The sequence below is a fragment of the Gymnoscopelus braueri genome (assembly GCF_963280865.1).
Source record: "Gymnoscopelus braueri genome assembly, chromosome: 5".
Classification (NCBI taxonomy): domain Eukaryota; kingdom Metazoa; phylum Chordata; class Actinopteri; order Myctophiformes; family Myctophidae; genus Gymnoscopelus; species Gymnoscopelus braueri.
Genome location: NC_137606.1, coordinates 26,276,945 through 26,417,759, shown reverse-complemented (window position 1 = coordinate 26,417,759; position 140,815 = coordinate 26,276,945). Strand labels below are relative to the sequence as shown.

At 42.9% G+C, this 140,815-nt stretch overlaps 6 protein-coding genes across 7 annotated transcripts in view; 4 read left to right on the top strand and 2 right to left on the bottom strand.

The window, feature by feature from the left end:
• The window catches only part of col26a1 (collagen, type XXVI, alpha 1), a 23,620-nt gene extending 15,108 nt beyond the window's left edge, over window positions 1-8,512 (top strand). The window contains exons 7-14 of the mRNA XM_080428020.1: window positions 1-5; window positions 3,452-3,535; window positions 3,754-3,806; window positions 4,185-4,247; window positions 6,040-6,075; window positions 6,263-6,307; window positions 6,394-6,478; window positions 6,645-8,512. The exon at window positions 1-5 is cut by the window's left edge and continues 121 nt beyond it. Coding sequence (XP_080284146.1) covers window positions 1-5; window positions 3,452-3,535; window positions 3,754-3,806; window positions 4,185-4,247; window positions 6,040-6,075; window positions 6,263-6,307; window positions 6,394-6,478; window positions 6,645-6,784 — 511 coding nt within the window. The 3' untranslated portion in view covers window positions 6,785-8,512. The remainder of the gene's footprint in view (window positions 6-3,451; window positions 3,536-3,753; window positions 3,807-4,184; window positions 4,248-6,039; window positions 6,076-6,262; window positions 6,308-6,393; window positions 6,479-6,644) is intronic.
• A 5,876-nt stretch (window positions 8,513-14,388) lies between these two features.
• On the bottom strand, window positions 14,389-18,187 carry LOC308085555 (alpha-(1,3)-fucosyltransferase 4-like). The gene has a single exon (XM_080428754.1). It carries the CDS (start codon window positions 17,433-17,435, stop codon window positions 16,254-16,256), a length of 1,182 nt encoding a protein of 393 aa, XP_080284880.1. The 5' UTR covers window positions 17,436-18,187; the 3' UTR covers window positions 14,389-16,253.
• A 7,770-nt stretch (window positions 18,188-25,957) lies between these two features.
• On the top strand, window positions 25,958-94,209 carry cux1b (cut-like homeobox 1b). Of its 2 annotated transcripts, none has more exons than XM_080428167.1 (22): window positions 25,958-26,069; window positions 47,688-47,798; window positions 53,018-53,065; window positions 57,770-57,848; window positions 61,785-61,922; window positions 63,340-63,463; window positions 64,920-64,996; window positions 65,742-65,808; window positions 70,817-70,865; window positions 72,844-72,948; window positions 73,521-73,709; window positions 73,931-73,989; window positions 74,747-74,789; window positions 75,097-75,193; window positions 91,181-91,384; window positions 91,712-91,824; window positions 91,920-92,036; window positions 92,136-92,219; window positions 92,474-92,530; window positions 92,650-92,730; window positions 92,855-92,919; window positions 93,102-94,209. In XM_080428167.1, exons 1-22 carry the CDS (start codon window positions 26,007-26,009, stop codon window positions 93,148-93,150), a joined length of 2,019 nt encoding a protein of 672 aa, XP_080284293.1. In that variant the 5' UTR covers window positions 25,958-26,006; the 3' UTR covers window positions 93,151-94,209. The 2 variants fall into 2 exon arrangements, with proteins under 2 accessions (XP_080284293.1, XP_080284292.1); XM_080428166.1 differs by lacking the exons at window positions 91,181-91,384; window positions 91,712-91,824; window positions 91,920-92,036; ... (3 more) ...; window positions 92,855-92,919; window positions 93,102-94,209 and adding exons at window positions 76,896-77,690; window positions 78,861-78,962; window positions 79,082-79,665; ... (3 more) ...; window positions 83,468-83,732; window positions 84,189-85,607.
• A 10,390-nt stretch (window positions 94,210-104,599) lies between these two features.
• sh2b2 (SH2B adaptor protein 2) lies at window positions 104,600-126,181 on the top strand. The gene is made up of 9 exons (XM_080427935.1): window positions 104,600-104,792; window positions 114,406-115,357; window positions 117,631-117,732; window positions 118,728-118,819; window positions 119,230-119,330; window positions 120,059-120,220; window positions 120,350-120,549; window positions 122,263-122,437; window positions 123,854-126,181. Exons 2-9 carry the CDS (start codon window positions 114,437-114,439, stop codon window positions 124,183-124,185), a joined length of 2,085 nt encoding a protein of 694 aa, XP_080284061.1. The 5' UTR covers window positions 104,600-104,792; window positions 114,406-114,436; the 3' UTR covers window positions 124,186-126,181.
• Window positions 126,182-126,996: 815 nt separating this feature from the next.
• On the bottom strand, window positions 126,997-130,262 carry dnajc30b (DnaJ (Hsp40) homolog, subfamily C, member 30b). Its single transcript, XM_080428585.1, has one exon. The coding sequence runs from the start codon at window positions 130,256-130,258 to the stop codon at window positions 129,056-129,058; it is 1,203 nt and encodes a 400-aa protein (XP_080284711.1). The 5' UTR covers window positions 130,259-130,262; the 3' UTR covers window positions 126,997-129,055.
• Window positions 130,263-131,515: 1,253 nt separating this feature from the next.
• On the top strand, window positions 131,516-139,094 carry bud23 (BUD23 rRNA methyltransferase and ribosome maturation factor). Its single transcript, XM_080428708.1, has 12 exons — window positions 131,516-131,663; window positions 132,301-132,338; window positions 132,661-132,756; window positions 133,530-133,612; window positions 135,423-135,519; window positions 135,668-135,764; window positions 135,885-135,935; window positions 136,075-136,160; window positions 136,999-137,044; window positions 137,138-137,199; window positions 138,204-138,293; window positions 138,679-139,094. Exons 1-12 carry the CDS (start codon window positions 131,616-131,618, stop codon window positions 138,731-138,733), a joined length of 849 nt encoding a protein of 282 aa, XP_080284834.1. The 5' UTR covers window positions 131,516-131,615; the 3' UTR covers window positions 138,734-139,094.
• The last annotated feature ends 1,721 nt before the right edge of the window (window positions 139,095-140,815 follow it).

The following is a 140,815-nucleotide window of genomic DNA, read 5'->3' as shown; positions in this document are numbered from 1 at the left end:
GTCAGGTGAGTCGTCCACCCCACCAGCGGCTCCTATAGAGGCCTTGCTGCTCCTGAAAACCCAACTGAAAATTTGCCTTTTGGTGGTGCTTTAGAGGAGAGGGCATGATGTCACTAAAATCAATAGGATTCATCCTGCAAATCTGCCAATTAGATTGTGAGATATCTTGCATGAAAAGTTGACATTTTGGCCTAAGGGTCATGTCACCGAAATCAGTAGGAGTCATCCTTCTGGGAAGGAGAATGACTTACTGTGGAGATAACTGTGGAGAAAATGAAGCAATAATATTTTTTAAAAATGGGATGGTTTAAAACTAAAAAGATTCCAAAACCACAGGTAATTTGTTTTTACTCTGTGGAAAATGACTTACTTTCCTATTTTCAGACATTTAACATATCAATTTCATGAATACATGGAATACTATTGTTCCTTAGTTCTGCAATCATCAATCATATGAGAGTAATGGGTTTAGATAGGGCAGGTGGAATCTATTAGAAAGTGTTAAAGTGAGCACTGTTTGTCTTTAACTTTTATCAAAGGTGAATGTAATCACAAATGTGATTATGAATTAGTTTAAGGTTTGGATAGACACCACCAAGGTCAGCAATGTTAAAATATAGCAATTAGCTGATCTTATTTGTCTTCATTTTCATTGTAAAAAATAATAAAAGACACATATTTAAATGTATTGAAATATAGACCAATACAATAGAATACTAAGCTCACATATTCAATACTCAATGGTCACCACAGGAGGGCAGTAGATGCCCATGCCATAAACATCAGCTCACGAGCAGCACTGCTGGCTCCGATTAAGCTTTTGGCTGGGTCTGTCTTTATAAGCCAGAGACTGTGTCTGTGGGTCTGGAACTATGTAGATTTGGGTCTGTGGGACCATGTTGGCTGTGGGGGCCAACTGGCTGTAAATCAGGCCTAATTTGTTAGCTGTCAGCACAACAGTCTGTGCTGGGGGAATGGGCTGGGGCCCAGGGCCAAACTGGGCTGGTTATAAACAGGGGAGGAGATATTCTGCCACTCATATAAACTCTCCTGGGGGAGGGAGCCGGGCAAGGGGAAACTAACATCATAAAATTGGTTCCAGGGGGAATTTTGCTTCTGCTACAACCCTTTAGTCTAGTGGACTGCAGTCATCATAACTGTGCATAGCTATCTCATGGGGCTTAAACTGATACAGAACTAAAGTACTGAGGTGGATGGTGAAGTACTTGGGTTTAAAAATTACTTATACTGAAAAAGATATTGGAAACAGTCATGTAACCCATATCATTGATGCGCCAAAGCAAAGAATATACCAAAGATTCAGCGATGCTGGTACAGTAACAGAGCTTGGGGCCTGTAATAAGGCCGCTTTCGCACTGACCACTTGTTTCCAATCTCACCCTCACACGCCAGATTCAAGCCCTGTTGTTTATCTATAGCCTGACTGTTGGTCCTAGATGTATGAAATGTGACCGAAAACTATGTTTAGAAAATCTTTTTGCCTCAGATCTTAACCATTAGGTAAGGATGAACTACTCATTATTTCAATGCTCTGGACACCCACCGTTTAGTCAAGGTCGCTCAATCATTTTTGTTAAATGTTTAAAAGATTTGCTATGGGCCCATTCAGATCTTGTAAGACAAGCTCTGGGAAATGTAATCGCTCCTATGTGTTGAAATAAGATAGGAAGAAGCAGGTGTGTGGGGGAAATAGAGGGAAACATTTCTTTAAACAATCTGTAAATCCATTTCTTGCTCTAATGTGTTTTTCAGCAGACCTCAGTCAGGTTTTAATAAGCTCTGGGAAATAGGCCCCGACTCCTGTCACACCTGCTTTCTGCTCTACAGTTTTGGAGACAGAGGAGGAGGGGTTTGTGTGTGTGTGTGTGTGTGTGTGTGTGTGTGTGTGTGTGTGTGTGTGTGTGTGTGTGTGTGTGTGTGTGTGTGTGTGTGTGTGTGTGTGTGTGTGTGTGTGTGTGTGTGTGTGTGTGTGTGTGTGTGTGTGTGTGTGTGTGTGTGTGTGTGTGTGTGTGTGTGTGCGTGCGTGCGTGCGTGCGTGCGTGCGTGCGTGCGTGCGTGCGTGCGTGCGTGCGTGCGTGCGTGCGTGCGTGCGTGCGTGCGTGCGTGCGTGCGTTTGCGCGCGTGTGTGTCTGTGTGTAAAGCAAAGGAAGGCAGGGGAGGGGAGTGTGTCTGTGTCAAACCAATGTTTCTGGCTGCGAGTATAGATTTCCATGTTCACACTGTTTATGATGCCAACACAGGGTTAAGGGTTGCAGTGGCCTTAATGAAACAGAATCAGAATCAGAATCAGAATCAGTTTTATTGTCACATCACAGGTTTACAAGGTAAAAAAGTGGGTGAAATTCGTTTTTGTACATCGTTCCCATCGCAACGTTAATTTCCATAGAAAGAAGAGGGGGGGGGGGGAGAAGAAGAGGGGTGGGGGGCAAGTGGGAAGGAGATCAAAACAAGAGAGCAACAGAAGGCCAGACAAGTTATCTACATATTTACAAAGTACCTGAGATAATAAAAAACTAAGGTGCCTGAGCATAGCAGCAATGTATGTATACTGTGCATGTTATACTTATACTGTGCATGATATACATATGGACGTTAAGGTGCTTAGAGAAAAAAGAGCACAATCAAAAAGACAAAAAAAAACACAATGTACCACAGATTAGAAGGCAGAATGCTATAGATTTGAAAACAGTAAGTATGGGTTCATGTTTTATACAGTAGCTAGTAACATTGCCGTCATACAGTATATTTGAGTTTAAAGGGGGTGTAAGTCGTTTTTGTTCAAATAAGTGTTAAAAAGCTCAAGTAGCCTAATCGTTGCTACATACAGTGTTTGTTTGGTAACAGGGGTCTCCCCGTCTCTGCAGCTCTTTAGAAAAGAGAAAATACATTTTGGGATACCAATTTTGTCTAGTCAGGAGAGATTACACAGTACACATGAAATTGGCAGTGATTAAACCAAACAATTTTCAGACAATTTTGAATAGGAACAGTATACAATTGAAACTGATAAATGGATTTTCTTGGTTCTCCTGGTTGGATGAAATTGGAAACCCACAGGGAGACCTCTGTTACTGAACAAACACTCTATAGCGATAATTACTATAGAGCTTTAACTTTTCAACAAAAAACTTTTGTTTTAACAAACAATGCACTCAGCACTTTTTTGTTTGTTTAATCTTTCTGTGAAAGAAGAGTTCAGGCACACATCTTTGTTTCTTTGTTTCTTCTGCTGATAAACAGGACATTTAGAAATATTGTGTTAGAACACAATTCACTGTTAGTCCAAAAGACCCTGTAGTTTGGATGTTGTATTTTCAACCAAACTCCCTGGACGACTAATAACTAGCAACATTTTTTTAATCTTTACTTTTCTATTGAGTAGCACAAAACCTGATCTGGCTCTTAACAATCTTGTTCGTGTGTTGTCCAGAGGAGAAGCCATCGCATCCAACTCTTCGGGTTCCTGAGATAATCCCAGGCCCTCCAGGTCCATCGGGCCCTCGAGGGCCCACAGGTACATCCTAACTGCTGTTTCCAATAGTCACAAACAGAAAACATCACAGAACCACCATCCTCCTCAATCCAGAACAGTTCATGCAAAAAACTCTTCTGAAACATTACATCTCTTAGAAACTATCATATCGTTTAATCATGGTACAAAGACTGTAGCCATTTTATCTCAGTATATAATTTATCCTCCTCCTGCTGTGGATGTTGTTTGTGACATGACAGGCCCTCTAGGACCACAGGGACCTCCCGGGATGCCAGGTCTTCCGGCGCAAGATGTGAGTATCAATTATTCTGTTTGGACTCTGACCCGCCCAGGGGACGGTGAGAGTCCCCTGACTGAGATGATTTCACTGATTAATGATTATTGAAGATAATTTTTTTTGTCCATGCAGTGAATGTCTTAATTGACGCACACTACATAAGGACCACAATGGAAACAAGTCCCCAGGACTTTTTTGTGTTATCCTTTTAGCTCAAATGTCTGAATGTACCTCGTGCTGTTTACATTTCTGTCTAATAGAGTATTCAATCAATCAATCAATCAATCAATCAATCAATCAATCAATCAATCAATCAATCAATCAATCAATCAATCAATCAATCAATCAATCAATCAGTCAATAATGTGTATTTCTCTGTTTCATGTGCTTCAGGGTGAGAGAGGTCTACAAGGCAAGGCTGGAGATCCTGCGCCAAAGGGAGATCCAGGACAAAGAGTGAGGCTAAGTTAACCACATGAACCCTAGCGTTCCTTTTCTGGGCATGTCATAGGCGAACAATGTGCAAAAACTGCAGATCTACAAGCTCACAACAAGTCATAACGCGTTGTAAAGAGATTTAGGCTTCGTGTAGATCTATTTGATGAAGAGACTTTAAAAACATATATATATATATTCAGTGGTATTGAACACCCTTTACGTCTGTGTGTGGGTTTTACAAATATTGAGCCAATGAAAAGTATTAAAAAGCGCTTTTGACTAAACCTCCTAACTCCATTGGATCCTCAAAACCGTTGGTCAAACCACTTCACTCCAACTTTAGGAGATAGCTGTTTTTTCCATCATTGATTAGAATGACGAAGTCAGGTAACCGCCTGGGCACCTTCCTTACGACCTTTGCTGCGTGTCACCCCCCCCATCTCTCTCCCCATTTCCTGTCAGTCTACTATTCCTATCAATAAAGGCAGAAAAAGCCTTGAAAAAGAATGACGAAGTCAATCTCCCCATTAATGATCAAAAACCTCCTCTTGAGCTGTATTTGGGTAAAGTGGTGATAATATAAGGACACACTCAAGTATCTGACAATGTATAAAGTCACCATATCGACTTTGATGAGGCAGTATCGTGTTGTTTTCCTGAAAAGTTATATTAATATTTTGGACATAGCTGGTTTCTGCCCGACAGCAGAGATATATTGGATTAGTGCAGGGGTCTTCAACAGGGGGTCCGGGACCCCTAGGGGGTCCTCAGAGTTACTACAGGGGGTCCGCCAAATTTTTGTGTGATATGATATCTTTTTTCGCATTAACCACTTGAACCCTAGCATCCCTATTCTGAGGAGAACTTTAGCCAAAATTAGCAGATCTACAAGCTCACAAAGCCTCGCGCAGCGCGAGGCGTTGTGAGCTTGTAGATCTGCTATTTTTGGCAAAGAGGTATAGGTGTAGAGGGGAAAAAAAGAGCTGAAGAAGTAAAATAAAAAGGTGAATCTGAAACACAATTTTATACAATATAGAGGGGGTCCCTGCTTCATCTCTCTCTCAGCTAAGGGGTCCTTGGCCTGAAAAGGTTGAAGACCCCTGGATTAGTGGGTTCAACGTATTCGATTCTATCATAATAACACCTTTTTGATTCCATGTTTGATAATGATAAATGGCCCTGGCCGTCAATATTTTTCATGTCAAGGACCCCCAGAATTATATGTGTTTGGCCGCGGACCCCCATCTCAAAATATGTTGTTCCAGGGACCCCCCAGAAGCAAAGATTTGAGTTAAAATTTTTCGCTTTAAAAATATATATATTCAAAGATTTGCACCCATTTTCACGATTTTTCAAAAATAGCAGATCTACAAGCTCGTAGCGCGGCACTCGGTGCCGCGCTATGAGCTTGTATATCTGCTATTTTTGAATAGCCCAAAGTGTAAAATAATGCTTTTTAGCTCAAATCTAAAAATGACACAGTTCCAGGTCTTTAACACATGCAAAAGGTGAACAGGGTTCTCTTCAAAGACTCGTGCTCTGAGCCATGACTAATCCGTCTCTTTCATTCCAAGACCTGACCTCACTAATCAGAGGAGCCATGTCACATCACCTCGGTATTTGGCTTCACCTGGGCCTCTGACTTTTAACCTGATCTCCTTCATCTATACTGGTGTGATTAGATATTGGAGATTTGGGGAAATGGGTTTTTTAAGACAGACGCTAAAGCATGTAGGTGTGTGTGCATAATGTGTAAGTCCATGCATCTTAACATTATGATCCTTTTTTTTTTCTTCTTTTTTTTTACCAGGGGCCTACAGGTTTAACAGGCGAGCAAGGCCTACCTGTGAGTATAAATCTGTTCCGTACACACACACACGCACACGCACACGCACACGCACACGCACACACACACACACACACACACACACACACACACACACACACACACACACACACACACACACACACACACTACATGACATGGCTGGCGTTATTATTTTGCTGGCATTATTATTTTTCTGCATTCACAGGGATCCCCAGGGCTGAAGGGTGAACCGGGGGAGGGCTTGTCTGAGGTAAGAGAATGCAGTATTAATGTTGTTCCACGGTGAGCTAAAGCTGAACAATGTTCCCAAGTAGACTGATATCCTGTGCTGTTCAGGGTGAAGGCATTCAGCAGCTCAGGGAGGCTCTGAAGATCCTCGCTGAGAGGGTTCTGATCCTAGAACACATGATTGGCATTCACGGTAAGGAGGAAGATTAAAAATGGAAGACTAATTGTCTGAATTAAAACGTATATGAAAGCCGTTATTTGGTGATGATTATTAAGAATGAATTCATCATTAATTCAGTTACAACACTGAAGGGCCTTTTGTTTATTTGTTGTCTTGTGTCTCTTTGTCTTTGGTACAGAGAGCCCAGAAGGATCTGGATTTGGCAGTCTGTCGGATCCCCTGTCTTTCTCGGCTTTTAAGACCAAACGCCTTCAGCCCAGTCAAACCCCTTCTCGACCTCAGACACTGGGAGAGAAACACAGACGAGGTCTTTCCTGAAGTCACTGCAAACATTTAAGCTTGATTTATATTTTTGTTGTACGGCAGTGTCGCTGGCCCAAAATATCCAATAGACAAGCTCACACAACGCTTTGCATTGTGGTGCATTGTGAACTGTGAGCTTGTTATGTGTATAAATCAAGTGTTAGTGTAAATGTGTGAGTGTGTAGTGTCTGTGTATAAATATATCTGAGTGTGTGCACCCCAGACCATTTTGCATTTGGCCAAACCGTTACAGTGTGTGCATGCATGCTTGAGTTCGTGCGCGCACGCGCGTGCGTGTGTGCGTGCGTGTGTGCGTGTGTGTGTGCGTGTGTGTGTGTGTGGGTGTGGGTGTACAGGGCTATCATAAAGCAGTGAAACGTGATAATGATTCATGGGACCTGGGGAAAGTTTGGGGCCCACATTATTCATGTTATCATCATTATTATGTGTTTTAAGGGGCATATCATATCTTTTCATGGGGCCCAGATTTCCTGGCAACAGTCCTGTATTATGTGGGGAATGTTTATTATTATTATTATTTGTTTGACTAGATGTGCAATTTTATATGTACTGTAATATCTTTTGTCTCAACCTCTATTAGGATTAGTGTGTATTGACTTCTTTTTTGCTGTAAAAATTAATTAGTAGTAATACAGTTACTTGAAATTTACAATCTTGTAGACATGAGATGCTGAGCATTTCATCCATTGAAGTACAGTTAGTCCACATGTTCACTATGTTGCTGTATTCCCTTTGTCTAGATAACTTTAATAGTAGCACTTAGAAAACCTTGTTCAATGAAATATGATCACATAAACTGTTATGAGGAGACCTGACATCTGTCTTTCCTCAGCACTCCGCTGTACAATCTCTCCAGATGTCAGTTACGCTGCTGGGCCGGCTGATCTATTGTATGATGCTAGCGTGTGAGAGCCAATTCAGCCCACACTAGCTTTAACTTTAAATACTTTTTGTTGAACAACCTCGGGGGTTATCTTTTGCTGGCCTGTCAAATGCATTCTCCCTCTCCTCTCCTCTCCTCTCCTTACTCTCCTCAACCTCTCTCTGCTCTGCCTTGTTAAAACTGAGGTAAGACATGACAAGCTGCCAAGAACTGCTGCTTAAAATAAGTTAGCTGAAGTGATTAGCATCAGGAGAGCATGCATCTGGAGAGGGAGGTATTTAGACCTGTGTCTGCTGACCTCACTTGGCTCCAATGCATCTTCAGGCGTTTGGCTGCTAGAGGACAAAATCTACACATTGACTGACTGCACATTGACTTCAATATTGCTGTACCTATACAGTAACAGCAGCATTATTATTGTTGTGTATGGGTCTCAGAGAGACCAAGCTGGTCTTCTCGGAAAGTGTGACCTGTTCTAAGTTGATCTTAGCCTACTGCATTAAATGTCAGTTAGATAGATGGTGAGGAACCTGTCTTTGTCTTTGTTGTGTTTAATGATGTCATGTAAATTTTCAGGATAAAAACGGATGTTATTGCTTAAAGTATAGCTCTTTTGTCTGCCCTACCTATCTGCTACATGTAAATGAAACGCACACTCATATAGTATAGACATGACTGATGTGACACTTAGATTTGTCCTTGTCTCACAGTAAACGATGTGCCAAGTGTGTAATAGGCTTTGTTGCTTTGTTGTCATGTAATTGTGAGGCATTGTAATCTGTGTATATAGCCTCTATGTCCATTGCTAAAATGAGATTAAAACAGTCAACAATAAACAACTTTGCTTTTATATTACTAGATTATTGAATCCCATTTATCCATGTACCACAACTTCACAGCACCGGCATGCTATTTACAGACAGAGGAGTCACACTTTTCACATTCAATCCTCTTCCCTCTTTCCTTTCCTACTGTCCTCATATTTATTTTCCCCTCTTCTTTCCTTCTCTCGTCTTTGCTCCTTTCTTTAGTCTGCAGTATCACTTTTCTCCCCTGCACCTTGTCCTCTCCATGGGTGATAACATAGACATAGATTGTTGTAGTCAAGGTTACCAGCAACATCCTGGGGGAAGTTTGTAAACATCTGGTTGACCCATGAGCAGAAAGAAAAGAACAGAATCCAGATGGCCTTTTTTTTATGTTTCTCCCACATTGCTCTGCCCACAGGGGGGAGCTATCAGGACGGCAAAGAGCTCATCCAGCATCAGTGTAAATGGTGCAGAGCTGATTCCTTCCATTCAGTGGCGTTACCTGAACCAAGAAACATGGCCATATATCATTGCACTATCATTTGGTCTGCCCTCTACTCGTATCCCTTCATCTGTGCTATGTCTGCAAGAAGCCCCTATGTCTCCCTTCCTCTTATGCCCCCGCCCCCGCCCCCTTGTCTGTTTCTCCTTTTATTTTTTCCTGTCTACTGAACAGAGACGTGTTGATGTGAGGCCCTGCTCGCGTGGCCACAAGGGAACACGTCTCTGGTGCTTTTGATCACAAGCAAGATCAGGCATGTGTCCACAGCTCCCCCTGTGTATGCCCCACTGACTGATCGTGCAGCATAATGGGCAGGCACTGACATCCAAAAGACGCACACCCACACACTTGCTCCAGCGGTACAATCGCAAAGGCACACACACGCACACTTGCACTCCTATCTACCCCCCAACGGGGAGGGCCTGTGGTCCATGTGTTGGCTCTGTTCACAGCAGGGTGGCTTGTTTACTGGACACATGGGAGCAAGACAGCGATGGTGTGTGTGTGCTTCCCCCCTTTCGTGCCCTTTTTCCCCATTTGACAGTAAGATGGATGATTGCAATCACAGGAGCCATCAGCGAGACAGAGTGGAGGTCTATGGGGCAGTGAGACACAGCCATGGGAAACCAGCCATCAGATTACTATAGCCTGCTGCCATGGGAACACTGCTCTGTTTATTTGCCTGGTGGTGGGTTGTTGTTTCATGTGCATTTCTTAGTTTTAGCCTTCTGTTGGCACTTTGATGTACAGAACATGAAAGCTTCCTCATAAAATATGTGTCATGTAGTGTGTGTGTGTGTGTGTGTGTGTGTGTGTGTGTGTGTGTGTGTGTGTGTGTGTGTGTGTGTGTGTGTGTGTGTGTGTGTGTGTGTGTGTGTGTGTGTGTGTGCGCACGCGTGCGTGCGTGCATGCATGCATGCGTGCGTGCGTGTGTGTGTGTGTGTGTGTGAGAAAAGGAGCTATTTTATGGTTCACCATATACTACAGTACAAGCCAACTGTAATTCAATATGTCTCCTCAAACCAGTACAAATGTGACAGATTTCACAGTGATTACACTGGTCACTTTGATCCCCTGAGAGAATGAAAGACAGACTCTTCACTCTGCAGTCAACGGATGTTTTTTAAGAGAAACATCTGTTGCTCCACAAATGAGATTATTGTATCTGTAGCCAGAGGCCGTGCCATGTAGGTTATGAATGGCACAGTTAGCAAGGGGAGGGGAGGGGTTTGCTCTGACTGAACCCTGAGAAGGGTCTTTGTTAATCACCAGTAGCTGGTAGTTGGGAGGTGCAAATCAAACGGAATAGCCATGAAAGGCTGGCCATTCATCGACATCCACCTTGAACCTGATTCGGCAACGTCTCTCCCTGCCAACACCCATGAATCACTATCTCATATGGATACATTGAATATTTCACCTTGTTGCCAAGCAACAACTCACCTCAGCCTCAGTAAACCTGGCCCGTGGCGCAAGGTGATATTTCATTCTAGAACAGGGAAGAATTGTTTGCATGTCCCCTCACAAAAAGTCACTGCTTGCCATGCCTTTCTGTCTGTGAAAATAATAGTACTGTTAAACTATTGAATGGAATTGCTTATTATTCTTATGTATGTTAATAATCCCTGTATTGAGAACACTATATAGTGACACAATATCTTGCCTATCTATCCCCGCTCCTTGGCAGACACAAACTACATAGCAAATCACACTCCTCCCCCTTATCGAACCCTGTTCCTTGGGTCAAAGATCTTGAAGGCAGTGAGAACGGTCTCCCTATTGCTTCCTAACAAGTGAAAAAAACTGCTAAAATGACAATAGTTTCAAATCTGAAGTGTTAATTAAACTCTGAGTTAAATTAGAAATTAACTGGATTTTATCAGAGAGCTCTGGGGTTATTATTTGGTAACAAGCATTAGTTCATATGTTGAGTTGCAGAAAACAGGAATATGTTGACCGACAGACACTGTCAGAGACTGACTGACTAAGCGACTAGCCTTCCTCCAAACACGGTGAGGAACACAGTGAAGTTATAGGGCCCCTATAGGGCCTCAAGACAACATCTCAGGCAACCCGACAGAGAACACTTCTTCATTGTGTTTTAACAACCGCACCATACAGTATGTGTCATTTTGATGTGGATAGCACTCCATCGTAAAAACAGATTCTGGTAATCCGCAAATCCTATTGTGCACGTAATTTCCACCTTGACAGCTATTCCGTCCATGATGGTGAATGCCTTGCAGTCATAGGCAGGTACTTAGAATAATGGAGTGAGCCAGAGAGACAGGGCAGAAAGAAAGAGAGAGCATGTGAGTACATGAACATGTGTTTTACACACAGTAAAATACCCAACACATGTATTTGAACTCCTGATTTGGTTTTATTCTAACATACTGAAGACATTAGAGCTTTCTCTCTCATCCTTCTTTTAGTATGTTTGTGCGGTAACATGTCAGAACAGAGGGTGATCGTAGTGGTTCCTTCGTGCTACATCTACTGACTTTACATACAGCAGGGGGTAGACGACAGCCCTTGTCCAAAGAACACCAAAGAGCTCTCCACAACAAAAGAAACTGCAGATTTCCCCTGGACTTTCCACAGAGTAGTTTTCAAGGTTTTTTGCAAAAGGTGTCAATATTATGATTACACACAATAAGCAGTAACAAAATAACACAAATATGGCATACATTAGAACATTAGTATAGATAATATACTGTATCCCTGTCAAAAGATTATTATTTTTATTCTATTAGATAACTATTTACAGACGTTTCCTCCTCCTGGCTCCCAAACTGTGGAATAAACTCCCCCTTGCAGTCTGAGCTGTGCAGATAGACTATAGAGTATAGACTAAGACTATGCAGATATATGTTGGTTAGTTGTTCACATTATTTAAATTTGTTTTTTCTTGACCACAAATATTAAGAATGTTTGTTATTTATATAACATGTCATTTATGATGACAGATGCTATTTTGATGTTTCCCTGGTATCCTAGTTTCTCTGAGGCACTACTTTGTTCTCTTTGCACTCTACTTATGTGACTATTTACCTTGTTGTTTGTTCATTAGGGTTCATGCTTACTCTGCTTACCCGGATCTTGCACCTGTACTGTAAAAGTCGCTCTGGAGCGTCTTCTAAATGCCTAAATTGTAAATGTAACGTTGAGTATGAAATGCATACTACCACTGTGTTGATCTTGTAGGCTTATCTGTGGTCATATCATGAAACCTCACGAAACAATAGAAGGCGTGCCCATCCTTTAAGTCAATGGTTCAATACCTGTTGTACCAGACTGGACTGGCTTGCATACCAGACAACAATGCAAGCCATGCTACACAAGATATCCACAGCGGTATGCATGACATGAGGAATATATTCCCATCGTAAAGAAGAAAATAATGTAAATGCTTGGAGATGGGGACACTTCATTTAGACCACTGACCATATTCACATGGTGGAGTGAGGTAGCCCCACTGTGTGGATATGGTTGATTACAATTATATTGTGTAACGACTAATTATATATGCACACACCTGTTTGTGTGTGCATGAGTCTAACTAGTAACTCGATTTTATGCCATTATGCATTTTCTTCAAAACACACTCCATACACGACATATTTTGTCCAAAACTCATACGAATTGCTACACATCTTTGGAGTCATGATGTGATAAACGTGTATCATACAAATTGGTTTTATTCCAGAATGACTGGCTTCAAAGTTCCTATATCCTGTCCTATCCTATATTAAGAATGGCTTAAGGGTGGGTAGGTGGTGTGCAGGCGGATCACGTCGTCACGCTCATGCCACTCATGGCCATGGCTCTCATGGCTCATGGCATCAGGCGCAAACAAATCAGTCAACTCCATATTATGGGCACAAAAGGGGGTATGCCCATATATGGGCATATCATGATGACATCAGCGATCTCCATATACGGGAATAAAAGGGACAAGGACTGACAGATACAGAGATCCGGTTGTCCAAAGCCACTTTCAGGTTCTGACGGCTGCAACCCACGACTTACACAGCCTTGTGTAAGGCCAGGGCTATTATAGACCCTCTTTGAAAAATGGTGGGCATAGCTCAGACACTATGTTTTTCTGAAAAGTTGTTAAAATGAGCAACTCTAGAAATTTCATCTATTACTGGCAGTGGCAACATATTCATGGAAGATGTTGAGGCCAGTCTACACCATTGAAGACCAGTGCCTTTGGGGATAATGGTTGCAAGGAGTTGACCGACAGTACGTGGGACAAATCGACTATCATGCAGGTTCCACCCCTCCTTCATGTAGTCCGTAAGCTAGGACCCTAAATTTATCATCTATGGGGAATAATTCTCATAGTGATTTTTGGGAAGGTATACACCCCTAGCGCTAGAAAATATGTGATAATATTGCAGCGGCGGCAGCTTTCTGTGTGCTACTGTACGTATCAATCCATTCATAACCCCATGCCAAAGCACACATTTCAAATTTAGCCTATACCTGTACATATACCGAAGCATTCTACTTCAAACTGATGATTCTCTCTTATTATTGACCCTCTCTTTTTGAAAAACGGTGGGCATAGCTCAGACTATATGTTCTCTATTACTGTGCGGCAGTGACAACATAGTGACTATACAGTACACAAGATGTACTTCTGTTTTAAAGATGTTACACAAAGGTTTCCTCTGTAAATAACCTAATACCGTGATTACATACACAGATTCTAGGGAAATGAATTATGAAATTCAATAAACTAAACTAATGTAAGTGTGTAAGTAATGCATTCTACAAATGCCTTCTAAATCCTAACAGTTCTCTGAAAAACGTATGTTGCTATATAGCTAGTCTGCCCCAACGCTCCTGATTTCGTGTATAGAGGGGCGGGTGTATAGAGCCGGCGAGAGATTGCGGCTGATCCCATTGGTTCACCAATCTGTCCGTCAACCCCCGCCCCGTTAACACAACATTACGAGCGACGCCCACTGCACTCTGGTTGGTTGGGAAATGAAACACTTCCTCATACCCAGTACAGGCTATGGTTGGGCCAGGCTTTTATTTTTTAGCAAAACTAAGCAATAAAAGCCTAGAGATCGAGGCTACTATATAGCTAAAGTCTAAAATGACACCGATGCTTTCCCGTATTGAATGGGTTAAGGGTTAAGGGTTAATTACATACATGAATATCACCTTTGCAGTATAGGTGCTTTTTTCACCAGCAGTTTTTTATGCAAAGCACCTCTATGGCTGGCAAAATCGCTAACTCATTCATTCATTCTTGACAGAGTAAATAGTAAGAATCAATTATCCTGCAGGTTCCAGTCCCCGTATGTAAGCCAGGACCCCGACATTTAGGCCCCCACCACCGGCACCATCTGGGGGGAATCATTCTCATGGTGATTTTTTGGAAAGGTATACACGCACCCCTAGTGCTCGAAAATATGTGATAGCATTGCATAAGGAAATGTATTATGAAATTAAATAAATCAAATATAATGTAGGTGAGTAAGTTATAGCATGTATTTTACCATTACATATTTGCAGCAGCTTTTCACCAGCAATTGTTTACATGCAAAGCACCTCTATGGCTGGAAAAATCGCTAACCCATTCACGTTCTCACTTTTACCTTGTGCCAAACGCATTCACTATCCCCACTATCCCTAACCAGTAAGTAATATTATTTTCATATAGGCGATTGACCCGTCTCATTTTCTGGTAGTGTTATATTAATGCTAGACAGCATGCATTATAGCTACCACTGGTGCAATGCTATCACTATTTTCTAACTCTAGAGACGTATACCTGGCCAAAAATCACTATGAGCATTATTCCCCTCAGATGGTACCCAACCAACCCTACTGGCTCACGGATTATATATAGTGCATGGATTAAATAATAAGCCTACATTGGGGAACTATTCTGGTCCTCTGAGAACAATATTGTGGGTGACTTCAACTATTGTGTGTGACTTCAACATTTTTAACAGCCGTTGGGGAATTGGCTCAAGTGTGAGGAACCGTAATTTCATCCCCCTGTTCCGGGGGTAAGGTCTCCTTTGACAGTGTGAGGTGTTAACTCGGTGTCATGCAACTAACAGAGGTAAACATTTGAATGAGATGGATTATTGCTTGCTTATGAGTCATATCAAGTAACATAATAGTTAGCCTACTTCTAAAACCTTTATCAAAACACACCTCTCTCCCTCTTTCTCTCTCCCTCTCTTTTGCAAGATCTATAAAATAGGAAGTAGTTGTTTGATTGTTTGGTGGTCAATATGTTTCATAAGTGCATGTAAACTATAATGAGGCGTGGGTCTTATAATCATTCAGTTCGACCCCTCTGAGCAAGAATATCCTAGGTTTATAGCATAAACACACAGAGGCAGGGTGGCCAATGCACTGATTAACATAGTTCAGTCAAGACAACTCACTTACTGATATAATGTATTGGTTTATTGATGTTTATTGATGTTTATAACATGGAAATAGCTTTGGTTTTGGCGGACTAGATATGCTTTTATGGCTCTCTGCAGCAGTTATGTGCATAGACTATGCTCATGAGTAATATAGTCCTCCGATGATACATACTGTACTAGCTATAAAAGCAGATCTAAGCAGGTGTGGTCAATAAAGCAGAAACACTCTGATGATACACAGAGCAACAGCATGACAGCAGCTTGACAGTGAGATAACAATAGTTGACTACACCATGTAAAGGTTTGATATTAGGGTGTGTGAATGATTGATTTGCTTGTATTAAAGGCACACTAGACTGGTCCAAGCAGCTTAAGCCAGGTCGTTTCGTGACTGAACTTGCATTCCGAATAACTCTGCTTGCCTTTTGAGAGGTCTCTTTTTACCCACCCAAAATGAAAATATGATCCCTCAGATTATTCAACCAAGAAAGACCACGCACGCGCGCACACACACACACACACACACACACACACACACACACACACACACACACACACACACACACACACACACACACACACACACACACACACACACACACACACACACACACACACACACACACACACACACACACACACACACCTAGAGAGTATTCTCAGTTACTGTAATGCGGACAAATAAAGTTTAAATAATATATAACAATCACATTGTCTCCAGGGAGTGATTAAAGGAGCATGTCCCTTCACTTTTCCTCTGAGCCGTAGTAGGCCTAGTGCAGTCAACAAATCACCTCGTGGCTTTCATCACTCAGTGAGTGTTACCATTTTCCTTTGGTGTCGTAGGGGTCAGGACACTTCAAGAGCGAAACCAACCTGTAAGGTCTGTGACCACATCAGTCCTGCCTTTGGCGTTCCTTACAGCTCGACAGGCTGTGCAGTAGTGTTCAGACCAGAAAGTGGGCTGGTGGACAGCGTAACTCCTCCGCCAATCCAAGTGGTATTGCAACCGGCCTGGGTTGCGTCTCAGCAGCAACAGGTACTGGGCCAGTCTTCGGACCGTGGGAAAGTCATCCACATGGATGAAAGCCTCTGGAGGCAGAAAGCGTTCGTAGTTCTCCCTGGATGGACCCAGCACCACCGGGACCGCTCCGGCCAGCACGGCGTTCCACACCTTCTCTGTGATGTAGTCCGTGTGAGCAGAGTTCTCCAGTGCCAGGTAGAACTGGTACCGTTGGACCAGCTGCACCACACTATTTGTCCCACTGTCTTCAGGTAATGGGCGTCCGGCGCCCCCAAATACATCCACCTGGATATAGCGGCTGAGCTGGTAGTAGAACGCCACACGGGCTTGAGACTCTGACCAGTTGCTGATGACCCAGGCCACAAGACGGGGTCTGGGGTGATGTGGACGCGAAGGCCCATGATGGAGGACATGAACATGCGTAAGACCCAGTGGCCTAACTGGAAGAGGGATCAGGTACCCATAGGGTACGAAGATGTCCGAGTCAGCCCGGTAGCTCATGGTGAGATTAAAAACTCCCTCAAACCGCCATAGTCTGGGTGTGTGGACGGGGGACTCGAAGTTCATCCAGATCCACTTTTGCGCACGGGGGCGTGGATCCGGTGGGACCTCACACACGTTGGTCGCAATTTCCCGGTGATGGATGATCACGGCGTCCGCCTGCGGGTACGCGCGCCAGTCGTCGGTCAACGTGCATCCGCGGATCTGGTAGCGCGCCTCGCAGTCTGGGAGTTTGTGGTGCCTGCTGAAAGGATGCGTCCAGATCAGGAGCGTCACCGGGCTGGGCTCCCCACTGGTAGTAGTGGAGATATATGTCTGAGACAACGGATCTGGCAGATAGAGGAGACAAACCGTCAAGAAGAACAGAAAACCCACAGTTCCCACAGTCATCCAGGAGGAGCACGGTGTTTTCAAACACACAGCGTGGGATTTCAGCCGGGTCACGCTGGGGCTCTTGACAGCTCGACGTGTTGCAAGTGGTGAGTGTCCTAGTTTCCAATGAGTGCCACATTCCATCGGAGCCTGTGGTTCTTCCAATTCCTTCACCAGCTCTCACACACACTAAACCTTAGACTCTCAGAAATCATCCATATGAGCACGCAGTTCTTCCAGTTACTTCACCAGCTCTTCACTAAACCTTTAACTCTCAGAAATCATCCATATGAGCACGCAGTTCTTCCAGTTACTTCACCAGCTCTTCACTAAACCTTTAACTCTCAGAAATCATCCATAGGCGCATGCAGTTCTTCCAGTTACTTCACCAGCTCTTCACTAAACCTTTAACTCTCAGAAATCATCCATAGGAGCATGCAGTTCTTCCAGTTACTTCACCAGCTCTTCACTAAACCTTTAACTCTCAGAAATCATCCACAGGACTGGAGCCTAGGTAGTTCTTCCAGTTACTTCGCCAGGTCTTCACAGCTAGTCTAACCTGAACTCCCATAAATGAGCCGTTCCGTTTCCCTCAGCTTTGAAAACACACAGTTCAATCCTTTCACATGGTCGATTCAAATGAGGATGATAGCAGCCCAAAATCCCCCAACTGTTACTCCCAGTCCCTTCTAAAAACCTGCCCGTCCACTTTACTTTGCTTCCTCCTGCTATTGTTCTGGTAGGCCTGTGTAAGATAAGAACAAGTGCTGATAATACGCAGGTGACCTTAGTAACCAACAATAGGAGGACTGTGTCCTGGTTTTTACCTGCATTGTTCTGAGTTAAGTCATTTAAAGTCAGTGTGGTGTCCGCTGTCGTCCGAGGCACAAACACAAAAACACACTTCTCAAACATTTGACGTGGCAGCGCTGCTCTGGCCCGGGTTCCCGTTACCGTTGAATGGGGCCTTTGTGAGGCTGGCTGACTGTCGGTCGCCCTCTGAGGCTCTTTTAGGTTGAGTAAACACCTTGGTCCAGAGCAAGTAGCCTAGCGGCCTAGCCTATATCCGATTGCATAATACGCGAACTTCAGACAAGCACAGACAGTGGTGAGAAAAGTTTTTTTTTTACTCAAGTAAAAGTATCAATACTGCAATGTAGAAACTAACACTCTGTTACAAGTAAAAGTCCGAAATTTACTTGAGTAAAAGTAAAAAAGTATTGGTATCAAAATGTACCAAAAGTAGAAAGTAGGCCTACATTATGCTTTATGCAGAATGTCCCATCTCACAAGTTTTCAAATGCATATTGTATACATTATTTTGAAAATAGCAGATCTACAAGCTCACAATTGGGTAATGTATGTTTTGTAATAATAATCAAAATCTACAAAGTAAATTTTTCCAATAATTGTAGTGGAGTAAAAGTATAATATTTGCCTCTTTGAGAGGTATGGAGTAGAAGTAGAAGTACTGAAAATTGAAATACTCCAGTAAAGTAAAAATACCTAAACATTTTACAATTTTATCTACAGTACTTGAGTAAATGTACTTAGTTACTTTACACCACTGGACAAGCAGAAACACTATTCGACAGGTCGGATTGATGGGCGTAGTAGGCTACTTTAAATTATTTTTCGTTACTTTATTAATGGGACTCTATTAATTTAAATAAAACATTCAAGCGTATGGTTCTTTATTTTGGCTGGGGGCCAGAGGCCAAGCCATTTTGTGGAATAAAAAGAGTGCCCTTTGGCCTATTAGTCGATAAGCTCATATGCATAACAAAAATATGTTCCATTTTGAATTCTGTAGTAATAGGCTACATCATGTCAAGTTATAGGCTGGGCAAGTCCCCTCCTAAACCTCATTTATAGCCTACAACACTTAGATCAATGTCCACTAGGTGTCTCCCCACACAAGCACAAAGCTGCTCTGCCAGGTTCACTATGTGGAGGAATGGCATACTGGGACTCTAGCCTAATCTCAAGTATTGCATTTTTTATGTGATGAATAAACATTTCAGTTGCAAACTAGACAACGCCCAGTGGCCAAGTCTTTGAAATGCTTAAGCATGAATGTTTTGTTAATTAGATTTTGACCCAGAATTATCACAACGTTTAACCATATTGATAAATTAGCCATATTTGGACAGTGAACTAAATCAGTGTTTCTCAAACATTTTCATTGTCACGGACCTCCAAATTCATGCTTAATAGGCAGTGGACCCCGATTTGAAAATATTTAGTGCCAGGGACCCCCATACGATACGATTTGTGTTGTTATATTAAGACTTATAACATAATTCTATTCTAGAACTGTATACTATAAGTGGTTAAGTGGAGAGAGTGAAACCTCTGAATAGTCATTATTATACAGTATATCGGGTTAACTTCTAGCCAGTGAAAATAGCAGTGAAATTAAACAGTTTTTCCGGTACCCCATGGAAACCCATAGTATTGCATATCTGTCTGTCATTAAATGTTTCGATGAATTGAATACACAGGATCCCAATGGAAACAAGCCATAGCGCTTTCTTGGGTTTAATCCTCTTAGCAGACCTTTGTATTGAAATGTACTTTCCTGTGCTTTTTTTTGCAAACTGCTAATACAGTATTTAATCAATCAATCCAGTGGTGTGTTCTAGGTTTTTTCAATCAAAAGGACCCCACTTTTTGAGCCCACACTGATCTAAATAAATAGCCTATATATGTAATCTACAGTAGGAACGGCAGCATACTTAAAAAAAACTAAAGCACACGCAGATATATTTATTCTTAATAAATCATCGATTGTTCAGAATCAGATAAAAAAAATCTGGATGGATAATGATCAAGACTCATGACGCTGTTGGGGAAGGCTATCTCCATATAGTAAGAGATGAACTGGACAATCTGGAGGTGGCTGTGGCTGTGGAGGGGAGGATGAGGAGGATCCTGAATGCTATCCTGGAGAACCCCTCCCATCCTGGAGGACCTCTCACATCCCTTCTGTGAAGATGAGGAGCCACAGTTTTTGCCATCAGACTTTACAAGCTTGACCTCCACTAAGACCTCCACTAAGTCTGTTACTGATTTTTGACTACTTTCCAGCATGATCTCTGCGGCACACTTTCACGTGGACTATTAGAATGTACATTGTCAAACCTTATGCTTGTTAAGGATAACTGATGAGAGACTGTACTTATATGCATTTATAGACTATTAATAGACATGATTATATACAAAGATTAAGATATTCATCCAGATACTCACTGTCAAAACTAAAAAATAAAAGCCTGGATATCGAGGCTAAAGGTCTCTTGACAGACCATAATATGGGCATACATTCATATTTTTTTTGGGCGGTGTAGCCGCCCCTATAAGTGGGGTTGGGACACCTCATTAGTACACATTTGCTGTACTGTGATTGGCTCATTAGTACACCCCTAGCTGTACTGTGATTGGCTGACTCTATTGGCTGACTCTATTCAGCACTGTGATTGGCTAGCGAGACACATGATGACATTAATAACCTATAAATATGACTATGCACTTCAAAAAAACTATTTAAAAAAAAAGTGAGCTTCCATCACTGTGATGACCACTGTGATGACCACACCGCCCACTTCACACTGGGTGTGATTTTTTTTCACTGTTATTGATAGACAGTACACATATCCATTGCTATATTCTTGATAGTGTGTACGTAATTACTTCATTTTGATTGTTGATAGGCTGAACATATATTCATTCATGTGCTGATAAACTACTCATTGTTGATAGACTAAACATACCATATTAATTCATATTTTCACTGGCAATAGATGTATATTGATTCATATATTCATTGTACATACTGTATGTATTTATTGATAGACTGTACAGATGTTCACTCATTCGGCAACCCAGTGCAGGTATCTTCATTTTAGGTTGTTTTTTAACTCTTGCTCTTCTTAACTGTACCTACAGTATCCTGTGTTTCATTCTCAGAGCTGTTGCTGCTATGACACCTGAATTTCCCTCCGGGGATCAATGAAAGTTTATCTTATTTTATCTTATTAAAGAATGATGAGAGAGGGAGGTTGACAATCTTGCTCTGTGTTGTGTCTGAGCTCTGGTGGCCTGAAAAAACATAAGAACAATGGGAAAACATATTTCTCACCACAGATATGGAGAGTGTCATGAATGACAGTCCCTGTGGTTCCCTGTGTGAGGAATAAAAGGTGGTAGAAGAGCCGAGGTGGGACAAGATGAAGCAAGAAGCTTGTGTATCTCCATGGGGGTCCTCCTCCTTCCTGTAACATCTATTCTCCCTTCTTCAGAGGAAAAGCCTTGTATGTACAGTGTGTGTGTGTGTGTGTGTGTGTGTGTGTGTGTGTGTGTGTGTGTGTGTGTGTGTGTGTGTGTGTGTGTGTGTGTGTGTGTGTGTGTGTGTGTGTGTGTGTGTTCGCGTGAGTGCATGTTTGTGAATAGTTATCCCCATAAGAGGCTTTGTATTCTTTCTGCATTATTTATTCCCTCTTTCATCTCAACCGTTCTATTTTGAGCCAATCATTTTACTGTCCTCCCCGTGGGTGACGTGCATGAATTAAAAACAGAACATTGTGATCTTATGTCATCCTAAGTTATATAGATACATACTGTACATGCCTGGACGCCCACACGTTATGTGTCAGAGTTTTCTTATTTTTTATGCCAAATAGCAATGTATTCATTGTAGTGTTTGACAATAAAATACAAATGGATTTGGGTCTACTTAAACACTAGCAGAGTTTTAATTTATTCCTTTCTTCTAAAAGATGAAAGTGTTTTTAGTCTGAAACAGTGTAATACAGTCAAACTATAACGATAGTGATATAGTGTGTCTTGTAGTTCACCATCATTCATCTTACAAACAAAGACAACACACATGAAGCTGGACTTTTATCTTTGTTTCCATCCTTCCTCCCTTATTAGTAAAGATCTCTTCCTTGTCAAAAGCATTCAGCCACGTGGCAGACCCTGGATCTGCGGGAAATGATCAATACGGCATCTTCCTCTTGTTCAGCCGCCCACATATCACCTCACAACAGTAAGGCACTAAAGCATGTGTACACATGAAAAGAGATAGAGTGAATCAGAGTCAACATTAAGCTTAAATTAAAATGAAATTGCCCTTATTTCATAAAGGCAATACTCTGAAGTTGCCCGATGTGGGTGTGTTATACTTGAAATTAGATGTAACAAACTTGTATTTTCACCTTGATCATCACAGCCCTAGTCACACTGCTGTGAGTATATCAGCCATGTCATAAGGATGACTCTACTTAATGGAGGAATGTACAGGAAACTAAAACAGACCTTACACCTTACATCTCTTCCTCCTTGTTCACTGGACAGGACTTTGTTTATTGACGCTGTCATGTCCATCAGAGGTAATCCCTCTGTGTGTGTGTGTGTGTGTGTGTGTGTGTGTGTGTGTGTGTGTGTGTGCGTGTGCGTGTGCGTGTGCGTGTGCGTGTGCTTGACTCATTCCCGCACTGAGAGACTGAGACTGTTTTTGATGGAATCCTTAGCTCTTCACTCATCTTTCCTATCGATTTTCCATGGCTTTTCTTTTTTCCCTTTTTTTTCTTTTACTTTCTCTACCAGGGGATGGGATGTCTCAATTGGTCCCATCCAGAGAGGAAAAAAAGCGAAAGAGAGAAAATAAATACAAAGAAAGAAAAAAAAGTGAGTGGAAGAAGCTAGGAACTGTGGATGGAGGAGGGGGTTGGGCTCTGAGAGGACCCTGATCACAGAGGCCCTCACTGACCCTTGACCTTGATCATGACCTTAGAGGGTACCCCGGGGGTCAGAGGTTGTGTGAAAGTGGCGCTGTGGCGATTCACTCCACTGCAGGGTGATGATGATCTTATGCAGCCTCCCCAGCCTGTCTGACATGATCAGTGTTGCTCCCTGCCTTCGGCTCCCAATGGGCCACACATCCATCTCCTCACACACCCCTCCCAGCAGCCACAGAAGGTTTGCTACACTGTAAAATCCTCTGTGTTCATTTAAATCAAAGAGTGCACAAATGTATACTATTAATACTAATACTATTCTGTTTTGATATACCTTGTAGCTGTTTTGGATTAAAATGTGCACTGCTTTTCAGTGTTTGAATTTAACCAAAGAGATACATCAGCTACAGTTTGTTTAAGGATAAAATTTGTGAACTCCATCATAATAACCATCACTGTAAGTCAAGACTGGCATGAACAATAGACATGAACTTATTTACTAGTTCTCAGTCATGTTCCAAGTACTCCATGTATTACTGAGAATAATGTAGAACCCCCTGTGGTGACAGCTAGTGCTTTGTAAGTCTAAAACGTGAACCTGACCATAAGATATAGAGAATATTAGCTCGTAAAATAAATGTTGACCGCTTTATTGAAGCACAAATGCAGGTATCATATATAAGAAAAATATTTCTTTAATAGCTCATTGGATATAATAGCAAATTATGTATTCAAAGTAAAGCGCACTGTACTTTAAGTAAATGGTCTTTGTACCAGTTCTCAGAAGAATACTAAATGGTACAGTATGACTCGAAAACATCAAAGGATCTCTATCAAAAGACATTTGGAGGCGCATGCAGTATAAAAGCTCAAACAGAGGATCTAACTGGTAAAAAGAATGTAGAATTCACATACTGCCTTGTTCTACATAGAATGATGATGATTTTATCATCAAGAGTAAGACAGCAGCATATCACGTTCTAGATCAAGCTGCTTTGTGTGACGGCAGGAGACAACAATAAACACACCATGATGGACATGTTGTAAAGGTAGTGAACCAGCAGTATGTATTATGTAAAACCTGTATTTCTTGTTTGGGTTAATCACAGGCAGCATCTGATCTCACAAAGCCGAGCCCTGTGAAACACTAACGAAGGTGGGTAAATAAGGCTTGAAGGAATTAATGACAAGGCTCCTCAGTCTTCTGCCAGAAATGACAAAACATTTGCAATCCTTTTCATCAGGGTGATCATGGCGTGCACAGGTCAATTGTCTACAAACTTGTAGGTGTGGCAATAATTACAAACAGACACTAATAGCAGAGGAGATGAGGCTTTGCTGTAATTCACTATGTAGAAACTCCAATTTATACTATCATGATATTGAATCTGTAAAACAATATTTATAATTCACTACATCTTGCTGATAACATGTAATTGGTGAGGGATGAGTAGACCAAATCTAACTGAATCTTCAATTCTTCAACGACCAAATTCATACAGTGGCCATTTTTGTCTTATCCATTCTCATACTTGTACGACCACATAATGGGGTTTCACACCCCTGCACACAGTATGACATAGGACCAAAATTGCCACCATTTGAATATGGTTAATTATATGGCCAAAATGAAGTAGCCATTGAAATAATGACAAGTTGTTTAATATAGATATAATCTGGCAACTAAATAGCATTCCGAAATAAACTGCATATAATCTCATCAAATAAATGAGCTCAAAGAAAAGGTTAATCAAAATATAAAAATACTGAGATCTGTATCAAAATATAATGAAAAAGGCACCATCATCTATGGCAAATTCTGGATTTATTTTTAGTGAATGCAATTGAAGTGTAATTGCTGTGAAATAAATGACCATTATTAACGTTGAAAATAAAACTGTTAAATATTTTCTTCTCAGCGAAGGCCAGGGCTGACCTGATAATAAGGCAATGGGCTCTGAGCATTAGTCTACAATGGAGTGGACACAGTCCAAGATTCTTCATGCGGTCTGGCCAAACACTGACAGATCAATTGGATAAGGAAAATAAAACAATTTATTCGGCAGACACATCACCCTGAGAGAGAGAGAGCCTATATATATATATATATATATATATATATATATATATATATATATATATACTATATACATTAATACAATTAAATTAAATTAAATATCAATTTAATAATGCATGGTCTCTCAAGCCAGGGCACCTGCTGTTCTATCAGTGTGATATGCTAATTTCCAATGCTATAGGCTATTATTTACACCTGAAATGTTCATTATTATTATTACACCAATTTTGCTGTTAAATATTACTAACATTCAGTTGTAAATATACTGTTAATATTATTTTTAGATTGTCTTTTATAGTATCATATTATTAATTCATATTAATGTGAATTAGAACAGATGGTAACAAGAGCATTCATTCATTTAGAGAGAAAATGCCTTCACATTATCACAAATGATGAGCCAAAAAGTCCATTCCATCTTTTACCAATTCTTTAATGGTCAGCCCACGTCCGCTGTCATTAATATGCCGAGCTTGTAGGCTGGTTTTAACCTGGTTATAACCTATTACATAAAAACTGCACCTTGAACCTCAAAAACTTGTTTGGTTAGTTAATAGCATATTATAGACAACAAATATCCTCTGATGTTTTATATTTGAGAATAACAGCACCGAATTGCAGTGGGTCAAATATAATTCAATATAAAAGCCGTTGCACTTTGCCTCCTGTCTGTATTTACCAAATGTCGATATAAAAAATGCTATTAAACCAATTATTGTGGCGTTATTGAGGCAGCACGCACGTTCGATAATAACTCCATTCCGTGCGTGCGTTCACCAGAAGGGGCTTTGTGGGGGCGATCCGCTCCGTGTTTTGTGCCCTGCCCAGTCCTCTCCACTGAACTCCAACCCTCACGCTCTCTATCAGCATCTCATTCCTGTCTCAATATGTCTCAAGATGGCGGCCAATGCAGGATCGATGTTTCAATATTGGAAGCGTTTTGATTTACAACAACTACAGGTCAGTCGCATTCCCCTCAAAGTGTCCGCTTTGTGTTCGGTCGAGGTGTGTTCTCTCGATCGCGGTCGGTGTTTCGTGTTTTAGTGGACGTTCTGTTGGGTGTTTTGGAAGAGAATTCAAGAGCTCTCTCCTCGCATTGATGAAAGTGGCTCTCTGTGCTGATCAGAAATTGATCCTCTTTGTTCAATTCACATCGATCGGACACTACGACTCGCAGCCCGGGCGGCGATGCCGCGGGGATGCGCCAAAGGAGAAAGAATCCTTGTTATTTTTGGTAAATTTCTACTTAGGAAAAATCTTGTTTAACTTTATAGGATCAAAGTAGCCGTAGTTAGCCCGACGCTTTAGCGCTGCAAGGTTGGATAATTTGGGGGAAAATAAGTGCGACTCGGTTTACGGTGGCGCTGTGGTGACACCGTTCATACAGACGAGGCAGGACATTAGCTGCTTGTGTTGTTGCTTTTATTTTTTTACTGTCAATTTGGCAAGTTTATAGTCGCCACGAATGAAAACATTGGCAGGCTAGTTGGCTAACGTCGGTTAAAGTGTTTATATTTATTTATGTCGGGAATGGTGATGATGGTTTTATCAACAGCCATTTTTTTTGTTTCGCCAGGCTTTGCCTTTTGCACCGCTCAATTCTTCACTCTTTTTAGTGCTAACGTTTCTCTACAGACGGTGCCACGTCTGTGTGGAAGTGGACGGGACAGTGCTGCTGACACGAAGCATTTTGTAGGAAAGAACACGACCTTGTTTTGATAAAGAACTCAAGAAATGTTCAGTGCGCACGTCATGCACGGAGGAGTCTCTCGATGATCCCTATAGCCTCAGTAAAGGCTATAAGGCACTGTTTCCCAAACAGTGGCTCGGGACCCATCTTTCGGTCGGGGACCAATTTGTATGGATCACGAGTAAATGTCAAAACATTTAAAAAAAAAATCTATGATTTTTCATAATAATTTCATGAATACGTTTAAAAATGAAAAAAGAAAGCGAATGTTTAAGAACTAGTGAAAATAGCCGATCTACAAACTCACAATGCGGTGGGCGTTGTGAGCTTGTAGATCTGCTATTTCCACTCGTTTTTGTACCGGGGAAAACGGTCTTGAGCTAAAAAGTTTGGGAACCACTGCTATAAGGAATAGGTCTGTTCACTATGTGAATAATATAGCCACTGTATATGTAATAGCTTGAGTGACCTATAACAGAACATTGTACACAATGGGTCTATTGTGTTTTTCTGACGTTTCAACTTTGCATACTGCATTCGGAGGCTCAAATTTGTGAATATTAGGGGCTTTAGCCCAGTTTCTGTTGTCAAAACATAACATTGTACTATGTAGGGTAGCCTCATTAATCTTGCATTATTCTGTGAATTCCATGGGCGTAGGATTTGAACTTTTATTTAGGTCACGATGGCCTCGGCAGAGGGTAGACAAAGGACATTTAACAAGTGTTGTCAGCAGTCTTAGTGTTACATTAACACCACATCATCAAGGCTTCGGATCTATTTATTTGATTATACTTTGTCCTGCTGTTTCTTTTTATTAATGCTTTATGAGGAAATATGGGACTTATCTGTGTACTGTCTGTCTGTCTGTCTGTCTCCTTTTCCCCCTTTTTTTCCAATATATGTTTTGGGCCTTTTCTGCCTTTATTGATAGATACAGTAGACTGACAGGAAATGAGGAGAGAGATAATGGGGAGTGACATGCAACATAGGTCGTCGGGATCGGGATTCGAACCCGCAACACGCTGTCAGGCTGTGCCTCTTTTTGATGCCTCTCAACCCTCTCCCCTCCATGGCCCTTTTAGCTTTCTTGCACCCGCTTCTCCCTGTTTGAACTGGTGTGTGTGTAAATTTGTCTGAGATCAGGCATTTTCATAGATTGACTGCCAGAGCAGGGAAGGCACTGCCAGCAGCCTAGACATGAAAAATGCATCACATAAGTTTGTGATAAGGCCCTGGGTAATTATGGCAAAGGCCCCTATCACAAGCGATTAGTCAGGACAGTGAATCTGAGCGTGTGCGAAAAGGCTGGCGGTTGGCAGGCCTGTCTACAGGATAGGAATCAGTCAAGTATGTGTGCGCACGTGCACATGTTCGTGTGTGTGTGTGTGTGTGTGTGTGTGTGTGTGTGTGCTGGTATGCGCAGCACTGCTCAGAACATTTGCTGTCTATTATTGATGACATCTTATTTACTCTGCCTCCTACTGAGAGGCTCCTAGAGGATAGCCTTCAGAGAATAATCTTTTTTTATCATCTGTTTTCTGAGGAGAATCTTGGGCTGGTATGATATGATCATCACAGGCTGCTCTGCACACGGGCTGTCATCCAATTGCAAACTTGTTTTTCTGCTGCTTTTTGCTTTGACCAAATGGACAGTATGTGCGCACTTATTTTTACGTCTGTGTGTGTTCTTCTGGGTGTAACAGGCGCCCGCAAATGAGAGATTTTTTTGTTTGTTCTTTCGTATGATGAAAATCCAACACAGCCTAGATGTCAATAGCTGTAAGCCAATGTAGCGTGTATTCCTGAGGCTTAAACTGCTCATACTCATTAAAATCCCATTTGATCATTGGGACCAGCTCCCTCTGTAAGAAACTAGCTAGATGGTTGTTGCAGGACAGAGAGTGCTTTGAAACTGCTGTCAACTTGTGTGTGTGTGTGTGTGTGTGTGTGTGTGTGTGTGTGTGTGTGTGTGTGTGTGTGTGTGTGTGTGTGTGTGTGTGTGTGTGTGTGTGTGTGTGTGTGTGTGTGTGTGTGTGTGTGTGTGTGTGTGTGTGTGTGTGTGTGTGTGTGTGTGTGTGTGTGTGTGTGCGTGCGCGCTTGTGTTTCACCATTACATGCCCAAATGGGAGTTACAGTGATGCTTTTAGCAAGGTCTCACTCAGTAGAAAATGGATCAGAGATTCAGAGATGATGGCAGGGTGACAGTGAATTACAGATGGAGGAGGCTTTAACGTCTCTAATCCCTGTCTGTCCATTACACCGTTGAGTTTCTTTAGAGGGGATCATCATTCACTCTCCTGTTTTTATTTTTTTAAATTTCCGATTAGATCAGATTTTTGTTTTAATTTTGTTGACCTAGTCCAGCAGGTTCCTGGAACATTGTGTTTCCATTTGAAAAATGATGATCACTCTTCATATAGTCTTAACAGGCTCACATTTATGAAAAAGCGAGCATATTAGTGACTCCTAGACCAGTGGTTACCAACATTTTCTGGATCAGGGCCCACTTGAAAATCTCGAAAATGTTCACGGTCCACCCATCTGACCACTTAGCTGCCGTGTTAAGTGGTCAGATGGGTGGGATGCATGCATTTTCAGACAGTGCATGTTTATTTTAATGATCAATCAATCGATCGTGTTCCGTCTTGAATCAATGGAACTAACATAGTGTACGTCAAAGTTCCTATTTATCTGTATCACAATGGAAACTTAACTTTTCAAGGTTTAAAAGAAAACAATACCATGACATTATTTGTACATACTCTTTTTAAATATTAATGGTATATGTCATTAGAATCTTTAGTGTTTTGGCTATTATTTGGGGGCCCAGCCCGGCCCACTTACAATACCCTCACGGCCCACCAGTGGGCCCCGGCCCACAGGTTGGGAAGGATTCGCTGTCCTAGACTTTATATTTTTTTGCTAAAGCCGCGTAAATTAGAAACAGGCTTTTCTTGGTCCCCTTTCCAAATTTAGGCCTAATAGCCTGCATCTCACCTCATAATGTTTCCTGGAACAAACCACGCCAGAGCCATTTAATAAAAAAAGAGTTAACCATTGCAACAGATGGCTAAAAAGTCACCGGGATGAAAACTAGATATAGAGTTGCCTTTTTTATATTCATATTTATTTGTCCACTACGTCCCAATGGGTAAATTTATTTAGGGATGGTTTTGAAAGCAGATTCCAGATCTGTGGTTAGTGGTAACATGAGCAGTTTAAATTTCTCAGCGGCTGGTCCGCTGTTGTCTGCAGGAGTTTTAGTGTTAATTTATGAGCTGGTTGTCTGGACTCACTGGTGGGATATTTTTACCCTTCTGTTGCTGCACAGGCTTGGGGAGTGTAGAGGAAGGGGGCATCACGTCATGGTTTTACTGTAGCCAACCAGTTCTCTGCCCAGTGACAAAACCTGGCATGGGGACTGAGGTTTCACTGTGTGTTGGGGGGGTTGGTGAGCGACTAAGCGTGACTCAGAGAGAGAGAGAGAGAGAGAGAGAGAGAGAGAGTGCATGTCAGGTCTTTGGTCTCTCTCTTCTGTCTACTTTGGTTGAGGCTATGTCATGCTGTTTTCTAAGAGCTTGTACTTTTCCCTCATGAAGGTTACAACGCTCAAGTGAGGCTGAGAGGTAGGCTGTGGCTCCAGAAACCCAAATAAGCTGCACCTCTTATACCTCATCAGTGATAACGCTGGTACACTACACGGTACACACAGTGAAGGCCCATGTTCCCCAGTGGATTCATCATCTCACACTCACAGCCCAGGCTCCTCATCCTTCTCCTGCTTTCTGCTGTGCCTGAGCTGCTAGGCCTCCTTACTGTAGATGTGATATGACGCAAAAAACGGCAAGAAGATATAAGAATTCTTTGAATGTCTTAATTGTAAATCTTTCCCCTTATATCCACAAACTTTATTACAGGGAACTGAATTTTGATGGACGTCACCTGATGTTTAAATGAAAGATGTGAAACGGTTAACTGACATGTCTAAATAGAAAGAGGGATATTTTGTGTTAATTTAAGGTGAGTTTTTGAAGGCGTATATAGCCTAATTTATGACCCATGATTCAGATTACTGTACTAGGCCCGACTGTTACAACCAATTGATTTATTTTATTCCACTAACAAAAGGCCCATAGTCCCTTAGGAAAATAATAGTTTTGCCTGTCTGAAGGCGGATCAGACTCAACCCAACATTAAAGTCTCTTAGGCATTAAGGCTGCTAAATTTTGGGTAAAATGATTCTTTTGCTAAATATAGTGAAAACAATTATTAGTCAGTGATTGGGGAATGAAATAATTTATTTCACCTCTGTATAATAAACCACCTTAGTTTGTATAATACACCAGCACTCTGGTGTACTCCTGAATGTTAGATGTGGAAATGCTGTGATTGTCCTGTATCTGATACAACGCTGGGTTTTTCTGAAAGAAGTTGAACCTCAAAAGATTGGGAAATGAAATGTTGGTAAATTTTGTAAACGCCATGTGATGTAGCCTACCATAATATATGAAATAGTGTATGTGTAACTATTGATTATTTTCTTGCCGATTTATTAAATTACTGTTGAATATCTTGAAAATGGATTACTCAGATTAAAGGGAAAGTGATGAATATTCAATCCTAGTCCAGGATCCTGGTTGGTGATGCCTCATTCATACAGGTTGACGCTGTGTTTAAAAAATCTACCTTGTTTTAAAAAAATAGAAGATTTTGACATGGGATAGAAGACAGTCGGTGATGTTAATTAAACAATTATTGTGTTTATATTTATATAAGCTTAAATTCCATATCACACAACATATGCACTCCTGTAAAACGTAATAATTTAATCATTAAAAAATATTGTATTACTATTATTGTATTAAAATCAAAGGTTTTTGTTATCAAGGAAATAGATTAGTTCAGTTAACTGTTGTAGCCCTACTGTATTGTACAGCCATATAAGGCAAGTGTTGGCAGGTAAACTAATGAATTTATTTTCAACCACAGCACATTAATCATATGCACATCTCCCCACAAGAGGCCATGTCATTGTGCAGTTGTTTCCATCTCTGCTTTATACTAAAGGCTTTATTATGATACCATGCCTTTGGCTTAGCTCGCTATTGGTGACCCGTTTGCCTTTCCTAATTTTAGTGCTGTTTATCTCAGTGTTACCTGGCTAAATAAGGCTTGAGTATATAGTTCTCTGTAGACCTTATCCCATGTCAGTCTGCGACTCCAGTGTCACCGTCTGTTAGATCATTGACCACAAGTATTGAATTCTAATAGTCCTATTGGTGTGCTTTAATGGTCCAGGTATTGAATTATGATATTGGCATGGAGTGGTGGCCTTAGGATTGAATTATGATATTGGTGACTGCAGGCTAATGGTCCAGGTATTGAATTATGATATTGGTGCACTTTGATGGTGTAGGGATTGAATTATGATATGGCTCACTATCTGCTAATAGCTCACACTGTGTAATTTTCAATGCCAATCATGGCTTGAGTTGCTGGATCCATAACCGGCCTTTAGGCTCAACGCATCAATCAAATCGGATGGGGAACAACCTCCCCCTGTGGCCCAAGTCCTGTCTGGCTCTCTGTTTTTGCAACATGTTTTTCATTTTGTGAAATTCGCAGTTTTGCAACTGCTTGTATTTAGTTTTAATAATGCAAGGCTGGCAGTCTCTCACTTCACCTCATGGCTATTCACGGAGTTAAATGTCACCTTGGTATTACCTTCATTTTCTTAAGTAAATAGCCGGATCAAAGCACTTGGTAGCAAATTAAGTACGGTTTTGGTTAAAGTGTCCTCCAGAATGTGAAACGGACTGCATTTCCCATCAAATAAATAGCTCTGCAAAAATGGCAAATTGTCATTTAAAAATTAAAGTAATTTAAGGTTGTAATAAAATGCATATCTGTATCTAATGACTACCAGATACCAGTGAACAGATGCAACATAATGCAGAATTGTATTCAGTGCCACTGCCTGATATTTGTTAAATATCCTGATATTTATCCTGATGTATCTTGAACAGTGAGTTTACTGTTCCTATTTTTAAGTGCTGCTGAGGGTGTTTATACACACCAACTTAAATGGCGAGAGCCTAATATTAAGTAATGGAGTTGTAATGAGTTGGAAATCTTAGCTAGTTTTATTTCTGTCACCGTCCCCACCTCCACAGTGTTTATACTGAGCTCATTCCCATTTTGATTGTTAAAAAGCAGTGAGAGCCACGATGGTCTTGCTGCCAACTCACAGAGTAACTGGACTGGCTGCTTCTGTGTCGAGCCTCTAAAAATAACACAGACTGCTGGCTGGGCTCAGCAGAAAACTACCACCGATTATGATGATTCAACTGCCCTGTATGCACAGGTGTGAGAGTGAGAGCGTGTGTGTGTGTGTGTGTGTGTGTGTGTGTGTGTGTGTGTGTGTGTGTGTGTGTCTTCTAATTTGGATGGATGTTTTGTATTCAATGGAAATTGTGTGTCTGCATTAAAAATCCTTCTGGAGTTTACTTATAATTGTATAAGCTGTAGTCAAGCCATTCAGTGTGAACTTGGTCTACGTTAGAGTGATGTAGGAGGTTGTACCTACAGTATTCGTACCTTTAATGTTGTGGGGAAATATAATTGATCTGAAGTCAAGGCCCACAAATTTCATTAACCTAATTTCCATTGGCAAACTAGCATCACATTCACTGTAATGACCTCAATGTAATTTATACTAGTCTGTAGATTAAAATGTAAACAATTACAACCGCTAACATACATGTACTCCTAATATTATAGAGCGTCGCAGTTCCCGCCCACTTCCTGTTTTTTTTGGTGCCGGAAGAAAAAACTCAATGCATTTTTCCATTGACGTTTCCAAAAATATTTATATCTATTAATTTAAGCCTCGAATCAAGCCATCATGAGAGGACATGAATCATGACCATAAAACGTTTTTTTCTGTGATTTTTTTTAATTTTATATTTAATTATATGATATACTATATTTAATAAATACCCTTTGTTTTGCCGTTTTCAACAAAAAAAAAATCACAGAATCAAACGTTTATGGTCATGATTCATGTCCTCTCATGATGGCTTGATTCGAGGCTTAAATTAATAGATATAAATATTTTTGGAAATGTCAATGGAAAAATGCATTGAGTTTTTTCTTCCGGCACCAAAAAAAACAGGAAGTGGGCGGGAACTGCGACGCTCTATTGCCCAGGCCTCAAACAATCAACATAGAGTACATAGGACTCGCTGACCTGCGTCTCTAGGCCTATATCCACTCAATAAATGGGTAATTATCTAGAAATGACGCAGTGCTAATTTCTGTTCCTAATGTTGGATGTCCTCAGACGATACCTTTAACCCCTCCCTGACCTTTGACCCGAACAGCTGTCAGACTAGAGCCAGGGTTCAGAGGTGGTCTGACCCTACAGACCCTGGCGTGACCTTAACTGTCTGACTGGCCTAACCCTTTGGGAGCAAACAGATGATGACTTCTGCCATCTGTCTTCTCTTTAATAGGACTAGCTGCCTTGAACTTGAACTTGTGTGGACAGAACATTGAGAGAAGGGATACAGAATGCAGGCAGCTAAAGCAGCCCTGACACAGAAAATGGTTCCACAATTAGCCTAGGCAATTCTCCCTAGCCTTTAACACTTTTTTTTGGTTTCTTTTAAAGAAGAAAATGTTTTGCAGATGTCCGTATAAGACTGCAGAGGTGTAGATCTTGACTTCTCACTCCTCGTTTTTCATCTACTGTCTTGAGAATCATTTGTGTTCCTGATCTTGTGTCAGCAAAGGGGGCAAGGTGACTAGTTTCCATATGGAATGTTGAGTGCACCAGAGATGAAAAGCACTTTATTCGCCGTTCGTCACTGAACTCTCTCCACCCTCGCTTCTAAGTGTTTCACGAGTGAGAGTTGTCTACGACGTAGGAGAGGGGGAGGGGACTGTTGGCTTTATCTGTTTAGTAGACATGGGCCCATCCGCTGACTGCTGTCTGACCCTGAGTTCAGTCTTATGATTATTAATAGGCCTAGAGGCCTGAGCGTCCAGGAGCCCCTCTGATCAACTCCAGATGTGGAACATGGGAGAGGACGAGAGTCAGTTTGGCTATCCTCGTTTCACATGAAGTAGAAGGTCGGGAGATAGGCACGCAGAGAGACTGATAAAGAACCGAGCGAGTGAGAAGGAGGGAGGGGGAGAGGGAACTTTTCACAGGAGTGTGGTTTTTTTTGTGCGTCTTTGTTTTCGTGTGTGCTTTGTTTATTTCACTTTCTGCCCTCAGACCAAAAGACCATAAAAAATGTATGGCATCACCATGGTGACCATAATAACTACCTATAAAACAGTGTGTAAACTGTGAAATAAGACAAACACTCCAGAACAGCCCTGAATAGTTGATTGGCCGCCTTCTGCCATAAAACTATCTGAGCGGCAGACTGAAGGAATGCCTTACAGGCTGCGGTGACTGTCACGAGACATGAAAGCATTGGGCTCCGTGTTTTAGCCCTTCTTTATCTGATGGTAATGATAAGCTGTGTGTAGCTTTACTAGCCTATCATCTGACACTCGGCCGGGGGTTTTGAGGAGGTTTGACGTTTGAGCACGGTTTGTCGGGTTGACCATTTTGGTCTATTGATTGTGATTTTGATGGTTTTGATGCGTACTTGCGTAGGCTGTGTGGAATAGGTCAAGTCATTCTATGCAGCGAAGCCTCTGAATAGCTTTTAGCTGTCCTTCACTCTCTCTCCATTACTCTAGTGGTCCCTTTGATGTTTGGATCAATCAAAAGACAAGAGACTGAGCCCTTACACATGCTCCAGTCTACTTCCCTCCGTGCTCAATTCATCTTCCTTCATTGTGCAGGCTTCATAGCACATTCTCTTGACACAGAATAGATGATATAATTATTACCCATTACTTAGACCAGTGCTGGCTAATTATTCTGTCATTACTGTTTGGATTAGCTATGCTCATTCTTGTTCTCGCTGTTTCTCTGACATATCCTCCAAAATCAACATGAAACTGTGTTGGCTGACCAGATAGTGAGTCGACCACAATCGCAATGTCCTGATGTCCCTGTCCGAGACCTGCATTGCATGTCCTTCCCCCTCTCTGCCCTCAATTTCCTCTCTATGCTATCCTGTCTAAATAAAGAAAAACTACCCCCCCCCCCCCAAAAAAAAAGAAAGATGAAAAGAATATCCTACTATAAATGAGCGAAATCTCTCTCTGTCCGTCTGTGTGTGCGTTTGTAGTTCACATATCTCAAGAACCATCCGACCGACAGACAAACTCGGCGTGCACGTCGCAGAGGCCCAAGGGAGTGCCTTGCCCGCGGTCAAGTCAGTTGGATAGGCGGTTGTCCATAACTGCCGATCCGACCGTAATGTCCATAATAGAGATCCGGTTGTCCAGAACCATCGATTCAACCGATATGCCCATTTATGGGCATATCCCAGTATATATGCCCAATATATGCCCATACTGATGATATCAGGAACTCCTTTTATGAGCATCAAAGGGACAGATACAGGGTACGCAATGAAACAGAAAGTAGGCAAAAGCCATATTATGGACGAATGGCTGTAATGTTGTGGTGGAGGAGAAGAAGTAAGGCATCTTTTCTTCATCAAATTCAAAGAAAAGTGAGTGAGAACAAGAGGTACAGTATGGTACAGTTCCTGGAAGTAGGAAAGAGGAGGTCATTATAACAAGGTTATCATATGATTGAGATACAGACAGAGCATTACATTAAACACTGTATTTGATTGGCAAACAGCTTTGCACCCCGTGATCAAAATAAAAAAGGCTCAAATCGTCCAAGTTGCTTCTTTATTCAGTCATATGTGTCTGCTCCTGAGACGCACCGGATCAGCCTGATTTCGGCGTGAGGCGCGTTGGAATATCCCTTTACCCTACAGGTTTATGTGATCATTGCCAGGGGGAGGAGTCTGTGGGAAATGCTATTATGAACTGAGCGGGAGGTGGATGTTTTAAGAGGTGACTTTAAAAAAGATAGTTATTGTAGCAGAGGATAACATGGGGAGAAGTATAATATTTAGATGTGTATATATAACAAAAATATATAGTTTTTAGTTTTTTTCAGTGGATAATGTTTTTTTTCATACAAAATATACTGAATTCAAACCTTTTTTTCCTGGAGAAAAAAAAGGTATAGAATGAAGCCTAAGCTTATTACGTCTACCCTTTTTGTTTTTTTACTTAAAAAAAAAATACACCTTGTCCAAGTATTCAAACACATCAATTCATGTAACAAATTTCCACTCGACAATACAAATGTGCAAAAAAAAAAGAAAAGGGTATTGTACAGCGGGTGGGACATGTATTCCCGACTTGCATCGTTCCCGGCATCATGCATTCTATTGTGTAATCGGGGCACGATTTAATATAAGAGATAGACAAAGAAGAGAACACTCTTACTTAGTTATAGGGATGTTAATAATTTAACCACCCATAATAATTTTGGCCGGTTAATACTAGCACTTCAATTACTCCCTAGAGGGCCTAGAGTCCTAGACTGAGGCAGCCACCACGTTACGAATCTGCAAACTGCACTTCAGGAAGTTGATCAGGTGTGCCTGTCACAGCATGAACTGACATTTTCAAAACAATGTCTTTTGGCATAATAAAACCATGTTTTAGAATAAAATTATGATGCGAGTCAATATTTTTGCCCTGCATCAATCAAAAATTATGCGGTTTGATGACTGAGGCAATTTCGTACTAGACATGACATAACATGACATGTAGCACTAGCATCATATCTAGCAGATTTTGACAGCAAACATCTCCAGCGTGTGGGAAATACAGTTTTCCTACTGACCAGAGTGGCGGATGGTCTCCATAATTTACTCCCAAAGAATACATTTACCTGTATTTGGCTACACTGGGTTCCTGTAGCAGTTTCACAACCTCAAATGTAGTCCTGGCGGGTGTTAATCTGAGACACTGAGTGAGTCACAGACATTCGACCGTTCTAAATACATTTTATATTAATCTTCAAAAGTTAAAGGTTAATGACCGTTAACAAGGGTCAGTTATTGGTCATAGATTTTATTTCTATGATGCCTAGGTTTGTGATCTATTTACTAAGTCACGTAGGCTTGCTGTTATATACGCGTGGCTTGGGATGATGAGTGGAAGCAGTGAGTTAGCCTGCACCTGTGTTCTTGTCAGTGATGATTGCCTGTACATCTGACATCATGCAGACTAATACCACTGATTTGAAGTGGATGATTGAGTCGTTTTGGACCCAGGCTTGTATGTGTGCTCTTGCGCCCTGAGAGCACCATTTCTCTTCCAGACCTGATTAATCCCTATTGCCCCTCCATGATCGCAGTTTCCATTTTTTAGCCCCGTATCTGTGCATTCATCCCCCAATCTCCACTCAGTGGCACCGAATAGCTTCCTGGCGGAATGGAGGCATTAATTCAGGGATGAGAAGTGTGATACCCCCCAGGCCCCTACTCCCCCTGTCTTGCTCTCTCCCTCCCTGTGTCCTTCTTTCTCTCTTGTGCGATTTCTAATTTTTGTGGGGCCTTGCTCTCTTTTTCTTTCTCCATCTCTATCTGTGCTCTGTTTTGTAATGCACAGCCTTTATCGTAGCTGAAACAGCTCACTACCCTCTGATCCTATCTCAGATCTCAATATCCCAGCCGTTCCACCCTGTAAACGCAGGGATGAAAAATGTTGCCCTTTCAACAACACATTACACCCCAAGCATATCGCCATGCCGTTCTCCTCTTCTCTGTGCACACTCCACACACACCATTCACCGTCTGGTTACACCGGCCTCTAGGTAAATTCAACCGAAGAAGAATGAGACGGTGAGGAGTGCTTCCTCTGAACCATAGGCGCTCTCCATTGTATTATGTTTCTAGTTGGGCCAAGGCTTAGGCCTCTGCAACCTCTTCTTAGAGATTTATTCAGGAAAAATAATGCTTAGCCCCTCAGCAGGCTTCAGAGAAGTTAGGGCTTGAATGTTAGCTAGATAAAACAACCACTAATTTCTCACCAGAGGTACATGGATCAATGTGTGTGTGTGTGTGTGTGTGTGTGTGAGAGAGAGATTAAAGTGTTTTTGATCTGGGTTTGATCTGGTATTGTTGAGGTGAGTCTTTACATCTCCTGTGCGGCTGGTAGATATGGATCTGTTTTAGAAGAATGTATTTTTTGCAAAATGTTCAGGCACCATAAAGAGTCTTGTTAGACAGTGCCCCCCTCCCCCGTCCCACCCCAACACAAACTTAACACATCAAACTGTTTCAGCATAACAATTGTGCACGCTTGTGGTAAAGGGACAAGTTGGCTGGTTTTCCTCCCCAGGTGAGATGCAACGCAGAGGCAGAGAATCAGCTAGTATACATTGCGCTTCTTCAACCCAGCGCGGTTTGTAAACAGTCTCCTCCTGGCACATTTTGGAATTGTGCACCCTGCTTTGTTAGAGGAAGGAAGTCAGACAGGGAGGCAGGCAGTGCAGGATTGTAGTCTCTTATCTTCGCTGCCGTTGTGCTGTGTTTTGAGGGGGCGTGCCTGTGATCTGTGATCATGTACCGTGTCATTGTAGCACGCGTGGCTGTCGCTCCTGACTGAGCTGCCACCGCCACAGCTCCACCCCCACCCCCCCCCCACACACACACAGCGAGCGGGTCGGGCACGCAGAGCACGGCACACGGCTGCATGGGAGATGGAAAAGGGATATGGGGAGGCTGGAGGTGGTGGAGGGGGCTTGTGAAAGGTGGGCCTCCAAGATTGTAGATAAGACCTCTTTCCAGACGCCTTTTGACTGTTTACTATCATAACCACATAACAGCTTCAGACTTGTCGGAGATAAAGGGGGAGATTAGGGACCGCACTGGAAAGACGGAAACTTCATCCGTTCGACAGCATTTGTGTCACGCCGCTGAGTGCAGGCAGGGGCTATGAAGAAAAAAAGCCTCTCATTCTGCAGTGCACACAGACGTTTCATTTTCACAAATTAGCCCATTCTGTCATTACTAATTTGGTGTTCTTACTACAACACAGAGCTGAATTAATTTTGCCTATCTTTTTGTGTTGAGTTTAAGAGAGCTATTCCTTCTTTTGGATTAATAATCCTATGTTCCCTCAGTTTAGAGTTAGGGTTGAGGGAACACATGCAGGGCTGGAGGAATTATGTATTTGGTATGCTCCCTAGACTCTTACATGCATTGAATAGTGGGTTAAACACATTGTGTATTATAGATTAAAGGGACATAGTAGATTACTCTGCTTGATGACTCAAACAGAGCAGCTAATAGATGTGTTCTCTCATCTATCAAATGCCCCGCTGTAATGTAAGGTGGCTAAACTCGTGTGTGGTCTTCTGTCCTCTCTCCCACTCACCTTGGCAGCCGGTGGAGGCTATCAGATTAGCTTAATGTTGTATACACAACAACACTTTTTTTGTTGTCACTCCTCGCAGCCTATCTATCTCTGCATCGGCGATGGGGGGAGGGAACGAGGAATTCCACCACAAGTTTTTGATACCTCAATTAAAGCACACCCGTCTCCTGTTATCTCATTTAGCCCGCCCTGGATGTGATCACCATAATCAGTCACGCCTGATTGGAGCCTCCTTCTTAATTAATCAATCTCATGTATCATCACCTGTGGCTCATTAGAGTAATTAGAGTGAATTAGTCGGATAGAGGGCCCTCTCTCTCTGTCTGCACATGCACACGTGGCATGAATTTCATGAGAGTAGAGGAACATACACATTGATGTAGTCGACAGTATGCAGGCTCACCACGGATCTGATGGTGAAGTATAATGGGATTTGTTGCCTGTGAACGCTGTCAGTGATTGGTATTGTTACTTCAGTGGTGGAGCAGAGAGAGTTACTCCATCAGTATTAAGAGCGAAGTATAACGGTCTTCCTGTGAGGTCCTCATCCTTCCGGGATCCTACATCTACATGCAAAACCTGTATTAGGCCTGCTGCAAAGTAACTTGTACAAGGGGTATGGATTTAAAAACGTAATGAAAGGAAAATACGTTTTTCACACTTTTAGAGCATGCCCCTGGTCATAATATGGACGTACTGGAGCTAACAATTAGATGCCTTGCATTTTAGGTTAGAAATAAGCAATGTGATTGCTTCACACTGCCCCCTCTCTCTCTGTCGGACTGTGCAAGCTACATGCTACAAATATTAGCCTTCTGTCTGCAGGAGCTCCCATAGCCCAAGGGAACAGGACCTTCGGCTGAGGCTGTGATTGGTTGAGACACACACAGGCTTCCGTTTCAGACTGATACTTAAAAATAATATGAGCAAAAAAGCCATTTCATGACGTCTTTAAACGGTTAAAGACCGAGTGAAATGAAAAATACGTTAGACGTATTAGAGCATATCCATGGTCATAATATGAACATACCTAACAATAGATGGGCCAATTATTTGTTTTGTCTTTTTTTTTATCAAAAGTCCATAAAAGGCCAATCTGAATTACTTCCTGTGAACGAAAACGTGCACGTGATGACATTTTAGGTTAGAAATAAGCAACTTGGTAACCAGCATTCTGCACATACAAACACATTCCACACTAGCACTGCGCTCCACGTGAGTGAGATTCCACCGTGCCTTAGCCTGAAGGGATGGAACCTTCTGATTGGTTCCGAGGCCATCTCAGACTGAAACTTCTAAGTAAAATGACGGAAAATGTTATTTCACTACGTCTTTTAATCGGTTACTTAGTAGAGTTTCCCCAAGGATGAAGTTGTAGCAGCGGTGGTGATTGTGTGTGTATGTATGTGTATATATATATATATATATATATATATATATATACGGTTGCACCCAAATTTATTCAAACACCACTGCAAATCCGGTTTATTGGCAAAATTCACAAGCTGTCAACTGTTTGAAATAAATTATAAAAGTTATTACATTTTAATAATAGTTGAACACATATTACACATATTACAACTAATATTATGAGTGGTTTCTTCAAGTTCAACACAAAATTTGAATGACTATTGCAGTGTCTTGCAGAATTATTCAAACTGTTCATGACAAGTGTCTTTAATACTTAGCAGAGCACCCTTTTATGGGTGCTATTATGACCTGCTGCAAACGATGCATAGCCAGGAACCAGCTTCTAGCAGCATTCCTGTGGGATTTTAGTTCATTCCTCATGTGTAGTGGCGTCCACTTCACTAATATTCTTGGGTTACATGTTTTTGCACATTATTTCTGCCATTTACATTGCTTGTCAAGTTTTTACATGGGTTAATTTTCAGTGCAGAGTACATTGTAGAAGGGGCTTCACTGTGTGTGTCTACATGTGTGCACACATGCGTGTGCATGTTCATGTGTTTTGTGCATTTGAGAGCGTGTGAGAGACTTCTTGGCCGAGTCAGTGAGTGTTGCAATTTCTCTAGGGAGTGTTGGCAATCTGTTCCAATAGTCTTTACATCTGACCAGACAACCAAACGAACGAGGACAGGGGCTGCTTATTTGGGGCCAGTCCAGTAAACCAAGCCAAGGACGTTTTGTTAGTGCAAGTATATAGCATTGCAAACCTCTCTACATGGTCTCATATACTGTACAATACATAATAGACTGTTCCCATTCTCTGCAATACTAGAGCGGAACATGTTACTGTAATTAACCTAAATGAATCAGTCAATCAACCAACCAGGCAGTTATTATAACCTTTATTTAACCGGGCAAAACAAATTAAGAACAAATCTTTAATGCTTAATTAATGCTTCAATGCTGTTCTTATTAACTAATAAGATGTAGCTTGTGTAGCCAGGCAGCAGCACTGGTGTACCTTGGCAAGAGCACAAATGTGCAGGTAATGTCCAGAATATTGAGGCAGTCATAGAACCAATATAGTATTAGGATTGTTCCAATAGAAATTATGAGCCCAAGCTTTCCTCCATGTCAGATCCTAAAACATTGAGAAGCATTTTCCTGTTGTTGTGACGTTGCAGTTTTTGTCACTAATTAGCCGTAGTTACATATGTGTATTGTACATACTGTTGAGAATGCACAACATGGTTAGATTTTTAGGATGCCTAACATTATCCTTGTTGCTGCTGATGGCCAGTATGGCTGCAATATGTATCATATTTTACCTTTATCATCATTGTGATATGATTTTCCACAATAAACAGTTACACACATGCCAGTGATGCGAGAATGTCAGAATTTCATAAAGCCAGAAAGCAGTTGAATGGACCTCATTCACAAACATGACAGAAGTACTTCCGCTTTGGACCATGCACAGTATGTCAGATTGTCTGCTGGTTTTTGTTTACCAATGTTTACGTGCGCCAGATGCACACATTTTTTGTTTGTTGCTTTTTACCACTTTTTCATTTAGTTATGCTAATGAATTCCTCCCTCAATATAAGAAAGGTGGCCTGTACCGGAAAACCAGAAATAGACCCTTCGCTAAGCCCCGCCCCAAAATGCGATCATCCAATGCCAGCTTAGCACCGTTTGCTACGCAGACATTGACCAGGACAAGCTGAAAACACATAGCATTGAATTCAATGCAATCTATTTAATTAGCAAGTTAATATCAAGAAAATGTATACTATAATAACACTATGGTGAAATGTTCTCTGCTGGGGGACCTGCAACAGTGATTTCCAGGCATCCAGAGCAGTTGGAGGAGGTATTTTTCATTACTTTACCAAACTCAAACTGTGTATTTGTGATGGAGACGGTCAAGTAGCTTCCAAAAGGAGTGCTGGTGTCTGGATAGAGACAAGCTCAACACACCAAAACCACAGAGCAACCCTGCGGTACACAAACACTCCTGTCCGGTGAAACATAGTGCTATCTCATATCGCCATCACTCACAGTATCCAATCCGACATGCTTAAAGGGGTTCTAGGCAACTTCAGAGATCAACAAAAATAAAAAAAACTGTTGTCAAACAGAGCTGGGCTGGAATAGTACCGTTGACTGACAACCCCTTCAGCCAATCAGCAGTTCGTTCCCCTTCAGCCAATCAGCAGCTTATTTTCCCCACCGCCAGCACTATGACGCAAGGGGACTTTTGAAGGGGCTATGCCGAAAATAGGTTGCTTTATTCGGATACATACGTGTCACTGCCCGCCCCTGCCGGTTCTCTGAATTTTTATAGGCTCTGTCATGATAAATTGACCACATATATGAAGTTAAACAACTAAATTCTATCCAAACGATATCTTAAAAGTAAATTCCGTGCCTCAAAAAAGTTTGAGGGCATTTTAAAACCAAAAACAGCGCGCAGAAAAAATGGCGGCTCGTTCCATTTTTGTCGGCTGCACTCGGTTCCATTCGGTTTCACTCGAACTCGCCACCTGATTGGCCAACCTTCGCTGTCGATCACAGAACATTGAGCGAGGAACGCTGATAGGACAGTTCACACGGACACGGACGCACATGCACTTCATTTCATTTACGTCCCGGACAGTCCCGGACACCCGGATGTCAAAACATAAATAATAGGGAAAATACGGATTTCAGAAAAGGACTGTGTTTAAATGCAGGAAAACACCCCAGCATCATTATATAGTGGCTGATAGAAGGGAAAACATGCAAAATATATATATATAAATATTTTTTTAATTTAGGCTTCAAGTTACCTAGAATCCCTTTAACTGCATATATTCTCCTTATTGTGCAGCCTTAATAGCCAGCTTCAACTGTAGTAGTAGTGCACTACTATGCGCAGTGTAATGTCGTGGTTTAATTTGTTTCCCACAACTCATAAATGGGGAATAAAAATAATCAATTCATTGCCTTTTATTTTAAAAATAACCAGCCATATTTGGCTGTTCCTCTTTTATCTACTGTCGCATGTGCATTGCAACTCATGCTCGAGTTCACTAAGTGTGACTACAGCTGCTCCTTGGCCATGGGCAGACAGTGTGCTCCATCAACTGCTCTGTGGGCAGAGAAAGGCACCAGTTGGCATATAAGCGAGTGAGTGAGGATTTATTTATTTGTTCACTGTTAATCTATCTATACATTTATACATCTATCTATGCATACATCCCTACGTCCCATCACTGCATATGGATAAAACAATATTGATGATGTTCAGGGAATACAAGTTATGGGGAAAAAGCTAGCCTAATTAGCAGCTTACTTAATCTCAACATTTCTTCAGAGAGGGGTGTGTTGTATGTATGTGTGTGTGTGTGTGTGTGTGTGTGTGTGTGTGTGTGTGTGTGTGTGTGTGTGTGTGTGTGTGTGTGTGTGTGTGTGTGTGTGTGTGTGTATGGGAGTTAGTTGCATGCATACGTGCGTGTGTGTGTATGTGGTTTGGGACCTTGTCAGCAGACTGGGCCACAGGGGCCCCTGTGGGTAATGTGTGTATTAAATGATTAGTGTGTTAGTTAGCATAACGGTCCTTCAGCAGCATTTAATCACTCTCAGGGGTGGGCCGTCTCAAAGGGAGGGAGATGAGGGGTGTGTGTGTGGGGGGGGGCGAACTGAAAGGGAGGATAGTACTGATGATTGGGAGTGGAAGTATCTTAAGCCGATGTTGTTCAGCCCAAATCCGATTTTTGCCGTATCCAGATTGTAATTGGATTGCTTTGATCAAAGCAACAAAACACACGGTAACTGATTTTGGCGGATCAGATTTGAACCACATTCATAGGTGGATTTATCGAGATATGTCTCGGTCTAGACGCTCTGGCCACTCATATCAGATATCAAACTGTCTTTTATATCACTCAATACACGATTACCTCAAATCCAGAGTGGGAGAATGACACACATGCACTTCAACCGTAAAATTATCATTAACTGGTATGTGTGAATACAAATGTCCGACTCACTAGCACGGCTAGGACCCAACACGCAAAGGACTTGACGCTTCCAGCTCGATGCTTCCTGATGTCTGATGCAGCCCAAAACTGCTCAATGTATGAATGGACCAGGTTATTGTCCGTTGAATTTACGTCAAGCGAATGGGCGTGTTGATGGCGCTTCTATTGTCAAGGAGAGAGAAGCCCCGCCGAGGTGCTAGGAGATTCCATCAGTGAAAACATTTCAGTTCATTCATTTGTAGTTTTCATTATTAGTTGTAGTGTTTGAGTTGGAAATATTCACAGATTCAAACTTCCGTCATTAATTTGCCTGTAAGCAAAACATTGTTAAAACACAAACGATGCCTCTCTCCTACTGTTGGTAATGTTGACAACGAGATACAACCTCATTTTAATTTCAGACGGTCCCTGCGCACTCGTCTGTACATGGAAACCAATGATATTTATTTAGCTCGGAGGACAACTCGTTTCGAGGAAAATTAAGTTTGTAGCTGGTTGTCATCATTTCTTATGTTAGGAAATGGGAGTTGTTTGAGTTTTAGAAATGTTTCCCTATTGATTACGGAAGTTCAATATCTTTACCATTGATATTAGTAGTTGTCATCTAAAGTTTCAGATGAACACTCATTCATTTATTTATTTGTATGCATAAAATGTACTGCTGTATTCCTGTATCCCCCTTTGTACCCTTATTATAAACATTTGAGCATGTGAAATACACTTACAAATTCAATTCAAACGGTTTGATTGAACTTTTTTCAATGGGAGACTGCATGTCAAACAATTAAATTCCTATACATATTTCAAATTGTATTTTCACATATGTCATGTTATGTGGAAGGAAATTAATATTTAATAATACCAAAAAGCGTCTCTCTTTCACACTCTCACACTGTTAATTGGGAGGAGCTAACATGTACGTCTACCCAGACCCTGCCACTTGCTTAATCAAATGGACAATTTACACTACAGTGATGTGGGAACACGTGTGACACTGACATTCTCCTGTTGTGTGCTACATATGTGATAGATCATATTAGGGCAACTCTGGACGATGTCCCAACCCGATTCCCTGAGTTCATTGGTGAAAGTGGCTTAAGAGTAAAGACTTTATACTTTGTTGTGTGACACTCACTCACTGAAAATAGCCTATCTACAAGCTCACAACCCATTGTGAGCTTGTAGATTGGCTACTGTCGGCGAGCAAACCCATAATTGTACGGCGGAGAATAAATGAAGCATTACTCACGCCTATGTAGTTGATGCCATTTCCACAGCAACAAATGCAGATTGGTTGTGCAAGTATGTCTGAAAACGCAAATCCGATCTGATGACTTGCAAATAAACGGTGTGGACAGTCGGTCCTAAAGATCGTATTTGAGAAACGAATTGGATTCGCCTGCAGTCTGAACAAATCCAACACCAATGTAATCCAGCGCCGCTTGCACACACTCAACAGGAGAGGTCCTATCTTTACAAGGCCTGGATGTCTTGTTAATGTCAGCGCTCGGCCCATCATCTGGAACAACTCCCATAAACAGCTATTAATAACAATGTAAAATGGAGAGGGATAAACTAGGGTTTCTGCCTCTGCCTTGGCAACACCGTCCGTTACTGTTGATGCTGCTGTTATATTGTTGTTACGTGGGCTGGGGCGCTGGGGCAAACACTTATGAATTGTTCTGATCTCTCTCTGTGTGTGTGTGTGTGTGTGTGTGAGGTCTCGAGTACATTATGTTTGCATCCAGAGAGCTGTGACTGAGTAAAGGATTATACTGTAGGCTCGTTGCTCTAATGTTGCTTGTACTGGTGGGAGACCAAGCTAATACTGGTACAGCAGGGTTTTCCTTGGCGCGGGGTTGACGTCGCGGTTCTGTTGTAAGCCCATGCTGCCACAGTGTTAGTCCCTGGTCATGCAGAATGTTCTTCTGTCCATTCGGAATTTCGGATCTTATGTTTTACAGCTCTGTATTCTTGGTTTGGGTAAAACAAAAGACAACGATAATAGTACTACTACTAATCATTAATAATGATGAAAGTTAACCAATGCATGTGTTTGTGTTGCAGAAAGAACTAGATGCCACCGCCACACAGCTAGCCAACAGACAGGATGAAAGTGAACAGTCCAGGAAGACACTCATCGACCTCAGCCGCGAGTTCAAGAAGAACACTCCAGAGGTAGGAAGATCACACACGCACGCACGCACGCACGCACGCACGCACGCACGCACGCACGCACGCACGCACGCACGCACGCACACGCACACACACACCTAGGATGGTGTGCACACAGTAGGATTTTCTGCCCTTGCTAATCTGCCTCGGTATTCATACTGGTGTCTTTCTCATAAATCTGACCGTGAATATTCACTGTGGAAAGCACAGGAGGACTTCAACAACACACAGAGATGCAGTTCTCACTCCCAAAATAGTCCTCCATTAGTTTCTCTGAAATCCTAAAGAGACAAAACAGTAAACCCCCCAGGAGTTTGTATTATGTGACCTAGTTTTTTTTATGTGAACAGAGCGTGTGTGCACGTTTGTGTGTTTGTGTCTGTGTGAGTGAGTGAGCGAGAGAGAGAGAAAGAGAGACGTGGAAGGCGGTAAGAGAGACGGTGCAAGTGTGACAACACTGCTAAGTGGGATCAGGAGGGAATTGTGTCCGGTTCCTCTGTTCCCATTCCTCCTCCTGGGAATATTTGTTTCATCTCTGTTACCAAGGCAACCCACTCATTTTTAAACCGCACGGGTAAAAACAAAGCATTGTTGTGTTATTATTGGTAATGTCACCATGGTGAATTATTGATGGTGGCATGAATTATGTATGAACGGAGTCCACCGTAGCTAGGAAATTGTCAACTCTCCATGGAGTAGACAGCGGGCCTATTATATTTACCACAGGATTAGGATTCTGTCTATTGACTTTAGCATAGCCCACCCTTAACGCGCCGGAGGAAAACTATACTCCCATACAAAACGACTCTAATTTCACTGCACCGTACACATTTGCCTATAATCTCATCTGAAAAGCAGTAGTGCATACCTGACTGGCACGACATTCTGGACTTACTGGGAGGTACAGATGACACACACACACACACACACACACACACACACACACACACACACACACACACACACACACACACACACACACACACACACACACACACACACACACACACACACACACACACACAGAGATAAATACAGAGGTGCACACACTAAACCACTGTTAATTTATCAATTTGCCACTCCAAGAGTGTAACCCGTGGTAAACTTGTGCACCCTTGGTTAACTTGCACATCACAAGTTAAATTAACACTCAGGATTTTACTCTGCAGAGAAAACACACGCGCACACACACACACACACACACACACACACACACACACACACACACACACACACACACACACACACACACACACACACACACTCTTTTTCTCTCACTCGCACACATAGGCAGATAGGCCTAGATCACAGAGAGCAGGACACACATTCATCAGTGTAACAAGGCTGTGATTTAGGAAGGCTCCGCTGGCGTCTGTGTGGCCCCTGGCATCTCCCTGGTATGCGGAGGAGGAATCCAAGCCAGGCCAGCAAGAGCGACAGGCTTCATTACAGGAGCTTAAAAGGCTCAATAGAGAATCGGCACTAAAACTCTTTAACGTCCACAAGTGCACGTACGAATTTCTAAATTCATCTTATTTTTTTTTTGTTCTTAACCCACTAAGACCGAGGACACGTCTTTTTAGATTTCTTTGGCTATTCAAAAATAGCAGATATACAAGCTCATAGCGCGGCACCGAGTGCCGCGCTATGAGCTTGTAGATCTGCTATTTTTGAAAATCGTGAATTTTTTTTATTTTTATTTCTTTGTTCAAAAATGTTTTGGATTTAGAAAACATTTTTAGAATCGGCCTCAGGTCTTAACACATTCCATGCCAGAGTTTAATCTCATAATGTACTCACCAGTGCCAGCGTTTTATTGTAGTTTTTTTGTTTTTTTCATGTCGCCACAGACCTCGCTAAATAAGTTAAAAGTGCGCGTTCATTTGGTTCTAAACACACAGCGGATCTGTGAGAAACGGCCAGCGAAAGTGCACCTGGGGGGGGGGGGGGGGGGGGGGGAAGTGCACCAGGGGCAATTTCAATGGGAATCGGTGGTTCGCGTAGATCTACGCGACTGGCACGCTGCGGCTTTAAATAGGTTCGCGTAGATCTACGCGACTGGCATGCAATGTGTTAATGGGTTAATGTTTACTGGGTTTTTTTTCCCCCTCCATGAAAACAACCTTCTCTGCTTGTCTGGGCGCGTTAGCGAAGGCGTGTGTTTGTGTGTTTGTGTATGGTTGCGTGTTGCATTGTGGAAGTCCTGCTGAGCGGCCTGTAGAAAGAGCATCCATCCTGTCAGCCTCTCCGTGGTCCAGGCCAGTCAGCAGAGATCACAGTCACATCAGATCAGACCACATTAGTCTGAACGGGAGTCCGTCTTCTGATCCATTATTCAGCAACCGGGAGACTAGCCCTCACGTCTACTCTGTCTAGTCTACTGAGCTCTACCTAGCATGAACCGCACTCAAGGTCTGCATAATAACGCAGTCACACACGCGCACACACACTCGCACACACGTGCGCATACAGGCTTTGTTGCGCTTTGAAAGTAGTGCAAAGAAATGCAGCGTGAAAACAAAGTTTTTATAATTCATTAGAACTGACACACAGTGTAGAATTTTAGATTGCACGTCTTTGAATTATTCATTGAGAGCTTAATTTCTTTTTTTTGTTTAGCCAGAATCTGCTACAACGTGTGTTCTAGCGGCAAGGGTTTGGATTGGTTGTAAAATGTCCCAAAGATTGCTGGCCAGGGGCAGTGGTAGTAAAACAACTCTGTGTGTGTACGTGCGTGTGTGCACGTGTGTGTGTGTGTGTGTGTGTGTGTGTGTGTGTGTGTGTTTAGCTGCAGGGCAGACAGACAGCGAATGGGAGTTCCATACTCCCTGGAGGATTCCTCAGGCTGGGTTGTCTGCTGTCTGCCGGCAGCTCACACACAAGCCATCCATCTCCCGCTGTCTGATCCCCCCCCACAACCCCCTTCCTTCACTGTGCACACACACACATACACACATATTGTCCGTGGTGGTGTCTGCATGCATTGTTGTGTTATACGGTCATAAATCTTTGGAACTGGAGGGGGGAGGGGATCCAAGGAGACTATGGGGTTTAGACCTTGGTGTTTAGAGGAGGAGGAGCCAGCCATAACACATTATGAGAGAGAGAGAGAGCGAGAGAGAGACACAGAGAGCGAGAACTTGTCAAGGTTGTTGATAGGGTAACTAAAACTTTGACAAAATTTAGGCAAAAAAACGAATTGGAAAAAATAGCTATAGGAATTGCTTTTCAGGTCAACAGTGAATTAAAGCGATACGATGTGAATTATAGAACCTTTTCAAAATTGTATTTTTATTGGACACAACTGGACACATTGCGCTTGAACTTGACTGTCAAAAGAGTGAAACCTCCACTGACGCTCATCGCAAGGCAAATAAAACAAACAAATAATACCTTCTTACAACAGATACTAAACTGTTAATCCAAATAAGGTTAGAACAAACGCTGGAGGCCAATCACAAAGCTAATATCGTTGTGGCAAATGTGGATGTTTTATGCGCACGCTGATCATGAATGCGTGTGAGAAAGGGAGAGACAGAGAAAGGGGGCTTGTGGGTCATTATCTATAGTGGGGGGGAGAATATTGAATTGGCCCAGACAAACGGCCATGGCGACCCCTGATGAGGTAACAATGGAGAGGGGTCAGTGAGGTCGTGACCTGTCCTCAGCCCTAGACAAGCGACCTGTCTGGACAAGCCTGAGATTAGGCCTCCGTCCAGACACTGCACCCGGGTCAGATACTCTGTTTAGCATTTTTGTTTTCCTGTCCGTCTACAACCCAACAATAGATCTGATATTTTTGGTTAATGTTCCCCACAGAATATGGATGCTGGGGTTCAAGTGGTTAACCACTTGAACCCTAGCGTCCCTATTCTGGGCATGTCATTTATAGGTGAACATTCGGTGAAAAAGTGTTGCAATGTTTTTTTAGTTTGTAGATTGGCTATTTTCACCATTTGGCGTACAAAGGATGTAGGGTTTTAAGTGGTTAACGGTGCTGATTCTCACATGCACACACGCAGACAAGCGTAGGCAGTTGCTCTTATTTTTGGTCGCTGACTTGCGTCGTGTGTGCGTGCATTTGTCCAGGAGGTGTGCGGATCCGTTGTGTATCTGTACAGAATGTCCTATTCTTGCAGCGCTTGAAACAATACGCTTCAGTTCAGTTCCTTAGGACGTAGGCTCAGCTAACAGACACTGTTTGTGATTTGCATGTTCCCTTGATACATACTCCACTGGCTATCTAATACGAAAGCCACTGACTCGCACAGGACAGTCATGCAATGGGACTTTGGGGACGAAAGGAATTGCTTTGTAGTGAAAAAACCTTGTGTATGGCTATAATTTGCATTCACAATCGGCATACGCCTACTATCATTCTTGCTCTTTTTCTACTCTTGCGTACGCACACACACACGCAAGACTCGTGCGCGAACAAAAAACGCACACTAGTGGTGCTCCTGGGTAGCCCAGGTGGTGCTGCACCTGTTTCCATCCAGAACAGTCTCTAAGAGCACCTCGGGGCACAAAGCTGGCTGTCCTCTCGTACCCTTGTGTTCTTCAGTGACTCACGCACCACTCATTATTCACTGAAACGGGCCAATATGGCTTCCGCCGTCTTCCGATGTGTTTTAGAGCATGATATAGCCTAGATAAAATCTTTAGGCGTCATGGATTTGTCTCTTCCTAGAAGTAAGAGAGCTCACAGATGGTGAGCTTCCTCGCTGCTTGCAGGAATTGTGATTGGCATTGTTATGTACCCCTTTTCTAATGCATATTTAAATGTCCATAATTTATAACCTATATGTATTTTTAACCTATATATATATATATATGTTTACTGTACTGTGGAATGTTTTATTTATGTTGTACATCTTGAGTTTGTTTTCCTTATCACAGTAAAATCCTGACTGTTAATTTAACAGAATGTACACTCGGAGTTAAATGAACACTCAGATTTCTGCTTGTGTATGTTCAGTTCATGACATCACGTTGTTCTTCTGCATATCGGTGGTGTACGTTAAGCCCAGTTTATACTTTTCCATAGGAAGGAGTCGCGCACCAAAGATAGCCGATCTACAAGCTCAATAGAGCGGCTATTTCCGGCGCACGACTTTGAGCATTAAACACTAAATGAAGCACTGACCTTCGTTGTTTCCACCCGCTGTGTGTATACTAAATGGCCCTCACCTTATTCCCTCTCTCTCTGCTCTCGTTTTCAGGATCTACGGAAACAGGTTGCTCCCTTGCTCAAGAGCTTCCAAGGAGAGGTGAGTGTGTAATTGTGTGTATTATTGACAGAGTGATATACTTGCCAGCTCAAATAGAGCGTTCAAACAATGCAGTGGCAAGGCCTGGTTGACATTCATTGACCGTTTGAGCCCCCGCCCCCAGTACCCTTCACTGCTCCCCTCCTTCCACCTCTGCCATCTTAAATCCCCTCCTAAATCCCCTCTCCTGGTCCTCCACCTTCACCTCCCCCCTTTTCCCCTTCTCTCTTCACTCCTCCTATCTCCTCCTGTCCTGTCCCTCTCTACACTGTAAAGTGAAGAAAGCCCACAGTAATATCAGTGTTAATTGGACTCTGAGAGTGAAGAAATTGACCCGTAATGGTCTTCACATTCTTGTGACTGTACTCTAGAATTGTACTGTGTACTGTCTTCATTTCCCCTCCCCTCGCTGTGTGTGTGTGTGTGTGTGTGTGTGTGTGTGTGTGTGTGTGTGTGTGTGTGTGTGTGTGTGTGTGTGTGTGTGTGTGTGTGTGTGTGTGTGTGTGTGTGTGTGTGTGTGTGTGTGTGTGTGTGTGTGTGTGTGTGTGTGTGTGTGTGTGTGTGTGTGTGTGTGTGTGTGTGTGTGTGTGTGTGTGTGTGTGTGTGGCTCTGCTCTTGACTCACTGTCCTATTCATGATGTCCTGTTGCCCCGGGGGTGTGTTTAAATTGCATCCTGAGAAGAAGGAAAAAAAGAAGTCACAACAAAACCTTGGCTCTGGCCAATCACAACACTCTTATTTCCCTCAGAATTCGCTTGGCTGCATGATTCTGAAAGAACGGGGTGGGTGGGGGGACATTGATAGAATGAATAACATGGCCGCTTTGTTTCATGTAGTTGAACCACACAAGCCCTATATATACTGATGAATGTGGTGAACAGCTAAAATATTTTTGCCATTTCTGATATTTTCTTATTTTACATTTTTGTAATTGTTTAGAATTCTTTTAGCCTATTATGACATGCCCAAAATAGGGATGTCAGGGTTAATGTGGTAAAATGTTTGTGTTCTTTGGTTCCACATACCTTTTAGAAAGGCATTTTGGAGATATTTTTTTTAAACACAAACTGCCCACCTCTCCTCGTATCTGCTTCTGTCTCCTCCGTTCATTTTGGCCCATTTTGATCAATGCTCGAGCCACGGCAAGATTTACATTCCCAGTTGACTCCTCTACCATATGCAAAAGTCAAAGGAGACGCATGGAAGCGGCTGGATTAGACTGGGGGCACTATTTGGGGGTGGAGTGGGTGGACATTCAACCAAGCAATATCGCCTCCCTTGCATGCACACACACACACACACACACACACACACACACACACACACACACACACACACACACACACACACACACACACACACACACACACACACACACACACACACACACACACACACACACTCATTTCAATAGATACTGACAGGGCTGCTTTGCCACCGGCCATAGAATATTACAGTTTAACATGGCGACTTTGGGTTAGTTTTCCATATTCTTGTGCTAAGGCAGCAGCCGCAGCTGGCGGTTATGTAAAAACACTGTAATTCATAGCGGTCCCACCATGTTCTGCTGATGATCCACAGTTCTATTTAGAGGATAGAAGCAGTCGCGATATAATTGCGGCTTTGTCAGCTGTTTCCACTGTTCTCGTGTTGACACACCTAGACGCGCACACACACGCGCACACCCTCGGCATGGCGACGCTCCCCCGTGGGTGGTCGACAGAGACACTCTCCCAGAGACATTCTTATGATTGTGAGATGATACCATACGCTGCTGCAGACTCTGAGTGGCCTATCAATCAGACGGCTCTCTTCTGCGCGGCTGCGTGTCCCGACATGAGCGGTTCTGAGAAAACGTAATTCTAGCCTGGCTTTGTTTGCTTACCCCTCCATCCTTTGATCAGGCACAAGACGGCCCTCCTATAAACCATGTTCTCTCCCCGACTGAGTCCCAGGCTAACTCGTAAGACACAAGTGGGGTTTTAAACCCGACAGCTTGTGTGTGGGTTCATGCGAATGTGCAAACCAGACGGGATAATAAAAAAGAACGTTTGGTGTAGGAAGTCTGAGATCTTGGCATCTCTGTTTTTAACTTTTGTCATTGAAAAGTGTTTGTCCTCAGGTCATAATAATTACCAATAACAGTATGGTTCCCACAAGGCTTTGGTGCTTTGGTAAACGGGTTGTGTGTGTGTGTGTGTGTGTGTGTGTGTGTGTGTGTGTGTGTGTGTGTGTGTGTGTGTGTGTGTGTGTGTGTGTGTGTGTGTGTGTGTGTGTGTGTGTGTGTGTGTGTGTGTGTTTGTTTTTGTATGTGCGTGTGTTACTCGTTCAGTGTTCCTTGTTGGTCCATCGATCAGATAAGCTTTTCCATTATCCGAGGCCTCAGTCTCTGCTTCCCATAGCCACCCCTTATCAGACTCCACTGAGGCCACATGCGCACACACACACAGACACACACACACACACACACACACACACACACACACACACACACACACACGCATGCACACACAGGTCAGCCTGATGCCCTTCACACACCATGGGTAGATAGGGGACTGAGGCAGTGCTGACGGATGGTGGCACAAGGTGCTGACGTATGTGTGTGTGTGTGTGTGTGTGTGTGTTTTAGGGTAGGGTGGGGACACAGCATGCAATTGCAAGCACTTCTCATGGGTAAACCTGCGATGCTGGTAAAGTATCATTTGTGTCAGTTCATTTGTATGGCTAAGCCTGCGTGTGGGGGGCCGTGTAATGGTAGTTGTCACTGGGCTCAGTTGAAAAGGGTTGTGGTTGGTGAACGGCACCGTGGTATTTGTAGATCCTGGGTGGTCTTCTAATGGCTCTCGTCCTGCTGTTAACCTGCCTCTAACTGTAGGGTGTGTCCTACATTAAATGCCTATTTCCTGCCTCCCATGTTGGGCTATATAAAGCTGCTGTACCACTGACCTTGGCCCAGACGTTTCTGCACTCACACACAGCTGGCTCCTCTCACTGCCATCAGCAGATCACTTTGCATTAGTGTTCGTGTGTGTGTGCGTGGTATCTCTCTCATCTCTCTTTGAGAATGAGTGAATGTATTGTATTACCATTATTAGTAGTCATACTTTGAACCCTTGAGCCTATGCCCTTTCACTTGTAACACGCACGCACACACACACACACACACACACACACACACCCAACTGTTCACTGTCAATGAAGGTACAGTACATGGTGCAGTATGATGTGAGAAAGAGGTGTGTGTGTGTGTGTGTGTGTGTGTGTGTGTGTGTGTGAGAGTGTGAGTGTGAGCAAGAGAGAAACTGTACCAGCGACACACATGAAGAACAGTCAGTGTGCATGACAGAAGAAATGTTCTCATCCAGGAAAGAGACGCTGCAACAGGCAGAGGGGGAGGGGCTTAAAGAACAGGGAAAAAGTGAGAAAATGTGGGAGGAAGAGTGACGGGGGGCTTCATAGAGAGAAAGAGGCGGAGAGAAAGGAAGAAGGGGGGAGAAAGAAAGGGAGAGAGGGAGGGGTGCTGGCACCAGCCTACTCGGGGCCAGATGTTTTGTGGCTAAAAAACTAGAGATGAATCAAAGCCATGTGAAGAGATTTATTAGGTTCCCATAGGAGCCCAGGCAGTATTACATGTAGCCCTCACTGTTTACAGTGGCAAGAACTCCTAAACCACCCATCAACTACACTACTGGCTTGGCTGGGAATGTGAAGACTTTATATTTGGACTTATATAGGCTTTTGTCCTTTCTCTCTCTGTTTCTCTCTGTCTCTCTGTCTCTCTCTCTCTCTCAGTAAATGTGCTGGATGATTTTGGAAAAGAAACGGATGGCTGTTTAGTCTGAGAGCCAGAGTAGTCAGCTGTGCGCAGTAGCACCATCTGAATGTCTTTATTTGGCAGCTGTTTCTCTGTACTTAGATCAGCTTTTTTTCTTACATTTCAACTACATTCACCCTACAGTGTTTGTCTATAGCCTATATTTGAGAGGGACATGGTAGAGAGTGTGTGTGTGCGCGTGTTTGTTGCCTAATGTTATGGCATCGGCAACTAACAGTTCCCCAGTATGGTTTTAGGATTAATCCTTAATAGATCTATTTCAATAATGTCAGACGGGGGGATGCGTGCCGTGCTCCTCGTGTTAATGGATGAATCCAGTAATGGATCCACTGTATTGCTGCTAAGAGCTGACTGAATAATCTGCTCCTGCTGTGGCTGGAAAGACCAAGCCAGCTGTTTAATGATGTCACAGTGCTGGAAGGGAAGCGCACACGCACACACACACAACAAACACAGAAGGACAGACCCACACACTGACTGACTGACTGACTCACTCACTCACTCACTCACTCACTCACTCATAGCCTTACACACACACACACACACACACACACACACACACACACACACACACACACACACACCACACACACACACACACACACACACACACACACACACACACACACACACAACTTGTCTGTCATCTGCCTAACAGCTGAATTGGCTTCATGGGAAGGAAACGGCACCTCTCAACCGCTGTCACGACGGCAGCATGTGTGGCACCACAGCAAGCAAGGATAGACGAATATGTGCTCGCCAGTTATGATTGGCTGAAGCCGTTTGAATCTGTGGGCCACTGGGCCGTGACATTTAGGGTCCGACGACCCAAACTTGGCAATAACAAATGTTGTCTGTTCTTCCCCCAGATCGATGCCTTGAGCAAAAGAAGTAAAGAAGCAGAGGCCGCCTTCTTGAACGTCTACAAGAAACTAATCGATGTCCCAGGTAAGGCTGTGCAATATTTCTATGCTGCGTTTTATTTATATGCCGTGCACAGGCACCGCCGTGCACGGCCCCAGCCCTGTATGCCCCAAACCTTGTGATCAGAAGACTCCTTTATCTATGCAGACAGCACCAACAGGGGAAGCGAAAGAGTGTGACACAGTCCCTCTGGTGCTCCTTCACCGTGCATCCAGGCGTGCGCGATGCCTTAATATGTCCCCACGAGATTCCTTCCCTAGCCTCCTGCCGGGTGTGGAGCCTGTAGAGGGGCTCGTGCACGCAAGGTGTGTCCTGATATACCAATGACAAGTACACCCACAACTCGCCCACCGCAAAGTGCACACACGAGCAATCACGCTCAGCGAAGTTAGGGGGAGAATGGGGGCCTTGCACAGCAGTGCAAGACACACACACACATGCACACACCGATACTGGTTGGAGGTTTTCAACTGTGCTGAAGCCCTGGAGGGCTGTATGTGCAGGAAGGAAAGTAGAGTTGAGTTCATCTATAGCGTAAGGAGGTCACAGTATTCCCATATGGGACGGACCTACAGTAATATCTTTGGATTGTACTGCTCCCAATAAGTCAGCGCCAGCTCTGACGGGGCTATTCTTAACTTGCAGCGAGACAATGATGTAATGCCAGACGCACGCGCGCGCACAGTCTCACACACACACACACACACACACACACACACACACACACACACACACACACACACACACACACACACACACACACACACACACACACACACACACACACACACACACACACACAGAAACCCCCCCCCCCCCCCCCCCCCCCACACACAAAACACAGACACACACACAGACCGGCCTGACTAATGCAGCATTGGTGAGAGAGGAAACAGCGTGTTTTGTTCTGTCTTCTATCAGCTGGAGGCCTGGTTAGTCAGCCCAGTTGCGCTCTGCTTTAGATTAAAGGTGTCTGCCATGAGAGCTCAGCACCAGTGGCCCACAAGTCAAGCTGCTTTTAACAGGCTGTACAGTTGATTTGGAAGGACCCAGTGTGAAGGACAAAGGTTTGATAAGAGCCAGAGAAAGTTGATTTTCAAGTGCACTGAAGCAGATAGTCATCCAGAATCCAGGCTGTGTGTGTGTGTGTGTGTGTGTGTGTGTGTGTGTGGGGGGGGGGGGTGTGTGTGTGTGTGTGTGTGTGTCAGCGTCAGCGTATGTGTGTTTCTCGGAGCGTAGCGCTGCATGGCATGTCACCTTGACAATTCCAAATCAGCATGAAATTCCCCAATCGTTCTCTGCTGATCTCTCATTAGCATAGTTAAGATATCTAACTGCGTCAGACATGACACACACACACACACACACACACACACACACACACACACACACACACACACACACTCACACACGCACACAGCCTTTACCCCCAGCTGTAAGCTGTCAGTTCCTCTTATCTATACAACATACACACACAGGCATATACACACTAACATGCACACCCCACACAGAGAGACAGACACAAACTGCTCTTTTAGCTGGCATGCTGATGAGTGTCGCCTGCATCTCTTGGCTGCCTGTCACCAGTCTGCCACCCATGAGCCTCAATCAGATGTGATTGGTTCGACTGACGGCTTCTCTCTTCATCGCAGTGACAGCTAAACATGGCCGTTTGTTCCCACAGAGCGCCTGTGGAACATTCTCCTTCTTTCCTCGGTCCCCCTTTCATCTTTAATCAGTTTTCCCCATAGTTTGTTTTATACCTCCACTTTTGTCCCTCTGACTGTTCATCTTTCTTTATATTTACATGTTATTCACTCCATCACAGTAAAGTGTTTAGTGCTCACGCTGTATAGTCATCTAAACTTGTTAAGGGTACTATGAAAAGCGCTATATAAGTGTGATGTATTATTATTATTATTATTTATGATGTGACTCGTCACTGTGTCATGTTCATAATTTGTTAACCACATGAACGCTAGCATCCCAATAGAGTACCGAAGTCCTGACGTCACTCGTTCATCCCCAGGGTCACGGAAGTAATTTCTCTATGGAGAATAACATTGGGTCATCCTAGAATCGTCTATAATCCAAAAATAAACAAATAGTCCCGGTGCTATTGTCAGGGAGGTGGCTCTGTATCGTTTACGATAGTCAGCCACTCATATTTAATACAGTCTGTTTCTGGCAAACGGCAGTAACGTCAGCGTTTTCTCGACGTCAATTGATGCTTCATATCCATATGAGTCAAACTGCCGCGCTCCTTTGTTTATTTTTGGAACAGTTCTTATATGTCGCAATATTAAACACGTCTTTGGGAATGCAGAATGGGGTGGGGGAAACCGTGAACCAGGTAGGATGCTTAAATTACGTCAGACTTCGGTGCTCTATTATGGGGATGCTATTATGAAGTCGTATTAGGCGAACATTTGGCACAATTAACAGATCTACAAGTTCAACGCTGCAAAGTAACGAGTAGGCCAGGGATAGACAAAACAAAGTACTGTACATATGGTTTAACTGTAGATAGACAGGGAACCGACAGCAGAGAGGAGGAATGCAACACGTCTCCAGACGGAATAGAACGGGTAATATTTTCGATTGTGCAGTCGACACACTATCAAGTCTGCCCCACGTGTTTTATTTTTCATTCTCTCTGCATCACTCATTATGTTTGCCATCTCTTTATTTACCTCAATAACTATAAACCAAATAGATTTTTTTAACTTGATGATAAAGTAATGGTGATCCCTCTCTGACAGCCTTTATGTTTCACACAGCTTCTTCTGCAACTTGTTTTGCCCAAAACGAGCCACCACAATCTTTTTTGTTGGGTTCAGCTGCTCCTCAGCTTCAAGCCGTACCATCTCTGCCTGAGCCATGTTCGGCCTTTGGCACCTGTGATTCCTCTGACACAGCAGTGCCATAGATGGTTTTAAAACATTTGTTTGAAATTAACCGCATACATGAAATGGAAGGCTTTTCTGATGCAACCTTTACCCAATTAATTGCTGAGGAAAAAGTGCCACTAGGTCCCATCGTTTCTCAGTTTTCTAGAGATGCACCGATGTGACATTTCTGGCCGATACCGATATAACCAATGTCAACATTGCTGCTATGGTCAATAACTAATATTTACCAATGTCGAATATCTGTGTAAAACAAGTTCAAATGTTGTCCTTTCTGAATATATAAACAACGCATTTTAAAAAGCAATGCCTCTTTATTTCAAAACTAGGGATGCACCCTATTGAAATGTTAACCCATATCCCAACATCAACGGCTTGAATGTAGTAAAAAAAAAAAAATCCAACTTGTTGACCCTTTTGAAAGCTTCCCCAGAAAACACTGATTGAATCTTCAGCCTTCATCTTCACAAAAGGCTTTTTCATCTTCACATTCAAACTATTAAATTATCATAAAATAGAATATTGGCTAAAACCGATATTTTGATATCGGTTCGATACCGATATTGCATTTTAAGGCCACATCGGCCGATACCGATATGATTAATGGTGCATCCCTAAATGTAAGCACTTATCCTTATTTATAGTTTTTTTTATAGTGTTTTCTGTTTTTTTTTAACAAAAACTGTTTTGGTTAAATGTTCAATTAAAGGGACTCGGTATGGGATTGCGTAGGAGCCTGGAATGAAAGCATTCACTGCATTCACTTCATACAACGCTGATGAAGGCTTGACGCCGAAACGCGTACGTTGTTCTGTCTGCTCAGTGTACCATGCCAACTGATTATAAATAAAAGTGCCTTAAAGGACAGTTCCGTGAGTGCTGCTATTCTCTTAGAGAGAATATTATTGTAAAGCATGAACCTACAGCTTGTGCATTGTTGTGTTGGGTTGTTTCCTCAGACTTTTTTCGGGATACCTCCGCCCAGCTCCTTGGTGTGACAGTCAGCATATGGTGCCTCATGTAATTTAGCTTGTGTTGTATTGTGTCCTAGACCCAGTACCTGTGTTGGAGCTGGCTCAGCAGCTGCAGCTGAAGCTCCAGAGGATGCATGACATCGAAACGGAGAACACCAAACTTCGAGAGACACTGGAGGACTACAACAAGGAGTTCGCCGAAGTCAAGAACCAAGGTCAGAATGACACACACCGCACACACACCGTCTTTTTTGGGCAATGATAGTAACCAACAAACAGTGGGTTTTAAAAGTCTCGAAGATAGCTGACTGTCTCTGAGAGAAATGTAAGAAACCTTTTTAAACAAACCTAAGGTTGTTGGAACCGAAGGTGCAAAGCAGCACTGGCATTTACTTCGACGCCGTACCTTGCAAAGCATATGAAACATTTAACATCTTCATGGTGAGGGTCAGGGGATTGAAAAGCAAAAAAACAAAACGACAAAGCTAACGTTGAAACTAGGATTTACAAATCGAAACTGACAACCGAGGCTGAAGAAATGTGGGAACAAAGTGATAGTGAAAAATATATAAGAAATGGTGAGATGGACGAGAAGGGACCACAAGAAATGGTGTGGATATGGGAAGAGAAGTGAAAAGTGAGTGAGCAGGGAATGTTTTGTAACCCCCCTCGCAGTGAGTTAATTGGAACAGCTCGATAGCGGCAGGGTTCCATTCTACCATTGATTTTCCTGTTCCACCATCCTTTATCCCCCCTTCCTTGCCTCAGTAGATGGGGGATATTTAAACCCCAAAACACGCTGTGGAACTCCCACTCCTGTTAAACGCACACATGCACACATACACACGCGCGTAGTGTGAGTGCAGGGGCCATTGATCCCCGCAACCTAAATGTTTAAAGTTCAGTTAAGCAGTTAAGGGGTAAGAGGGCTCTGAGGGGACTCTCCTCTATTGATTATGTGTCAGAGCAGTAAGACTGGAGTTTAAATCACATGCTCGCGCACACCCTCACATCACACACACACACACACACACACACACACACACACACACACACACACACACACACACACACACACACACCACGTGTTGAGAGCCCTCCGTCAAAGGCAGCAAGCAGCAGTGCTCTTAATCTTTGTCTTACTCGCTTACATCTTTCTCCTCGACACGCACGCACACACACACACACGCACACACATGCCCAGGCCTATTTATTACCCCAGTTATGTGTTAGATTTATTTCAGACTGCCCCCCATCCAGAGCTCAGCCATCAGCAGGTTATGGAGTTTCAGCGCTAATGCACTCCTAATGAATACAGCCATATCTAGCGTTAGTGGATGTTGAATATTATACACTGGTAGAGGGAGGCAGAGATTAGGCATGGAGCCACTGGGGCCGGGGGCCCCCCAGCCATGCTGACTGAGGGAGAATGTGAGGTATGGGATACTACTGCTTTTGCAAAGGTCAATGACCTTTTTTTAAAAGCATCGTCATTTATCATTTCCACGAAAGCTATACTGTGTTTATATAATAACTGTGCTATTCTACGCTATAGTATTTGCAATGTCTCACACTCTCTCTCTCTCTCTCTCTCTCTCTCTCGCCAATCGTCCTGTGTTTGTCTGTCACCAGAGGTGACCATTAAGTCCCTGAAGGAGAAGATCCGTGAGTATGAACAGTCTGTGAAGAACCAGGCGGAGAACCTGGCTCAGGAGAAACAGCTGGAGCTACACAACGACTATGCAGAGAAGGAGAGGTGTGTGTGTGTGTTTGGTTCCTTTATTGCGTGTATTGTTTGCCATGTTCCTTTTGATATGTTAGCATATCGTTCTTTTGTATTCTCAGTATTTGATCTTTATGTGGACATAAATAATTCATAATGTGTGTGTGTGTGAACACTGTTTTATATAATGCTTTTTCTTTTTTCGGGTAAATTCAACCTTTTGGTCACTCTCAGGCAGATCTTGTTTCATGTTCATTTGTAAATGATAGGTTGGAGGGTTGCTGGCTTTAGATAGTAGGGTTGGCCCTGCCAATAGCCCCAGGATTACATTTTCAAATCAGAAAATCAATGTCATTGTAGATAAGTGATTATTTAATGTCATTACAAGCAATTCTTTTCAGTGTCGTTGCCTTGCAAATGAATACCGGAACAGAATTGAAGAGACCATTTGTTTATTATTATTATCATTTAACCCTAACACTTGATTAGATTAGTATGTTTTCTTACATACATTTGACTTTGAAATGGCAAAAACAACATACTGACTCCTCCTTCCCCATAGCATTGGCTATGTGATCAAATGCTAATGGCTAGAGATGCTAACGACACGAGATTTTGCCAGTTGCTCACAAACAGCAGCAACATCATTATTTACACGTTTCTGAAAAGGTGCTGTTAGTGATCAATACAACAAATGCCAGTCCTGAGCCCATCCTTTAAATGGATTAACATAACATAAGCTCTCTTTATGTAATGTCCAGCTATGCTACAGCTCATTGCCCCTTTCAGACATACAGTATAATATCAATTGTCCAGCTGTATTTCCTCTACGTCAGTGTTTTATAGGCCCCTTCCTGTCTGCAGAGAACTGACTTCCTGTGTCTGAGAGGGGCAGTAAATGGATGGCACCTCTGCTTTTGACCCTGCGGTGGGGGAGAGAGAGAGAGAGAGAGAGAGAGACATGAAAGCATATACTAGCGGACAGAAAAATAAAGATGACAGGAGAGGCGGGGATGGGGGGTTGTTGCATTGCAGTACATCTCAAAGACCATCTTTGTGTTCCATTATTGATGTTTTTACACACAGTGGCAATTTCCCAGCAGAGCCTGCCTAACTTTTTATATGCTAAGAATCTATTTCCTCCTTATGGGTTCTCTCACCCCTTCTCCCCCAACTCTCTTTTTTCGCTCTCTCTCTCGCTCGCTCGCTCTCGCTCTCTCTCTCTCTCTCTCTCTCTCTCTCTCTCTCTCTCTCTCTCTCTGTGCAGTGTGCCCCAGTGGCCAGACATTCCTGCCTAATGGGCCTGCTTAATGAGGAGTGGGTTATGTTGGGAGGATTTTAGAGGGGAAAACACTTAAGAAATTGGTGGGAAAATGGAGAACTGTTACAGTTTCCAGAGAGCATAAAAACAAAGTTTTACTGACTCAGTGTCTTTATCTGATGTATATTTATGTCTTTTTTTTTTTTTACCGTCTGTCTGTATCTGTAGAAAATTCCAGGAGAGCGAGGATTCCATGTCCTCCAAGTTGCAGGAGACTGAACACAAGACCCAGTCCCTACAGACAGGTAACTCTCTCACAGGTCCTCTTTAAGCCTACATGTCATGGGGTAATGTGCCAGCTCTGCAATTCGCAGATGCGTGTGTTCACACTCTTTGGGCCCATCTTTAGAATAAAGCACTCCAGTATTTGGGATGGCACCATGGGGGAGAATTTGCTATTCAACCAACCAAAAGAGTGGAATTAAACAGCCAATTGGGCATCTTCGTAATCTCCTAACAGACAAGTCACACAAATGGCGATATTTATGTCGTTTGTCAGCAAGGTCCTCTTAACGCATTTAGACCGGGAACACCTATACGTAACCATACCTTTCAGTTGTTGCTATGTACAGTAATTTTTGAATACATATTTGAACTTTTTCAGAAAACTTGATTTAGAAGGCGTTTTTAGAATCGGCCTCAGGTCTAAATGGGTTAATGTTTCCCTACTTTGAGATATGGCACCAGTCCTCGACAGGCCAAACCCAGAGGCGTGAATTGTCTACATGACCCCCCCCACCCACCCCTACAAACTTGGTTGCAGATCTGCAATTGTTTAATTTTGAGAGAGCGAACACCCCACCATGAACCAGCGCTTTAGCCCTTTAAACAGCAGCACACCACACTACCCAGTAAACACAAAGTGGTGAAAGGGCAGAAACGGGAATGGGCTCCATTTGGTGTGGTTTATTGTCCGATATAATGCATCATGCTAAAGCACCCGGAGAGGAGAAGAAAAAATAATCAATAAACCCCCCCCTTGTTTTACAGCACTTGAAACAACTCAGGCAGAGCTCTTTGATTTGAAGACGAAGTATGACGAGGAGTCGACAGCAAAGTACGTGTTTTCCTGCTGATGTGTCTGTCTGTATGAGTGTGTGTGTGTGGGTGACTTCTATGCCCTCTGGCTCTCAAATAGTCGGCTCCTAACATAATCATCCTGTTTAGTGAATCTCCTTCCATGGAAACCCCCCACGGCTGGATTGTCTCCCACAGCGCTTAAACAACCTCCAAATCCCAGCGTTACCCACACACTGTAAATACAGAGAGAGGGAGATTGGATTGTGCTCTGCAGCTACACTAATCACCAAAATAGTCACATTGGATGATTTTATTTTTCCCTACGTACAGTAAAGCTCTTTCCAATCACTGGGGCGTTGGAGCAGAGATTGTGGATTGATGACTTTTTATTTTATTTGTATTTTTATTTTAGTCTTAAAACCAAATTTCTCCCCCCCGATGTCATGTCTCGGATAATGTAGCTTTTTCGTAGATAGTCTAGCAGGGGGGAAAGTCATTGACATTGATCTATGGTAGTCTGTGAGGATGAGAACAGAAGCTTTTCCATGTCACCACTCCACACCGTGAAGTGGCACTTAGCAACATTCACACTCCTCCTTCCCTCAGATCCCCAAGGCCAATAAAAAGAATCATGTTCGATCCACAGCCTCAACAGAACCCAGTTCAACTTCATCCGGAGCAGCAAGAGCAAGGAATTTCACTGTGCTTTTTTTGGGAATTGATGTTCTTGACTATATAGATCGCTGTGTCAGTAGCTATGAGGAGGCATTTTCATTTTATTTTATATTCAGGACCGTATCATGGAATATCCTTAAACCATGTAAGGTTATCTTAGTCATGATGGACCGGTCTGTATGGCTGAGTGTCTGTCAACTTGGCTTTTACGCCCCCCTCACCCTCCCAAGCCATCCCCCAACCCACTCACTATGCCCTAAACTTGCCTGTCCATTAACAGAGTTGTTGCATTGATTAACCATTACCAAACGGATCGATCTATTTCACTCTTTTCTCAGAATCCACTTTTTTCACCATCCTACCTCCCTCATTTTGTCCCTTTTACCTGCTTTATGTTATGCGTTTCAGTGTGTCCGGGGGGGGGGGGGGGGTATAACGTCCTGCATATGGTACGAGGGCTCTAATCGATTGGTTACATGGTTTGTCTGAGAGCCCCGTTGCCATCCTCTTTCCCCTGCTGCAGTCATATTCTTTGTGTTAATTTTTCTCTTGAGTGTGTAAAAATTGACCCGTACATTCTGACAGTGCTCTTTTGTATTCCTCTTGTTATGTCTGATTTTGTTCAAACTCTCTCCTTACTTTCTCCTTCATTATCTGTTTGATTGATTGATTGATTGAATACTTTACAGTTTGCAAAGACGAGCACAGGGAAGTACAGTTCAATACAAGGTCCGGATTTTAAACCCAAGAAAGCACTATGGCATAGTTTCATTGGGGTCCTGTTCCTTTTTATTTCACTGGAAAACAAATGTCTTTGGAAAACATGCATATCACAGAAGCCGCTCTTCTTGAAGCAGCTAATAAACACATGCCCACACACACACACACACACACACACACACACACACACACACACACACACACACACACACACACATATGTGCAGACACGGATGTGCGCACTCACGCACAGGCCTGAGGCAGTCAGGGTCCTTGACTATGTGGCGTGCTGTGATCTGAAATTTTAATGCAACGCTTTAAAGTACACACCAACCTTCCTAACCCGGCACCCTCCCAGTCCTTGGAGTCCTTCCCCCGTTTACTGCTTGGTTGAGCAAATCGCCAGTGTTTGGCTGAACATGACTTTAACCCTTGGAATCCCTTTTTTTTTTTGTGCTACAAAAGCAGACACGCAGAACATTGGCCACATTTTCACTGAGATATAGCCCACACACACACTGCAGTGCACACTGCATCTAGGAAATTGTACACAGAACTTAAGTTGCCACATCGACGCTAAGGATAAGCATTGTGTGACAATTCCTGCATTTGGGTAATCTGCCTTTTAAAGTACATGCACACGCACACACGCGCACACACACACACACACACGCACACGCACACGCAAACACACACACACACTCTCTTGTAGAATTTGGTCGATGTTGTAGTGCCTGCGGTGTGCGCACTTCAGAAGCGGTGGGCCTGCAGACATAGCTCTACTGGCGCTGTGAGGGTTTGGCTGAACGGGGTTTTTACCCCGTTTAGTCCCTGTTAAAGATTAATGATATATCGATCGACACCCTCGCAGGATGCTGCCTGTGCATGCAGGCATGTAGGAGTCTCTGTGCATGCGTGCGCTGGATGTGTGTGCACACATGCACATGTGTGTTTTATCTGTGTTCCTCTGCATCTATAGGGAGTGCACAAAAGCATAGCGTTTTGGGAATGCGATGTATTCGTGGATAAAGAGCAATGTTTTGAGCAAGGCTTATGTTTTGGCATGCCTTCCCTGTGTCCGTCTCTGACACACAAATGTCAGACGTGCGCGGACACACACGCACACACACACACACACTGGTGCTTCTTTTTAAGCCTCCTTCAAATCCCCACGGTAACATACTGTGAAAAAGCAATGTGGAGAAAGCTATAGAAAGAAAAGGGATGGAGTGATGAAAGCTAGAGGGTAGAAAGCAAGCAGGGGACTGGAGGCTTGAGCGAGGAAGAGGGGATAAGAGTGTGATAGAGGGGGGAAATGAAAATCTAAATCAGGCTGGATATCCTGCTGGCACCGAGGATGAATGCTGAGGAACGGAGAGAGAGAAAAGGGAGACGATGTTGGATGTTGAAAAGATGAAAGGCCTGGAATGAAAAAATAAAAAAGTGTAGGGCGACGGGAAGAAACAAGTTGAAGGTAAGGGATAGAGATAGAGCGAGAACAGCAAAAAGGAGTCACAGAGAAGAAGATAAGAGATGAAAGGCTCGGGCTGAGAAGGAGGACATACAGTATGGGCTTAAGAAGCTGTGAGCTTGTTTCAGAAGTCCTACAGTACTCCTACAGTGTGTGTGTGTGTGTGTGTGTGTGTGTGTGTGTGTGCTCGCGTGCTCATGGAATGCTGCTCCGTCGTGCTCTCTGGCTCCTCCCTGTGGCTGCTCTGGGCATAGTTTTAGCGTCGCCTTCGAATGGCAAAACACAATGCCAAGCAGGATGTAGAAATGTCTCTTGAATGTTCCGAGGCTTTGATGGATTGTTCCGCGTGTCCGTTGGCAGTGCCACGTGTAGATACTTTTCTGACCGTCAACTGACTGTATCACGATACACAGAAAATCCTTTGCCTGTGATCTGCTTCGGTTAGACCGCTTTGCCTTTATAATTCCCAAACACAGCCAAATCCAAAGGTTATTTAAGACGACTTTGTACATCTGTACTTTGATTAAATGATGATCACATTTGGAATGGAGCAGTGGTGTATTTGGGTTGCATTACTACCCATAACACTCTCCATTACTGGCTTTTCTGGCTTGTTCTCTCTCTGACCTTAAATGTGCGCGGGTTTGTCCCGCACACTACGGTTTAAGACGGGATAAAAGCTGCTGGGGTCGTCTGCTATTGTGCCCCTTAAATGCATAGTCGATCCTTTCAACTGTTCAGGAAGGAATAAAAAGCAGAGAGTGAAAAGCCCTCCCACCCACATCTGATTCTTTTTTGCTGCATTGCCCATGGCACAATGTTGACCTAATATCAACTGTGTCTGTTTTGTTAAACATTCAAATCAGTTGCACTCATATGCCGATGGGATAGAGAATACTCTTTTATTTTTCACGCTATGACACATATACATACACATACAAAGGCTGTGTGGGTTCACTATCGAAAGATTACAATGAAATGAAAGATCAAAAGATCTTAATGGACACCATACGCTCTCACTCGACACTATACCCATAAGGTTTAATCAGCATTCTAAGTAACGGCAAATGAAGATACGCATGCATGCACACAGGCTGTATTTTTGCCCCACTTGCGCTCGATACCACCCATGTTGTTTTATTAGCATTTTTAATAAAGCTTTTCACATTGTTTGCTTTTATTATAATGTCTACTAAATTCTCCCTCACACATTGTTACAAGCATACTATATTTATGCTAACATGCACACGGACAATTAATTAACAGATAGGGCATCATAATTGAGGTAATTAGAAGGTTTGTGCTGTAGAACCTATAATTAAATGTGTGCAAATAAAATAAAAGTGTGCATGTGCGTGCACCTACTGTTTGTTGTTGCCTTGTCACTACACTACGTATCTATATCATTGGAACAACGGGTTGATATCGTCCATGAAAGAGTGTTATTGAAATTGTTTTCCTCAAGACCAGTAAATGGGGTATTATGGGGAGCATGTCCTCGCTCTCTGACCTCTGGTGAGTGAGGGGTGAACCATGGCCCCCATTCAGACCATTAGTCAGACACAATCACACAGCTTCATAGCAGATTAGTCTGCTGTATTAGGACTTAGAGCTCTATTAGTGTAATCCCTCTGTTTTAGTGTGGCCTGGGTTTAGGAGCTTACATGTGTAAACGCACACACACACACACACACACACACACACACACACACACACACACACACACACACACACACACACACACACACACACACACACACACACACATGCACGCACTAAACAGTTGTATGCATGCACACACATACAAGCTGCTAGGGTTACAGAGTTCACAATCAAAGGATTAAGGTGAAATTTAGACGAGAGCTTAATGGACACGGCATTGGCCGTGCATTACAGCACAGCACACGCATGTTGCTCGTGTGTTCTATATGGACGTTCTATATGGACTCTCACACACACACACACACACACACACACAGTGACCCAACCACAATGTATCCCCTTCAAAGAGAATCTCCTCTGCTATTTTTTACACCTGTACGGTTTAAAATGTCCATATTGTGCGTTTTACATAAGTGTTGATTAAGCATGGTCATACAGTATCTCTCTCATAACTGTCATCTCTGTCATTATACTCTGTCCTGCACACCGGTGTGATAAATGCACTTCCTCCTCCTCAGGGCCGATGAGATCGAGATGGTGATGACAGACCTGGAGAGAGCCAATCAGGTAAAGGCCGCACCTCTTTGAATCCTCAGACTGGCTTATTGCATGAGCACCATTAAAAGTGTGCCTCCCCTTTTGGGCCAATTTAACCCATTTAGGCCTGTTACACCTATATGTTGTTATACCTTTCAAGCCGGGAACGCCTCTGCGTCATTTCATTTGAAAAAAAATATATATATTGTCTCTGTCGTGTGGAAAATGTCCAAAACTCGTACTTTTCAGGAGTCTGATTCAAAACGCTTCGCTTTGCGCCGCGTTTCGAGCTTGTAGATTGCTATTTTGGATACTTTGGTGTGACACTGTAGTATGATCAAGTAGGGCATTAATTTACGATAAAACGCAAAAGTACTTATTATTAAATATTATTTGGGCATAGGAATATCACAGTTTTCTTAAAATATAGCTTATGGTGAGAAAAAAACAGTGACCCCAAGTAACCCAGATTATACAGTTATATATTTAGGCTACAGAAGGCTATGATGCGTGACTCTAATGATGGCAGAACAAAACAATCTAATGACAAATAGCTTTTGGTTTTGATTATTTAAATTTCCTATGTTTAACCCATTAAGACCTGAGGCCGCTTCTAAACATTTTCAAAATCCTAAAAAAAAAATCAGAAAAAAAAAAAAGATTTTTCAAAAATAGCAGATCTGCAAGCTCATAGCGCGGCACTCGGTGCCGCGCTATGAGCTTGTATATCTGCTATTTTTGAATAGCCAAAGAAATCTAAAGTGACAGAGATGCGTTCCAGGTCTTAATGGGTTAAAAAAAAGATATATTAATTTGTATTAGTTTTATAGAAGACATGACATCATCAAGACATAACAATAAGACAAACAAACACCAGACTATAATGCATGTTAAGCATGAGTAATTAACCTATCATAGTGAGGTACTGTATAGGGCAGGCAAACAGAATACAATAAATGTTGAAGATAGTTTCACAGTTAAAATATGCTGGCTTTCACTGCTACTACATTGCCATATTGTCGTTTTTGTTAACAAGCACACTGCCACGAAATCTGGGTCAACTCCCTCCATGATATCTCAGCAAGGTTACATTTACCCCCCATTATGATTTGATTAAGATAATCAGATTAAGGTGATCACATGAATATCACTATTGACAGCATCGCCATAATGAGTTTAAGAGCAGATTATAACATAAACATGGCCAATAGTTGTTGTTATCCATACAGAATGGGAGAAGTGTAGCTTGCATTTATAAATAATGATTATCGCTGTAGGGGTGCTACTGGCTTGACTTGCTGGTTTGACACATACCCAACCCTTCCAGCCTATATAGACCCTGCAGTTGGAAATACTCCTGTGGTATCTGTTAATGTCATTGTTGTTAAATTTCATTATTAGCCAAAGAGTAGGATTTGTAGCTGAAGGGGCAACATGGACATGCAATGCTAATGTTGGCCTAAAGGTTAGACTATAATACCACACACACACACACACACACACACTAACTATTGTGAAGTTTACTCGGGATGACAGCATGCCCTCCAGTTCGGTCACACAGACTTTTTATAATGCTTTTATTAGGAGAAAATGGAAAACAGGGTTGTTTTTGTTTTTTTGACTAGCAAGCCGTACTCCAACCCACTCAATAAGAAGTCTCAATATGGTTGCAATTAGGAATACTTTGGCCACAGCTCCCTGTAACTCTTAACAAAATCAAGTTGGCAACAACTCCCATCAGTCCCAACAGTATCGCTACTGCTTGGCCGCTGATTTTAAGTATTAACCGCTTTCATCCCGGCCTCCCAGTTTTGGGCATGTCTTTATAGGCCAGCAAAAATAACAGATCTACAAGCTCACAACGCACCATGTCGCATTGTGCGCTGACTGAGCTCGTAGATGGACTATTTTCCTTTCACGACACCATCGTATGATGAAGTATGAAATAGGACTTGGGTGGTTAAATCTCCTCTGAATATTCTTTCCTTTTTGGATTCCCTCCTTCCAGAGAGCAGAGGTAGCCCAGAGGGAGGCAGATTCACTGAGACAGCAGCTGTCCTTGACCAACCAATCCCTGCAACAGGCCAGCCAGATCCAGGCCGACCCCGACACGGTACCATGTTTCCATTGACTCATTGATAAGATGGTCAGCTGATGTCCAAGTATTGATTTATGGGGGAGTGTTTTTGCTAAAACTATGCTTTATTAAATGCCCCATCTGTTTGATGTTTAAGGTCAGGCATGGGAATCAATAGACCATTGATTGATTGATTTATTGATTGAATACTGTAATGGTATCCAGGGGCAAGAACTAGAGGTGGTAGTACGTGATTGGCTCATTGATTGTTACTATTGATTAATTAGGCCGGCAGGAGCAGGGTGGTTGAGGGGATGGGCGGTTGATTGCCTCATTGATTGATCAATTTATTGATCTGCTGATTGGCAGATGCTTGTGATTGATTGCCCATTCATTGATCCGTATTGGAGGTGCAGGATTTTGAAATGATCAATGACGTATTGATTAGCTGACGTTATTGTCTGAGTGCAGTGGCTAGCTTTATTGATTCGCTGATCTGATTCAAGAAAATGATTGGCTCATTGATTACCTGTATGGCTGTAGTGACCTTTTATAGCAACAGATAAGGCCAACAATGCCTTGAAGTGCCTTGTTGTCTTGGCCTGTAGGAGCAGGCGGTGGAGGGGGTGTCCCGCTCCAGTCTGGAGGCGGAGCTAGGGGCCAAAGACAGGGAGACCGCCCAACTGGTGGAGGACGTCCAGAGACTGCAGGCCAGCCTGACCAAACTCAGAGAGACCTCCAGCTCACAAATCACACAACTGGAGCAGCAGCTCAGCACAAAGACTGCCATTCTCAAGGTAAAACTGGCATGGCAATTTTGGATTTGATTTGTTTTGATTTCCATTTCAGATTTTGGAGGCAAACTTCCGTTCATTTTTAAATTGGAGATTACCATTGTTTTCCTGTTTATCCCCTGTTCCGGATCACATCATTCTTCCTTTACATTTTGATTGAAGTCACTGGAATCTATGCATTGCGTGAAGTTACATGACATTTCATGGCTCATTGCCATCCACAGGAACTGGAGGATAAACTGCAGAAGCAGGCTGATTATGACGAGGTGAAGAAGGAGTTGAGGTAAAGCTCACATGCTTATATATATGTGTGCCTGTGTGTGTGTGTGTGTGTGTGTGCCTGTGTGTGTGTGTGTGTGTGCCTGTGTGTTTGTGTTTCCTGACACTGATCTATTTAATGCGAGCCTTTTATGTTTTTAGCTATGTTGGAGCAGAAGCCTACTTATATTGTGTGAGACTGTACTTACACAGATCCAGTATTATATTCTTTGTTGATATTATGTACATATATGTAGATATGTTCATATTTATCTTTAATAATGTAGTTGCCTCATAGGCAACCACAGTATAGTCTATATACATTTTTTATTTTCTTCCTTTTGGTTTGGTTCGATATATTGGTTCGACAACGATATAGTTACAATTTTAGTGCTTGGTGCGGACAGGCCTTTACTCTTACCTGTACTTCTCCTGTTACAGTTACAGTTTAGGCATTTAGCAGACGCTCTTAATCCAGAGCGACTTACAGTAAGCAAGGACACAAGATAATACTCATAATGTATTATCCTGTGATCCATTCTTACTGCTTTTGCCTCTCTGCTCTGTGTGTGTGTGTGTGTGTGTGTGTGTGTGTGTGTGTGTGTGTCACTATTGTTATGGATAGATAGTATAGCTGTCTTTCTCTCTCCCCCCATCTGTCACTCTCTCTGCCCTTAAAACAAACAATGGAAAGGGCATTATAGCAAAGCTTTGTTGTCTACACATACATAAGCATGCAAATGTTGCATTTATGTTAATGAAAAGTGTATTTGCCTTCACAGTATCCTCAAGTCTATGGAGTTTGGGCCTTCGGACTCAGCACAGGTAAAAGCTGCAGAATGTATCACTGTCTAGCGTCTATAGATCTGGGCTTACTGTACAATATACTGTAATATACAGTACAGGCAGTGTAGTCATTGTAATAATAAAACTACATTTGAAAGTACTTTTCAAACCTGACAACACAATGAGACAATAAAAAATGTAATTCAAGGCACAACAAAACACAAGGGAATAGCACAGCTGCAGAGGCACAAATAAGCATGTCAAGAGTTGCTGGGAGCACGTTATATAAGGTGTAATTTTAATATCCTCTCCCTTTTCTTTGCTGGTGTTTTTTTACCCGACACAGGACTCATCCAAACCCCTGGAGGTGCTGCTACTGGAGAAGAATCGCAGTCTGCAGTCGGAGAGCTCCTCTCTGCGGATCGCAAACACTGAGCTGAGTGGTAAGTCTGCCCTGGGTTTGACAATATTGTCGCTGTCAGGCAGAAACCTTGTGTCTCCCTATTTAATTCTTTAATGTTTTGTCATAAATGAATGCCAACGCTCGCAACATGTCGCAATGCAACGAGTTGTGAGCTTATAGATCAGCTATAAAAATAAAAATAAAATTAATGAAAAGTATTAAGACGAGCTTGTGACAAAAAAACTACATTGGATCGATTGGAACACAGGTTCTCTTTTCCATTTCCTGAAAAGAAACGGTTGTGGACATGTAAGGTTTCTGCCCAACGGTGACGATATAGTGGTGGCCAGATTCATTAATAATGAATGGCCACTGTGTGGGTTGGCACAAAGCCTTAACTCAGACGGACAGAACAATAGCCCTGACGATGCAGCGACCTCACTCTGTGAATGTCTGCAGGAGGACTAAGGTAAGGCTCCAAAGACAGGCCTTGGGATCATGTTAGGGTCAAAGTGCAGCCAGGTATTCTCTCTTTCTCTGAGAACATTTATCCTTTATCAGTGTTATTGAAATGATTGATAATATATATAAATTATATAAAAAAACTCATTGCAGGACTTTCAAACCAATCGAAATCTCTTCAACATTGTGGTACAAATACGAGTTATTTGTGGCTACATTCGGTTGCTGCTTGTTTACACGCTTCACAGAACAAAAAGAGGCTTCTGTGTTGTCATTATAAGGCCCCACAATGGGAGTTCATCGTGAACTACATCAGAGCTGGAGTGCATGAAAATGAGGCCACCGCACCATACCATACCCTCTCCTTGAGCACTCCTCCACTTTGCACCAGCAGAGTTTGAAATGTCATGACCAATTGCTTTAGGCTTGAATAGTTGAATAGCTATGAATTGATTAACATTAACAGTAAAAGGTGGGGGGGGTGGGGGGATACTGTCTAACTCGATCATGTAAAATCGACTGGTTATGCATTAGAATCATATTTTTTATCCTGGGCTGAATTACCTGCTCATCATCAAGATGTTTACCAGAGATCGTTTACTTGTTTATATTACATTTATTCTGGTGACAGTAAAAATTTGATTATCTTAACACGGATCAGGAAAAGTGTACGTCATCAGGTCTCAGACAACAGAGCTGTACAGTCTCTATTATTGGTGGAATAAATGTGTGTTTGCCCACGTGGAAAACAGATGGGCGCTTTTTGTTATTTTCAAACAACTGTGTTGAGTTTGGTTTCTGCCATTTATCTTTTTCCAATTGTGTTTTTTGTATTTTTAATGTACCAAAGACTTATGGTAATGTAACTTTTGCAATGGAATGATGCAATGGCTAGCAATGCACTGCAGCAGCATGGAAGAGGACTCGCAGTGTGCACTGGTTATCTGTGGACACTCATCAGCTTCCTGCTACGTATGTCCTATTACCCTCATTTTGCTGGAGACAGACTGACCTCTGGGCATAGCTGACTGAGGAGTGGCCATTGTTTTCTTTGCTTTTGTTTTCTTCCAGGCTGTTCCTTACAAGAAAGGTACAAATCACAAATGCATGGGCATAATGTCTTGGGGGGTTAGCACCAAAAAAAGGAGAGCAAAAAAGTTCATTAATTTGGAAAATACTTTTGAGATTTTTTTTTTTTTTTTTTTAGTTTTCTTTTTCAAACCCCCCTTTTTTTTTGTTGACTCCCCCATAATGCATGGTGTGTTTGACCTTTCTTGTAGGGTCAGCCAGGCGGAAACGGTCAGAAGCGTCCACACCCAAGGAGGAGACCATGCCCAGCGACCCCGCTTCTTCTCCCCCTCCGCCTCTTCCTTCTCTCCCCTCCTCTTCCCAGCTCCCTCTGTCTCATGCCCACACGGATCCCCTCAATCCCACCAACACCGCCAACGAAACGCACCCCTTCACCCCCACGGGCATCGGCCAGGACTTCTATTCCCCCGCCTTCCCCCTGGTGGGCGGTAAGATGGCCTTGAGCTCCCTGCTCCAGCGACAGCTGCTCCAGACCTTCTACTCCAAAGCCCTGCAGGAGTCGTCCGGCATCCCCGGCGGGGCGCTGCTCTTTGCCCCCTTCACGCCGACCCTCAGCTCCATCCCTACCTCCACCCCGGGCTCTGGCTCGGCGGCGGTCCCTTTGGCCGCCAGCAGCCCCCAGCCACCTCCGGCCAGCCCGGACATAGCTACTGTCAATGGGAGCAGCACCGTGGGCAGTGCCCCGTCTCCGTCTCCCAGCCACTCTGACGCCACCACCGGCAGCGTCTTGGATGGCGAGGACATGGACACCTCGGAGATTGCCCGCCAGGTGAAGGAGAACCTGATAAAGCACAACATCGGCCAGCGTGTGTTTGGTCACTACGTGCTTGGACTGTCCCAGGGCTCGGTCAGCGAGATTCTGGCCAGGCCCAAACCCTGGAGCAAGCTCACCATCCGGGGGAAGGAGCCGTTCCACAAGATGAGGCAGTTCCTGGCTGACGAGCAGAACATCCTCGCACTGCGCAGCATCCAGGGACGTCAGAGAGGTGAGTGCATGCATGTTGATATGTATGGTGATTGGTGGGGACTGTGTGTGTGCCTGTGTGCGTGCATGTGTGATTATAGCCCTGTGTACGGCTATTGATTAGCTTGTCGATACAGACTAGCTTTTTATTTTCCTTTTCTCCTCCCTCAAATCCCGTCCCGTGCCACACCTGTGTGTTTGAGTGAGTTCCTAGTCACGCACTGACCCCCCCAAGAGCCTTTCTTAGTCATCGGTGATCAATACAGAAACCTTTCACAGATCAATAGTATTGACTCATGGGAACTGGGAGAAAGGCAGGGGTACTGTTAACTATGAGTAGATTCGATTACACTGGGCCTGCTTTTGTTAACGCACCAGTGCATGTCTGAGTGAAGAAGGTCTCAGTGGTGTCTCCTCTGAAAACAACATGGCATACTCCGCCAAGTAGCCACAGTTTGTGTAAAGACCTGAAAGGCAATAGGCCTGTGCTCTTTGTTAACTCACCGTAGACTACAGAATACAACCTGGTGCCATGTAGACTAGTCATAGAAAAAACACACACAAAGGCAGTAACATAGTGTGTGTTTATATTGTTTTTAACAGAGGGCTCAGGCCAGCCCCAGCTTAGCCGAGTGTTTCAGGATGTTCCGAAGCGGAGAACCCTCTCCGATACAACCTCGCACACAGGTCTGTCCCCTTCACACACAGAGACTCGAGCACGTTCTGTCTGTGTGGCATGTTTGTGTCGGGGTAAAATGTATACGTGTGTGTGTGTGTGTTATTAATTTGCACGCAGGCATACAGTTACAGTATAAATGTGTCTAGAAGGCAACCGCTCATACCACAGTCACAGCGGCTTACGTCAAAGGAAAGCCAGCGTGTGTATTTAGGGAGTTTATTGCTAGTTGTTATTCTGCGGGGAGCCTTTTTACTGTATGAACTCTGTAGCTTGTGTGCATGTGTGAAATCCAAAGGCACCAGGGAAACGATGCTACTCTTTGGTCTTAGCTGCCTCGTGTAGCTCAATGGTGGAGATGGTTTCTTTGTGCTATGCAGTGCTGCAATTATATTATGTCCAAATGGCCTCTATTGCCAGCCTACCTTTACCTGCAATGTAGCTCATTTTTCTACATTCTCGTCTGGCCAGACATGTCATCTCCCCCTTTCTCTTTCTCTCTTCCCCTCTCTCCAGGAAGCATCACAGCACGTGTCCGCACCCCAGAGTCGGGTTCAGACGAGGCCATTAAGTCTATCCTGGAGCAGGCCAAGAGAGAGTTGCAGGTGCAGAAAGCTGGTGAGTTGCTGCTTCTCTCTGATCGATTGATCAATTAAAAGAAATACATCTCAAAGTATTGAAGATGATATGTTGTGGCTGATGCATCTGATGATGGCATTCTCTTCCTCCCTCGACAGACCTGTCCCACACTCCCTCCTTGTATGGAGGACTTAAAGGAGGCGGCGGTGGGGTTATGGGTGGAGGAGGAGGAGGCGGAGGAGGAGGGGGAATGGGCGGCGGTTCGGACGAAGCAATCCGTTCCATTCTGGAGCAGGCTCGCAGAGAGATGGAGGCCCAGCACGCGTCTCTGGAGCCCATCCTCAAAACATCCTCCTCGTCCTCTCTGTCCTCATCGACCTTCTCCCACAGGGACCTCCTGGGCTCTCCGCTCACCGCCCCGCTTCCCCCGTACAATCCCTTGGCCCTATCCCTGAAGAAGCTCCCCACCTCCGCCCCCTTCCTGTCCTCGCCCTCGTCCCCGTCGCCCATCCTGGACTTCAGCTCTGGCGTGAAAAGAGAAGGCAGGCCGGCGTCTGGCATGGAGTACTCCGATGGCACTCTGAGGCTGGGCCGGAGCTCCGAGGGGTCGGCCCGTTCGGGCGGCGGAGTGGGTCACTGGCGGGAGCAGTGGTGGAGCAACATGCACCAGGAGCCCCGTAGAACGATACCCACGCAGACCCACGCAGAGGAGAACCACGGAGCCCTGGAGGATTCCAAGGAGGTGAGCAGAGGGGCAGGGCCTTGTCGAGAGCTGGGCTGAACTTAACACAGGAAAGCTTGACTTTACTGTAAATAACGTAAATATTGGTCATTGCACGTACTCCTACGGGCTGGGGCGGCACCTGTCAGACAGCAGTGACAACACAGAAATGTGTGTGGGGAGGAATTAATTGGCATAGTGACTAAATTGGGGAGAAAAAGGGGGTAAAAACGTATTGGCTACTCTAAATAGGGTTGTTCTAAAAATAATTAAAACAACCCAGCATGCTAGTGGTTCTAGATAGCAATATCTGACCCATATTCTGTGATGTTAATGTGTGTTTTAGGGAATATTGTCTGACAGCCTGTCTCGGCCCAAACCATGGAGCAAGTTGAACCAGAGAAGCAGAGAGCCATACCTCCGGATGCAGATGTGGCTCAACGGAGACCAGGGACAAAACACTCCCACGCAACAAGCGCAGAACCAAGGTAGGGGAAACCATCCAGCCATACGCAATCATCCCATCCAAACCTGCTAGTAAGAGTATGTATATGTCCCATCCAGCTGTATTTTATTGGGATAATACTTAGCCACATAAAAACCACCATCAAACCATTAAAGACTCTCAATCTGATCTGATTTCCCAAACCACCTCACTTTGACACGAAACATTAACAAACATGGAGATATATTTTCACGCATTTCACAAGTTGTTTTTATTTTTGCCTTTTTGTATTCGACCTTTTTTGTTATGATAAAAAGGTGATTCAAACCGTGTGTACTTCTTAGCTTGCTTAACAATGCTGAAATACACAGCTGCTCCCTTTTGGTATGCTAATTGACAAGGAGAAACACTGACTTAATTAACAAAACAAAAAAATAAGACTTTACCTGCCGATTGCCTTTGAGAATATGCTTGAATAATTTCAAAAAAACAAATGAATGAATAAATTAGCTTTAATTGCAGGGGGAATAAAAGTTGTCAGACTTGCATCCTGTAGGCTTTGGATAAAAGCGTCTGCTAAATGACTAATGTAATGTAGGTGGTTTTTATGAGGAAACGAACAATCTAATACCCGGCATGAATGAAACGGTTGGATTTGATGCAAGCCGTAAACACATACACATGCACACAACCCCCTGGCTGATACTTTGAGCGTGGCTGTCGGCTAGTCGCCTCTGTCACCATGTCACACATGCCCCCCCCTCCTCTCATCCGTTTTCTCATCCCACCACCCCCTCCTCCTCCCTTTACCCCATCCCCCATCCCCAGCGCTGTGGCCATGTCAGCCAGCAAGCTGCTGGTTTGTCATGTCATAGACAAGCTAGTGTTGCAGTGCCAGATGGCAGCTATGCATGCGTGTGTGTGTGTGTGTGTGTGTGTGTGTGTGTGTGTGTGTGTGTGTGTGTGTGTGTGTGTGAGTGTCTCTCTCTCTTTCTCTCTGGGGGTGTAAACAGCAGCTAATGTACACTGACAGCTCCTCATGACTGCTCTCTTCCAGCCTGCTGAGCTGCACAACTACTGTGTAGACAGAGGGGGAGATGAAGGGATGCGAGAGGCTTTCACCCAAACTCAAGGCCTCTGCTCCTTTTACTCCATTTGCCGTATAATAGGAAGCAAATTTGTTATGAAGTAGTAGGAGCCGTGTAAGAGCACCCCCTCCCCCTGCATGCGCACACACACAGACACAGACACAGACACACACACACACACACACACACACACACACACACACACACACACACACACACACACACACACACACACAGGCAGAGAGCTAGTTTAAAGAGATAACATCATAGGCATGGGCTTGGATAGCTGTGTTGTGAGTTTTCTAATCAATTTGACCTTTTGTTGTTTGTCTGTCTCCCGAACCAGAGGGTACCCCCAAGACCTCGGCAAGCTGCAGCCCTGCTCCAGAATCCCCCCTCAGCTCAGCGGAGGAGTCCATCAATGGTCTCGGGGGAGATCCTCTCACTTCCCACTCCTCTGGTCTCAAGACCCACTTTGAAGAGCCTTCGGGTAGGGAGTCCCAGCACGGCACGCCCCTACCTGTACCCGCTCTACCCGCTCCCCACTCGGCCCTCAGCGTCCAGGAGATGGTGGCCATATCTCCCGAGTTGGACACTTACGTCATCACCAAGAAAGTGAAAGAGGTGCTGACCGACAACAACCTCGGTAAGGATTTCATATATCGGCATATCCTATCTTTGACTTCAATCAATTTTCAATCAATTTTAATTTGGTACACTTTGTCATAGTGTCTCCTTCACATTTATATCACTTATTATTTATTTCACAGTTACTGTGCCAGTTATTCTGTTCTTGAATCAGCACTTCAGGTTGACCTTTACACCACCTCTCTCTCTCTCTCTCTCTCTCGCTCTCTCCAGGCCAGCGTCTGTTTGGTGAGAGTATCCTGGGTCTGACCCAGGGTTCTGTCTCAGACCTGCTGGCCAGGCCCAAACCCTGGCACAAGCTCAGCCTGAAGGGCAGGGAGCCCTTCGTCCGCATGAAGCTCTGGCTTCAGGACCCACACAGCGTTGAGAAACTCATGGACATGAAACGCCTGGAGAAGAAAGGTATGTGTGACTTTAAAATTATTAGAAAATAACAACCCAGCTTGCAAAAGTACTTAAAACAAATATCAAGCCTGGAGAATACAGGTGCATAGAGATGGCATAAAAAAAAACAGCCACGTTGTAACATAAAGCACAAGAAGCCTTTTTATTAATATTGTGTGCACGTATGAACACACAATATCCTTTGCAGAATGGGATCACATGTGCAAATCCCAGTCATCCTCATAAAGATGTCGGTACCAATCACAACCACAGACATCACAGACTGTATTAGATGTGACAGATAGAGGGCCGCCAGGGGTGTGTTTACTCACAGTCATCAGGACTCCTCTTCATCATCGTCACCATCGACCTCTTCATCATTATAATCACTGTCCATAAGCATGTACATATATCTCTTTGTTAGCCACTAGCCCTCTCCACTCCTCTGCTGAAATGTCATTCAGTTCCGCTTGTATAGTATGTGGTGGATTAAGAATTGGTAAAACCAGGTGGTCTCAACTTCCCAGCTGACTTGGAGTGTGACCTCTGTCCCTGTTGAAGCATGTCGAGAGCACGGATGGAATGCACATGATTGAGTCTACTAATAGGCACTAGCATCCAGGATCCGTTTACACTCTTGATATCGCAAACGAGACACAAGGGTGAAAAAGCATAACTGACCTTACACCACTGTCTAGGGGGCACTCATTCTCCATTCAACTTAATTTGTGTTCATTGACCCCAAAGTAATTAATCCAAAGAGCACTGGGAACAGTCCTGGCCAGTAGCAGAGCCTGGAGGAAAGGCATAGATCCAGGCTAGCGAAACTGTATTTGAACTCTCACCCATGTGGTCGAACCCTGGAAGGCAGCACACGACTTTGTGTGTGGCCTAACCTTGCTCTGGGCGCCTCCTATTCTCCGGTAATATTAGTATGTCTAGCGGCGTTTATTGGGATTTAGAGAATGTCAACCACATGAAAGGATGCCCATGAGCTGTTCACTTTGAATGGTGTGGATCTTCCATTGTTACATGGAGGAAATGCCAAAGTCGGCCTATAGCTCCACCTAGTGGCTATTCAGGGCGCCAGTACAAAGATGTTCACACCATGTTTTCCCCCTAGATAGAGTTTTGACCTTCTTGCATTAGCAATCTTTACCATGTTTTTTTCCCCCCACATCACGATTGTCTGATAGAGGTTTATTTTATTCATTGCTGACTTGGCCTGTTGTTTTGTTTTGTCTTTGTCACCCCTCAGCATACATGAAGAGGCGGCTAAGCTCATTGAGTGACAGCCATTCTGTGGACGGTAGCCTAGCAGGGCCAGACTTCCTGCAGGGCTCCCAGAGTCCTGTACATCAGCACCTGAAGAAGCAACGGGTGGTGTTGGGCCCAGAGGAGAAGGAGGCGTTGAAAAGGGCCTACCAGGAGAAGCCCTACCCTTCCCCAAAGACCATTGAGGAGCTGGCTTCCCAGCTCAACCTGAAAACCAGCACCGTCATCAACTGGTTCCACAATTACAGGTATAGAGTACATCCAGTCAGCAACACACACACATCAATGACATTTTATCTTTTGTAGTCAGGCCTACTCTTACTGGCTATGGGGTAATAACAGAATTCTCATGTTGTCTTCAGTTTGTAGTGTTCAAAGTTCATTGAGAAAATGACATAACCTTTTCAAAGGAATTTGAACTAAAAGTCTATCACGTTGTAGATGGAATTATACCCGATGGGTATTCCTTTCACAAGATGAAACAATATTACTTTATTGGTTGTAGCAGTTTGCAGGCTGCAATAGATAGAACTGAGTTTTTACAATCGTTACCATACAACTCTTTGTTGTAAAGAGTGAAACGTCAATGATTTCTCAGTCACTGCTATCTGCAGACTGTTAGCTTTAGTTTGAGCTGAATGAAAATGGAGCTCAGTGACGTGGTGAATAAAGTTGGGTTAATGTAGTCGCGTATCGTTTCACAGGTCACGTATCCGGCGAGAGCTCTTCATAGAAGAGATCCAGGCAGCAGGAGGTGCAGGGCCTGGCAGCGAGGGGGGCTCCCCGTCCCTCCGCGGGTCCAAATCTGGAGAGGCGGACAGCTGCGATGGCACGGAATCCGACGGCACGGTGGAAATCCGCCACGGGCTGTCCACCGGCCTGGAGGAGCACAGAGGACCTTGTAAAGACCAGGACATGATGGTGGTCGAGTCTGAAGCGGGAGCCTCGGTCAACTCCCCTGTCCCTGAAGACTGCACCACCTCAGGCTCAGCTGGGCCAGGCTCCAGCTGTGGTGGGCAGGGTGGACCGGGGCTCTTCGGCCTCTCCGAGGCGTCCTCCTCTGGCTCCGGCCCCAATAATAGCACCCCGGCCTCTGGGCCTGCGAGGAACCCCAGGGACAACCACCTGCGGAAGAAGAAAGCAGCCAACCTCAATAACATCATCCACCGGCTGGAGAAGGCTGCCAGCAAGGAGGATCCTTCAGAATGGGAATTCTAGCTCCCTTGGGGATGCACCTCCCACTCCTTAATCCCCCTGACCCCCGACTTCTCATAACCTCACGACCTCTTAACCTTGGACCCCTCCTGCTCGGCTCCGTTTAGAGAGCGGAGCACAGCCAAAGTCAAGCTCAACAGCCATTTTTGTTACACAAGAAGCTTTCCCCCAAATAAAAAAGAGGAAAGAAAAAAAACAAAGAGTGGTTGACGAACCCATACGAAAAGAAGATAATACTGAATACTAAGAAGAACAAAATAAGAGAACGAAAGTGTTCTCTGTCTTTTTTTTTAAAACTGAGTTTAGTTTTTTTTGTACTAAGAAAAAGCACTTGGCCGTCCTGCTGGCCTCTGGCCCTGCTGTATCTCCTCCTATCACCAGCCACTGGTGCACCAGACTACTTAGTCTGGTTAGTCCTGAGCTGGGGGTCTGACCCACAGCTGGGCTTGAAACATGGACTCGGTAACGCAGGCAAAGGCCTGGCTGACACAGCAGCTGTCAACAGTGATTAGACACTGGTCGATGATCAATAGAGACAGGAACTCTCTTGGCAAGACGTCTCTTTCTCAAAAGGAGATGATTTGTTTTTCCTTTCCCGCTCTCCTTCACACCTCCCAAGTGTCCACAGACCTCCCCTCACTCAGTGAGATGCCTCATTTTTCACACTGTAGAGTGACTGTTACAAACCCTTTGCCTTTTTCACTCACTGCGTGTGTGTATGTGGTTGTGTGTGTGTGTGTGTGTGTGTGTGTGTGTGTTTGGGGCCGTGTCAGTGTGCACGCACCCAAGTGGGCGTGTATGATTTCTTCTCAGTGGCAGCATGATATATATATATATATATATACGTATATGTATGTATATATGTGTGTATAAATATATATGTATAAATATATATGTATAAATATATATATATATATATAACTCCTACACTGAAGAGTGGTTGGAAAAAACCTAGTCAGCTATGCTGCCACGGTTACTGATGTAAGAATGCTGAACTTTGACCTGTTGTTTCCTGTATCCTATCCTGCTGACAGCCATGTGATGGCCAGAAGGATGTGTAAACTCCTCACAACACTCGCACTCATCTGCCGAGGAAGGAACCAAGGAAGGAACCCTCTTTTTCTGTCTCCTCAAGCACTTCCTTAAAGGATGAAGGATGATCTCTTCTCTGTTTTTTAAACGAAAAAAAATATATATAGCAATTCGGTTGCCAATAAGAGATTGCACAGTCTATTGACTCTAAAGAGTACAAAATAGGGAATTTTAGGATGCATTTTTTTGATTAGTACAAAATAAGAACAGAAAATAACAAATACTGATGAGTTACGGTAAAAAAAGAAAAGAAGGAATAATGTTGCGTTGTTCAAATACGATACGATTAATTCAATGAAAACCACGTAGTGCTGTAGCTGTCTGACATGGTGATGATTCTGTACGCGTGTCTCTTCGTTGTTTTCGGTTCGTGCGCGCGTGCACAGCTTGGCCCAGCACTGGACCTGCTGGGACTATTCGTGTCGCCGACATATTGTCTCTGTTGTTCACACGACACATCTTTTGTAGGCCAAATCAGGAAGACTGTATGCATATGTGTGTGTATTTTTATTTCTTTTGTGGGTACGTGCATGCAAAAAACGTGTATGCATTTGCATACGTGTACGACGTGTGCATCCGGGTTGAGGTCAATTCACTTTACCGTCTATCTATTTTAGGGCTCAGAAGCACAACGGTCAAGAAACCTCGGCTGTGATGTGATTCTGATCTGTACTGTATTGAAAAGCAGTCTCTTTTTTAGCTGAATGCTGAATTGTGTTTTCAGTACACATTTTTAACCCATTAAGACCGGGCAAGCATCTGTGTCATTTTAGATTTTAACCACTTTAACCATATTTTATACTTTGGCTATTCAAAAAATAGCATATCTACTACATCTGCTAGTTTTTAAGAATTATGAAAATGTGTATAAATCTTTGAATATGTCTATTTTTTAAAGCAAACATTTTTAACTCAAATCTACAAAATATTTTGAGATGGGGGGGGTCCGTGGCTAAATGCATTTAATTTTGGGGGTCCTTGACATGAAAAGGTTTTGAGCACCACCGATATAGCAACATAGGTTTTTTTTCCAGAAAACCGACATTTGTAGAATCGGCCTCAGGTCTTAATGGGTTAAATGAATTGCCTGGCAGGTGAATTCACCCCCAACCCTCAGTGTGAGTAGTTACAGCTCTCCTCCAGTCTTTCCTGTATCCAGGGATGTAGGTCTTCTGCATTAAGTTCTACTGTATACACACACACACAAAAAAAACTAAACATAAGGCATATCACCTCCTCCCCTCTCCCACACGAGCCCTCAGTGCCTGTCAGCCCACTGCCTCCCCTCTATATATATATATGTGTGTGTGTGTGTGTGTGTGTGTGTGTGTGTGAGAGTGTGTGTACATGGACATGTCCATATATGCATGTGCATAAGAGTATGTGATTGAGGAGTGTCTAAAGAGTTTCAGATGAGTGGGGTCATATTTCGTATCTACTTGCACACACTACTAGTGCACAAACTGCCACCCACTTCTTTAAGCTGTATGATGCGTTACCCATTATCATTAATCTTCTCACAGAGTAGTGTAATACTATGATTTACTGTAGCTTTGGTTTTATTGCTATGTTGCATTTATAGTTTGGATTTTATTCTGCTTATTTATAGGTGCTGTATTTTTTCATTTAATGTCTTATCATTTGAGTTGTTTATTTTGTAAGGGATTATACTGTACCTGAGGGCAAGTAACATTTTTATTAGACTTATAGACTGCCGGCAGTATTGGTTAATATTTACAGAGATGTACTAGTTCTCATTTGTTTGTATATTCATGGATCCTAACGTTTTAGTGTCATTTCAAATAGTGTTTGTAAAATGTGTTTGCTACCGTACATGCTCCCAGAGGCATCAAGCTTTTACCACCACATTATCCCTACTAGCAAGTTGCTAGCTGGAGAAATCAAAGGACATATCAAGAAAGCAACATCACTGAATATCTGAGAACATAGCTCTCATCCAGTAGCCGGACCTCTGCTTTTCCTGCTCTATGCGTTTTGGGCTACTTCTTGGGCAGGCCAATTGTTAATTGTAATTGAAATGAACTTGTGCAGCTTCCCTTTCTGAAGATAGTTTGCCTGTAGAAGAATCATGTTCATATAATTAGTTCAATGTGTTTCCCTTAGCACCATTACCAGAACGCTTGTACACTTTTGTCAAATAGGTCAAATGAAATTATCGAAACTTGAGATCACAAGTTAACTTGAAAGCGGTCATATCTGCCAAATTGAGATTAGAGAAGTATACCAGCTAGCGCGTGTGCTACGCCAGATCGTATGGAGATAGCCAGTCTATGATTATGCATAATCTATATAGCAGTCCATGATAAAGCACTTATGAGGATCGTTATTGAAGACTTACCCAGGACAGGGTCTGTAAACACTACACTAGAGTACGCTCCCAGGATTTCTGGGAAATGTATGCCTTTAAATGTGGTTCTGAACCAAGCACAGACTCGTATCCCATCCTAACACTAAGAATACAATGACAAAATGGCTGCGCCCATGTTTTTATACTATATCTGATCTTTTATCCAACAGCTCCTATTCATGCGTTTTCATAGCAGTGCCACAGGTAACTGTATGACAGACAAGCCCATCCTCAAGCCCCAATAATTCTCTATTTTACCCTTCCATTCACATCCAGGTACACTGACAACACGTACAAAGATTGTGTTTTGAATTTCACCACATTGACTAAAATATGAAATCAGATTAAATCCGATTGCATCTCCAATGAAAATTTCCCATATTAGGATTGTCTTCATCCTGTTGATGGCTGATGTAAAACATTGGTTGTCTGCAGAGTACTGAAATCATATCGCCCTCATTTTGGACTGTTTGGAATGGACAACAGTGTGTTTTGTCGTGACTAATAGCTGCTGTACAGAAAAATAGCACTTATCCCATTACCCATTTTATAGTCAGCTCACTTAGACCATGTGAGATCATCACATTTGTGCCTTTAACTGCCAAGCAGGGCACCAAACTAGTGATGTCATTAGGAATAGATTTAAATTGAAGCATCCTTTACACCCAAGTTGTTTCTATCCCATGCTGAGGTCTACTTTACAAAGTTAGTTCATCTACCCCCACATGATGGTACTTAAAAGGTCACAGCCCATAACGTGCTCCTCTAAGAGAGGTTCGTGTACTGCTAGAGTACAGGAAGTCAGTATGATGGAAAAAGGGTGCAGATAGTATATCTATAGCCTTTTGAACAAGCATAATCTTATGATGGACTCGCAGCCATGTTTGGTCTTGGTCATAATTCATGAAACTTCTGTATGTTTTTTAGTTTAGTTTTTGCATATATATATATGTATATATATATATGTATATATTTCATTTGTTTGTTTTGTCCTCTTCACCCCCCATGGTGCATTTCTTATGTCATACTTGGCTAACTAGCAGTGAAAGGCCAGTGCATTAAAATGAAGGAGGAAGCATGCAGACAACGGCGTACACTGTAAGAACACTGAATTTATTCATAGGGCATTTTGTATTTTTCTGTTTGCATCATGTTTGCTGTGACGTTAAGTGGCACTACAGGTCTTGATTCGGGTTGTGTGCCAATTTACTAAGGCTATCTGAAAAACGATACCTGTAAATACAGCTGGTCGAGTAGCTATCGATTCAATACTGTCACAGAGAATGCTTTGCTTTTGTCTGAAGGCAGGAGGAGGAGAAGGGACGATTCAGGACTTTTCCATGATCCACAGATATTTTTCTACAAATTTAAATCAGATGATTCTATACACTGTTGAATAACATTGTAAAGGTGTAACAGATGCTGTATATCATATCAATGTTTTCTGAAGTTGTAAAGCTTTACTGTATGATCTGTTGAAGTAGTGGTTATTCATTTAGACGTGTTAGGTGTACGTTAATGGAGCCCGAACAGCAGCACTGGTCACCATATTCAGGAAACGGGGGGAAAAGAAAAAAAAGAAAAATAAGAAGAAAAACCTCAGATGTTTTTTGTAATACCTTTAGAATATATCGTATGAAGTGGGTTTTGTAAGGAAACACTTTCTGAATCAATGGTGCTGTATGCACACTCAGTAATACATACACACGTAATATACAGCACAATATACTCATCCTTTAAATGCCCCTATGTGTGCTCTTGGATTATTTAAACATTTCTCTCATCTCTCATAATTGCCTACATCATAAGTCTTAAACTCATTCCTTGGATAGTTGGATCCCTTGACTTCTGTTATATTCTACATAGCTACCCTTAGGGCAGTTCAGTATGTGATTAGATACTGAGATCAAATCTTATAACAAGAAATGTAATAAAAAGATTTAAAATATGAAATAGTTACATTTAAGAGGGAGGTGAAAAGCCAAGTAGAGAAGAATAGTTATCCACTTAAGTTGCAAGATCTCTGATGGTTTTTACTCCCGTTGCTACCTAGCACCACCGCTCAGTTTCTCATCCATAGCTTATTACCACAGTGTAGTCTTGACAACCAAATGACTTGGGGAGATCTCTGTCCCCTTGGAAAGCTTTAAATATGCTTGTTGAGGCTTTAGCAAGTTCAGAGTGCGTTGAGATAAGTTCAAACCAGTCAACAATGTGGAAGTAATAATTCTCATAACTTCTCCCACAGATTTGCGCGAGTGTGCGTGTATGTGTGTTGTTGTAGTACAAAAGGCTGCATGACCATAAAGGGATGGTTACGTTGTTTTTTTTTAAAGTTGTTTCCCCAGCACTTCTGTCACTCCTGAGATTATGTTTCTCCTTGGGGGTTCCCCTGTTTCATTTCCCTTATGTATCATTGTTTCTTTATCTTTCTATTTACTAAGTGTATCATGTTGTTTGTTCTCAGCACTGTAAAACAGTCCCCTCTACAACATTCAAAAGCAATATCACTGTATGAAAACGTTCACTATGTATTTGTTATAATTGACATTTGATTCATCATCATTATTATTCACTTGCACCCTAGGTGTGATAATTGAAGTAAATCTCTTTTATACAAATACTAATAGTGTGGTGTGGTACATTTCTTTGATTCTTTCTTTTTTGTCCTTTTTAATGCAATGAGTTTTTTAAAGATATGCTACATAAAGTCAGGTTTTCTCAGAGAAAGAGAGAAGTCAAGGTTGAACAGGGATGATTTATAGGGGGTGATGGTAGTAGTGACAGAGTGAGTCATCCTTCAGAGGACTTGATGCTGATGTTGGACCAGTGTTTACGGCTCTTAACAGGTACGTTATTTGGGTGGGTAATAAATGCAATAAGCTTCAATTGTCAAGGAATTTACTGTATCTTGTAAGGTGCATTATGATCGCACGGGTTGCAGATGATACAGTTGATGGTGTGTGTGTGTGTGTGTGTGTGTGTGTGTGTGCGCAATCCCTCCTTCCTCTCCCTCGGCAGGCCGCTATGCGGAGCTGCAGTTGGAGTTCTCGTCCGCGGTGCGGACCAGTGCCGAGCAGAAGGAGCTGATCCTGAAGCTGGAGCATGACCTGAGCACCGTCCAGTCCATGTCCTCCCTGCCACGCCCCGACGCCGAGGGGTCCGACCTAGGCAACATGGATGGCATCCCTGAGCCCGTTAAAGAAGCCACTGCCATGTTCACCGGTGGGTGCTGCTGCTATAGGACATGGTGTTAGTTAGATCACAATGATGTAGAAAGGATAAAAATGAGTTTTACAAACGACGGAGGTGAATTATTAAACGTTCTTAGTAGAACCCCCCACCCTCCCCCCAAATTCTCATACCACCTCATGGCACCTCATCTACCTAGCTGAATAAAAATAAAATGTATACTGCCGCACATTCCTACCTCTGAAAAGTTGATAAAGCCAATGTTCATCAGGGTCTCAACTACCCACCTGCCATGAAAGTCATCTTCAAGGAAGACCTTTTCCACAACATCTCAGTGTGTGCTCTTAATATGTGCTTCAGGTCCATTGGTAACTTCTAATCCTGAGCTGCCCCAAGGTCAGATGGACTCTCTGCTGTCCATCATCTCCAGCCAGAGGGAGAGGTTCCGTTCCCGCAACCAGGAGTTGGAGGCCGTGAGTCACAGTCACACACATTGTTGCCTTACCCATAACGCCAGGCCGACGTCGTCATGATGCATGTGTCCTTCACTGTGTTTGTTCCCTCACAGGAGAGCCGCTCCGTGCAGCAGACCATGCAGGCCCTTCAGAGTGAGTTGGACAGCCTGAGGGCCGACAACATCAAACTTTTTGAGAAGATCAAGTTTCTGCAGAGCTACCCCGGCAGAGTGAGTGAACTCTCTATTGCGTTGTGTTAATGTTTGTGATGATAAGAAGCCAAAGTGGTTAACCAAAACCTTTGTCTTTGATGTTTCTGTGTACTGTAGTCTGGAGGTAGCGATGACACAGTGATGCGCTACTCCTCACAGTACGAGGAGAGACTGGATCCTTTTGCTTCCTTCAGCAAGAGGGTGAGGACCATTTGCATTGTACACATTGCAGCTCAAAGCAACACATTTTGATACAGCAAAAATAACAATAATGAATTGCCAGATTGAATTGCCAGACTTTATAATACGACTTCTTATAATACAAAATTATAAATTGAACATATGAATGAGATTTGTTTTTTAAACTTTTGAGATTAGTCAGATTACTGACATGCAGTCACAATGCTGCCAACAATGTGTTTTATTGAGATTATGTATTATCTGCTCGTCTACAGGAACGTCAGCGCAGATACTTGAGCCTCAGCCCCTGGGATAAGGCGACTCTTAGCCTGGTAGGCAGCACACACACACACACACACACACATACACACACACACACACACACACACACATAGGACACCATATTTATCAATGTGTTTACTTCTGTAATCCACCCACGTTTGGATTTCAGGGTCGTGGCATTCTGTCCAATAAGATGGCAAGGACCATTGCGTTCTTCTATACTCTGTTCCTGCATTGCTTGGTGTTCTTGGTATGTCTCCTTTTTAAGATCGTTTGTATCCTAACGTACTTGGGGTTCAATGTGCTCATAGCATAAATGCATCGCTTGTAACCGTTGTTTTCTTATAAAAATAATTTGCCTTCATTTAACTCAGGTGTTGTATAAGACTGCTTGGAGCGAGAGCATCGGCAGAGACTGCACTGCATTCTGTGCTAAGAAGTGAGTTGGAAAATCATTTCCCCAGTTGACAGTTGACCTTATTATCGGTGTAATGTGATGTATTATATCATTTTGATGCTTACTAACTGCAACAGGGTCTGATAACAAATAATTGTCTAAAATGTTCCCCCTTTGTCTTTGCTTTTCTTATTTCTTGTTCTATTTTCTGTGCCTACCTCCAGATATCAGGATCACCTGCACCGTTTCCATGAGAAGGACGACCACCTCTAAACTGCTTCTGACTGTGATGTTATCGGGTCCCAATGATACAGGACTCTGAGTCATCTCTGAGTAAACAGAAGAGAGAGGACAACATTGTTATTATAACCCACCTTTTGTGATTAGAGCAGAAACACAACCCTCATTCCCAGAGGGTTTCTATTTAAGCTTGGGTTGGGTTGGTAAGGTTTACCTGGGATTCTGCAGTAGCTAATGTATTCCACTAGTGGGCAGTGTTTGGCCTTTCAGTTGTTAATCACAAAGTGGATTCACCTTGAAAACGGTTTTCATGTTATTCATTCCCTGTTTGAGCTTGATCTTGATCTTGCAGAGCTATTATTATACATCTAGCCCAGTAACACTCTTAGATTAATTTACTTGAAAGGCAATCATATAAAACGGTAGGTGTTGGGGGTGTGCTGTTGTAGCAGAACTTGATTTATGTTTAGTTTCAACTTCAACTTCTTGCACCAAAGAGACCATTACTCTGGTCTTGCTAGAAATATTTTTCTGTTCTAACTGGAATCTTTAATGAAGGAGAAATAATAATTAGATTGTTGGTGGTATGGTATGTTGACTGAACAGTGTGCTGTAAAAACATACATGTACAGGTAATTAGTTTACAGAAGATTTAAACATTTAAAGAGATTAATGTTGATGGAATAACAAATTAAGTAGTTTTCGTTTAGTTTTTTATTCCATTAAAAAAATGTTGGCCTAACTGAGATTAATCGTATGAGTTAAACTTATATTATGATGGACAGTCCCTGTACAGACACAGTTTACGTCTTTTATTATATTCTTAATGTTTGCATATAATTTGTAGCGGTTGGTAGGAGCCATGTAGTTAGTACTGATGGTGCGTAAACATTCATTTGCTCTCCAGACAGATGAGCCACCTTAAGCTTAAGATGGGTTTAACCGTATATACTAATGATACTGATTGTTTCTGAGTCATCCTTACAACCGCTCCGTTTATGACAAAGCAAACTTACCATGCATGCTTACATGTCCCATTAATCCTATTTACTGGTATTTTAAATATATTCCAAATAAAATCTATGCATCATTTCCTCTCGTTTACTTTTTTCCCCCAGGTTGTATAGGTTTGTACTATTATACATTTACTAGACAAAGTTCAATATTGACTCGACACAGGATATTGACTGACACAGGATGTGCTATGCCGGCGATAAGCAACTTTATTGTTATCAGCGTGGATACAAAGCACATTGAGCGGAAAGGGACCTGATAAATTGCTGACCCAAGATGAAGATGGTGGCATGTCTGACTAATGTCTGGATTGAGAAGCAGATAGTGATAAAGAATGTGATTAGTCGCGTCATAGTGGTCCCAGTGCTGGCTGGCTGTGTCTAAGTATGACTGAATTAGATTGTATTATTCATGAGTGGACTCCCTTAAAGAACTCCTCAGTGCATAGCCTCTCAGTCAGCCATTAAAAAGTAACGAGACGGAGGCAGACCACAAGTGTACACACACACACACACACACACACACACACACACACACACACACACACACACACACACGCACACGCGCCTCCTCCTTCAGTTAGCCCCACCCCAACCTCATTTATCCTGCAGTCAGAACAGACCCTCCAGGCTTTTATCAGTACAATTTACTCTTTCATTATATCCCCCAGAGCTCCATTCACCTTTCACCCCTCCGTTACATCTGTTAGCCTACACACATTCACACACATCCCTTTTACCTGCTAGTGACCCCCCCCCCCCCGCCCCACACACACACACACACACACACACACACACACCATCTCTTCTCTCTTGTCTCCATCCATGAGCTTCCTCCTCTCTTCCCAGTTAAATATCATCAGTCCCAGCTCCTCCCCCTGCTGCTGTCCACAGAAGGATCCATAAATATTAACAACTTCCATCAGAAGAGAAAGATACAAAGATCTTAAGTGAGTGTAATGGCTTGATGTTTTTTTCACTGCAGTGGATGGGTTCATCCTGGGATGAAGGTGATGGGTGAGACCCGCCTGGATATCATTAGTCATACCTTTAACTGAGAGTCTGTCTGCCAATCATTTTTTGTAATTGTTTCTGACTAAAGAGGTCAACTGAGTTTCTACCGTGGTCATGCCACAGTGCAATTTTTCCATTTTCATCACATATTCAGTAGAGGGCACTAGAGTTATGTTTTATTATAAATATGAATGATTAACTGGAGTCTTGCCGACTTACCTCCCTCAGCCTTACCGTATCACCGGTGGATTCTGTGTTGGAATCATTCATAGATTATTTGTGATGATTCTGAATGAATGAAATGAGAGACTGGATGTTTTTCAATGGAGCTTCTGGGCTTTTGTTAAGAGAAGAGTTATGTAAAGCTCTATCTATATGAATCCTATTCAGATTAAGGCTCTGTGCAGGTAAGAATTTATCTCCATAAGTCCTTCCCATTCAGAAGCAGCATGAATTTCTCACTGGCTGTGAAAAATCTCATTCACTGAGCTGAACCCCCATTCAAGATCTCTTCCTCTGTGTGTGTGTGTGTGTGTGTGTGTGTGTGTGAGAGAGATGGGGTCCATCTTATTCATTTTGGATATATCAAAATCATGTTCTGCTCCCAAGTTCCCTTTATAACTGTTTGTCTGCCCCTGCCCTCACACACACCCCAGCCCTCCATTCTGTCTGCATTCGCTTTGCTCCCTGGGAGGTTGCCATGGAAACAGACCTCCTCTGTCAGGTGGCTCTATACTGAATGCTTTCCTGCACTCTGATTCGCTCTGACAGCGTCTGGTTGAATCAGTCAAACATGTGATTCCAGCTCAGCCAATCCAGATTCCTCATGGAAAAACAGTGCATCTCTACCCCTTCCCAAGAGCCCCCCCTGGACATGCTGCTGCCTACCACATCCACCCATCTTGGAGAAGGAGAGACTCACCCTGTCTGTCTGTCTCTGAGAAAAGGTAATGGGAGGGTGAGTGCCATTCTGCATCATGGTCCATGGATATATTCATTCACAAGCATCAGGCTTGGCTGCATTGTCACTGTAGACACAAACACTTGTTTGGCATCATCAAAATGTGTTATTGGTGAATTCTTTGGTAATTCGATATGCACACTTATCTTCCTTGTGGTGTCTGATATATTAATAAATGCATAATAGTATCTTATTTGAGTTTACTTTGTCAACTCAGATTTGTATGCAAACACTTAATCTGTCCCCAGCCCCCGCCCCATGTGTTGTTTACAGTGATGCTTATGCAGTTCTATTTTGGGCTCTGCCCCAGGGGGGCTCAGATAACATCATCATAAATATCGTGCACAGTCTCTTGCCAGCTCTGTGGGAGTTCAAGCATCAGGTACAGGGTGACACACACATGCGCGCGCACACACACACACACACACACACACACACACACACACACACACACACACACACACACACACATACACACACTTAAGACACGTAATAAGACATATCATCATACAATGGTGTCACCCCACAAAAATAACAGATATTTAAGTGGAAATAATGTATTTTCAGAGAGAGACACCATTGTACAGTATAGCTCAGTGGCCTTGAGGTTAGAGTGTCTGCCCTCAGACTGGTAGGTTGGGGGTTCAATCCCTGGCGAGTCATACCAAAGACTATAAAATGGCACCCAATGCCTCCTTGCTTGACACTCGGCGGCACCAAGGGTTGGATTGGGGGTAAGTTTCTGCAACATACTTGTGTCATGTCCAGTACATGAACTTTAACATGTTTACAAACTCCAGGACACGGAGACTAAAGAGCTGTGTTGTGTTCTTGATAACTGACTATTTAACTTAGGATGTGGTCACATGAAAAAGGTCAATGAGAACGGTGTATCACTGACAACACCAGTGAAGTTTTTATTCAGCCTTTCTCTTCCACGCTCGCCGTCTCTCTGGGCACAGTCAATGTGTTTGTATATCATTTCAATTCTAAAATCACAATGTTATTGACGCAAGTTTCCATGGAGAAATGCCCAGAAATGCCATGGAGAATATAGGTAAAAGAGTGTCGAAAGGCTGAACGCAGGGAGTGTGAAACATCTAGTCCAGGGGCCAAGCCAGATTTTGGTACCACCCAAGGTGACCGTAAAGTTTTTGTATTTTTGTATTCCTACATGTCTCTAGTTTATATTTTGGTATGATAACTCTTCCAATTTCGTAGCTTAATGACAGTTATCACTCTTTAAACAAAACTACCCTCCATGATGTGTGTGAATCATTTATATGACTTCTAGACAATACTCTTTGGAAATCAATGGTCTTATAAACAGTTGACCCTAAGGTAATTTTACCAGTAGAATCCATTTCTGCTGGGGAATTGTTGGTATTGTGCATATTTAATTAGATAATTTGCATATTTGAGGGATATTTGTGGAAATAATTGCATGATAAATACAATTACAGTTAGAAAGAAATGTGCAAATACGTCTGTGACCTACTGGCAATGTGCACAAGTCATTTGGTGCTGATCAGCCCAACGGTTTGCGAGATTAGCAGGGACAAATTGCTACAAGCTGTAGTTGTAATAGCTGGAAGGGAATATGTCAAAACTCATAAAGATTGTGCACTTCATGACAAGTTTTACATTTTTGGAATGGTGTTAGGTGTGGGTGTAAGGTTTTCAAAAAACACCACATCCAAGGTGGTGTTTTTAGAAGCATATTTCTACTACTTAGGAAATTACTTAAATAACCACAAAGTCGTCAAGCAATCCAGTAAGCCAGGTTAACCACCCCATTATACAGTAAGCAGTAAGCACTAGAAACTATTGTGGAATCGTCACATTCCTCAAGTTGACACAGTCCACAGACAGGTAGAGAAATTAAGAGAAGTTGTGCCCAAAGACCAGCTGATACCAGTTTTAAAGTGTATGACATCGACCATTTAAAAGAAATCCTCAGACATAATGTGTTCTCAGTGGATATTCATCCATGCGGTGACTGGTTGTGACACGACTTCTCCGATTTTTGGTATTTGCAAAAAGACTGCTTTTCTTTCTATATGCCTTTGGTCTAGTCTAGTGGGTGGTCATAGCTGAATGGGTAGAGATGGCGCCTGCCCTGGGAAACTTAAGGTCCCAGGTTTAATTCCTGGCCCCAGCTACAGTATGTGTCGAGGTATCCATAAGCAAGACACTTCACACCTAACTGCTCCCCAGAACCAGTGCCAGCAACCATCGGCTGGGTGAAGCTGAAATCTGAATTTTCCCTGCGGAATAAACCAGGTCTTCCCAAATTCCCAAGTAATTGCCGTCCTGTTTGGTAAAAAAGTGCACAGATTCCCTCACAACAATGCAATCTAAGTTGTCTCAGCTTCATCACTTGTAGCGCCTGAACATCTACCCTCACTGAATCTGCCACCAAACCTCACTGTCGAGTAGAGCATACTGGTCTATCATATACATGGTTTGGATGGGAAAAAAGAGGTTATGGATGCCATGAACTATAGGGCACAACCTGCAGGATGATCAATTTGTCCCACTTATTATACTGAATGCTGCTCCAGAAGCATTCATTTTTTAAGGTTATTCCTTGTAACTGCTGCTTATGGACAACCATGTACTACTGTCTGTGGACTGTGTGAACTTGAGGAATGTCTCAATTCCACTTACAAAAAGTATTCCAGAGGAGTCAGAGTATGACGATGAATAGTGACTGTATAACACAAGTGTCTATAATGAGCTAGGACTTACTGGATTACTTTACGACCCCATTGGGATTATTCAAGTAATTTAACTAAGTAATAGATTCATGCTTACTTATTATGCTCCCCCATTTATTGGTTGAATAGTAATTGAGATAGCCATTTTAAGCTCCTGGCAGCCATCATGGACACCATCTTGAAAATGACGCCTTAACAGAAGTTAAATTTTCCTAGATGTTTTAGTATGCCCAATAGTAACAGAATTAATTGAAAAAACCTTATGTATGAATTTGGGGGGTTCAACCATATACTGAGCCATTTAATATAGGAGTTTCTGCATACCGGCCACTAGTGGGCCAGCCCAACTTGTAAGCAGGGTTTTTGAAAACCTTACACCCACACCTAACACCATGCCAAAAATAAAAAACTTGTCACTAAGTGACAATCTTTATGAGTTTTGACATATTCCCTCCCAGCTATTACAACTGCAGCTTGTAGCAGTTTGTTCAGCACCAAATTACTTGTGCACATTGCCAGTAGGTCACAGACGTATCTCCACTATTATTTTCCCATGTGATATCATGAAATTATTTCCACATGTGTTAAATTATGCAAATTATATAATTAAATATGCACAATACCAACATTTCCTCAGCAGAAATGTATTCTACTGGTAAAATTACCTTGGGGTCAACTGTTTATAAGACCATTGATTTCCAAAGAGTATTGTCTAGAGGTCATATAAATGATTCACACACATCATGGTTTCATATGAGGGTAGATTTGTTTAAAGAGTGATAACTGTCATTAAGCTACGAAATTGGAAGAGTTATCATACCAAAATATAAACTGTAGACATGTAGGAATACAAAAATACAAAAACTTTGCGGTCAAAGCAAAACATTAGACAAGCACTTGGGTGCATGATATGTGTGTGTCCAACTAAAACTAATTCAAATACCATGACGCAATCTAATCTGATCGATCATGAAAACTAAGGACATCATACAACATCTGAAATACTCCTCCTGCTACCTTCATCATATTGTGCCAACAGTATAAATAATATATATTTCACAAATGTTTCCAATTGCATGGCCTCAGATCTTCTACAAATTGTCAAAACATCTCTTCTCTCAGGTTGCTTCCCACAGGCCCTGAAAACAGCAGTCTTCAATCCACAAGAATAGAGGAGGACACTAAGAATCTTTTGGACTCTTAGTCTTGTGATCTTCTGTTCTCTCGGTGGAAACCATCTCCTAGCTGTTCTCCTGCTTTATGCAATATAATAAGTTATTGGGGTTACATCTAGCGCATGTTGAATACAGTGGCTGGGACTGTGTGCCGTGTACACAATAGAGTGATGTACAGTACTGGTCAGGATACAGTGAGGTGTTGGGCTTATTAAAGGTTAACTTAGTCGCATGACACTTTCCTTTCCTGCTGACACATTGATCCTCAAACATCCTCAAAACAACCCCCAGGAGACTAATCTCAATTTCAACCACTTTAGACGCTTTCACAGGAAATCAACTCAAAAGCCACCCTCTCTCCGTCTCCGTTTCATCCCCCCGCCCACTGCTCTCTCACCGCTACAGTCTATATGTGGCGCAAATCTCAAGTTCTGATCAATGACGCCCACCGCCTAAGACTCTATAACCTCATCTTTTGTGCGGATTGTTATGCTTTTGGAATTGAAGTTGGAGTAGCTGCGTCTCTAAAGAAGCAGATTGTTATTTATTTTGTTTTTGAAAGAATTTCAACCTTTTATTAACTGAACCTGGATGGTGAGAAATAGTGAGTGTGATGGCTTATTAGTGGATGGAGGATAAAGTGATAAAGTGATAAAGGGGAAGAGACTGCACACTGTAAGAGTCCATTTTTACACTCTGAGTTAAATTAACACTCAGGATTTTGCTGTATGTGGAGTTGGTGAACAGGAGTTTGGAGTGGCTCCCATCCCCCTGGAGGCTCTTGTTGATTCATCCTTCCGGCAGGAAGTGTCTGAGGATCAATACGAAGCGGAGGTCTCTGAACAGAAAGAGAGACAGACAGGGAGCCCTCGCCCAGCACAGGCCTTTTTTTTTTACATTAACTGGCCCCAGCTCTATTGCAGGTCTGAATAGAACAATATGCTTGAACTGTCAGTTAGCATCATCATCGTTATCCTCAGTGACAAATGGCAAAAGTGCCTCAACATAAAAAAATTAACTAAACAGGTGACTTTAGACACCTGTTCAATTGTTAGATTCCTGTTGGATGCCACCTTATCCAGTATTTCCACAACAGCATAGCAATAATGTACATTCAGAACCAAATGTCACGGTGGCTCATTATCCCCCGGGCATCTCTGGAAAGCTCTTTGGGCTCTGTCTATCACCGGATTATCATCTAGATGTAGCACTTCCTTCCATGGTTTTCTGCCCATGTTCTTTCCCCTCTTTCTCCCCAGCGATTCTAAGATTCAGACTCTTTGAATGTCCCTCCAGGTCCAAGTACTTTCCTGACATTCGTTCCGTCAGCTCAACCATAGCAGTCATTTTCTGCTTTCAGGATTGCTCCTTTTCTTCTCGATGTAGTTTCTTCTCAAAGAGTTACTGGTTTTGTTTAAAATTTAGTTTTTTGTTTGAAATGAAATTCTACCTGCATCGCTCAACAGCCTATATATCCATTCGATGATATGTATCTTTACAGAAATCACCATGTTAACAATATACCAAGCGATTGGCCAAGGAAAATATCATTTATCAAGAAAGTCTTATGGTTGAGGGGTGTTTTGCTGAAGGGACTTATGCTGTCGACCACTGATAAGCTCCCGCAGCTCAGTGCCTTGCTCAAGGACGTTTCTGGCAATGTTCCAGTCAGATACAGTGTGTCTTAAACAATGTCTTTACCAATCCCAGCTTTCTTTACTTTAATCATCGACTGGTTATGAATGTAGTAAACCAATCACAGGGGAAAGGTCTGTGACAATTGAGTCCGTCTCTCTGGCTGCCCCTGCAAAGCTCAATAGTGGACAGTCTGGCAGGGGTCAGATAGCCTGGTAAACCCTCCCTCTGGAAATCTCATTTCCATTTGATTTCACTCCTGAAATCAAATGGAAATGAGATTTCCGGAGGGAGGGTTTACCAGGCTAGGGGTCAGACTGACATGATAGGGAATGCTCTTGTTATGTTCCTACTTTCCAGAGCAGCTTGTCTCCATCTCACCTTACACCACCTGTCCTAACTCTTAACAGGTATATTTAGTCTTTCACCCCATCATGAAGAGATACAGACAGAGGGCAATCCTCTCAGAGAAGATTAGAGAAGAAACGATTAGTTTAGAGTGTCACCAAACCGTAAACATCCCAGAGCTACACTAGAAAGCTTGTTAAGCAATGATAAACAACACATGCGTAACCATGTAATTGTGTCTTTCTAATCACTCCCTGCACAATCCTATGCAGTTTAAAATAACAGATATTTCTGTAGAAATCATAACCTTATTAATGCCTATATCATTAAATCCGAGAACTTTAATGTGTTAAAGGCCCAATGCACGATTGTTTCAAACATATGAATTAAGCTTAAATTCACATACTTTCTTAAAGAGTTTGATTTATAAATGGAAATTATTGCTATGCTATTTTGAAATGCTTTCCCCCTGTCATAAATCTAAATATAGCCTAGGTCTGATTTACTCCGATGTTTACAAACGTTACTAACGTAAACAAACATATAATATTACAGACCCAAAATACAGCAATTATACACTTCTTTGCGTTGTACCCAAGACAATGCAAGGGTGGAAATGGTAGATATATGATATGGGTTAAATAGTGGGGCAGGGTAGGTTGGGTTTAGGAAGAATGTCTTATATGCAAACTCAATCAAATCAGAGAAAAACATTTTTTTAATCTCATGTCTATAGTGTTAGTCCTATCAAAATTGAATCAATCACCATAGACAATAATACAACTCATTCATTCACACACACACACACACACACACACACACACACACACACACACACACACACACACACACACACACACACACACACACACACACACACACACACACACACAATAACACACTTATGGATGTGTGTTGGTGGGGTCTCCCTTGTTCTGTACCACTCTGAGTAATTAGACCTTTACAGAGGTCACTGAACCAATCACACTTCTTGTTTGCTTAACAATACCCCCAACTTGTGTGTGTGTGTGTGTGTGTGTGTGTGTGTGTGTGTGTGTGTGTGTGTGTGTGTGTGTGTGTGTGTGTGTCTGGGAGAAAGATTTTCTGTGTTCAGCGAGCCAGATCCCTCCTCCAGCAAGCCCCCAGTGAGTCATTTTAAGGGGATGTTCTGAAAGAACAATTATTATGAGAACACAAGAGGAGGAATCTTTGCTAGTTCATTCAGAAGTCAGTCAATGATGTTACTGTAGTGACCATGCAGCTGCCGCCTCCACATGAATGTATATATGTATGAAGGCCCTGTGAGTGTGTTGAGAGTCACTGAGTCAGTGTTTGTGTTTGGTGTGTTTGTAACCATGTCCCTGAGTGATGTAATTAAGACATATAGGCTGTACTGTTTTGTGTTTACATTACCAAATGTTGTCCCGGCTTTAACCCTAAAATTCCTTCTGGAGAATCTGGACCATTAAAACAATTAAAAGGCCTATGTTGTTTAGTAAATCAACCATAACCCCCCCCCCCCCCCCCCACACACACACACACACACACACACACACACACACACACACACACACACACACACACACACACACACACACACACACACACACACACACGCTAATACTGTTTGTGAGTGACAACACCTCTGTCCAAGTTATGTTTATTAACTCCATATCAAGTAGGCTACTTTTGCTCATCTGAGGTAGCAAGTGTGGCAACAAAAGCACTCACACCATCGCGCGAGAGTGCTGTCGCTTGCCAAAAAGAACAAGCCCACGCGCCGCCGCATCCGTCATACTAACGGAGCGGCTCCTTTAAGAGCAATCGGCGGTGGCTGTTAAATAGATCACACACACACACACACACACACACACACACACACACACACACACACACACACACACACACACACACACACACACACACACACACACACACACACACACACACACACACACACACACACACACACACACACACACGCACGCGCGCGCGCACTGTCACACGCGCACACATGTGCCCAGTGGTGTAAGAAGTACTCAGATATTTTACTTAGCAAAAGTAGCAATACCACAATATAAAAATACTCTGCTACAAGTAAAAATGTTACTTGAGTAAAAGTGCAAAAGTATTGGCATCAAAATATACTTACATACCAAAAGTAAAAGTAGCCTAAAAATGTTTGAAAATAGCAGATCTACAAGCTCTGGACTGGTTGCATGTGAGCTTGTAGATGGCTGTTTTCAAATAGTCTATGTATAGGGCTGAAGTGGTTAATGTATGTTTTAGATAATATCATTTATATCTGCAAAGTAACTATAGTAAAAAAAAAATGCTAATAATTGTATCAGAGTAAAAATACAATATTTGCCTCAGAGATGTAGTGGAGCAGAAGAAATTGGAAATACTCCAGTAAAGTAAAAAGAAAATACCTCAAAATTGTACTTAAGTACAGTACTTGAGTACCCCCCCCCCCCCCACACACACACACACACACGGCCGCGCCGCCCCCCATTGAAGAGGAAGTGTTGGTGGAAGCACACACACACAGCCAAGCCAACAGTGCACCAGCAGCACCACACGCACACTACAGTCAGTCAGTCAGTGCGTCGAGACGAGCAGAGAGATGGAGTCAGAGCAGCAGCAACCATAACCATCTGGATAACAAGAAATATGACACATTGGAATAAACACACACTGCTCGTTATCTTGAATTAGCCAGTGAATCAAAAGCAAAGCCAGTCGTCTCGTCGTCTCACCGACATCATCATCATCATCATCGTCATGCAACAAGGAATCCTGTAGTGAGGTGAGGCATTTTATTTCTTCATTGTTTTGGTGTGTAGTATAGCCTACACTGAACTATATATGCCTGTGTTTTTCACACTTATTTACAAGCAAGTCGAGTTGGTAGCCTACTATCTATGAACCTTATATCACGATGCTGCTGGTAAACACACCAGCATCGTGATGTTTAAGGTGTAGGGATAACGACGAGCCTTGCCTCGTTCGCAGCCTCCAGGTTGGTGCTGAAGGAAAGCTGGTGAAGACCAAAACGCTCGCCCCAAAACACAGTCACCCTGAGAGGCAAATCCAGCGGTATTCACCAAATCACCTGTTATTGCTAAACGTAACCTCAGTAAAACTATGCCTAAAACCTAACCTTACTCCTCAACATAACCTCAGTAAAACGGTGCCAAAACGTAACCCTATTCCTAAACTTAACCTCAGTAAAACTATGCCTAACCCTCAACTTATTTCTAACCTTATCCTCAGCAGTGGTGGAAAGTAACTAAGTACATTTACTTAAGTACTGTACTTAAGTACAATTTTGAGGTATTTGTACTTTACTTGAGTATTTCCAATTTCCAATACTTTTACTTCTACTCCACTACATCTCAGAGGCAAATATTGTACTTTTACTCAACTACAATTATTTGAAAACTTTAGTTACTAGTTACTTTTCGGATATAAATTATTATATTATAAAACATACATTAACCACTTTAGCCATATTTTATACCTAGGCTATTTGAAAATAGCCGATCTACAAGCTCACAACGCGTCACGATGCGACGCGTTGTGAGCTTGTAGATCTGCTATTTTCAAATATGTTTGTACTTTTACTTTTGATACTTTAAGTACATTTTGATGCCAATACTTTTGTACTTTTACTCAAGTAAATTTTGAATTCTGGACTTTTACTTGTAACAGAGTATTTTAATATTGCAGTATTGGTACTTTTACTTAAGTAAATAATTTGATTACTTTTTCCACCACTGCTAATTACTAAGAATACAAGAACCGCTGGTCGGCGAAAAAAATGGGGGTGAGCGTGTTTTAGGACGAGTCTTCCGGTTACCAAGCTTGTGTGTGTGTGTGTGTGTGTGTGTGTGTGTGTGTGTGTGTGTGTGTGTGTGTGTGTGTGTGTGTGTGTGTGTGTGTTGGTCTCCATCCCGATTGACTCTTCGGCTCGATGTGAAAACGCATATAAGAATATATTATGGGCATAAATAAGGACTACGATATTGTCCGAAAAGTCAAATCATCATCAGCCTATAACTGGATCATCGTATTATAGGCCTGTTGTTAGGCAGGGAGGGAAGAGACTGGTTCGTTGCGTGCGATGAAAGATGCTCTTGTGAAGCTACGCCTGCTATAGGATTGGGGGTCGCGCTAATAAGGGGCTTTTCCGATAATCCATTTAATAGTCTTGAGGGGTTTAAGTGTGCGGTGGTCAGTATATATACACCAGGACATGTCGCAGAAAGTAGCCTGCGCTATGTTTTCGTGTCGTTTCGTGTCACATTCGTGTGTCGCTCGTTGCTTTAGTTTGCGGGGCTGGTCCTTTAAAAGCGGCCTCATTCATTTCATCATCTAGCTGGATCCATTCTCTTGGCCGCAGCAGCAGAGAGAGAGAGGAGCACAGAGCCATTCACCATGGGAGGCTGCTGCTGTTTCCCATTCATGAATTCATACAATGTTCATACTGTTATATAGTCTTCCTGGGTGGGCCCACAGGCCTACACTGTAGCCTACGTAAACCTAGACATGTTATTGACTTTATCTCGAAAATATATGTTGGCTGCAAACATATTTGGGCCCCAATATATATATAACAGACCTGCTGATAGGTCTGCTGTCATTTGCCCGATGTAGAACCCTATGTGTAGAACACAATGTTGATGGGTGGCATTATCTATGTATTAAACTGCATAGATTTCGGTTTTATATTCACTGCCTGAATTATTTCAGATTTTTTGCAGTTTTATGCCAGAGATTTTTCTTTGAAAAAAAAAAGAACTCAGAAGCCGAGATACAGAATTTTTAAGTTTTAAGTTAACAAGGAAGTGGATAGGAGTCTAGATCTTCGAAAAATCATATCTCCTTGGTCTTTGGGTCAAAAAAAGAAAAAGAAAAAAAGAAAAACTCGATCTAGGCAATCAAGTGATGGATTTGAAAAACGAGTTAACTTGATCTAGGCATACTGTGTTAACAATGTGTTAACAAAGAACATTTTGAATAAAGAATGTCTTCAATGTTACTCTCTAGGGCCCAGAGAGTCTAGGCTAACCTACAGTAGGATATTGACGTTCATTACTAATCGAGGTCATCACAAACCATCAATTTCGTTGCTCTATTTTCAGGGGGCCTCTTTTTTTTGTATTTGACACAGTAGCTTATCCATGGTCATCTGTTAAATTAATTAGACCTAGTGGGTAAGAGAGACAGGAAATGGAACTGAGTCGTGGAATGTGCATCTCCCACGCGCTTCATCCTTTATCACTGGCAGCCATATGGAAGCCTAACCTCGCTCAATATTTACATTATCGCTGCTTGCCTGAGCGAGTGGATATAGTGTGTTTTAAATATGCATGTAATAAGATCTAGACCTACATAAATAACTGGCTAAGAGGCAGGTGGCTAGATGTAGCATCTATCATTGTGCTCAGGTGTGTGTGTGTGTGTGTGCGCGTGCGTGTGTGTGTGTGTGCACATGCTTGCTTTTGTATGGGTTCAAAATAATGAGTAATGACTCATGGTCGAGGGGTAGAGTTGTCAGGATTCAGGAATGCCTATTTTCATCATGTCTGGCTTCCTATCACTGCTGGCATCTGTCTGTCTCTACACAGGCAGCTATAGTTCATCAGTTAGTGACTCAGTTCTCTTGAGTGTGTCCTCTTGTCTTATATCCATCTCCTACTGTCAGGTCTGTGCTGGGCACCTTTCACTGATCTGTCGTTATCTACTGTATGTTCATTTTGACCATTTATGATCACAGTTGGAACTGGAACAGTACCAAAGAGCATTGTCTGTTGTTGAGGAAAGACAGTGGAGACGAGGTTGTCAGTGGTCAAGTCAAAGGTCAGTATATGTCTTTGCAGGTGAGGGAGGAGAAGGAGGGGGTGCTCTACTATTTCTGACCCCATGATCCCTGTTACTTTAACCTCTTATTCCTTGTTCAGCATTCTGCTGTGAGTCTTTTATGTTCTCCAGATATCTCCTCTTGTCCTCACAGCTGCTGCTTCTTCCATCTCTTTCTTTCTTTCTTTTTTCTCTCTCTCTCTCTCTCTCTCTCTCTCTCTCTCTCTCTCTCTCTCTCTCTCTCTCTCTCTCTCTCTCTCTCTCTCTCTCTCTCTCTCTCTCTCTCTCGCTCGCTCGCTCCAAATGAAAAAGCATAGGTGAGTCAGTCATTCTGGTCTATCCCCTCTGTCATAGTTCAGTGCACCTGCAGACACAACAAACGTTTCATGGTGATAATCGTGCCATCTAGGGATTGAAATGCTTTCTCAAGCAAGGTTCTTAAATGGCCTTTATATCAGTGTATAAAACCCTATTTTTATACTAATGTGGGTCATTTATGACAGCAAAACTTAACTATGGAGTAGTTGAACAAATTGGCTGTTCTTTACAGTCCTGATCTTGTCCATGGCACAAATAATGTTTTAATTATGCCGTGGTATATATTGTGTGGTAATGCCTGAACATGTGTGAACCATATGCACAAATTAGAGTGTGTGTGTGTGTGTACGTACATGCAAGCATTCCACTCGTAATTGCCATCATTAATGCAAGAGTAGATCATTATCTTTTCTTTGCTTCACTCAGATAGCAGGGATGTGTTGCAGAGTCAATGCTTTTAGTGTCATTTAATGTCCTTTAATCACTGAAACGATTTGAATCGTGTGAAAAATTATTACATTGTTGGATTCTAACTTGCGTTTTTAAAGACTGTGTAATATGCACTGTACTGTACTGATTGTGCAGCTGTACACATGCCTGGAACAGGCTAATCTTAGAAAGCATGGCTGGCCCTAAACTCCCTAGGGCGGGAGCATAACATCGCCAATCATTCTCATTAGCCAATCACAGAGGCATGGAATGCCTCACTGTGTGTGTGTGTGTGTGTGTGTGTGTGCGTGTGTGTGTGTTTTGATTTCAGTAGCACATTTCACTAGACCCAAAGTCTATGTCAAGGAGCATAGCATATACACCAACATATGATAAGTAGCAAAGATAAAGCTCTGAAGATCTGATTGCACCTTCACTCAAGTCATGTGGTGGCTACAATATCATTATTTCATTGGTACCATATTATGAGAGACATAGTCAACCATAAATACTGGCCAGCTTCTACTGTCCAATCCTGTAAAGGCCAATCCCACTACTGTGGTGTGACAAATGTTCTGTATTTCCAACTGAAGAAGTCTTTATAGTTGAAAACATGTCACTTTTGTCATGTGACAAAGTATAATTTAGCCCTAAGAGGACTGTATAAAGTACGCAAGGAGTGGGTCTTGTACAATGTGTTTTACAGGCTGCAGTTGATAGGTTCTCCCTATACACACAATGTCTCTTTCCTCTCATCTCCGGTCAGTTTACTGTTACAGACAGATCTCCCAGCCATCTGACGGGGTGCTCCTTCCATTCCGACATCTCACCACTCCGACTAGTGGCTTCCGCGTGCGGTTATGGTTAGGGTTAGGGTTAGGTATAGGGTTCGTCAACGTCGGAAAGGCGACATGTCGGAAAGGAGAAATGCACCCCCATCTGACAGAGATATCAGCCCTGATCCCCTGGGTAAGGGGGGGGGGGACTAGTGGTAGATTTTTACAACAGATAGTGAAAGGGGAAATAAGAAAGGGGAATAAAGCCTACATTATACTTTGTCGAACGACAGTGTCGCTGGTCGAAAATCATCTGATTGTCAGATAGTCCCGTTTTTCTGTTCTTTGTGTAACAGTGTTCTGGGATGAGGTGTGTCAGTCAGAACGTGGCCTACCATCAGAGGCTTTGTCTGCAGCATTACCCCATCGTCCTTTTCCTTAGGTGAACATAAGGAGACACAGGGGGATGTGGATATGTGTGGATCTGTAGGGTGCCCCCACCCCCATGGTAGGCCTACTGGAGTGTATCTCCCCTCCTGTATACATCCCTTTTAGTTCCTCCACCCACCCACACACACGCACGCACGCACGCACGCACGCACGCACGCACGCACGCACACACACACACACACACACACACACACACACACACACACACACACACACACACACACACACACACACACACACACACACACACACACACACACACACACACACACACACACACACACACACACACACACACACAGTGATTGTTTTAGCAGCTGGTCCAGGGAGCAAAAACACGACCCTCTCTATCCCTTCTTACTGTATCACGATTCCCCTCCTCAGTCTTTGTTCCTTACTTTCACAAGCTTGCTCTTCCTATACATTCCCCCATAATACACACATATCCTCGTTCTCCCTTATAATATCATTGCCATTATGTCTGGCGATCCCCTCTGTCCTGAGTCACAGTGCAGAAGAGGCTGCAGTGTACTGAGCCTCCAAAAAATAAAACACCCAATCCTGTCCACTTCTCATGGCTTGTGTTTCATGCTGACTTTGTGCGTGCGTGTGCGTCTGAGTCTGAGTGTTTGTGTGTGTGTGTGTGCGTGCGTGCGTGTGCAGGCGGTTGTGTACAGTCACTCCAGTATCCTTGAGAAAGGCACATCCTCTTCTTAGCGGAAGGGCAGTAGCTCGAGAAATGCATCTCGTTGCATGTCGTTTTTTTCTGCTGAATGTGTGGAAAGATGGCTCCAGAGCAGGTTTTTAAATAGCTGAAAGGGTATTGACTGCCTCGCAGCACACTGACTCACGCATGGGAAGCAAGCTAATAGTGATTACCACTTCAACTTAATGATAAAACTCATATGGCGTGAATAAATTAACAGATGGTCGGTTGGTTGAATGAATGAACAGATGTATGTCATGGATGCCTGAATGAGACACGGTTTTATATATTAACACATGTATTTTGCATGAGGAGCTGTTCCAAGCAGCCTACATTTGCTTTTCCAGCAATGTTGTTGAAAAATGGTTCATGCAAACAGGTTCCTGCTGGCACTCAGTGGGAATGGATCTCCTTCAGAGTGTCTGTGGGGGCAGGAAAAACCCATTCACAAATCCAACCTTCCAGGCAGGGCTTTCTCTGTGCCGCCGTGGCTGCCCGTTGCTGAAACTTTAATGAGGCGTATTTCTGTTCTCTGATGATAGCTTATGAAAGAGACTCCATCTCAGGCTCCATCGGACTATGACTCAGCCAGGAGGTGAACACGAGGGAAAACAACACAATGTTAACTTATTCACCTTACACAGCGAAATCCTGAGTGTTAATGGACCCACGGTGCTCAGCCAACCCTGATCCCCGTAGAGGGAAATAAACCAACTGCATGGTGCATCAGCAGAGAGAGCTATAGTTGACACAGCTAAAATCAACGTAATATTGACACTTTGGATCCCAGCTCCACATCCTTTGGGACGTCTCGGCGGATAAAGAAGTGATGTCTGTTAATATTTTACCTGCTCCAGACCTCCTTTTCAACTCCACATTCATCTGATGTTCTTTTGTAAATCTCAGAGGAAGTATATACAGTATATACTAGAGTTCGGGCCCTCACACCTACTTCGCACCGCCAATCCAACTGATATGCCCAGATATGGAGCTGACTGATTTGTTTGCGCCTGATGCCATGACGACACATTGAGGTTAGACAACGCACTCCATATTTGGCCGTAGCTGCATTGGGAACTCCTTATATGGTTATGGTTAAGTCATGGTGACATGAGCGTGATGTCAGAGGTCTGCCCGCCTGCCTGCCCCGCCTGCCTGCCCGCCTGCCCGCTCTCCCTTAATAATTCCCTCAATTATAATATAGGATATATATATATACTGTATATATATATATACACACGACAAGGACTATATGGGCATATTGGTCGGATCGGCTGTGAGAGCCACGTAGAGGCCCTCTAGATGTGAGGGCTGCATAGCGGCCCGAACCCCTAGTGTATATATATATATACATAAATATATACATATATGTCACAGTACGTTTGGAGAACCAGTACGATTGAAGACAGAGCGCTCGTTTTTAGGCACGGGGCTCCTTCGGGGCGAGGCGGGGCTTTTCGAGACAGGGTTTATTAGCGAGGCTCGCGAGGAGGAGGAGGAGGACGGCGCTGCGAGGCGAGGGGTTATTACGCGAGGCTCGCGAGGAAGAGGAGCCTCCTCCTCCTCCTCCTCCTCGCGTAATAACCCGTCCCGTCCTCTCCTTCTCTCCTTCTCCTCCTCCGAGGAGGAGGAGAAGGAGAGCGCGGAGAGGCGGGGCTTTGATGCGCCGACGGAGACCTGTCTTTTGTTGTTCCCCCCCACATAGCAACCAGGAAGCTACGCTAGGGGAACCATAATATCTATGAGGGGAACGCTGAACACGCGTTCACACGCACGGCGCGCCGACTTAGTGGAGCTTGAGGCCGAGGAAGCGCGCCCTCGCGCCTCCAGGCGCGAGTGCCCGCGGTGACCGGCCGACGCTCCACTAGTCGACTCAGCGCCGTTTGATTTGTAAACCGATAGGGACAGAATAGTTCTTTTCATGGATCACTGTGTGTGTGTGTGTGTGTGTGTGTGTGTGTGTGTGTGTGTGTGTGTGTGTGTGTGTGTGTGTGTGTGTGTGTGTGTGTGTGTGTGTGTGTGTGTGTGTGTGTGTGTGTGTGTGTGTGTGTCAGGGAGAAAGTAAAACAAAAGCCAGAACACAATAAAAGTATCTAAACAGTCCTGCTTTCAATAAACCAAAAAAAGCATGAGCGCGTGCGCGTGTGTGTGCGCGTGTGTGTGTGTGTGTGTGTGTGTGACTGTGTGTGTGTGTCCATATATGTTTGTGCACAAGCCTGGCTTGTGGCTCCCTCTAGTGCTGGGTGGGTGGTAAAAACGAGCGCGCTTTCTTCAATCGTACTGGTTCTCCAATCATACTGTAACATATACACTTCCTCTGAGATTTACAAAAGTGTGTGTGTGTGTGTGTGTGTGTGTGTGTGTGTGTGTGTGTGTGTGTGTGTGTGTGTGTGTGTGTGTGTGTGTGTGTGTGTGTGTGTGTATTCAGCAAAAGAAGGCATCTATCCTAAGATTAAGTGACAGATGATCCTTCAAACAGCTGTGACTTCTGGGTATATCACGTCTTTGTCTTATCTCCCTGTCTTGGCATCTCATTTGATTCAGATCTTTGGGTTCTCTTAACACCAGGGGGGAGATGATGAAGGGAGCGAGACAGAAAGGAAGAGAGAGAAACCTTGTTTTGACTTTGTTGGATGTGGCTTCACTAGGAAGTGAAAACATTTGCAATCCACTGTAATGCTTCAGAAATTTCAGAAAGCTTTGTAAATATTTATGGTTCTGTGATGGGTTTGTGGCTGAAAATCATTTCAAAGTATTTCAAAAGGCGACAATGAGCACATATCCTGATCGAGCTGAGAGAAGCTGGTAGCTCTGACAATAAGCTTTCACAGCTTAATGAGTGACGGCAGTCTCCACACCAGCTGCCACACAAAACAATAATAAAACAAATGTTATTTGTTATTTTGACTACCGCAGATATCTGTAATCACTGGAGTGCTAAAGGCAGAGCAATAGTGAATGAAAACTGTGCTTGGATGGTGGTGTTGACATTGTGGTTGGTTGTATGATTTAGATAGTAGTTTGTGTAAGATGTTGGCTCCACACCACAGTCCAGAGAGAGGCAGCAAGACAGACAGACAAACAGAAAAGGGAGAGAGGGAGAGGGAGAGAGTTTTATCAGCGATGTGATGATGTGGTTTGGCACCGCTTGGCTCAGAGAGGGAGGCAGCACAGAGCACTGAGTCATACACACACAGGGGAATAGACAAATGGAAGGATGAGTGGGTTCGCGTGAGAGGAGGAGGAATAGGAACGCGACTGTTGTCTTTATTCAAATGGGCAAAAAAACAACACCACTCAGTAGGCTATTCAGAAAAACAGCAAAGCAGAAGTGACACCATCACACAATTAGCTGTATGTGTGAAGTCCAAGTTTAGTTTAGCTCTCGTCTAGAATCCAAGAATTAACTTGATCCAAGTGCTTGTTCAAAAACCACAAGTGTCAAAGGAACCAACATCTGGCAGCATGAAGTTATCTGTAGGAAATTAATCACCCACACCCACAATTAATGCTATCATCTTCAGTTGTGTTTTACCTGTCAATGTGGCCACAGTGAGAATGGTCTATTGGGATTAGAGGGGCAACAGTTAATCAAACAAATTGATTTAATTGATTATAAATTTGTTTTGATGATTCATAATTTAATAAAATAATCCATTAATGATCGATCGATTTTCGGTATGTCGTTATTGGCATTTAAAGCTTCGTTGTGATGCGACACATAGTTAGCTTCTGCTATTTTCACTAGTTGAGTATAAAAGTATAAATATTATATTTTATAAAGTATAAAATAGTTTGATTCGTTGATATAAAAAATGCACTTCTCGATTATCTTTGTTTGGTATTCAAACTAACAATCAACCTCCCCCTCCCTCCAGCCTCTCCCTGGCGGGTTGGCATGGCCCAGTGATGAACGGAGCGGTGGTGCCTGGCAGTCCGGAGCTCTCCTCCTCGTGCCCGCTGCCTGACTGGCGAGAGTTCTGCGAGCTCCATGCGCGAGCCTCCGCTGCGGACTTCGCCCACAAGTTCCAGCGCTTCCTGGCAGAGAACCCGTGCTACGACTCGCCCGGCGCCGACGTCAGCTTCTCCCAGCACTTCGCCCAGCACTTCCTAGAGTGTTTCACGGCGGCACTGGCCCAGGCCAGAGAGAACCAGGCCTGCTCGCCGGGGGAGAACGGCTCCAGCGTGCCGCCCAAGTACAGCATTGTTCCTTTCCTGGGCATCCAGGGCTGTCCGCTGTCCTACGGCCACGACCTATACCAGCGACGCAAGGACGCCGGGGCCTCCAGCGAGTCCCTGGACAGCATGGACAGCGGCGGAGGAGGGATAGAAGGAGGAGGGCGTGGCACCGCCTCGTCCCGAGGCCCTCAGCCTCCACACAAGGTGTCTGCCCTCGGCCAGTCACGTAGCTCCGAGGACGTGTCTGTGAGCCACCCGAAGGCTCGCTTCAAGAAGGGCTTCTCCCTCAGGAACATGAGTCTGTGCGTGGTGGACGGCGTGAAGGAGATCTGGCACCGACGGGCCTCCCCCGAACCCGACGCTCCACCCGGAGCGAGGAAGGCTAACGGAGGGGGAGTGGCGGGAGGAGGAGCAGGCGGCGAGGCGGGGGCTGAGAAGTGGTCTCAGAAGCTGCGTCTCCCCAGGGGGTCCCAGGGCCACAAGGCTGAGCTCCTGGAAATCCAGAGGGAAGGTGCTCTGAGGTACATGGTGGCTGATGACACCAACTGCATGGGCGCCGCGCAGTGGCAGAAGTGTCGTCTGCTGCTTCGGAAGACAAAGAGGGAGGATGGAGGAGAGCGCTTTCTGCTGGAGTTCTATGTTCCACCTAAGGTGCGAACATATGCACGCATGCACCACACACCACACAAAAACACACACCAAAAGTGGCCTTGGATCATTCAGTCCCCAGTCAGATCTGTCTGATGAGTAGGCTGGATGTATGCAGAAAAACTGAGCTATTTACTTAGCCAACTGCCTGTCTGCCAAACAGGCAGACAGGCAAAGTTAAATGAGCACTTAGAATTTTGCAGAACATACATACACACACACACACACACACGTACACGCACACAAATTTGCGTTTATGGGATTTCCAGATCATTGCCTGTGACCTCAAGATGGCCATGAGGCTGTGTGTGAATCTGCTGCTGTCGTTTGATCACGAGTGGTGGGGGGGAGCGTGGGTAAGGGCACGGACAGGAGTTAGCATAATGAGAAAAAAGGGAGACAGAGACACCGACAGAGAGACCAAAGGGATCACATTGATATGAGTAATGTCTTATGCCATTGTTCATTGACACGAGTCCAGTTTTCGTTCCTTCTGCAAAGCGGTTTTAGTGATGATAAAAACGAAAGTAGCGGTTATTTTCAGAGGAACTGAACAGTGAACAAGTGAGTCATAAAAACAACGTCTGCAAGGTGTCTTGAGGGGAATATGTCACGCTACGCAAAATGAAATGTTTTCCAACCACGTCGACGTGTAGGTTGCTACTGTACTGTACGTTCTCTAAGAGGAAATCACACCCATGACACACCCACCCACAGGCTTCACTGAAAATACATTAAGAGGTCAGAAGTCACGATCATAACATTTTACTTGACATTAATTGTCTCTTGAATAATTGCGAATTAACGATTTAATGTGTTTTTGACATTGAACATTGGAACATATAAGTACAAATTTGATTTCTGTTTGGCTTTTAGGCTTCGTAAACAAAAGTTGCACAGGGCACATATATCAAATAACTTATATATACAAAGAATGACTTGACATATTAAATAACTTTATACTTTCAACATAAAATAAATAAATAGTGGAAATAGGTGCTGGGAGGTTGTTGACCGGCTATTTCCGCTATTGTTTGAAAATGTTTGAAATTTTATGAAAGTTTTTCAACATGGAAATGATTATGTCATTTATGATGATTATGCAAAATAATTGAGATTATTGTCACAAATTAAGCATTAGAATGTTGCGGAGATAAATCCCAGTGGTCTGAATTACCCTTAATAATGCATAAGGCATTATTAATATGCAAATAATCATCATCATGATCATCATCTGAGTAGGAAACCACATACACATCTGCCATGCCCTGCAGACCCTCTTCAACTTACTCCATCACTCCTATTCATATCTTACAAATCGTTGCTGTCGGGCAGAAACCTTTTATCTCCATATTTTTACATTTTGTGTTTTGTCCTACATTAATGCCCTACTTGACCATACTACAGCGTGACACAAAAGCATCAGAAGTAGCAGATCCACAAGCTCGAAACTTGAGCTTGTGGATCAGATACTTTTGAATTTATTTTGCATCCTGAAAAGTAACAGTTTTGGACATTAAAAAAAATCATAACAGTGGAGAGTCAACGGTGTCTGGAAGACAGACGGAGACGTACAATCTCACTCCTGCCTGTTCCTGGCTGACTGGATGCTGCTCTGTCTCTGTCAGGGACATCAATCTACCTGCTGCCCCCTGTGGCAGCAAGATCACACTGCACTGCTGCACCGGCATGGCTCCCTGCATTATGACACAGCAGCAGGACTTAGGGACAGCCAACTCTCACACTCTCTCTCTCTCTCTCTCTCTCTCTCTCTCGCACGCACGCACGCACGCACGCACGCACGCACGCACGCACGCACGCACGCACGCACGCACGCACGCACGCAGACAGACGCACGCACGCACGCACGCACGCAGACAGACGCACGCACGCACGCACGCACGCACGCACGCACGCACGCAGACAGACAGACAGACAGACAGACAGACAGACAGACAGACAGACAGACAGACAGACAGACAGACAGACAGACAGACAGACAGACAGACAGACAGACAGACAGACAGACAGACAGACAGACAGACAGACAGACAGACAAGTTTATGCTACAGCAAGTGTGCTATATACTGTACTGCACACACAGACACCCTGGTGAACAAGCTCTTCAATCGTTTAATCAAGGTATTTGCGTGACCTCAAATTCCCAGATGAATAGCAATGTAGAGATTTGGCACCATCTCAGGAACCACAACCCTTTTATTTTGCTGTAGCATTGTGTGTTTTTTATAACAACTGCATTTGTTTGCTTAACCCAGTCATCAAAGCCCAAGGTCAGCATCCCCCTGTCAGCCATCGTGGAGGTACGGACCACCATGCCACTGGAGATGCCCGACAAAGACAACACCTTTGTTCTCAAGGTAGGACGCATGCAAATAGAACTTAATTTCCGTGATTTGCTTCCATTTAGCCATGAATTGGCCATTAATGATGTCTGACAGTGATGTGGGGGGATTAGGCCTGGCTCGCATTTGGTGTTCCAAGTCATTCCCAAAGGTGTTTGATAGGGCAGTTATTCTCAAACTTTTTCATGTCAAGGACCCCCAAATTAACATTTATTCTTTTTTTTTTTCTCCTAAATTTTTATCCCACGATTTTGTAACCCTATTTTTTACACCCAGTGCCAATTGTCTATGTAATCCTGGGCACTACCTTCCCTCTGCCAACCTAGGGAGGCCAGGGCCGAGCTCATGCCTCCTTCAATGCATGAGAGCCAACTGACCTTCTTGTCACCTGACAGGGGAGAGTTTCCCTGGTTGGACGTAGCGCGTGGAAGGAACACGTTATTCCAACCAGTTCCTTTCCCCTCCATCAGGCGCCCCGGCTGACCAGGGGGAGGCAGTATAGTGACCAGGATTACTGCATGTTTTTGTGAGGGTACCTACCCTAGGAGACACGGGGAGAACATGCAAACTCCACACAGAAAGGCCCTTAACATTTATTCTAATATCTGCAAGCTCTCAACAGGTTGTGTTGTGAGCTTGTAGATCAGCAATTTTCAGCATTGGTATCCCGACCTGAAAATGCAATTTCTGTTTAATAAAGAGCTGGAGAGACTCCTGTAACCGACTGAGTGTGTACTGTTATTCAGGCAGTACTACTCTGTTTGAGTGTGTGATGGTATTCAGGCAGTACTACTCTGTTTAAGTGTGTGATGGTATTCAGACGGTATCATTCAGTGGAAATTACAGAGGTCGGCATTAAACATTTGACCTCACTCACAAGCGATGGCCTGCTCTATGACAGATGTAGCACAGTGTGGCTGAACAGAACGGAGCTCTTCTGTTCAGTGTTCATGTGTGAACCCTCTTGAACAGAGCACGTGTGTGACTGGAGTTGTTGGCTCTCTCCACAGGTGGAGAACGGGGGAGAGTACATCCTGGAAACCATTGACTCACTGCAGAAAAACTCTTGGGTTGCTGACATCCAGGACTGCATAGACCCCGGGTAAGACCGCCAAATAAATATTTGCTGTTGACTCGAGACGTAGAGAAGGCGGAATGGAGCATACACAGTCATTAATCATCCAGTTAGCAGAGTTTTTTGGACAGGTTACTCTCACAATAACATCGCTGTGTGTACACACACACACACACACACACACACACACACACACACACACACACACACACACGCACACCTTCCACTTGACGTTCAGTTTCCCAGTTTGTGGGAATCCGTTAGTGCAGCTCAGGACATAAACAGAAACATTATTTGTGTGGATGTTTGTGGGCTTTGGTGTGTATTGATTTGCGTGTGAGGAAAATTTGGCTGTGTTTCTTGGCATGCATGCCTGTGTGCATACATTCACTTGTATACCTTTTTGCGGTCCAACTGACACGGTTGTTTACGCGCAGCGACAGTGGCGACGACATAGAGCTGGCGTCATGTCCCCACGGCCAGTCCTCCAAAGACTGCAACATGGTGGCCTCTTGCAGCTGTGAGTTGCTCTCGGAGGGTAAGACTGACACTCAAATGCTTTGATCACAACGTTTGTTCTGACTTGAACAAAAACAAACTGTCCATCATGCAAACATTTTTTTTTTGGGGGGGGGTTGGTTAATTTTATTTATTTTTGTTTGTTTTTATTGTGTTCCGGCCAGCGGTCAAATCACAAATTCCTTAGGTTAGGAATGGAATAGATTTTGGTTAATAATGTTATTCATCATCATTAAACTGACTGCGCTATAAGCTATTGATAGTCTTGAAACCTTACAGATCAGTAATGTCTCCAGTTCACCACCACTAGAATGTCTACAAAATGGGTAGACCGTAGCAAATCTCAGATAGGCTAAATATAAAGATAAACCTGTATATGTCTACTACATGCATAGTATCCCTATAGTAATTTAATAATAAAATATATATACCTCAAAAACTGGTATCTTGGCGACTGCGGTGATGGGCTATTCTGTGGCAGGTCGGCAGCCAGATATAAATTAAAGTGGGTAAGGGTGCCTGACAGATGATGACGAGAAAACATTTACAGAAAGAAGAAAAACTTTACATAGCTTTTGCATGTGAATGAAAAAGTATATTCTTGTTCTCATTTTCATACCTTGAAGAATTCTGTTCATTTCCAGTTTCTGTTCTTTCCCTCTTTCCCATCCCTTTTATGTTTCCCTAGTCATAACACGCTGCTCTTTGAATTGCTGTGTTAATGTTTATAACACATTATGTTTCTAGGCACCTATCGTACCTCCGAGAGGTCCTGCAGTACAGCAGCAGAACACTACAGTGCTCCCTCAGTCCGCTGCAGAGAACCCCCTTTCACGCAGCACCCGTCCCACATGCCTTTAGAACGCTTCCTCCAGTCTCCAGAGGCGCAGGGCTCCAACGGCAACACAGGTAAGCGCACACAGATGAATACAGAAAGAGCAGGAAAGACAGGAAGAGCGATTCATCCAGAGCAAAAGATAGAATACACGTTGTTGATCGGCTACTTTAAACCTTTTGTTTGCATGTGTTTTTTTCTAGGCAGTGAAGGAGCAAAAGATTCAGATGCGGATGCCAGCCTGACAGGATACCCGTGGTTCCATGGAACCCTGTCTCGCGTACGTGCAGCTCAGCTGGTGCTAGCAGGCGGAGCCAGGAGCCACGGGCTGTTTGTAATTCGCCAAAGTGAGACGCGGCCAGGAGAGTATGTCCTCACCTTCAACTTCCAGGGCAAAGCCAAGGTGAGGCTATCAGACAGCAGAGAAGAAAGAGAATTTAAGCCAATCATCTCTTGGAAGCACTATCGTCTTGGGTCCCTGCACCTGGTTCCAATAAATTAACTCCCATAAATGGCAAGGTCAGGGAGAGTGCGATGTTATTGCATCCTATCTGTTTGGATCAATCTCTAGTCCTCCTAAAACCCGCTGCTCTGTGGGAATGAATCAGAGCTGTTCTTGTGACCTTTGGGGCTGCAGCTAGTATACTGCATATGGCTGACAGTAGTCTTGTGTGAGACTCTGGACAGTCCAGAGCAGAGCACACCCTTGAGAGCTGCAGTAATGTCATGCCATGTGTCCTCTGGTGTAACACGATCCCCCACCTCACTTCCTGCTGGCCAGTGATGTGGAGGAAGTTGGAGCTGCAGACTGCTCCTCTGGTGTCAGTCTTTGGCATTCTGTATTGCTGTCCTCACATCCAGACAGTGCTCAGATAATGCACAGCATGCCCTGCCCAATGTCTTTGCTTGTGTCTATTTGTTTTACTTGACTTGACAAAAACAGAACAGAACTCTGTCGGAACATTGACAGAGGGCCTTATATCATAAACACTGTACTATATACTGTACGTATGTACAGTATGTGTATGTATCTATCTATCTACAGTAAAGTTCAAGTTGCAGTATATGCAAATTGCTGTTGTTAGACGGAGGATTCAACGGTTATGACCATATATGGACATGCCAGAGTGCACAGTACACAAATCGGTGTTGTTAGACAATGTTTGACATAAGCGCAAATCGCCATTGTTAGGCACCGGTTTCTGTTGTGTTAGATGTCAGACCAGAGACATACAATCTCACTCCTGCCTGCTCCTGGCTGACTGGATGCTGCTCTGTCAGGGACATCAAGGGGTGTTGTTCGCTTTAAAAAAAATTATATTCAAAGATTTGTACTACTTTTCACGATTTTTCAAAAAATAGCAGATCTACAAGCTCATAAGCTCACAACACAGATGCGTTCCCGGTCTGAACGGGTTAAGGGGGTTTAGCGTAACCAGACCAGACAATAGTACAATTGATTTGGCAAATATAGGCTACCACACATCCGAGTATCTCTATGAACATGATGAATTACGACCAATCTTTCTAGAAACCACAGTAAACAGGAACAAAAAATGAAAACAAAAAGAGACATACGTCATGAAGGAAAAACACTTATTCAGTTAAAATAGAGTATCACTTCCAGTAGTTGTAGTTGAGAGAGAGAGAGAGAGAGAGAGAGAGAGAGATCCAGTTCAGCTTCTCCCAGCTGATGGCTGCTCAGATGGTCATGATGAGCACTCCGGAGTGGGGGCTTTTAGGGGTTAAGTGTGCTATGTGTGGTCAGGGACACATAGACTGGGCAGACTTGGAGGTAACCTTCTGATTACCAGACGCCTCTCTTCCCACTAAACTAGAGGGAGAGTGAGAGGGGGATGGAGGAAGGGAGGGAGCGTGTTTCACCCATGTACATAACCCGGCCAATTCTGGATACGAGAACCAGAACACACGTTATAAGCAAACACGTTTTTATGCTTGTGAATTTATTTATTTATTGGGTCTGTGGTTCACTTAATTCTGTTTCTGTCTTTTCATCCCTTCTCTTCATAAATAATTGAACCCTCTGTCTTTCTTTCCATGTGGCTACTATTTCTTTGCGTTAAAATAACATACCATCTCCTCCTTGCGTTCACAGCATCTGCGTCTGTCCGTGAATGACAATGGCCAGTGTCACGTGCACCACCTATGGTTCCACACCGTGTCAGACATGCTGAGACACTTCCACGCTCACCCGATTCCCCTGGAGTCTGGGGGCTCTGCTGATATCACACTGCGCTCCTACGTACAAGTGCAGCGGTGCACCAGCACAGGTACATGCCAGCGCATGATTAAAGGCCTCACATTGGACTTCTAAACTAATTCAGTCTGCTCATAGACAAGCCCCCCTAAAGAGCTTTAAATAGATGTCAAATACATTTTAGTGTCCATCCTCGGTCAAACTGAAGATAGTAGTAACTTAGCAACATGGAGTGGGATCGGTTGCAGTGTTTATGTTGAACGCTCACTAATATTTAAACAAGGCACTATTTGTCCGTGAATATTGTCACTGTAGGATGCGGTCTCACTCTCAGCCATTCAGCATCCTGGATTGTTTAATGAAAATAATTCATACATGGTCTAGCAGAAGAGTAGGCCCCCTCCATTGAATTGCTTCACAGACAGACTGATGTTTCATGACATGTCAGTGGCTTTTTTAAATGTAGCTAAAGTGTGTCAGAGCTCAACATCTGCTTCTTTAGGTCATTGGAAGGTTGGCTAGTAAGCAACATGTGGATGTTGCGGACGAGGGCTGCAACTATCCATTATCTTCTTAGCGATTATTCTATCGATTACTTTTTCAATTAATTGAATAATCGACAAGCATGTTTTTTAAATTGTATTTAGATTTGTTTAATATAACCACGAATTGATGCAAAAATAATCAGCTTTTTTTATATTTGACTAAATCAATTACCACACTATTGTGTACAATAGTGTCATGCAAAAATAGCTCACTACATCACAACACGTTGTGATCTTTGGAAATGTATTATTTTATTCAAATCGATTATTTCTTATAATAAATTGATTAGTTCTATTAACCGTTGCACCCCTATATTGCAGAGATTTGTTCTGAAGATTTGTTCACCAAATCTGCCTCACCACCACCCCTCCCCACCCTTACACTCTGCCCCGTCCCCTGCTCTCTCCTGGCATGGGATGAATGCCCTCCTGTGCAGGAGAGAGCGAGCCAGGGGGAGTGAGGGGGCGATAATACCACAGAAGCTTTACATGCAGGCCCAGACTCTGGCCGAAACCCACCCTGGTGGTCACAAAGAGGCTCTCTGTTTCTTCCAGGCCCCAAGCCTTCACACGCACACGCACACACACACACACACACACACACACACACACACACACACACGCACACGCACACACACACACCAAAAAAGGCTGTGTAAAAGGCTTTATTGATACACTGGTCAGGCGTGTCTTTGGCAGCAGTGATGTTGGTGTTATTGCCCACCAAGAGAAAGGATAATAAAGGAGGTCCATGTGTTTACATTCTGCTCTATAAAGAACCTTTTTACGACCAGCTCTCTGGGACGAATGGTCAGCACAGTTTGGATAATTTCTTGCTATGCTATGCTATGCTATTATTACACTGTGTCCCGTAATAGTAGGACTTATTTTTCTTTTCCGTTTGCATTCATCTTTCTTCACATGACTCCATCTATCTATTACAGATGTGACCGTGCCTCAAGTCCTCACCCCACCCAGGGATGCCGGCTGCCGGACCGACCCGGTCCAGCCGTCCCTTCACCTCCCGGGGATCACACCTCAAGCAGGTCCCCCTCCTGACCCTACTCTGTCCTCCAGCTCCTCCTCCTCGCCCACTGCCCTCCCCTCCCTGTCTCGCAGTGACCCGGGCGGCGGAGGAGGGGGAGGCGGATTGCAGAGCAGGAGTAACAGCTCAGAGCGTCTGCTGGAGGCCTCTAGTGGTGCATCTGAGGACTACCATGACACTGATGGAACACGCAGGACCCGAGCTGTGGAGAACCAATACTCGTTCTACTAAAGCCAATCAGGGCACAGCTGAGGGCCTATACAAAGGCTCTTATTTGGGTGAGAGGCAAAGTTAGGGATTTGTAATCGATATAAGGGATAGAAGTGACAGGGGACGGAAGCTCTGCCGCCCACAGAACTGGTCCAAGTCACTGGATCACTCATCTGTTTTGGCTGCTTGTTTGTATTCTAAGGCATTTGTTGTTTTTCCAGATATGACAACGAGGCGAGCATGGACATTGGATTGATCTCAGTCTCTTCGCAGTACGTTCAATTGAGTAATCCCAAAGGCACTTTTGCAACCTTCAGTCTCAGCTGTCAAGCATATGAGGGAACAAGGGCCATAATATGGTGTGTGAGTGACAGGAGAAACAGTGGGCTAGTGTGGGAGAGAACGATGAGATGGACTGAGATGAAGGATAGAAGCAGGAAGAGAGATAACAAGAGAGTCAGCTCTACATATGGCTTTGATTCACCCCATCACACCACTTCCTGTCCACCCCTACCCATAATTCCCTGGGAACGGAGCCTTTGTCACCGCCCTGCTGGAGGATCAAGAGCTGAAATGACCCTGAAGAAACAGCCCCACCCCTCAGAGCCCCCTGGAGCATCCCCTTACTGTTTGTTGAGCTGCTTTGAATCTCTCCCGGATATCCTCGCTGTCCCTAAGGGGTGTTCCTACAAAGTCGTCAGAACACTAACATCAGTACAGTGATCGTGGGTGTGTTAGTGTTAGCTTGAAGATATTTTTTCTTAAAGTGTACAGCCTAAAGGTCCTAGTGCCTGTCAATTACCCTGGACTTGAACAGACTGTTAAAATAATTGGGAGGAGGAAGAGGATGTTGACACTTATCTAAACACACAGAGCACAGCTCAGTTTGCCCATCATTATGGAGCATAATCATTACAGCCAAAAATAATTAATGCAGGTAAATCAGTTATTTGTCTGTTTCTGCTTAACACATACTGTACATGCATAATCCTGTCATTCAGTTGTTGTGACTAGTATTTTCTAGGTCCCTCCGTCTGGTGCTGGTTCTATGTATCACATCAATAACCTATTATATAGACCTATAGAACCCTCATTGTTAGAGAAGTTCACAGTGAAATAATTGCTTAATATAATAATACCAAACCCAGCCTTGATCGGAGGGATCCGAAGACTGAAGTCGACCAGTGCTTTGTTGAAGGGTGGCAGCATTGTGTACTGCCTACAAGTGAACTAATGTAGGTCTGTGGACTGGAACAGTAGTCAGTATAGTATTATTAGTAAGACGACATGGCCATGCTGGAAAGGACAGAATGCAATTACCTCACGTGAAGTTGAGTATTGCTCTTAGAATGTCTGTTCAATTAGAAATTTTAGAACAGATAACAATTCGATGCTACTGTACATCATTGGCTGTAAAACATTTGAGTTAAGCAATCAGATCTAAATTATGGTCCTTGACAGAGTACTATTGCAAATAAACACCTCCGACATACATGAAATTCATACATCATAATAGTATCAGCGATAGAGTTGCATTGATTTGCTAAAAACAATAATTACCGTATGATGTTTCTACCATAGGCAGTACACAGTACATTGTTCAGTTGGAATTCAAATGCCATCAGTTCACTTCTGTCCTTGAAGGTATGTTCATTTTATGGTTGATGGTGGTGACATTTTAACTGTCAGTCTAACAGGATTAACAGGAATGGAGAGGCAGTTCATGATAATACATGTGCCAATTTGAATCCTATTTTTGAAAAGTATTTATTCCTCAGCTGTTGTTAATGACATTTTTCCTATCATGTTTTATTTATGTAAAATTGATTTATTCTTCTCAATGAAATATCCTCAGTGGAGTCTGTCTGTTATGAGAGCTCATGTCACATATCACGTTTCCTTTTATTTTCTTAACACTTCTTAAAACTGATTTTGTTGTCTGGCTGAGTTTTTTGAAGAGTCTGTGCAATTTTGTACAAAGTGATGTACTTGACATACTACTTTATATTTCTGTGAATAAAATGTAAACAAACTGTTGAAATGTTTGATTCTCTTTGTAAAGGAAATAAAAATAAAGTTTTAAAGCACGGGTATGTCAGCACAGCGACATGGTCCAGTTATTACACATTTGATTTATTTAGTAGGCTATAAGAAATTATCGATCTATTATTTCTGCCAAGCAGATACCCATCGAGCCTTGATTGGAGGTTTTTGTGAAGCTGGTTCAAGCAGGTGTACGACATTCTCCCCAGCAAGAAACTCGAAGCAGAATAAACTAAATTGAGGACCAGGTGGGGGAACAAGGTTAAAGGTCTGGCGACTGGGATCGGTTATTTATCTATCATTTTGAAACAGTTTCCCTATGATTCAAATCAATGAGGAAGATGGCATGAATGATTATTTTGAAAGCTATCAAGACATTCTGGTAGCCCTTTCGATTTAGACAAAATTCCAGCTAGGTAGAGATAGGACTCCCCAAAACACCTCTTGAAAGTGTTTTTTAACAGGAACCAGAACAGACAGTTATGGCCACTGAAAAAACCCCGATAAAGTCTTAACCGTAATTCAGAGACAAATTTATATTTATAATCTACTGGACAGGCTGTATTACCTTGAATCGACACACTTTTTGTTTTGCCAATGCTTACATGGATATGGAACTAAATTGGAAAAATATAAAGTCAGACAATGGAATAAATGCATAATTGCACTGTTTATTTACGGGCTCTAATTAAGAGGCTTTGTAAGGCAATGAGAGCTCTTGATAGTATGGAGGAACTGAATTTACCCTCAAGTTTTAAGCTCATTGTACACAAAGCTACCAGACAGAAGTGGAGAAGCTTATGATATCCTGTACAAAGCCAAATGATAGCTACATTTGCAAACCTTGTGTCTTACATAGAGAAATGTAGAATATTGCAGGATGCTTTCTTTGGTGACATTCAGGAACCTCTTGTGCTCCTGAAAGTCCACTGCTGTAGACTCAAAATAGATAGGTGTAACAGTTTCAGAGGTGGTGGACAGCTAAACTGAACAGTGCTTCCGCTTAGCAGTATAGTATATTTTATTAACATGTTATCAAACTGTTAATGTTGAAATTGTGTCTGCTTACATAATGAACAAGGGATTTAACAGCCAGCAGTTCTATTTTATGGACTCAAGACCCCTCCAAAGGTCACAAGCTGTAACTGAACACAATTTCAAAGAATGAATAGTGCTCTAAAATTTATGCAACTAAATTGTAAATATCTAATAAAGTGAACACATGGGAGACTCAAATAAATTTGATTAATTTTTTTATTTCCAACTGCCTTACAGAAACATTTAAAGCAATTCTTACTTTGATTTAAGTATTCATCTTAATATAAGAAATGTGCAATTTCCTAGTTGTTTTTTTTACAGTAAAGAGTCAACATACAGGACATTGAGGGTAAATTGTGCGTTCTTCAGCAGGAGTGATTTACTTATTACCAGAGCCCGGCTGATGTATACACGTTTTTTTGCAATGATCTATTGTATGTGGTTATCAAACATGTGTCAAACATGAAGGCGCATCGGGATATATTGGTCAATTATAGTGATATCTGAGGGTGTATTAGGGTGTTTTGAACACCCTAATATCGGTATCGGCCAGAAATAAACACCAGTTTGAGGTCTTCTATTTTTAAGTACACATAGTTTTACATGAACACATGTAATCACTGCAGTTCCATATACAAACATTCAAGGAGAGTGAAATCTGTCTTTGGATAATTGATCAGCCTATATCTCTCTGCAAATGGTTTAATATTAGAATAATTGGTGGTAGTTCACCTACTAGATGTACACATCTAATATCATTATTTCAGGTCTTTAAAATCTCTTATAAAAGTAAGTAAAAGTAATGCCTCCACCCAAGTGGTGGCATTACTGACACTTTACAACAATTTCAATATTTTGCCTGACAATTGTGGTACAAAACACAGTAGTTTCACACATACTAGCTGTAGGCCTACCTTTTTTTAAATAATGTATTTCTTAGTACTTGAAAGGGCTTTGGCCTATTAGGGCTTTAAGATTTTGGATAAGATTATCCTGAAATAAATATGCTCAATATTGTAAAATCATATTATAGTGTATTGTGTGTAAACTAATATTATCAATATCATATATAAGATACAGAGAATCTTCAAATTGTATAATTAGACTGTGTCTAAAACATATAACTGGGTGCATCTCTGTTCCTATACACTTTCTCCAAATGCAGAAATCAACGAATCCTGCTCACTTTGTAGCCTGCCACACTACATCAACCATGTTATATGTGAATAGAATAAACTGTCATAGGCTGCCAACCCCTTGAGTGTGTACAATTAGAGTGTTAGCTGAAATCATGGGCTTCATTATTTATGATCAGCATAGCTACAAGATGTCCTTCACTCAGATGGTTGTTGTTTCACTAAAAGCAGTTCCACTGAGGAAGAATTGTGGTAGAATTATGTTGTTCACCTTTTGGCTTCTTATAGTCTGACCATCTTAATATTATAGGCATGGCACAGGCCTGGTATGGTATGTATTAGGGTACAGCTTGGTCCAGTGACACAAGCAAGTTCCTCTTATACATGTGTATAACTAGGTAGAACTACTGCACCACCACCCTGAATGTTTCATGTACTTCTCCCATGAGCTCATGTATTAAACTTCTATCTTGTAATGTGAAGTGATGACTAAATACAGAATTCAACGACACCACCCATCTATTAAAGTCCTAACAGACAAGATTGTGGATAAAGCCTCATTTATAGTGAATTGAACAGTGGAAGGTGTCGCTTTCTGAAAATAACAGTTTTCGATGTGTTGTTAGCTTGAAAATCAGTTCTGTATAAATTAGGCTTAAGGGACTGCTTCTACTTCAGCTCCTGGTGACACTGACACAAATTATTCCAGCCATAGCCAACAGCATCCCAACAGTCATCTCCGTCATTTTACCAAGCTTCCATTTCTTGAAGTCTTCCTCCTGTTTTTGCTTCATCTGCTCTCTCCTCGCCTTCATCTCCTTCTCTCTCTGCAGCTGCTCCCCATAATGCGCATGGAAGAAGGCATCAAAATCAAACATGGGCTTCCCGTGGACGTAGGAGAAACGTCTATTGGCATGTTGCTGTTGCTGCTGCTGGGATCCTGAGGGTTTACTTGGCTCTCTACTGGAGGGCCTCCCAGCCCCCTGGACATCAAACTTGCTCATGATCCCGCGGTCATATTTCCTCCTCAGGGTTTTGTTTCCCAGCACGCTGTAGGCCTCGCTGATCTCGGAGAAGCGCAGAGTGGCCTCCTCGTTCCCCTGGTTCTTATCAGGATGGTAGATGAAAGACTGTTCATAGTAGGCTGTCTTTATCTGGTTCTGGGTGGCATTGGGGGTCACACGGAGGATGTCATAATAGGCTGTCTTGCTCCTGTATAAAGGAGGTGCGTCCGATTTGCTGTTGTTGCTCCTCCAGCTGCTGTAGAATCTAGCAGCAGTGGAGGGTTGAAGTGAGTCGGTAAGATATTTCAGCTCCTTTAAACTCAGTCCATTAACCGACGACCCAAACCCTGACCTTTGCTCTGCTAGAGTAACTTTAAGGACGAGGGTGCTGAATCCTCTGAGTTGCTGAGGTGATCTGAAGATTTCAGGGTGAAGATTGGCTGCCATAACGACACTTCTTTTATTCCCGAGCGTCACCCTGCCGATCAGGCGCATTTGAAGTTGAGGTTGCACAGCTGGTGAGCGGTACAGTGTTCTTCGCATGTCCTCTCTGTGTTGAAGGACGGAGGAATTGACATCTGGATCCAAAGAAAGAGAATCCATAGATGTGGCAGAGGGACAAACATTCATCAAGGCCTCGTTTTCTTGAACATCTCCTACCCTACAATGTATCCGAGTTCTATATTCTGCTCCCTCACTTGCTGTTGACACTGGCTGGTCCGACATAGGCCTACCGGCCGGGACAGTTCTGGTTGAGGTACCGTGTTTTGCAAGCAGACATCCGTGACCTTTGAAGGTGGTACGATTATGAGAGTTCCTGATGTTAGAAAACCTGTGAGCTCCTTTTCCCAGTATCTGACTGACCTCTGCCATGATCCTTCCCATAGATATAGAAACCTAGATACCTCATTGGCCTCTGCAGTTCATTGTAACGACTGGTCTCTCAATACAAGGCTCTTCCGGGGGGCAGACCAATCACATCACGTTAACTACTGGCCAATCACAGCGCGTCTAACTGACTAGTTGCTGCGCGGCTGCCTCTTAAGAAAAGACCCACCCCATCTGCCTCTGATTGGCCTACCGAACGCCCCCTTCTGTGACGCACACGGAAGTTTCCAGCTTCCCCCCAGAAACATAGAGGAAGCTTTTAACTCTATGAGAGGAAGCGGAAGTGCGTCCGAGATGCCGATGCTTCAGAGCCAGATGAGGCGTCTACCTTTATATGTCTATGATCCTTCCCGTGGCAGGACGGACCGGGTGACCCGGCCGGTCGGTGGAGAGTGAAGAAGGAGCAATAGAAAGTGTCAAGTGAAGGAAGTGGAAGGCGGCTCTGGTTCCGGTAGCTTTACAACCAATGAGGAGCGATGTAAACAGGAAGTGAGCACGACAGCAAACCAATCCGGAGAGAAACAAAAGAGTGTTTATATAATCATACTCAGCTTGAATCGTGTAGTTCGGCCTTGTTGTCACTCGATCATTGTTGGAAGAATATTGAAAACATACAAACCATAAGCATTATGTCATAAACATTTTAAATATAGCATTTCCGAGCACCAGTCAGTCATATTAAATACCAGTCAGCTGTTCCTTTAAATAAGGGTCGCTCGTCTCGTCTCTTACATATGACGTCATATTTAACGTTGCCATGTCAGCTTATTATAAGCGACTTTGGGCTTGTTTTTCTGTGAAGTTGTTTGTAAATATTGCGGGTTTTTGGGCTTGTTTCTAATGTGTAGTGTAGTTACTTGTTTCCAAAAGTCGGTTAAACCAGTGGTTCTCAAACATTTTCATGTCAAGGACCCCCAAATTAAAATGTATTTGTACACACAGACCCCTATCTGAAAAATGTGTTGTGCCAGGGTCAGGGACCACATACCAGATTTGTGTTCAAATGTAGTTTTTTTTTCCATATTCAAAAATTTTAACCATTTTCCCAAGATTTTTTGGAAAATGGCCAATTTACAAGCTTGTAGATCGGCTATTTTCAAATAGCTGATGAAAGATGTAAATTACTCTTGTGGCCTACGTCGCTTCTTTTGGGCTGGTTTTCATAGACCCGGTTGCTTGTTTCTCTCACAGAATCTGTCAACACTGCTCGTCTCGTCTCTTTCATATGACGTCACTTTTTTTCACGTGTGGACAATTTTCACTACAGCAGCACATCAAGCTTCGGCTCGGATGCATGTTTAGAATATTATTCATTTGAATAGCTTTACATTAAGAAAGAACCATGGCCTCCAGCTGTCGAAGGCCTGAGCACATGGCCCCTCCAGAAATCGTTAGTAATGTTTACTAACGTTCTCATTTAAATCATCATGGTTTGAGATGCGGCTAATCAATGGAATAGCCAACAAGCTAACATCAACATTTGTTCATGAGCACTTTTTCAAGTTGAGATTTTGGCCAAAGCATGTGAGAGAAGTGCCAACATCTTGGCTGACTTATCTTTGTATATATTGAAAGATAGATAATACATCTCGGGTTGCATTTTAGTTTGTTTTAACAAGAAGACACCGTCATAACAAGTAACATGTTTTAGTCCACATACGGTTCTAATGGTAACAACAGGGTAGGGTGGGCACCTCTGTGTTAAATTGGCATTTTTCTCCCTAAATGTTAGAAAATAAAATATTTGGAAAATGTTTTTAATTAAAGTTAAGTATACATGATTACAACGTGCTTAAACATTCGACAATTAAGGTCTAACAGTTCTACAATTGCTACAAAACTGTCATTTGGGGAAGAAGTTGAATGATAAATTAAGTCTGATAATGTACCTTGCATGTTCACATCATGTATACTCTAACATTTTGGACAAAATAGCCAATTTTACATCGAGGTGCCCAGATGTCCCTAGTGCCCACCTATCCTGTATCCGTTCTAATCTCCTTCCTAAATGTGTGTCTACTCTGTAGTTCTACAACGAGCAGGAAGCCAAGAAATACTCCCAGAAGTGAGTAACGTCTTATTATTGTGTTATTAAATTGTTTGAGGCTTGACTCAACCGAGTCTGATAACATAATGTGAATTCTTAAGGTGAAAGAAGCCTGTCTGAAAATATGATATATCTCTGGAGATATTTCAATTGTGCAGTTGCAGAATCTCAATGTAGAATCTTTAACTTCACTGTAGCACTAAAGTTGTTTATAATAAAAGTCTTTACATCGACAGTAGATAATACGTTTTAAAAAATATATATTTTTATTCTAGCAGTTGGATACAAACAGTCACATGTATTTAAGTGTAAATGAGACCTTTCTGTGTTTGGTTTCTAGCTCTCGGATGATTGAGATACAAAGTCTAATGTCAGAGAGAGCTGTGGAGCTGTTGTCTTTGCCAGAGGGAGAAACCTGTTTCCTTCTAGATGTGGGGTATGCTCTTCATTACTGTTGTTATAACAGAGAATTTTGTTAAAATATATTGAAATTGTATTAGAGAACAACATAAAAAGCTGCAATCCGGAACTTATTTTATTATGGTACTAGTGTGTTAATAGAATATAACAAGTACATCTGCAGTGGTTGAAGGTGGTCTCCCTTGTCTTCCATTGAGAAACATAGACCCTGGTATCGGGTGGGACACCTACAGGTTGACACATATTACTGCCCCAAGTGCATTAAGCGTAATATGTCCCATGGCCAATCAGGGTTTTTGTTTTGGAAGAGCCATAGAAGTTTGGTCTTCCATTCGGGAGAGTTCAAATCACACGTAGGACATGAAACTTACAGATTGCAGCTTTGATCAAATTGATTTGATCAAATGTATTTTTAGCAGTATGTTTAATTAAATCATCAAATAGACATTTGTTTTGTGATCCAGTGTAATTAAAAAGTAAGGGCTGCTTCTGTACAAGTCAAACACAGCTAACTGTTACATTACATCTGTACAAGTCAAACACAGCTAACTGTTACATTACATCTGTACAAGTCAAACACAGCTAACTGTTACATTACATCTGTACAAGTCAAACACAGCTAACTGTTACATTACATCTGTACAAGTCAAACACAGCTAACTGTTACATTACATCTGTACAAGTCAAACACAGCTAACTGTTACATTACATTTGTACAAGTCAAACACAGCCAGCTGTTACATTACATCTGTACAAGACACTATCAACTTACTTTTCCATTTCTCCCAGGTGTGGCTCAGGGCTAAGTGGTGACCATCTGTCAGAGGAGGGACACTATTGGGTTGGAATCGACATCAGCACAGCAATGTTGGGTTAGCTTTGCATTCACTATTGTACAAATAACATCTTACTGCTCTACGTAAATTGTTTATCTAAAAGAGATTGCTCCTAAACCTTCACCTCAGGACTCGCCTAACCCCAGCTCACTTTCAATGGGTCTGGTCTTTAAAATACTCAGATACTATACTACTTGTCTACAGTGAGAGATGCCCATGGGCACAACACCAGAAGGAGCTCCTCTGACCTTGTTCCCCCTAGATTCGGCCCAAACATGGGGGGAAATGTATTCTACTATACTGCCATCAAAATGTGGAATGCCCTACCAACAGCCACCAAACTTCTCGATTCCCCATCCAAATTTAAAGCTGACCTAAAAACAACCATGGCTGTCCTCAAATTATAATTGGACTCATTTTATCTCCTACTAGCTTGCCCCCAGAGAGTCAAACAAGGCACTCCCTCAGCGTGCTCCACGTAAAGTGCCCCGTGGGTGTGACATCCTCTGCCCCCCGCCATCACCCCACTTTTTCCCCCTGTAAATATATCTATTAATGCTTTTAGTGTTGTTGCTGATTAGGGCTTTCACCAACTAGTCGACTAGTATAACCACTAGTCGACCTTGTTGGTACTAGTCGAATATTTGATTTAAAAAAAAAGTTTCCCCCATTGTTCTAATGCCATGGTAATGGCCCATTACTATTATTATTAATCTCCTGCCCTTATTTTTTATCAAAAGGGGGTCAAAAGTATGCCCAATAATAGCCTAATATTGGGCAATAACCCCCTTTTGAGGATCCTTGGAGACACTGCTGTGCCAGAAGCGCTTCCCTTAAAACGGCATAAAAATAAAGGCAGGAGGATAATAATAGTAATGGCAATAAAACAATGGCTTTTTTTTAAAAAAATAGGTAAATATCGACTAGTTGACTACCACTGGGTCAAATTAGTCGACCAGTAAAAATCTCTTGTCGTGAAAGCCCTATTGCTGATATGTGAATGTATTGAATGTCTTTATGATGAATTGAGTACAATGGACCACAATGGAAACAAGTCCCTGGACCTTTTTGTGTTATCCTTTTAGCATAGCTTTTCAAACTGTACTGCCGTGGTGTTTTCAAACGTATTCATAGAATATGCAATCAATCAAATCGTTCAAACGATGCATGTGCAAAACATTCCTTAACAACCAATTAAAGCTGCAGTGTGGAAAGGAACTTCCACATTGGCGTGGTAGTGACTGTGGCCTGTCACAAAAATGTGCACAACCTCTGAACAGATTGGCATAAGCTTTGAAAAGAGGTTTATCGTGGACCAGGTCAAACTCTTGACTGGTCACATGAATCATGTAGTTATATAGGCCAAAAGGGGATATGGCGCCAGTCTGTGCTCTGTGGAGCACATTTTCTAGTTGCGAACGCAACTACGGACCAAGTGGAGCTTACTATGTAACCATGCTTGGGTTGTGTGTGTCTCTGTCCGTGTGTGTCTCCGTCTGTGTCTCTGTGTTCACGCTCTCATTGGCTCGCGCCCCCATGTGACTCGAAACTCTGTGCTGAAATGCCAGCAGCTGCACTGCCTGTATACAGCGTGTGTTCACGCTCTCATTGGCTCGCGCCCCCATGTGACTCGAAACTCCGTGCTGAAATGCCAGCAGCTGCACTGCCTGTATACAGCCGGCAGAGTGCGGCAGAGTGCACTACTACAGTGTGGTTGAAATATGGCAGCCACAGTCAATCTGCGTTCGCCTCCAGCGTTCGCGCGTCTTACTTGTTAATAATGTCTTGGATACCCAGTCAGTTCAGAGGTCCATCGAGTGAATGTAAATTTTCTCTTTTCATACAGATGTCGCCCTTGAGAGGGAGGTAGAGGGAGACCTTGTGTTGGGGGACATGGGGGAGGGTATGCCTTTCCGCTCTGGCACATTTGATGGATGCATCAGGTAAAAAAACATAACCTGGATTTAAAAAAATTATGTAGCCCCCCCACACACACACATTTTTGCCTTTCAATATTACATATCTATAATATCTCCTAATCTTTCCTGTCTTTTTTTCCTTTGCTATATTTTCTCAAACGATCCCTCTCAGTATCTCGGCTCTACAGTGGCTCTGCAATGCAGACAAAAAGACACACAGTCCTCCAAAGAGACTCTATACCTTTTTCACATCTCTGTATTCCAGCCTGGTAAGGTTGTAGTAATTCTCTCTGATTTCTCATGATGAAGAGTGATTTTATTTATTAATTCTCAAGTTAAACACACTCAGCTTCATATTTTTTTTTACAAATGTGTATTTCATCTCTCAGGCGAGAGGCGCGCGTGCTGTTTTTCAGATTTATCCAGAGAATTCCGAACAGGTAAACTCCTTTCATTCATAGCATTTATAATTTAACGCTGCATACGTTGCATGTATCTTGGTGGTGTTCAATTGTAGTGTAACTAAATGACATTTTTCTATGCATTTAACAAACTTCAGCCTCTCCTCTCTTTGTCTAGCTTGAACTGATCACATCCCAGGCTATGAAGGCAGGCTTCGGTGGAGGCATGGTAGTGGACTTCCCCAACAGCACCAAGGCTAAAAAGTCGGTTCTTATTGCAGCAATGGCTTTTTACATGTTTACCTACTAAGCAATTAGCAATTGGTTTACACATTTTTTGCAGTGCCAATACATGTTGTTGAATATTCACAGCTTTTGTCAAAGATGTACTTTACATGTTTATAGACAATTTTGCAGCCTCAAAGTATGCCATCAGTCAGGCACGGACTGGCACAGAAAATCGGCCCTGGCATTTGTGATCTCCACCGGCCCATAGCGGGGGTCGGGCGCCGAAAATGTGCGGTTAATTGGCAAAAAATTGCTTGAATTTTTTGTTTTTGGTGACTTTATTTCGGTTTTAATGTTGGCCGCGGCCCCAGACTGCCCAGCCCTTCTGGCATCTGCCAGAAGTGCCAGACCGTCCAATCCGGGCCTGCCATCAGTCATAGTCAATGGGCAAGAAATTTGACATTTAGCAATCCTTTTTCCCTTGTTACATTATGACTGAAATAGTTTACATAATAAGCCTTATGGTACGTTCACACGGGCAGATTAAAAGATACAAAGATACAAAAATACACTGCGTCTTTGTCGCTGCGTTGCTTTCTACCTGTGTTGCTCAACGCGGTCACTGACGTCATCAAACGTGCGGACATCGGAGCTAGAGTTGTAGCTTTGTATCTTTGTATCTGGAAGTTGATCCCAGCTCAACTTGAATTTGTAGCTTTGTATCTTTGTCGCTAGAGCTACATCTACAAACGTCGGATGTATCTTCGTGTCTTCATGTAGCTGGTTTCCATTGAAAATGAATGGTAGCATGTATCTTTTAATCTGCCCGTGTGAACGCACCATAATTCACCAAAATCTCTCTTGTTGCCAACAGGTTTTTCCTGTGTCTGTTTGCCGGGGTAACCGGAGTACTGCCCAAGGTAAGGAGCCTGAGATTTGGTTCAGACATTGGGGCTGTCTCTTATAAAGGCAGGGCAACAGATAAGTTTATGAATATACTTTTTTTTATTCAGGGATTGGGAACAGAAACCTCACTGAGGGGTGTTCCAAATCAGGTCCAGTTTACAGGAGAAAGGTAATGACACAAGGCACGGCAGACGATATGAGTCTTACACAGACAGGTCTTGGCTCTCAGTAAAAGCAGGTTCAGTTATATCTGCCTTAACGAGGCTGAAGGACCCAGAAAAATGTAACAGGGTCGTCGTTCTGCCTGACTAGAAACACTGTCATGCTGTTTTTCCTCCCTTTTACATGCTGCTGTTTAAATCGCTTCTCTTGTTAATAACAATAAAAATACACAATGCAGTGTAAATCTGTTCTCTTGTTAATATATGCTGCAGTTTAAATCGGTTTTCTTTTTAATACATGCTGTGTAAATCTGTTCTCTTGTTAATATGATGCATGCTGCAGCTTAAATCAGTTCTGTTGTTAATCTTCTCTCTCATACAGTTTAAATCAGGACTCTTATTAATACACGATGCAGTGTAAAGTTTTCTTGGTAATGCATGCCACAGTTTAAATCGGTTCTCTTGTTAACGCGCTGCAGTTTAAATCCGCTATCTTGTTATTAATAAATGCAGCAGTTTAAATTGGTTCTCTTGTTAAAGGGGAAATCCACCCATTTTCAATATTTAACTATGTCATTAATATAGCATAAAGGAGTTGTGTGGAAATAAGAAAAAATTAAAAAAAAAATTAACATTGCAAAAAAATTTAACATTGCAAAAAAATTAACATTGCAAATTACACCATGATGAGTCATCACAGTGTAATTTGCAATGTTAATTTTTTTGCAATGTTAAATTTTTTTGCAATGTTAATTTTTTTTTAAATTTTTTCTTATTTCCACACAACTCCTTTATGCTATATTAATGACATAGTTAAATATTGAAAATGGGTGGATTTCCCCTTTAATACATGCAGCAGTATTAATCTGTTCTCTTGCAGACTCACTGCAGTTTAAGTACTGAACATGCTGCAGATAAAAGCTGTTTTTGTTAGGACATGGGATCTTTGTAGAAGAACAGTCTGTGGTTTTTGCCATGCTTTTTCACATTTTCTTTGTCTTTTCTGGTGAAGAAATCGTTTTAAAAACATGAAAGGCAAATCTGTGAAGAAGGGAAAAGACTGGATCCTGGAGAAGAAAGAGCGAAGAAGACGGCAGGGCCGGTATGTATTTGTAAATGTTTGCATCTGAATATTGGTCTTTTGGGTAATGTTTTGTTAATCTCTGTTATTTCACAGATATTTCAGACTTACTTGATAATTATTTGTATCTTTAGTGTATGAATATTGTAGGTATGTAATTAGAGATTAGTTACATTATGATTCACTCCTTTAAGAATGAAACTAATAAATAATCCTATACCTAAATATAACTACATAAAAGAGACTTTGAACCCATAATTTATCTTTGTAAACTGAATGTTGTCTTCTATGATAAGCCGCCTTCTTGTTTTCAGATAATGACTTTGATAAGTTGTTGTCAGCATGTTGACATGTTCTCAGCAACCACTGCTTATGACGATTATTCTTCTGTGTTTGTTTTCTGCAGAGAGGTTCGAGCAGATACCAAATACACCGGACGGAAAAGAAGACCTCATTTCTAGACCTGGTTTGATTTGCTTTGCCTACATTTGTCCTTGTGTTGAACATCACACAAAGGGTCACCTCAAAAGCAGTTGAACATGTGATGTCCAAGTGTCAGGACTTCATTTCTGGTTCAGGATAATGAAATCAAATTTTGAAATACTTTCCTGGTTTATAATTTTTAAACCCTAGTTATGGAGGGAATGTCAATTTGTTTCTTTGAATGGCTGATTATGAGACTTTAGTTGCTTGTAGTTTTACATTCAGTCTGGAACTTCCTTACAGGCACATGACTGGAGTATCTATTATGAGATATTCAATTGGTGAAATGTAAAAAATAAAGTGAGACATAAAGACCTGGACTCAAATAATGCCACAGAATTTGAACACTGTTTTCTTATGAAATTTCTAATTTCTTGGCCATTTAAAGGTAGGGTATGTGATTTTATTTTGTTAAAATAAGTGTTAAATAGCTTTATATTCTGATAGTACTCATTGCTATAGAGTGTTTGTTCAGTAACAGGAGTCTCCATGTCTCTCCAGCTCTTTATTAAATAGAAAATGCATTTTCACTTCAGGATACCAATTTTATCGAATCAGGACAGAGAACTCAGACAGGATACAGATTAAACAAGTGAAATAGGAAGTGATGAGAACTCCAAAATTGGAACTGGAACACTATAGAAATGAAGCTGATAAATGGATACTCTCTCCTGATTGGCTGAAATGATGTCACCTACCTGAATATGTATTTTCTGGGAGCTGGAGAGGCAGAGAGACCCCGGTTACTGAACAAACACTCTATAGCAATGAGTACTATCAGAATATAGAGCTTTAACCTTTTAACTAAAACCTTTTTGTTTTAACCAAAAAATATCACTTACCCTACCTTTTAATTAAATATTTAAAATGTCTTTATAATGCTGTATTGAAATGCAGTGTTTTTCGTGTACACACTTTGAATAAGAGTACTATTATATTTGAGTTGATGTGTGTTTTCCTTTTGGATGTATTTAGGATGAGCAATCTCACTCATCAAGTAAATTTGATATAACATTATCTAACATAAATAAAGCATTCAGAAAACTATCCATCCACACATTCACAAGACGGCATTTATTATGATCCCTTTCCCACCCCTACAATGCTTTCACAGCCCCCACACACACACACACACACACACACACACACACACACACACACACACATTGTGCAATATACAGTAGGTAGCACAATGTAAACAGACTCCTCAAGAAGTTTGTTACAGAGTCTAAGAAGACAGGAGAGTAGGCCAGTGTCTCATTGTCTGAGAGGTCTGATTGGTTTAGGCAGTTGGTCTATCTATGTGTTCAGGAGCTTAGTACCAAAAACATTTTTTTTATTAAGTCCCCTCACTTCAGTATGCAAATTACATCCTGCACACAATTCATCTACATCCATTCAAACTTTGAACTCTGACTGGGGAGGTAGTCTGGGAGATACAGTAGGTGGGAGTGCAATGATCATTACATCCTGATGTGAAAGAAAATATTTCAAAAGAAGAAAACAAATAAAGGTTGTATATATGGACAATCAAAATCTGTTGGAAATATTTTTGTTTTGATGTGTCATAATTAAATGTAGGCCTAAGTAATGTTGATATGGCACACTGACTATCTACAAAACATTTATACTAAATGAATGAATATTATTAAATAATGACGTAATGCTATCTAAAAATGAAAAACTGCTTCTATTATTAGATAGCAATGCACATCACTTGTAAACTGCAGGGGTCGCTCTCGCACCATGACCAAGTCAAACGTCGCCTCAAAGCTCAGTTCAGCTGGGCGTTATCTGAGGAGGACCTGTTTGGTGTAGGCTATAACTAAGTAGTAGGCTACTGTAGTTGAGTTGGATTTCTGTTAAAGGCTTAAAGCATAATATTGGGATGGATGAAACCGAATAATGATATCCACCCGCAAACCGAATATTAGAGTGTAGGCTATTTGATTAAAAATACCAATGAATGTGAATTGGGAACGAACTTATGGTGTTCCATGGGTTAATAGTAGCCCCATGTGGAACCTCTCCCTCCACTTTATAGCTTCGAGATGAAGTTC

Bases quoted from the DNA above. Each gene is read 5' to 3' on its own strand.
- dnajc30b (XM_080428585.1), bottom strand. From the start codon at position 130,258: ATGGCAGAGGTCAGTCAGATACTGGGAAAAGGAGCTCACAGGTTTTCT.
- LOC308085555 (XM_080428754.1), bottom strand. From the start codon at position 17,435: ATGGAATGTGGCACTCATTGGAAACTAGGACACTCACCACTTGCAACA.
- sh2b2 (XM_080427935.1), top strand. From the start codon at position 114,437: ATGAACGGAGCGGTGGTGCCTGGCAGTCCGGAGCTCTCCTCCTCGTGC. The intron at 119,331-120,058 runs GTAAGACTGACA...TTATGTTTCTAG, and splicing joins CTGTGAGTTGCTCTCGGAGG to GCACCTATCGTACCTCCGAG. The intron at 122,438-123,853 runs GTACATGCCAGC...TATCTATTACAG, and splicing joins GCAGCGGTGCACCAGCACAG to ATGTGACCGTGCCTCAAGTC.
- cux1b (XM_080428166.1), top strand. From the start codon at position 26,007: ATGGCGGCCAATGCAGGATCGATGTTTCAATATTGGAAGCGTTTTGAT. The intron at 57,849-61,784 runs GTAAGGCTGTGC...ATTGTGTCCTAG, and splicing joins GAAACTAATCGATGTCCCAG to ACCCAGTACCTGTGTTGGAG. The intron at 79,666-79,990 runs GTGAGCAGAGGG...TGTGTGTTTTAG, and splicing joins CCCTGGAGGATTCCAAGGAG to GGAATATTGTCTGACAGCCT.
- bud23 (XM_080428708.1), top strand. From the start codon at position 131,616: ATGGCCTCCAGCTGTCGAAGGCCTGAGCACATGGCCCCTCCAGAAATC. The intron at 132,757-133,529 runs GTATGCTCTTCA...CATTTCTCCCAG, and splicing joins TGTTTCCTTCTAGATGTGGG to GTGTGGCTCAGGGCTAAGTG. The intron at 136,161-136,998 runs GTCGGTTCTTAT...TGTTGCCAACAG, and splicing joins AACAGCACCAAGGCTAAAAA to GTTTTTCCTGTGTCTGTTTG.